Here is a 121,896-nt window from a genome sequence, read left to right as displayed (position 1 = left end):
CTTGGAGATGTGCCCGGCGAGACTCGGGGGCTTGAGGCGGTGACTGGCGAGGTTCAGGAGCGAGAGGTTCAAGAGTCACCTGGTTGACTTCGGCTGAGGATGCACTGGTTGATGACTGTTCCAAAACGTGATCCATACAGTCCATTCCCCATTCCAGTACGTTTCCGGAGTTCCAGTCGATTCTGGGGTTGTGTAGACGTAGCCAAGGGTGTCCCAGAACCAAAGTGGGTGACGAAGCTTGGATTACATGGAAACGGAGATTCTCTATGTGTTGTCCAATTTGAACCTTCAGGGGTTCGGTGATGTGGGTGATACAAAAGAGTTCCTTGCCATTCAGAGCTCTGGGCTGAATGGTCCGGGGAAGGGGTTTGGTGGTGGCTCGTACTCGCTTTACGAGGCTCCAGTCCATGAGGCTCTCGTCGGAACCGGAGTCGATGAGGGCTGGCAGGTCTATGGTTATAGCATGGTGGCTTATCTGGGCTTGCGTGATTCTTTGAGTCTTAGCAGGACGGTGTGACGGGAAACTCACCGGTGGACCTCTCTTCACGGTGCAAGATCCCACCAGATGACCAAGTTCACCACAATAGTAGCAACGGCCTTCTTGGCGGCGACGCTGTCGCTCCTCAATAGTTAGCTGGGTCCGACCAAGCTGCATAGGTTCCTCGTCATTTCCACTGACCTCCCTCGCGGTAGCTGACTGGGGAAACTCATATCGTGAAGACTCACTTGCCAGTGGATGCTGGAGGGGTCCCGAATCAGGTATCCTTTGGTGTCCGCTGCTCTGCTTGAGCTCCCGCCTCCGATGATCAGTGCGGATGGCAAGCGAAATCAATGAGTCCAGGTCGCCGGGTAAGTCATTTGGAAGCAAGAGTTCCTGCATGGAGGTTGTGAGCCCCTTCAAAAAGTGGTCAAAGAGAGCTGTGTCGTTCCAGCCACTCTTGGCTGCTAGAGTTCGGAATCGGATGGCGTAATCATTAACCGATTCTCTGCCTTGTCTGAGATGGCTGAGTTCTCGCGTCTTCTCTCGATCCATGTTGGTTGGATCAAAAACGAGGCGGAGAGCCCTGCTAAACCCGGCTGCGGTTGAGCAAGTCGGGGAGTGCCGTGCCCATTCCGCGGTGGCCCAGTCTCTGGCTCGTCCCGTCAGGTGGGAAATCATGAAGGCCACGCGAGAACGGTCTGTGGGAAATGCCTGTGGTGAGAGTTCGAAGTGAATGTCACATTCGGTCAGGAATGCCTGACAATGTCCTGGTTCTCCCGAGTATCGCTCCGGGGAGGCCAGTCTCATTCCAGCCCCGGCCAAGACTGGAGTCGGGATCGGGGATTCAGCTGCTTCCGGTTTCGTGACGGTTGGCGTGGAGTGTTGCAGGTGGTTCACCAGCTCCTGCACCTGTCCAGCAAGTTCATCTATCCGGATGACCATGGCTTGCTGGACCTCCTCCAGGTGCGACAGGCGGGCGGCCTGTCTACGTAGTGCAGCCTCCAACTTTCCTGCTGGGTCCATGCTGGCCGAAGTGTACTGACACGACGAGAGGAGGTAGGACTCAGACGCAGTGTGTAAGTTGGCCAACAAGGCTGCAGCTTTAATCGCACGAAACTCAAATCGCCTCTCAAGGAGGGAAAAAAGGCTGAACAAAAAGAGCTCCACACGGGAGATACAAAAAAGGGCACTCAAAAACAGGGACAACAAAAGGCGCTCCACAAGGGAGGAAAACCAGGGCAAACTAAAGGCGCAAGACAAGGCAAGGCTAGACATTAAACAAGGACTGTGGTACGAGGACTGAGAGGACGCTTCCATGCACTGAGATATGTGACACTTCGGCACAGAGGGGAGGAATCAGGTGGCTTTTATGTCCAGGTTGATTGGGAACAGGTGGTGCTGATCATGGGCGTGGACCGGTAATCATTGAGCTGCAGGAAGGGTAAGTGACCTGGGGTGAGAGTGGAGTCAGGGCTATCAAAATAAAACAGGAACATGACTGTAAAAACAAAAGCATGAACCGCCACTCTGGTGGCGGCGTGACAAACAGTTTCACCCACAAACTTTCAGAGATTCAAAACGGTCACCAGCCAAGTTTCAAAAATGGCATTTTGGCATTGTTTTCCCGAGGCATTGGTTGAAAGACTGAAAATGTTTTCAATGTTGTTTTGAAACTGCAATTGACCTTTCGCATTAGCTCCGCCCCCCTTAGTTACTGTTGCTCGTCCGTCAAGCTTGGTGCCTCCGACAGCACAAGCCGTGACGGGAAGACTTACACCGGCGTGTATTAGTGATTTCTTTTGGAGCAATACCAGTGCAATATCCTCCAGATCGAGGCAAAAAGGTTTACAATATGCAGTGGAGGGTTATAGTCATAATATTAAATTAGCCAGCGAAGGGGAAACATACAGGACGCACGCTAAATCTGAGAAAACCCCATGACCTATACTTCAGATGCAACCAGCACAGCATTATGGACCAGTCGTGCTCTTGTACTGCCGGGTAAGTTTTCTTACTTATATTAGTCTAGTATTGTTAAAATATGAGGATTACTGTTAGGTCAGCAAGTTAGCTAAACCTCGGTGTTTATAGCTAGCTAAACATTAGTGTTTTTTTTTTTTTTTTTTGTCTTTGAAAGCATCAGATCAGTCATTGTTATTCTTTGCCCATCATAAAAAAAATATTTATGTCACCCTAGCCATGGATGTAGTTCAGGTTATATGGCTGGTTGGGATACTCCGGAGACGGGTGTCCGTTCACAAAATGCTGCATGAAAAATGAAAACAAGATAAGCTCGGGGCACTTATTAGGACGCTTAAGTTTGCCAAACTTGACGAAGCTTTGCGTTAACGTTAGCTCGCAACATTTAGATGAATGCAAAAGCTAACAGAAGACAAACTAACATTAACCACTGACTGAACAAGCTTAACTTAGATGGCAGTGACATTCTAGTAATATATTTTATTCATTAATAGTAACTACAATAACTTTGATATCGTTTTGTTATTGCCCCGAAAGCAAACTACACTACAGCTAGCTAGTTAGCCCGATAGAGTTAGCATAGTCTTACCTTAGGACAGTCCGATTTACATACTCCGTAGGCACACCGCTTCATCATTTTGGAGGTCCGGAGCTTGTTAATGGTTGTCACTCTTCTTCCGTAAAGTTTTATGGTGGTTAGCAGTCTCGTAAGCCATCAAATAAAATCAATCAGACTATGGACGTCATCGAGAGCTGAGTAAAGCTTGACGGACTATGCTTACATAGCAACGGTTGCTAAATAAATGGTCAATGCTCGTTTGGGGGGGCGGAGTTTGCGAAAGGTCAATTACGGATACAACTCACCTGACTTTTGGCAGCGATATTCGGCCGAGCAAGAAAAGAAAAAGTGTAGTCAATAGTGCATAGAATTTGCCGGCACTCGACTAGAACTTTTCCTGGCTCAAATCTTAAAAAAAACAAAAACAAAAACAGAGACTCTTGGGTGGATTTACAGATTTACAGTCTGAGGTAAAACAGCAAGGATGTTTTAAAAAAACTGTGCTACTAATAATTCTGGGGTACATTATCACAATTCATTATAATCCACATTTATCCAGATTTCTCCTTACTTTGGAAGCATGTCTTATTTTGGTATATTTGAATTTGATAATAATGTCGATACACAGTTTCATTTGATAAATCTTATGATTATTCTAGCGAAGTTTTACATTCAGGAGTCTAAATTTACACATAAGAAACAATCCTTTATTGTTTTTTTTTTTGTATCCATGAGAAATTATTTTTTGTCATTGTCTGGTTGTCTGTGTCCAAAAGCTGTAAAAACATATAACTATTGCAAACTTATCATTTATTTATATGATTTTGTATCAAACTATTTTCTTTTCTTTCAGTTATACTATTGATTTTATTTGGTTTAGCTTTTGTATGTTTTAACTTTCCTGGCGTGTTCTATGTTCTAATTGTTTATAGTGTATACAATGATTGTATTATTTCCCCCCCAATAGTTTGTATACTGATTGAGTGAATAGAGATTTAAAAAAATAAAAACTAAACTGGGCTACTCGTATGTACAGGAAGTAAACATGTTTCTTCTTATTCGTCCGAGTGCAATTTAAAGGTTGATTTATTTTTATTATCCAAATGAATCTAGAATTAAACGTATAATTTTATGAGCTTTTTATTTAATTATTTTTTTAAGTAAAATTAAATATTAACATTTTCGTGACATGAGATTTGTCCAACTGTAATTGCCGTAGATTTCACGTGACAGCAGAAGAGCGACTCCATTCCAGGCACGACGCGTTTACGCTCGGCTTCACGATAAAAATAATTCAACACGAATTCGTACGGAACGAACTGACACATCGACACTTTGCCCCGTCACTACTTTATTGAAGTCAAACATAATTGCTACGTTTCGTGTCTGGTTCAATCGTATCTCTCGGCCCTCTTTATTTTGCCTTAGCTTAGCTTAGCTTAGCTTAGCTTAGTTTAGCTTAGCTTAGCTTAGCTTGCTAGGCGCCAAAAAACGAGACGCGTTTGCTATCGACAAATTGGCTCAGCAGACGTCAATCGTGAGCGTAAAGTGTCGTGAATATCGTGTGAAGATGTTCACAATGGCGAAAGTCAAGTACGAAGAGGAGCTTTGTGGAGCACAGGAGGACAACGAGCGACAACGTCAACTGCTGGACGCCGTTTACAAGCAGCCTCGAGTTGTGTTGAACAGAGCAGGTTTGTCACTTGTTTCATCGACACTTTTCAACCATATGTACGTTTTTATTTCTGTAATGACTCTTCACCGGGGCACTTTGTTACGATACACAGTTTTTTTCTTCAGTCGGTTTGGTACATTTCTCAGTCGATAAGAATTGGATTTAGCAGAACTACAACTGAGGTAAAGCTAGCCGTCTTTTCTTTTTACGCGGTCTAGTCAGCCGCCTTTTCTTTTTACGCGGTCAAGTCAGCCGCACTTCATTTTTTCTGTTCGCCCTTTTCTAGGATTTACGGTAGTGTGCTCGAAGAGACCTGCAGCAAAACTGGCGACATCTGCCGATGACTTGATGACAATGCTTGCTGTGAAGCCTCCAATTTCCAGCAGCCAATCATAGCGCAGCGGGGGCGTGTCCTGCCCCTGACTTCCGCCGCACGTCTACTTTGGTTTCCGGAGTCATCACTGCCGCGGCGGGCGGTACATGGCGTTTAATCATTATTTCTGATTCGGTATTGAACTGAATGCAGCCTCCACACAGGACGCCCGTCACCATTTTGAAGGTCTACGACACCATTTGTTAAATGTCAGCATGTGTGTAAACTCGTTTCGGTGCGCGTTGATGCTTCTCGGCCTTAGTTAGCTTAGCTAATGTTCCCCCAGAGCTATTTCGGACCAACCGGGAAATATTTAACCTCACCATTCCCCATTTCATCTCGTCACTGGACAAGTGGTGAACGGGCACACACCCTCGAGATGAATCGATTCTTAAAAAAATAAAATTAAATTAAATCGTGACAGTATTATCAACTCACCGTTGAAATTTGACTTGACCAAACCAATGTGTGTGTTCTTCTTGTGTCCTGCAGACGTCGCTGAGAAATATCTTCGTCCTGACGAACAGAAGGTGAAATCTCCTCAAGTGAAAGAGGAGGAGGAAGAGCATCCTTATTTTAAAGAAGAAAAAAAGTCCCCTGGTGTCAAAAAGGAGGAGGTTGAGGATGACGTCACCAAGTCACCAATGACCTTCAAGTCATCAATGACCTTCGCCCCTTTAAAGAGTGAAGATGAAGTCAAGGGTGAGAGTGAGGAGGGCAGAGGGGCGGAGCCTCCAAACAGGATCTTAAATCCTCAAAACATGATTCCAGAAAGTGATGCAGACCACTGGGGATCATCAAAAGCAAAAAGTGATGACATAAGGTCCCTTTCTTCTCATGATGATGATGATAATGATGATAATCTATATGGTAATGATGAACACGCTGCTGGTGATAGGTCGTGTCACACTGACGACAAATCTTGGGATTGTTCTCACTGTGGGAAAACATTGAGTTCAAAAAGAAGTTTGAAAATTCACTTGAGAACACACACTGGGGAAAAACCTTTTTCTTGTTTAGATTGTGGCAAAAGCTTCTTTTGGAAGTCATATTTAACATTACATTCAAGAACACACACTGGGGAAAAACCTTTTTCTTGCTCAGATTGTGGCAAAAGCTTCTCTTCGAAGTCACATTTAACAACACATACAAGAAGACACACTGGGGAAAAACCTTTTTCTTGTTTAGATTGTGGCAAAAGCTTCTCTTTGAAGTCAAATTTAACAAAACATTCAAGAACACACACTGGGGAAAAACTTTTTGCTTGTACCCACTGTGGCAAAAGCTTCTCTCAGAAGTCACATTTAACATTACATTCAAGAACACACACTGGGGAAAAACCTTTTTCTTGCTCAGATTGTGGCAAAAGCTTCTCTTTGAAGTCACATTTAACAAGACATACAAGAAGCCACACTGGCGAGAAACATTTTTCTTGCTCAGATTGTGGCAAAAGCTTCTCTCACAGGTCAGATTTAACAATACACACAAGAAAACACGCTGGTGAGAAACCTTTTTCTTGCGCAGATTGTGGCAAAAGCTTCTCTTTGAAGTCACATTTGACAAGACATACAAAAAGCCACACTGGCGAGAAACCTTTTTCTTGCTCAGATTGTGGCAAAAGCTTCTCTTCGAAGTCAAATTTAACAAAACATACAAGAATCCATAGTGGCGAGAAACCTTTCTCTTGCTCAGATTGTGGAAAAAGCTTCTCTCACAGGTCATATTTAACAGTTCATACAAGAAGGCACACTGGCGAGAAACCTTTTTCTTGCTCAGATTGTGGCAAAAGCTTCTATCGGAAGCCCCATTTAACTCATACAAGAAGCCACACTGGCGAGAAACCTTTTTCTTGCTCAGATTGTGGAAAACGTTACTCTGACAGGTCAAATTTCAAGAAACACACAAGATCGCATGGGAAGAAACCGTTCAGTTGCAGTGTTTGTGCTGAAAGATTCTCTTGTAAAAAGCTTTCTGAGAGACACGAGTGTGCTGGTGAGAATAGCAGCCATCTTTGAAGCTTCAAAAAAATGAAGGGAAGTGAATCTGATATGTTATTTCGTAATAACACAACATTCAAAGCTGCCTGGGGCCTGTCATAATGATTCACGTTCATTACTCAAATAAAAGTAGAGATATTAGGATTTCAGAAGACTTAAGAAGTATCAACTCCAGCGTCTTACTTAAAAGTGTAAATGTAATGCTTTCAAAACTACTCAACCTGTTAATATTAAGTTTTTGACGTTTACTGTTAATGTGTTTAAATGTCAATTAATGTCAGTTTTTTTTATGTAATTTTGGAAGCTATTTTTGTTTGTTTTGCTTCTGAATGTTGTTAATGGTTGTGTTTGCTGAAGTTCGTAGGTGTTGTGTTTTTTGCTTGCGTGAAGCACATTGAGTTAGTTTCCTTGTGTATGAAATCGAAATAAAACCACCTTGTGTTGCCTTGCAATTTTCCGCAAATCAGCGTCGAGAATACCTTCAGACACACAAAGCCATCTGGGATTCAAATTTGCTGTTGAACAGTGTCATCTCTGAAATGATTGACGTGATGGGCGTTTCGTCAACATTGAAGGAAGGTCCGTCAACAGCGGGCGTCCGTTTTGTTGGCGATTGGCGATTGACGGCTAACTTAAAAAAAAAAGGACGAATGAACCATTGACGGAAGTAAGTTTCCTTCCGTCAATGTAATCATCAATCCGTCACACCGTCAATTAACATATCCCAATGACAGACGTCAAATTCGTCAATAAATGTGTCACTGTGTGTAAAATAGATAATAGATGTGTGTCAATACGTCGATAATATAATCAATACCGTATGTGTCTATGTAGCGTCTTCGTCATTCGCCCCACCATGAGGTGTTCAGGTAGTTTTACGTAAATGTATGAACAAACGGCCGACATATTTGTGCAGAAATTCAAACAATTGGCGATTGATGAAGGCACAGTAGGTTTTTTAATTGTGACGAGACGGGCCTGAAGTTTCCAGGAAGTTTCGGAATTTGTTGAAAAGAATCACCCAGAAAGAGTGTTCCAGAACTAATTCATTTGTGCATTTTACTTGGATATGTTCCTCGCTGTCCATCAGCCCGTCAATGACGCTGATGCATGACGAATGACGGATTGATGATTACAATGCCGCTGAGATTCAGATATTGACGGATTTACGAAGACGGAAGATGGTCCTGAGACCTCGCAAGAGCTCGTCTTTTATGTCGCCCTCAATATTCCAATCACTAACCTTTTACTTTTATTGGAAGTTAAGTGTTGCGTCAAAACTTTGCTGGAGGAAAGTGTGAAAGCCACAGATGACAAAAACTGGCCTAAAGTCATTTGTATTACTTGCAGTACAAATAAATATTGCATATATCAATAAAATATCAGATACTGTTTCAAACATTTATTAATAGCTAGGGCGGGTACATTATAAGCTATTACAACAAATTAAACTCATCCCTGATAATAAACATTCAGTTAACCTCAACAAGCTTGTTCAACTTTGATGGCGAATTTTTAAACTGCACATTCACCACAACAAACTGGGGCTCTTTTCAATAAGTCCAATTTAAACAGGCATTTAAACTTTACGATTATATCGGGAAACAAAACTCTGAAAAAACCGGAATGAGACTTTCGAACTGCAGCAAAAATGGCGACATCTGCCGATGACTTGATGACAATGCTTGCTGTGAAGCCTCCAATTTCCAGCAGCCAATCATAGCGCAGCGGGGGCGTGTCCTGCCCCTGACTTCCGCCGCACGTCTACTTTGGTTTCCGGAGTCATCACTGCCGCGGCGGGCGGGTACATGGCGTTTAATCATTATTTCTTATTCGGTATTGAACTGAATTCAGCCTCCACACAGGACGTCCATCGCCATTTTGAAGGTCTACGACACCATTTGTTAAATGTCAGCATGTGTGTAAACTCGTTTCGGTGCGCGTTGATGCTTCTCGGCCTTAGTTAGCTTAGCTTAGTTTAGCTTAGCTCGCTAGCCGCTAACAAAGAGAAGCACACAAGACGTGGTCAGGAAGAGATCAAGTGTGACTTTGTTGACACTATTGGGCCAAAATGTCGGCGAGAACGACACCAAAGGACGAGGAGGAACATTTTGGAGTAAAGGAAGAGAACGAGCAACATCTTCAACCGCTGGACGATGTTTGCCAGCAGCCTCGAATTGTGCTACACACAACAGGTTTGTACACTTCTTATTACTCTCCCTTGCTCAGCGCTACTATAAAGAGTTAAAAACAAAACAATAAATGCAGTCATTACTGTACACAGTAATTCAATAAGCCGAATCGGAATTACAACTGCGCATGTGCGGCCACTGGCTCTTATGCTTCCTGTTTCGGGGACGTTGCTATCCAGATCGCCATATGAATGCATTGGAAATAACCGAAAAGAGTCATTATTTTTTATTTTGAGGTCAAATTTGGGTAGTACGCCAGTCGCCCATTGTTCCATGCGTGATTGTCACAATGGTTTACGTGGACTCAAAAAGCGGATGAAGGAATTTTGCCACGTTCACTCGTGCAATAAAGGAACTTGACGTTGCGCCTGCGACCCACCTTATTTATACTCATTCCATTTCCTACTGAAAGAAAAGCTTCAGAACGTCGTGCCGAATGGACTACATTGGTAAGTTTATATTTCAGATACTAATATTTCTAATTTGTAACCATGCCATATGTAAATTTATCAACTTCTGAGCCTGGAGTAGCAGTATAAATATATGTTTGCAAATGAGCTGGAATGTGTAGACAGCCTCATTTTCATTGGGCCTTCACCTTTCGTTGCATTTATCATTTTAGTTATTTATTTATTAATTTTTTTACCCAGGTGAACAGACAGAACATCAAAACAGGCAAAAACTGGGCTATAAACAAGAACAGCCGTGTATGCTTTTTGTCGATGGTGCGCCTTCCACCTCCTTTCCAAACCCAACACTGAAACTAGGTACAGCGGCACAGCCATTTGCAATATATTTGGAGATGGAAATTTGTACGGGGACTAAATTTTCAATTATTAAGATCAATAAAGTCAAGTCTAAGTCTTGTAAATTATATTTATATTTAATACTGTCTATAAAGAGCAAGTGGAATCAAATAAATTCAAGACCTGTGGGTAGGATATTATTTTATTTTTTTTTTACTACTAACATGATGAGCATATACTATAAACAGTGCTGGGGACGGACCTGTCGCCATGGGCGGGCCTTGGGGGTCCGTGCCCGCCCTGTCACTCAGCCATGCCCGCCCTAGCAAGATGACTCACCAACTATTCGTCCTATCAGTCACGTAAACTTGTGCCTTCTGTTTCAAGTCAAGCATGGCGTGCCAGCCAACCACATACCTCCTTTCAAGTTTGGCTGTGATTGACAACTAAACGAGCCAATGACAATCAGGATCAGGAGGGATGGGGTGGGGTGGGGGGGAGACGCGCGCTCTGCAGACGTGCCTTAGCCAAATCTACTTCCGGGTAGAGAGTGCGCATTTGCCGGCTGGCGCTGGCATAAAGACTGAGCAGTGAGCACGTCGTGCCGCTTTAATGTAAGCCACCAAATGCCAAACCTCGATCCAGGATGACACAGTTGACATCAATGGGAATCCCGAGTCCACTGGTTACGTTTACAAGTGAGTGTCAAACTTTTATTTGAATTAGTCAAGCCACACAGCACGGATGAATTGTAGCAATACACAGTATGCTGTTAACAGACCCAAGCAGTCACACATACACAACAACAACTAAGGAGCATAAAATTATTTATCACTAAAGCAGTTGCAGTACAATGAGAGTTGAATTCTCTTTTTTTTTTTTTATTGCCAAGTTTGTTCATGTTGATGACTGTCACTAAGTTCTAATTAAAAAAAAAAACAGCACTTTACACATCCTTTTGGATTGATATTCTGCTTAGTTTTTCACTGAACCCATATGTTGTTTCTGTATGTCATCGACATAACTCAACCTTATTTCTAAATCACTTTAAAACAGCCATTGCTGCATACAAAGTACTGTGCATGGAATAGAAATTAGTTTTTTAGTAGATACAAGTGAAATAAAATAACACAAAATAAAATTAATTAGAGTAAATATAAGTAGATAAGTATACACGCAAATAAAATACTAAAAAAAAAAATCTGTACAAGAATAGAAATAAAATAACACGAAATACAGAAGGCACCATAAAAAAAGTCAAATGATGTGAAGTCTCATGCTGAGTCAAAGATCAAAGAATAAAGATGTCTGGCAAAAATGAAAGGAAATTTTGTCCATATCGTACAGCCCTAATCCAACACGCAAACGAAGGCAACTGCTAGCCAATTCCAGATAGAAGGGGCTGGGTCACAGAGTCATTCATTCGGACATAGTTGTTTACAGAAGTGAAGAGTGGATTTGTTTCAAATGAACTTTTGAGTTGAATAAATGCAAAATGAACTACACATTTTTTTTTTCAGTTTGTCTTTTAGATTTCAGAACGAACTGCCGCTTTTAAGTGACAGAAAATATTTCTGAACACTTTTGCAGTTGTCACAATGCTGCTGTTCAACCTGATGAACATTTGATTTAGGTTGATAAAGTGTGCCCCCCCCAAAAAAAGGTAATGCCCCCCCCCCCTACAATTTCTTTCTGGTGACGGGTCTGCCTATAACAGAAGTGACGTGTTTACATTATTTTTGCTGTATTGAGTTTATATTTCATTATTATCGTGCATGTCTTGTTTATGCAGTGCAGGAAAAGTCAATTGTTAAATGGGCTGTCTGCCGGATTCACTCAGGAAAATGCATTTTTTTAAATACAGGATGTACACACTTGAACTTTCTCTTAGTCTACACATCGATGTTTTTGTTCATCTTTTGTGGTAATTTCGTCCTAACCCCCCACCTCCCCAGCCCGTATTTTGACATTTTTGTGTTTTTTTTTGTAAACAGCGGGACGTTTCAGTGGAAAGACAGTGTTTACAACCTTCCAGCCAATCGCAGAGCGGGGGCGGTGGCGTGTCGCAAACGGGGCCGGGCGAACGTGTCGGCTGCGTGACGTCACTCCCGCGCCAATTTGAAAGCACGCACGGATTTTATTTTTCTTCACTCACTCATTCACACATGTAAGCTTCTGTGAGTGAGTGAGCGAGTGAGTGAGTGAGTGGAAAAAAAAAAATAATCTGTGCGTGCTTTCAAATTGCCGCGGGAGTGACGTCACGCAGCTGACACGTTTGCCCGGCCCCGTTTGCGACCGTTAACTATCTCTTACCGAAATAGATAACAATTCTAAATAGGTGGTAGCTGTATTCCTTTACACATTCACTGCCAGCCCAGCAAAAATGCATTATTTGACGTCTTTTCCCGTCAATGGCAGTCAATGAGTTAAGATGAGATGTAACCAAAATTGACGGATTTTTAAGCAAAATTTGCCTTAAAAAAGGAAAAAAAGATGCTGCAATATAATCACAAAATATATTGGCACATTGTATTTAACACATTCACTGCCAGCCCAGCAAAAATGCATTGTTTGACGTCTTTTTCCGCAATGGCAGTCAATGAGTTAAATCCTATTGTGTTACTTCGGCTTAAAATAAGTAAAAATAAAACAAGCCCTTGCGGACCTAACAAGGTCAGCTAAAATTATTTAGGTCATAACAAGTTCAACCGATCATTAGAAGAGGAGCCGCTGTAAAAAGAGTGTGATTAGATTCCTATCCTTAAATCAATAAAGGTTACTCTTTAAGGGTGTTAATCTAATGGGGCTGATGCTCTAAAACTGGGGCGGTGAGAACCTAAACGAATCCTTTTCGACACCAGCTTGGAAAGTCCCCGTCACCTCCGTAAAATCCGTGTTACTGCGGTTGGAGCCAAAGGGGGATTTTAACCCTTTATAACGGAGAGTTGGCCAGGTAAGCGAGATCAGACACTCTGTAAATTGAGAAGTAGTTTGATTGTTTAAATCCTGTATTTACAAAGTGCATTTTCCAGAGTGAAAATGGCAGACGGCGCCTTTAAAGAGCTAAAATACTTGATGCATACTTGACATAACAGTGTTTCAATATAGGACAGAATATGTAAAAATAAAATAAAAAAAACACGAGTCATCATGATAAACAAGTTTTACCTTTGCCATGACGATGTAGCACCTCGTTGCAGACACCCAGCCAAGCAGCAAACAAAACTGCTCTGCGCCGAGACTTTTATGAGCTTTTAAATCGGCTCCATTATTGACAGCATAGCGATACATGTCGTGCACCGTGAATTCCGTGAAAACAGGGGGACACAAAGTAAGGGTCTGTTTTCAAACTAGCCATCTCCCGTTTCTGTAAGTATCGCACTCGACGAGCACCGACGAAACGTTCCACTTCTGCCGACAGGCGAACGTCAGTTGAACTAGCGCATTCCATGGCTCGATGGACATCAACTTTCCATTTGTAAAATGAAAATCGCTATAGTACTTAAATCGCTCCGCAGCCCGTCCACTTTCATTCAACTGTCATTTCATTCCGCTGTCCATGGTGGCGCAATCACGTGATTACGTGACGTCGGTGCAAATGGTCAATGGTGATGTTCCCCCAGAGCTATTTCGGACCAACCGGGAAATATTTAACCTCACCATTCCCCATTTCATCTCGTCACTGGACAGGTAGTGAACGAGCGCACACCCTCTAGATGAATCGATTCTTAAAAAAATAAAATAAAATTCAATCGTGACAGTATTATCAACTCACCATTGAAATTTGACTTGACCAAACCAAATGTGTGTTTTGTCTTCTTGTGTCCTGCAGACGTCGCTGAGAAATATCTTCGTCCTGACCAAGAGGACATGAAGCCTCCGAATGTTAAAGAGGAGGAAGAACATCCTTACATCGAAGAGGAAGAAAAGCCCGTTCGTGTCAAAGAGGAGGAGGTTGAGGATGACGTCACCAAGTCACCAATGACCTTCAAGTCATCAATGACCTTCGCCCCTTAAAAGAGTGAAGACGAAGTCAAGGGTGAGAGTGAGGAAGGCAGAGGGGCGGAGCCTCCAAACAGGATCTTAAATCCTCAAAACATGATTCCAGAAAGTGATGCAGACCACTGGGGATCATCAAAAGCAAAAAGTGATGACATAAGGTCCCTTTCTTCTCATGACGATAATGATGATAATCTGGATGGTAATGATGAACACGCTGCTGATGATAGGTCGTGTCACACTGACGACAAATCTTGGGAGTGTTCTCACTGTGGGAAAACATTGAGTTCAAAAGGAAGTTTAAAAATTCACTTGAGAATACACACTGGGGAAAAACCTTTTTCTTATTTAGATTGTGGCAAAAGCTTCTCTTTGAAGTCAAATTTAACAAAACATTCAAGAACACACACTGGGGAAAAACGTTTTGCTTGTACCCACTGTGGCAAAAGCTTCTCTCTGAAGTCACGTTTAACAACACATACAAGAAGCCACACTGGGGAAAAACCTTTTTCTTGCTCAGATTGTGGCAAAAGCTTCTCTTCGAAGTCAAATTTAACAACACATACAAGAATACACACTGGGGAAAAACCTTTTGCTTGTTTAGATTGTGGCAAAAGCTTCTTTTGGAAGTCAGACTTAACGACACATACAAGAACACACACTGGCGAGAAACCTTTTTCTTGCTCAGATTGTGGCAAAAGCTTCACTCACAGGTCAGCTTTAACAATACACACAAGAAAACACGCTGGTGAGAAACCTTTTTCTTTCCACCTTGTGTTGCCTTGCAATTTTCCGCAAATCAGCGTCGAGAATACCTTCAGACACACAAAGCCATCTGGGATTCAAATTTGCTGTTGAACAGTGTCATCTCTGAAATGATTGACGTGATGGGCGTTTCGTCAACATTGAAGGAAGGTCCGTCAACGGCGGGCGTCCGTTTTGTCGATTGGCGATTGATGGCTAACTTAAAAAAAAGGACGAATGAACTATTGACGGAAGTAAGTTTCCTTCCGTCAATGTAATCATCAATCCGTCACACCGTCAATTAACCTATCCCAATGACAGACGTCAAATTCGTCAATAAATGTGTCACTGTGTGTAAAATAGATAATAGATGTGTGTCAATACGTCGATAATATAATCGATACAGTATGTGTCTATGTAGCGTCTTCGTCATTCGCCCCACCATGAGGTGTTCAGGTAGTTTTACGTAACTGTATGAACAAACGGCCGACGAATTTGTGCAGAAATTCAAACAATTGGCGATTGATGAAGGCACAGTAGGTTTTTTAATTGTGACGAGACGGGCCTGAAGTTTCCAGAAAGTTTCGGAATTTGTTGAAAAGAATCACCCAGAAAGAGTGTTCCAGAACTAATTCATTTGTGCATTTTACTTGGATATGTTCCTCGCTGTCCATCAGCCCGTCAATGACGCTGATGCATGACGAATGACGGATTGATGATTACAATGCCGCTGAGATTCAGATATTTTCGCTGTAGAGGAAGAAAATAACGTGGAAAAAATGCTGCTGAAAAGTCAACTTACTGTAGGTTTGGCAACACAAGATGGCCGCCGCCAGCTTCACTTTTCGCTACAGCATGAGCAGCCCAGTTAATTTATGACGTCCGTGCTGTATCAGCCTGCACATCCACCTGAGAATCTGACCGTGATCAGTTTTTTTTTTCCTTTTTTTATTTTTATTTTATTTTATTTATTTATTTATTTATTTATTTTTTTTGAAGGTTTGAGCCAGGACAGCTTACTCGCATTTTCATTTCATTTTCTTAACTAAAGAGCCAGACCTGTCACCAGAAAGAGAGTGCAGGGGGGGCATTACCTTTTTTGGGGGAGCACACTTCATCAACCTAAATCTAATGTTGTTCAGGTTGAACAGTGGCATTGTGACAACTGCAAAAGCGGCGGAATGACTGTGACCCAGCCCCTTCTATCTGAGATTAGCTAGCAGTTGCCTTCATTTGCTTTTTGGATTTAGGGCTGTACGATATGGATAAAATTTCGGATCATTTTTGCCAGACATCTTTATTCTTTGGTCTTTGACTCAGCATGAAACTTCGCATCATTCCAGTGTTTTATGGTGCCTTCTGCATTTTGTGTTATTTTATTTATAGTTATATTTACTTATTCACTTCCCTACATCTTATATATTTTTTTTATTTTTTATTTTTGCTTTTATACTTACCTACTTATATTTACTATAATTAATTTTATTTTGTGTTATTTTCTTTCACTCGTGTCCACTGCGAGACTGATTTCTATTCCATGCACTTTGTATGCAGCAATGGATGTTTTAAAGTGCTTTATAAAAAAAAGATTGAGTTGAGATATGTCGATAATATACAGAAATGACATATGGGTTCAGTGAAAAATATCAATCCATAAGGATGTGTAAAGTGCTGTTTATTATTATTATTATTATTATTATTATTATTATTATTATAACTTAGTGACAGTCATCAACCGTGACAAACTTGGCAATAAAAAAAAAAAGAAAAGAGAATTCAACTTACATTGTACTGCAACTATGCTTTAGTGATAAATAATTTTATGCTCCAAAGTATTTGTTGTGTATGTGTGACTGCGTGGGTCTGTTAACCGCATACTGTGTATTGCTACAATTTGTCCGTGCTGTGTGGCTTGACTAATCAAAACAAAAGTTTGCCACTCACTTGTGAACGTTGTTTAGTGGACCAGTGAACGCAGGATTCCCAACCATGTCAACTGTGTCATCCTGGATCGAGGTTTGGCGTTTGCTCACTGCTCAGTCATTGGGTCAGTGCCGGCCGGCGAACGTGCACCACTATCTAACGCGGAAGTAGATTTGGCTAATGCGCGTCTCCGGAGCGCGCGTCACCCCCCCCAATCCCGATTACCATTGGCGAGCCGTAGATGTCAATCAAAGCCAAATTTGAAAGGATGTATGTGGTTGGCTGGCAAGCCATGCTTTACTTGAACAGAAGGCGCACGTTTACGTGACTGATAAAAGTAAAAAAAAATAATAAATTCTCCTTTCCCTGTCGTCCTTTTGCTCACGAGCGCCCCTAGCATCTGCCTAATCTGCCTAATGGCAGGAGCGCCACTGGTCGTGACCAAAAGAACGAGATCCCGGATACAAGCGGCCGAAATGAGTTTCCTCTGCAGGGTGTCCGGGCTCTCCCTTAGAGATAGGGTGAGAAGCTCGGTCATCCGGGAGGGACTCGGAGTCAAGCCGCTGCTCCTCCGCGTTGAGAGGAGCCAGCTGAGGTGGCTCGGGCATCTGGTTCGGATGCCTTCTGGACGCCTCCCTGGGGAGGTCTTCCGGGCATGTCCCACCGGCGGGAGGCCCCGGGCACGACCCAGGACACGCTGGCGAGACTATGTCTCCCGGCTGGCCTGGGAACGCCTTTGGATCCCGCCGGAGGAGCTGGTTGAAGTGGCTGGGGAGAGGGAGGTCTGGGTTTCCCTCCTAAAGCTGTCGCCCCCGCGACCTGACCTCGGATAAGCGGAGGAAGATGGATGGATGGATGGATGAATTTATGGTGAATTCTAGGGCTGGGTATCGATTCAAATTTCCAGGATCGATTCGATTCGATTAATGATTCACAACGATTTTTGATTCATTTGAGGAATTCATGCAGCACCTATTTTAGACAGTCAAAAGTACCAGTGCTGCAAATAGTAGAAACTTCTTGCTGTAATTTAATGCATTAGTAAAAATATTAATATTTACATTAAGAATTGAATCAATTGCAGTTACATTAATACTGTTTTATTTAACATGGCCTTATAAAAACAATAAATAATTAAATCAATTACAACCACAGTACAGGCTATGTTAAAAAAAAAAAAAAAGTAACAAAAAACACTGACACTCATTCACATTGTTTTTTGTGCAAATGTTCCAATGGTGGTTGAGGGGATGGGGTGGGTGGGGAGATGATCGATACTGGCTTCCACCGTGTAAGTGACACGGGCTCGGAAGCATTTGTTTGTGTGTGTTGAATGTGTTGTGTGTGTGTTGGGGGCGGGGTCGATATATCTATACATGGCTTTATGTATCGATATTGGGATATGAAAAGGCGTATCTATATGATATCGATATATCAATATTTTGAACCCAGCCCAAGTTAATTCAATTGAAATAGAAAGGGCGTATGAAAACAAATTCCTTGTAGTAGTTATTGATGATAAATTATTTTGGAAGCCACACATAGAAATTGTTAAAAGGAAAATGTGAAAAATCATAGGGATACTCTATAAAACTAAGGATGTCCTGAACATGAACTCATTATATACATTATACAGTTCATTATTCTTACAATATCTGACCTATTGTGTGAAAATCTGGGCAAATGCAAATAAAACAAACACCAACTCTGTATTCAAATTGCAAAAGAGAGCTATAAGAATTATTAATTAATCAAAATATACTGAATCAACACATCCATTATTTATTAAATACAATGAAATTTTATGACTTGGTTGAGTTTAAATTAGCACCAAATTAGACACAGTCCTTATGATATAAGCGGTGCACATGTCTATAAAAACAAAACAAAAAAACAAGAACAAATATTAAGCAAAGGTGTGTATCTGTTAGGTGTTAATTTGTGGAATCATTTGGGAATTGCCCTGAAAGGATGTGACTCACTTGTTGAGTTTAAAAAAAAATGTTTAAAAGTTTAAAAAAAATACTTGTGTATAGATTGTTATTCATTCACTCATGTGGCCCATGTGATAAACTTCAATATAAAATACATAACATCACAATAAATTAACTTTACCAAACCATGTGTATCTTGTGTCTCGCAGATGTCGGTGAAAAATGTATTTTTCCTGAGCGGCAGGAGCCAGAGTTCCCTGGCGTGAAACAGGAGGAGGACTTGGAGCCTCTTCAAGTTAAAGAAGAGAAGCGGCAACAGCCTCCCAACATCAAAAAAGAGGAGCAGCTGCCACCATACATTGAAGAGGAGGAGCACTTCACAGAGTTGCCCGTGACTGGTGTCCATTTGAAGACTGAAGATGAACGTCAATATGAAGAGAACAAAGGGGCGGAGTCTCCAAGCAGACAACAAATGACAAATGATGACAGCCGGTTAGCTCTTATGTCAGATGGTGAAGACGCGTCACACGCTGCTCACACTGCTGACGATGAACAGTGTGACGATGATGTGACATGTCACACTGATGACAAACGGTGGAAATGTTCTCAGTGTGGAAAAACCTTTGGTTCCAAGTCTCAATTGAGAAGACACGCGATGGGCCACACTGGTCATAAACCCTTTACTTGCACAGTTTGTGGTCGAAGTTTCTCTAGGAAGGAAACTTTATCAACGCACACGAGAACCCACACCGGAGAGAAGCCTTTTGCTTGCTCAGTTTGTGGTCAAAATTTTGCTCAGAGGGAACACTTAAAAACACACACACGAACCCACACTGGAGAGAAGCCTTTTGCTTGCTCAGTTTGTGGTCAAAATTTTTCTTCCAAGGGAGACTTAAAAAGACACACAAGAACCCACACTGGAGAGAAGCCTTTTGCTTGCTCAGTTTGTGGTCGAAAATTTGCTCACAAGGTTCACTTAAAAACACACACAAGAACCCACACTGGAGAGAAGCCCTTTGCGTGCTCAGTTTGTGGTCAAACTTTTTCTTCCAAGGGATACTTAAAAACACACACAAGAACCCACACTGGAGAGAAGCCCTTTGCGTGCTCAGTTTGTGGTCGAAGTTTCTCTCAGAGGGGAAGTTTAACAACGCACACGCGAATCCACACGGGAGAGAAGCACTTTGCTTGCACAATTTGTGGTCGAAAATTTGCTCAGAGGGTACACTTAAAAATACACACAAGAACCCACACTGGAGAGAAGCCCTTTGCTTGCTCAGTTTGTGGTCAAACTTTTTCTTCCAAGGGATACTTAAAAACACACACAAGAACCCACACTGGAGAGAAGCCCTTTGCTTGCTCAGTTTGTGGTCAAACTTTTTCTTCCAAGGGATACTTAAAAACACACACAAGAACCCACACTGGAGAGAAGCCCTTTGCTTGCTCAGTTTGTGGTCAAAATTTTTCTTCCAAGGGATACTTAAAAATCCACACAAGAGCCCACACTGGAGAGAAGCCTTTTGCTTGCTCAGTTTGTGGTAAAAAATGTACTGTTAATGAAACGTTAAAAAGACACACAAAGACCCACACTGATAAGAAACCATTTTCTTGCTCAGTTTGTGGTCAAAGATTCCCAACAAAGGGCAACGCTGAGAGGCACAAGTGTGCTGGTGAGAAAAGCGGTTGATGAATGAAGCTTGATATGATCTCATTTAGGAATTGACGTTTAAAATGGTGCAGAAATGTCTACCGCGAAATGAATGAATGATTGATCTGTGTACTTGTATTGTGTGTTGTACGTGTCTATTTTGAAAATGAATTTGTTTTGAAAACGTAACATCAACCTGACAAGTGGCTGCAGATTATAACTGACGGCTATAATCTGTCATCTGTACATGTAAATGTCCGTTCATATGTAGTTTGCCTTATATACATATTAAAAGGCTGTTGTTGAACACATTATTTTAGGTTAATTAATTATGCACAAATTAGTGTGTCAAAAAATTAACGCAACTGATCGCGAGTCAATGCCAAATTTGGCCCATTGAGGTACACAGAGTAGACTGCAGGGGGCACCACGACAGAGTAGCAAATAAAACAAACACCAACTCTGTATTCAAATTGCAAAAGAGAGCTATAAGAATTATTAATTAATCAAAATATACTGAATCAACACATCCATTATTTATTAAATACAATGAAATTTTATGACTTGGTTGAGTTTAAATTAGCACCAAATTAGACACAGTCCTTATGATATAAGGGGTGCACATGTCTATAAAAAAAACAAAAAAAACAAGAACAAATATTAAGCAAAGGTGTGTATCTGTTAGGTGTTAATTTGTGGAATCATTTGGGAATTGCCCTGAAAGGATGTGACTCACTTGTTGAGTTTAAAAAAAAAATGTTTAAAAACCTGTATACTGTATATGACTGGATAGCAGATAGCCCTTACACGCCCGTGCAAGCCGTTGAAGCGACAGGGCGGCCATCTTGCTCCTACCATCTCGTCAGTGGGTGGACGGTATGTCCACTTTGAGGACCCCTTTTTTTTTTAAATCACTCAGTTCCATGGACAGCATGATTTATGGTGATTTAAATTCGTTAAAAACAAGAGGACTTCGGACATTTTCCAACTTGCCTTAAGGGCGTATAAATGATATGTTACATGACGTTTACAGGAGGAAACTTGTTTAATTCATTGTTTATGAAAGAATCACAACTGTTCAACAAATAATATTGGGTCCTTACGTGCACACATATGACAGAAAAGATGGCGCTTTCAAGCAGCAATGCCAGTTAAGTGGGGATTTTGGGAGGTTGTTGTGCTGTTAGACTAGCTCAGGGGTGTCAAAACTCAGTTTTGTTGCAGTCCTCAGGGTTTATCTCAGAGGGCTGTTATGACGGGGAAACCAAATGTTTATTCGTCTCACCGAACAAGATGGATTACTCGTTTTGAAATGAGAAGTCAAGGGTAAAAGTTTGGAATCAGAATCCTGCCAATACCTCGTAACTTCGGTTTGAATCTCCGAAAACATTTTTGAATGACTGAAAAAATGTTTCGAATCTCCAAAAATATTTTTGAATGACTAAAAAATCACAGAAAAAGCTGTAAAATAAAAATAAAAAAATGCTTAGAAAAGACAGACATTTTTTTAAAGTATGATTTTACAGTGTTTCACCCACAAATTTTCAGAGGTTCAAAATGGTCACCAGCCAAGTTTCAAAAATGGCATTTTGGCATTGTTCTCCCGAGGCATTTATTTGTTTCCCGTTTTTGAAACCTGTAAACTCTGAACGTTCTCAAAACGTTGAAAAAATATTTCCAAACCTGAAAAGTGGGTTTGAATCTCCAAAAAGTATATAAAATCATTCAAAATGACAACTTTTTTTTTTTTTTTTTTTTTACAGTTTCACCCACAAACTTTCAGAGATTCAAAACGGTCACCAGCCAAGTTTCAAAAATGGCATTTTGGCATTGTTTTCCCGAGGCATTGGTTGAAAGACTGAAAATGTTTTCAATGTTGTTTTGAAACTGCAATTGACCTTTCGCATTAGCTCCGCCCCCCTTAGTTACTGTTGCTAGTCCGTCAAGCTTTACTCAGCTCTCGATGACGTCCATAGTCTGATTGATTTTATTTGATGGCTTACGAGACTGCTAACCACCATAAAACTTTACGGAAGAAGAGTGACAACCATTAACAAGCTCCGGACCTCCAAAATGATGAAGCGGTGTGCCTACGGAGTATGTAAATCGGACTGTGCTAAGGTAAGACTATGCTAACTCTATCGGGCTAACTAGCTAGCTGTAGTGTAGTTTGCTTTCGGGGCAATAACAAAACGATATCAAAGTTATTGTAGTTACTATTAATGAATAAAATATATTACTAGAATGTCATTGCCATCTAAGTTAAGCTTGTTCAGTCAGTGGTTAATGTTAGTTTAATGTCTTCTGTTAGCTTTTGCATTCGTCTAAATGTTGCGAGCTAACGTTAACACAAAGCTTCGTCAAGTTTGGCAAACTTAAGCGTCCTAATAAGTGCCCCGAGCTTATCTTGTTTTCATTTTTCATGCAGCATTTTGTGAACGGACACCCGTCTCCGGAGTATCCCAACCAGCCATATAACCTGAACTACATCCATGGCTAGAGTGACATAAATATTTTTTTTATGATGGACAAAGAATAACAATGACTGATCTGATGCTTTCAAAGACAAAAAAAAAACAAAAAACACTAATGTTTAGCTAGCTATAAACACCGAGGTTTAGCTAACTTGCTGACCTAACAGTAATCCTCATATTTTAACAATACTAGACTAATATAAGTAAGAAAACTTACCCGGCAGTACAAGAGCACGACTGGTCCATAATGCTGTGCTGGTTGCATCTGAAGTATAGGTCATGGGGTTTTCTCAGATTTAGCGTGCGTCCTGTATGTTTCCCCTTCGCTGGCTAATTTAATATTATGACTATAACCCTCCACTGCATATTGTAAACCTTTTTGCCTCGATCTGGAGGATATTGCACTGGTATTGCTCCAAAAGAAATCACTAATACACGCCGGTGTAAGTCTTCCCGTCACGGCTTGTGCTGTCGGAGGCACCAAGCTTGACGGACTATGCTTACATAGCAACGGTTGCTAAATGTGTGATTGGTCAATGCTCGTTTGGGGGGGGCGGAGTTTGCGAAAGGTCAATTACGGATAAAACTCACCTGACTTTTGGCAGCGATATTCGGCCGAGCAAGAAAAGAAAAAGTGTAGTCAATAGTGCATAGAATTTGCCGGCACTCGACTAGAACTTTTCCTGGCTCAAAGCTTAAAAAAAAAAAAAAAAAAAAAGACCAGAGACTCTTGGGTGGATTTACAGATTTACAGTCTGAGGTAAAACAGCAAGGATGTTTAAAAAAACTGTGCTACTAATAATTCTGGGGTACATTATCACAATTCATTATAATCCACATTTATCCAGATTTCTCCTTACTTTGGAAGCATGTCTTATTTTGGTATATTTGAATTTGATAATAATGTCTATATACAGTTTCATTTGATAAATCTTATGATTATTCTAGCGAAGTTTTACATTCATAAGTCTAAATTTACACATAAGAAACAATCCTTTATTGATTTTTTTTTTGTATCCATGAGAAATTATTTTTTGTCATTGTCTGGTTGTCTGTGTCCAAAAGCTGTAAAAACATATAACTATTGCAAACTTATCATTTATTTATATGATTTTGTATCAAACTATTTTCTTTTCTTTCAGTTATACTATTGATTTTATTTGGTTTAGCTTTTGTATGTTTTAACTTTCCTGGCGTGTTCTATGTTCTAATTGTTTATAGTGTATACAATGATTGTATTATTCCCCCCCCCAATATTTTGTATACTGATTGAGTGAATAGAGATTTTAAAAAAGAAAAAATAAACTGGGCTACTCGTATGTACAGGAAGTAAACATGTTTCTTCTTATTCGTCCGAGTGCAGTTTAAAGGTCTATTTATTTTTATTATCCAAATGAATCTAGAATTAAACGTATAATTTTATGAGCATTTTTTTAAATTATTTTTTTAAGTAAAATTAAATATTAACATTTTCGTGACATGAGATTTGTCCAACTGTAATTGCCGTAGATTTCACGTGGTAGCAGAAGAGCGACTCCATTCCAGGCACGACGCGTTTACGCTCGGCTTCACGATAAAAATAATTCAACACGAATTCGTACGGAACGAACTGACACATCGACACTTTGCCCCGTCACTACTTTATTGAAGTCATAATTGCTACGTTTCGTGTCTGGTTCAGTCGTATCTCTCGGCCCTCTTTATTTTGCCTTGGCTTAGCTTAGCTTAGCTTAGCTTAGCTTAGCTTAGCTTAGCTTAGCTTAGCTTGCTAGGCGCCAAAAAACGAGACGCGTTTGCTATCGACAAATTGGCTCAGCAGACGTCAATCGTGAGCGTAAAGTGTCGTGAATATCGTGTGAAGATGTTCACAATGGCGAAAGTCAAGTACGAAGAGGAGCTTTGTGGAGCACAGGAGGACAACGAGCGACAACGTCAACTGCTGGACGCCGTTTACAAGCAGCCTCGAGTTGTGTTGAACAGAGCAGGTTTGTCACTTGTTTCATCGACACTTTTCAACCATATGTCCGAATTTATTTTGAAAGGAATCTTCACCGGGGCACTTTGTTACACAGTTTTTTTCTTCAGTCGGTTTGGTACATTTCTCAGTCGATAAGAATTGGATTTAGCAGAGCAACAACTGAGGCAAAGCTAGCCGCCTTTTCTTTTTACGCGGTCAAGTAGGCCGTCTTTTGTTTTTACGCGGTCAAGTCAGTTCATTTTTTTCTGTTCGCCCTTTTCTAGGATTTACGGTAGTGTGCTCGAAGAGACGCTGGCGCGGAGAATGTGACCGAGAACAACATTGGGTTTTCAAAATAAAAGATCGGTTTTCAAAAATAAAATTGAATTCAAACGCAGTTTAAAGTATGCGTGGTTTTATTATTATTATTATTTTATTATTAACAGTTTAAAAAATGTTTCACAATTTAATTTAACCAATTTAAATTTCACTGGGAATGCACTCTTGTGGGGTGATATTGAGCAATAACATTGATATGTACAGTATTAAGTCAACGGTAATTTAAAATGAAGGAAATGTTGAAATTGAGAAAAAAATATGTGTGTGTCATCGAGCAGACATGCCACTTTGAGGCAGAACTAATTTGGGGTCAATAGGTCATATGACCTAGAAGCTATTAAGCAGAAAATAAGTGGAAGTCTAAAATGAAAACAATAAAATAAAATAAAAGGTGTGCATCATCTATCAGACATGGCACTATGATGCAGCATTGGTTTGGGGTCAATAGGTCACATGGCCTGGAACCTATTGAGCTAAGAAGCTGAAATTTACAGATAATGATAAAAAAAATTGTTAAAGGTCTTTTTTTTTTTTTTTTCTAAGGCTGTATGCAAATGAATATGTACAATTTTCTCTTGTTTCCTACAATATTAGTTGCTTATGTCATGTTGATCAAAATGTATGCTGTGTTGACCCTCGTCTCACACCTTGACTCCGCAACATTTTTGCATTTTTTTTTTTGCATATTTATTTTTTTGCACAATGAAAAATGGTTGAACAAGTTACAATTCGTCAACCATATTTCTATATATTCCCAGTACTTTTTTTTTTTTTTTGTGGGGGGGGGGGGGGGGGGGGGCAAATGTTAACTTTTAATAATCAAAAATCAATTCAACCAATGAGCAACCCGTTTTCTGAAATTTGTGTTTTCATCTCTAATATTCTAATATAAATTATGGTGAAAACAGTGCCTCTGGATTGGCAGACCGGGGTGGTGGTCCCCCTTTTTAAGAAGGGGGACCGGAGGGTGTGTTCCAACTATAGAGGGATCACACTCCTCAGCCTCCCTGGTAAGGTCTATTCAGGGGTACTGGAGAGGAGGGTCCCTCGGGAAGTCGAATCTCGGATTCAGGAGGAGCGGTGCGGTTTTCGTCCTGGCCGTGGAACAGTGGACCAGCTCTACACCCTCAGCAGGATCCTTGAGGGTGCGTGGGAGTTCGCTCAACCAGTCCACATGTGTTTTGTGGATTTGGAGAAGGCGTTCGACCGTGTCCCTCGGGGATTCCTGTGGGGAGTGCTTCGGGAGTACGGGGTGCCGGGCCCCTTGATACGGGCTGTTCGGTCCCTGTACGACCGTTGCCAGAGTTTGGTCCGCATTGCCGGCAGTAAGTCGGATTCGTTTCCTGTGAGGGTTGGACTCCGCCAAGGTTGCCCTTTGTCACCGATTCTGTTCATAACTTTTATGGACAGAATTTCTAGGCGCAGCCGAGGCGTGGAGGGGATCCGGTTTGGTGGCCTCAGCATTGCATCTCTGCTCTTTGCAGATGATGTGGTGCTGTTGGCTTCTTCAGGCCGGGATCTCCAACTCTCACTGGAGCGGTTCGCAGCCGAGTGTGAAGCGGTTGGGATGAGGATCCGCACCTCCAAATCCGAGACCATGGTCCTCAATCGGAAAAGGGTGGCGTGTCCTCTCCGGGTCGGGGATGAGATCCTCCCCCAAGTGGAGGAGTTCAAGTATCTTGGGGTCTTGTTCACGAGTAAGGGCATGATGGAACGGGAGATCGACAGGTGGATCGGTGCAGCGTCTGCAGTAATGCGGACTCTGTATTGGTCCGTCGTGGTGACGAAAGAGCTGAGCCAAAAGGAGAAGCTCTCGATTTACCAGTCGACCTACGTTCCGACCCTCACTTATGGTCTCGAGCTGTGGGTCGTGACCAGTGGCGTTCCTAAGCAACTTGGCACCCTAGGCAGGATTTCTGGTAGTGCCCCCCCTCCCAGAGCGTGCACAACTTATTAGACCAAACACAAACACGACCCCTACTCAAATTATTAGACCAACCACAAAATATTTACATTTAGAGCATTTCCCACAGTTATCCATCCATCCATCCATTTTCTTGACCGCTTATTCCTCACAAGGGTCACGGGGGCTGCTGGCGCCTATCTCAGCTGGCTCTGGGCAGTAGGCAGGGGACACCCTGGACTGGTTGCCAACCAATCGCAGGGCACATAGAGACGAACAACCATCCACACTCACGCACACCTAGGGACAATTCGGAGCGCCCAATTAACCTGCCATGCATGTCTTTGGAATGTGGGAGGAGACCGGAGTACCCGGAGAAGACCCACGCGGGCACGGGGAGAACATGCAAACTCCACCCAGGAAGGTCCGAGCTTGGACTCGAACCGGAGACCTCAGAACTGGGAAGCGGACGTGCTAACCACTCGACTACCGTGCCGCCCATTTCCCACAGTTATTTTATACTTAATGGTCGAACCGTACGTCACAGTGGTATTTTCGCTGTAGAGGAAGAAAATAACGTGGAAAAAATGCTGCTGAAAAGTCAACTTACTGTAGGTTTGGCAACACAAGATGGCCGCCGCCAGCTTCACTTTTCACTACAGCATGAGCAGCCCAGTTAATTTATGACGTCCGTGCTGTATCAGCCTGCACATCCACCTGAGAATCTGACGGTGATCAGTTTTAGTTTTTTTTTTGTTTTTTGAAGGTTTGAGCCAGGACAGCTTACTCGCATTTTCATTTCATTTTCTTAACTAAAGAGCCAGACCTGTCACCAGAAAGAGAGTGCAGGGGGGGCATTACCTTTTTTGGGGGAGCACACTTCATCAACCTAAATCTAATGTTGTTCAGGTTGAACAGTGGCATTGTGACAACTGCAAAAGCGGCGGAATGACTGTGACCCAGCCCCTTCTATCTGAGATTAGCTAGCAGTTGCCTTCATTTGCTTTTTGGATTTAGGGCTGTACGATATGGATAACATTTCGGATCATTTTTGCCAGACATCTTTATTCTTTGGTCTTGACTCAGCATGAAACTTCGCATCATTTCAGTGTTTTATGGTGCCTTCTGTATTTTCTGTTATTTTATTTATAGTTATATTTACTTATTCACTTCCCTACATCTTATATATATATATTTTTTTTTTGCTTTTTATACTTACCTACTTATATTTACCTACTTTATTCTCAAAGTATGCACCTCATCTCTTCATTCACGCTCTCTCAACACCACCACACTGGATGTCAAATGAAACGGACAAGATGACGTCCCACCTTTATTTTGAGCGGGATTTCCCTGCCTACGAGTTTTACAAAACTAAAGTCGTGCTATGCTAACATCGAATATTGCGTTTAAACCAAGATCCCGTTTGAAACAAAACGCACAATTCAGTCATGACCAAAACGATTTCCAGCCAGTTGGAATTCCGACGTTCGTTTGATGTCACAAATCTTGCGTTGGATTAGAAGACGCAATAGCGACGTCCCTTGGTGAACAAAAACAGTTCCAAAGTCCATTGCATAAATTGCAAACGCCCCGCCAAAAGGCACCCCCCCCCCCACCCTTTCCGGATTTTGGTGTGATGTAGCATGCTAGCTGGTAGCTGTTCTGAGGCTGTACCCGCCCCGCTGCAATATGATTGGCTACAGCGTCGCTGGAAGGATATGACGAGATAACCATGGACGCCGCCATATTGGATTAGCAACCCATGAAGGGGTACCAAAAAAAAAAAAAGTGCTGTGTGAAAGCGACCGAACGGAACACAGACGGGCCGAACCGAAACTGTAAATAATACAACCTGTTACCGTGGGACTTATGATGCCCTAATGCATTTTGCATCTCGTATTTTTCTAGTAAGATCATTATCATTTCAGTTTATTACCTTTTTAAAAATTCTGTGTTAATATCAATTTAAAGGCCCAAGAATAATGTGTGTTAATAATGTGTTAAACACGAATATTTATGTTCAATATAATAAACTAAAAAAGGAATGGCTGTACAAAGTGGAAAAAAAAATCTGTCAATTTACAATTAATTGGGAAGTATACTACTTTCTTTACTTTTCTTTTTTCTTTACTTTATATCAGATACGCTATCAAACATTTATTCATAGCTCGGGCCGGTACATTATAAGCTATTACAACAAATTAAACTCATCCCTGATAATAAACATTCAGTTTACTTCAAAATGCTTGTTCAACTTTGATGGCAAATTTTTAAACTAGACATTCACCACAATAAACTTCAGCTCTTTTGAATAAGTCCAATTTAAACGGGCATTTAAACTTTACGATTATATCGGGAACAAAACATTGAAAAAGGGAATGAGACTTTCGAACTGCAGCAAAAATGGCGACATCTGCCGATGACTTGATGACAATGCTTTCTCTGAAGCCTCCGGACAATTTCCTGCAGCCAATCGTAACGCAGCGGGGGCGTGTCCTGCCCCTGACTTCCGCCGCACGTCTACGTTCGTTTCTTTACGTGCTCACTGCACTGGCGGGCGGCCACATCGCGTTGAATCAGACATCCTCTGCTAAATCATTCTTTCTGATTCGGTATTGAACTGAACACACAGGACTCCCATCACCATTTTGAAGGTCTGCGACACCATTTATTAAATGTCGGCGTGTGTATAAACTCGTCTCGGTTAGCTTAGTTTTAGTTTAGCTTAGCTTAGCTTAGCTCGCTCGCCGCTAACAAAGAGAAGCACATAACACGTGGTCAGGAAGAGACCAAGTGTGACTTTGTTGGCATTATTGTGCCAAAATGTCTGCGAGAACGACACCAAAGGACGAGGAGGAACTCTTTGGAGTCAAAGAAGAGAACGAGCAACATTTTCAACCGCTGGACGACGTTTGCGAGCAGCCTCGAATTGTGCTACACGCAGCAGGTTTGTACACTTATTACTCTTCCTTGCGTAGCACTACTATATAGCGTTAAAAAAAAAAAAATCACTGCAGTCCTCATTACTGTACACAGTAATTCAATTCAACTTTATTTCAGAGGACGGTTTTACAATCATCAGACAGTCATACCAATGTCTCTGACAAGATGTATGTGAGTTGAAGAACACTTTGGTCCACGATGCTGTTGTATTAAAACGGTGGTATAATACTAAATGATTTTTTTTTTGTCTGTATACATACCCGTTTCCCACATATTTTTTTTTAAATAATACAATCACATTGTTTTGTTATGATTACTGCCAGTGTTTTAAAAAATAAGTGCCGGTACTCTCCTAATTCATATCTATCTATAGGAGAATTTTTTGGGGGGTATTTTTATTGTAAATTGTAATATTAAATAGGGCTGCACAATATCTCGAAAAAATATCGATATCGCGGTATTGGCCCTTGCAATAATCATATCGCAAAGGCACGCAATAAGTTTTATATGGAATGTCATGCTTTTTATATGAATTTGACCAGTCAGATGCTAACTAAAATGTGCATCGCTATTCAATAGTTGAAAATTATCAAGTCATAATTCCAATTAATGAACTAAGATTACATGAAGGTTGCTTATTTTGCCCCATGAAAAATGTTTTTCTTTCATTAGGTAATAAAAATGTAATTTCTTTAGGTAAATGTTCAATATCGCAATAATATCGATATCGCTATGTTCAGCGAGTATATCGCATGTTTTTCCAATTTCGTGCAGCCCTAATATTAAATATTATTAAAGCAGCTCAATGTAAGATTTAAAATTTCAAATCTCTACTGCCACCTGTGGCCGAAAACAAACTGCACGCTCGTACACGCTGCGCGCACTCGTACGTGCACGACCTCAATACTGAAGACTGGGCTCTTCATATCCAATGAAACGATGTTTTCAGAGGTAAGAAGTTTTTCTAATGTTATACAAAGCTGGCCACTTCACGGAATGAGACTCTCGATCCCCACTAAACAATTGATGTCCACGGGACGTGCAGATCATATTGCTTTAGTCGGTCGAAGTCCAGTCCTGTGCTATACTCCAAAACGATGTGCAAATTACGTCAGTCAATTGGACCTCATTCCGATGTTAATATGCAGTTACATATTGTAGTCACCCCGCTCGACGGACGTCAACCTGATTCTAGTCATTATTAGTGTATGTCGCCCCCAGGCTAGCGTCATTGTGCATGAGCCGAAAGGTGGGCTGTCATTTATGGAAATTGACGATTGTGAAAAACATATAGACCCATTCACTACTTAGTGTGATATGGCCGTGAATGTTATCGCCATTCAGTAGTACCGTTCACATTCCGTTAGCATAATGTAGCTACTAGGGGTGTGAATTGCCTAGTACCTGACGATTCGATTCGTATCACGATTCACAGGTCACGATTCGATTCGATACCGATTAATCCCGATACGAATTTATAAGTCGATTGTTGCGATTTTTTTTCATTCAAATTTAGAAAATACTAATCAGTAAGCTTGTAGAGTGTAAGATTTATATGAAAATGTATTATTTATTTATCTGAAATTTCAGTCTTATAGAGGTTGTAATCTGTTTCATGTTTGAACAGCATTAAAATAAAATATTAAGGCTTAATGTTCCGTTCATATAACATTCTTCCATGCTCAAGGTGTAAATCCTAAAAAAAAAAAAATTCTGCCGATTATTGAATCGATTCGAGAATCGCGCGATGTAGTATCGCGATATATCGCCGAATCGATTTTTTTTAACACCCCTATTGGTCATCATTACTCATCGTTTAGTGTACATGTATTGTAGCGTTGGTGAACTTACTGGGGCAAGTGGCGAACAAAAACAACTCTTTAATGACAACTTGCATGTCGGGCGCAACCACGCCAGAGCACAACAGCTCCAAACGCGGTTAGCTTGCCATAACAAGTCCTGTGTTACCTTCACGGACCATGGGACACAACCCAACCCGCCTCACCACAACACAAGGATTGCTACAGAAATTGAAATCAAATCAGAGATGTAATGTCCTATAAGCAGGTATAACTTTATTTTGTCTACACTTTAGGATGTGTGAGTTTACTGACTGAAGATCGGCAAGATTTTTATTTATTTATTTTTAATATGTATACTGTATTTATTTATAAATAGTGTTTACATGTATGTTTCATGCCACATGAAAAGCTGGGAATGTTGAGTGGTAAAGTGTAACTAGGTGAAATAAACTGATATTAAAAGGCTTAATTTGCCTTTATCTTACGATCCTGTAATATATAATAGATATTGTTCATTATAATTAACTTTTTTTTTGGGAAAAAAAAATACTTAAATGGACCTTGAAAAAAATAATCGCAGATATCGCATGATATCGCGATCGCATTTTTTTGGGGTGAAAAAAAATCGCAATTAGATTATTTTCCATAATCGTTCAGCCCTACTTGAAATTTGACTTAACCAAACCAAATATGTGTTTTGTCTTCTTGTGTCCTGCAGACGTCGGTGAGAAATATCTTCGTCCTGACCAACAGGACATGAAGCCTCCTCATGTTAAAGAGGAGGAAGAACATCCTTACATCGAAGAGGAGGAAAAGCCCGTTCGTGTCAAAGAGGAGGCGGTTGAGGATGATGTCACCAAGTTGCCACCGACCTTCGCCCCTTTAAAGAGTGAAGATGAAGACAAGGGTGAGAGTGACGAGGATGCAGGGGTGGAGCTTCCAAGCAGCAGCTCTTCATTTCAGTTAAAAAAAATAAATAATAATAACAATAATAAAGGGGGGGGTGTTGGGCTGTGTCGATATTACTGGAAAAAAAAATCTAAAATACAAAAGCCAATCTTGACTCTGTTGTGTCATCTAAAAAAGTGAAATGGAAACTTAAGTAAGTAAATACCATATCGCTCTAATTTCCTACAGGAAATATTTTTCCCCAAAATTTAAAAACAACTGAAATCTGCCACAAAAACAAATGGTTCAGAAGATTCCCAATTAAATGAAAACTAAGTTATATTAGAAAATGCAATTTCTGGAGAAATTGCGGGTGAATGCAGGAAGGGTGAATAAAAACCTGTGGAATGATTATGAATAATATTGAATGATATTGAATGACCTGGAATGCTATACAATGACCTGGAATGACCTGAACATGCTAAATGGTGTAAGGAGTGACAAATTGAATCAGCAATGGAGGAAAGATTGAGGACTGGAGTAAGGTTCACTTTCTGTTGAAATCAGGTCACTTCCTGTTGAAATTGGGATACTTCCTATTGATAGGTCACTTCCTATTAAAATCAGGTCACTTTCTGTTGAAATCGTGTCCCTTCCTGTTGATTTGACGCCACTTCTGGGTCACTTCCTGTTCATTTTAGGCCATTTCCGGGTCACTTCCTATAGAAATCAGGTCACTTCCTGTTGAAATCGTGTCACTTCCTGTTCATTTGATGCCACTTCTGGGTCACTTCCTGTTGATTTTAGGCCATTTCTGGGTAACTCCCTGTTCAAATTGGGTCACTTCCTGTTGAAAACAAGTCAGTTCCTGTTGATTTCAGGTCACTTCCGGGTCACTTCCTATTGAAATCAGGTCACTTTCTGTTGAAATCGTGTCACTTCCTGTTCATTTGATGCCACTTTTGGGTCACTTCCTGTTGATTTTAGGCAATTTTCGGGTCACTTCCTGTTGAACTCAGGTCACTTCCTATCGATTTTAGGCCATTTCTGGGTAACTTCCTGTTCAAATTGGGTCACTTCCTGTTGAAAACAAGTCAGTTCCTGTTGATTTCAGGTCACTTCCGGGTCACTTCCTATTGAAATCAGGTCACTTTCTGTTGAAATCATGTCACTTCCTGTTGATTTGACGCAACTTCTGGGTCACTTCCTGTTCATTTTAGGCCATTTCCGGGTCACTTCCTATTGAAATCAGGTCACTTTCTGTTGAAATCGTGTCACTTCCTGTTCATTTGATGCCACTTCTGGGTCACTTCCTATTGATTTTAGGCCATTTCTGGGTAACTCCCTGTTCAAATTGGGTCACTTCCTGTTGAAAACAAGTCAGTTCCTGTTGATTTCAGGTCACTTCCGGGTCACTTCCTATTGAAATCAGGTCACTTTCTGTTGAAATCGTGTCACTTCCTGTTCATTTGATGCCACTTCTGGGTTACTTCCTATTGATTTTAGGCCATTTCTGGGTAACTTCCTGTTCAAATTGGGTCACTTCCTGTTGAAAACAAGTCAGTTCCTGTTGATTTCAGGTCACTTCCGGGTACTTCCTGTTGATTTCAGGTCACTTTCCGTTGAAATCGTGTCACTTCCTGTTGATTTGACGACCCTTCTGGGTCACTTCCTGTTCATTTTAGGCCATTTCCGGGTCACTTCCTATTAACTAATTAGAGAGAGAAGCAATGCCTTTTTTGTCCGTCGCGATCAAAATTTAGATTTATGGCCTTATTCGCTATGATGTCCTTTGATGTCCTTTGATGACGTAGGATGTTCCAGATGTTAAAAAACATACGATAAAAATGATCGATCGGAGGTCAAGAGGTCACGATCAAAGGCCTGTTATGACGTAGGATGAAAGGGAACGATAAAAATGATGGATCGGAGGTCAATAGGTCACGATCAAAGACTTTTTGGATGACGTAGGATGAAAGGGAACGATAAAAATTAGGGTTAGGGTTAGGATTTCAAAGAGATGAAGAGGTGTGTGCCTGTGTGCCAGTGAGTTCCTGTGCAACATGTGGATGGGGGGAGGGTAGGGGGTGGTGGGAAGGAAATGGCTGAGGAGGGGGGACCGTCTGGCTGTATGTATGTCCTGTGCAGCACGATGAAAAATGAATCGAGCGTGATAATCCTCTAGGGGAGGACCCCCCCCCGGAGATTATATAGGACCGCTTTTGATAAAAATGTAAGAAGCGTCGTGGTAGGCCGATATGATTCATCCCAAGAGAGAGGAATTGGGGGGTGTCAAGGTCAAAAAGCGAGATCTTTGTCATATTTTAAAAGGAGATATGACTTTCCTCCTTGTTCGCATATGGTTAGCGAAAGCGATAGAAAAACAAAAAATAGGTGGGGGTGACAATTGTTTTATGACTTTAGAAGAATGCTTGTGTGTATGGGTGATGCGGATGAGCTTTTTTTTTTTTTTTTCTTCCAGATGTTAAAAAACATACGCGCGCGCGCACATACACAGACTCAATATTAGGCCCTTTCACACCACAGGAACTTATGAAGGAACTTCCCTATGTTCCGGGGGAGTTTGTCCAAAGTTTGCGTTCACACACAAAACCAGTTCTGGGTCTGGGGGGGTTGAAACGGTACTACCTAAGTTCCTAGGCCTGAGGAGGGTATTTGGGTGTACCCTGAACTACACAAGGTGGGGGCGTGTTGTGAAGTGTGTCATGATTGGTTGACTGGACGAGGAGGTGTGTTTTGGATAGGTGAGTTTTTCGCGGTAAAGCCGCCATTTCTTTTTTACTTTTCACTGCTATAGAGCGCGAAGATTTTTCCCCCCAAACGTTTTGGCAATGGAAGGATTTAAAAAAAACGATAGGTGGACGGACGAAGAAGTGCAGGCTCTCCTGAGCATTTACGGGGACGATGAGACCCAACGACACTTTGAAAGTGCCACAAGAAACGATAAAGTCTATCAATTGATAACCGCGAAGCTAGCAGAGCTTAGTATTTTCCACACACAAAAGCAGGTAAGGGAAAAACTCAAGAAACTCAAACAGGACTATAAAAAACTCAAGGACCACAACAACCGAAGCGGAAATGACCGCAAAATTAATAAATGGTACGAAAGACTGGACGTCATTCTCGGCCACCGGATGGGGTGTACAACCGGTAAAACTAAGGACTCTGCAATTGCAATGCTGGAAGCCATGTGCGAGGACACGGCAGTGGGCGAGGATTCGTCACCAACAGACACGCTAACACACCAAGGTAAGACAGAATTGCCTCATGAACACTTTGTATTTATATATTCGTTTAGGTCGCTGCGCGGTCGCAACATTGCTTTTACACCGCGCTAGCACTAAGCTGTTAGCGTAGCATGGCTTAAGCTTGGCAAAGTCACGCATCCAGCTCCGAACCTATGTAATGTTGTGAAATCATTCCTAAATCAATTAACCTAGTAAATGAAGAGTATTGTAGGCAGCTAATGCCGAAATTGCCCTGCTTTCAGTGATGACGAAATTGGAAAGCTTTGTGCAAAGGACGTGTGGAAACCAGGCATGATATGCACGGTTAAAAGCAAAACAACCACTTCGTTTGTTTTTTTTTCCCCTTAAGCCAAGGCTCTGTATACAACGCGACTAAAGAGTTTTAACTTGTTAGTCTCATCACCTAACAGCTCGTATATAGTTCTAGGGAAACGGAAACGTAAGAAGAATGACTCGAAATGGATATTTTGCCGTGACCTTCACCTCGATACCAGCGCTACTTTGCCATGAATCGCGCGAGAATTTCGCTGGCAGGGGAGTTGACGGTCACGGTGAAATATCCGTTGCTATAAAAGGTATGTCGTCTAACGGTGTAAACTGACCTTTTGTTGTGATGTACTCTGACTTACAGCGGGACCTTCTCTGAGCTCTTCATTACCTTCTGATGTCTCCCTGAGCAGTCCTGGTATGTTTCATTTCATTTCATGTAACTTCAAAAGCTCCATATAAAACTAATAAAGCAACACACCACTCACTATTAATTTTACTTCGTTGGATACGCCAGTGTGTATTGCTGCCTAAAAAAGCTTGTACATGCCGCCATATTTGGCAATGTAGTGTGGCATATTCTGTTCTGTGGCAATGAAAAATGGAAGGATATATGTGAGTGGCGTGTTTTACCCTCACCTAAATCATTGCACTGTGCCCTTACTCATTTCATGACTCTGTTGAGACAGTTTCAGTCGAGGCGTTGGAAGGGATAAGCGAGGATGGTCCATCCACAAGCGGAAACTGCGCCCCTCTGTCAACTTCCAGTAAGTTCAAAGTCATGTAACTTGAAGCTCATCGAAATTATTTACTGTTACTCATTGGATGTACATGATGTTGATACAGCTTCAAATGATGAAGTAAGTGAACATTCGCGGCCTACGAGCAGAATCAGCAGAGCTGTTCCTGAGTCTTCTGCCTTGCTCTCCCGTCCAGGTAAATGTCCAGTAAAAAAAAGTTTCAAATTTCTTACCTTCACAAAATGGACGGCCCGCCTCCTCCGTGGCATTTTTCTCAGTTACAATTATTGAATAACAAATTGTTATGCTTGCTAATGATTATAGTCACATTACAGCCATGAACAAAAGTCAACTCAAATCATGTCAGCAGATACTGCCTCTGCATAATTTCATTTGGAATTTAATGATTGTGGCCTTTTTGATCAGGTCCTTCATATTTGAGAAATGATGGTTGATGTATATTAATCTTTTGAATTGAATCAAAAGTATTGGAATCAATTTGGAATTTAGCTCTTGTGAATCAAAGTCACATTGATTTAGGACATTAGTATTATACCCAGCCCTTCTATTATTGCGATGGTTCAAATCCAATTATACGTTAAACCTATATTCACATAATTTATAATAAATAATTTAAGGGCACCTGCACCTTGTTTTTTTGTCACTCACTCATTGTACATTTACATCCCTACAGCTAAGCGCAAACGGGACCGAGACCACCTGTTTTTGGATTACCTGCGCGAATTTGACGAAAAGAACGGGGAGGCCACGAGAGCGATGTTTCTCGAAGAAGTGAGGTTGCACAAGGAGGACCTTGAGCTCAGACGGCAGGAACGCAAGGAAGACCTTGAAATCAGACGGCGGGAACGCACGGAAGATCAACAGCTGGCACGTGAGCTGATTGAGCAAAACCATAGGCATGACAGAGACTTCCAAATGGGCTTCCTGGCAGCCTTAAACAGATTTGTTGACACAATGAGCAAAATGCCAAAGTAATAAATACTTTCGATTTCATATCAGAGTTTTGGTTTTTTTTTTCACACAAATAAAAACTTACGCTCAATGAATTCTTTTTAATATTTTTTATTTAAAAAAAAAAAAACAGTAATGCAAACACACAATTCCTTTACAATGATGTATTTAAAAACTTCAGAATTGCTGCACGGGCATGCACCCCCTCAGTTTCCACTACTGCAGACTCAGTACCATCAGGCTGCTGCGGGACAATAGCACTGTCCTCCCATTCTCCCAAAAAATCATCCCCGTTCTGTTCACACAAATTGTGTAAAACACAACAAGTTATGACCATAGACTTTGCTTTGTCCAGTTGACAGTCATTGCGATTTAACAAACATCGCCACCTGCCCTTTAATCTACCAAATGCGTGTTCCACGGTGATTCGGGCTCTGCTTGTCTTGTTGTTGTAAATTAACTGCTGCATGGTCAGCCTGCCGTTGTCATTGAACGGCTTCAGCAGTCAGCTCTTAAGTGGATAGGCAGCATCACCGAGCAGGTAATACCCAACGTTGTGTCCATGTATGGTTTTTGTTTCTTGAGGGTGTAGCAAACCTCTGTCCACCAGATCCCATAGCCCAGACAAGCGGAGCACTCTAGCATCATGCAGGCTCCCAGCAGCACCAACAAAAACATTCCAAAAGAGCCCATTTGCATCCACCACAGCCTGCAGGATGATGGAGTGCCAGCCTTTGCGGTTAAAGTATTCAGTGTGGTACTCTTCTGGTCGAATAATGGGAATGTGGGATCCATCTATCGCACCCACACACTGTGGCAGCCCCCATTTTGTCTGAAAATGTGCTGCCATGTCTTCTAATTTGTTTTTGCAGGGCAACCGTATGACCTCTGCCAAAAGCACCTTCTCGACCGCAGTGCAGAAGTTATGCACACAATGGCACACTGTTGAAATGCCGATGCCAAACAAATGTGAGATGCTCCTATACTCATTATTGGTGGCAAGTTTCCACAGAGCTACAGCAACTCTCTTTCGCAGTGGAACACAAAGACGATAGTTGGTGTCACTCTTCTCCAGCTCGGGTCCAAGACGGTAACAGAGGTACTCGAATGTGTCCTTGGAAACACGAAAGTCTTTCATCCATTTGCCATCATCGTAGGTTGAAACTACAGCGTCCCACCAGTCAGAGGTTCTGATGTTCTTCCACACCCTGCGCGGAACACACCCAGACCGGTAGAAGTGGCAAATCTGAAACAGAAACACAACAAATTAATGAATGCTATTAAATTAAATTAAATTAATTTATTTATTAAATTAATCTCTACATTAATTACTTTTGTGCAACAACCTCGTGATTGACATGATACCAGAATATCTTAAAATAGCGGAATATGCACCTATATGTGTGGCCCTATAATAAACCACTAGCTTGAGGTGGCAATCTAACACTTGCCAAATTAATAACTTTTCCCTAAATCCCGGCACGTCTGTCCTATCATTTGTGCATTGTCAAAGAAAGCAAGCCATTTCAACACTTTTTTTTTTTTTTTTTTTTTTTTTTTTTTTAAAGCAAAAACAAACACGTGGACAGACTAACAATACATCCAGCTCCAACGATATTATGAATTACGAAGCGTACATTTAGCGTGAACAGAAAATCGCCATCAAGCCCTATTTTGCCGTGAATTGCACGATAACTTAGGCTGGTAACACCAGTTTCCAGCGATTGCCGAGTTCATGAAAGTGCGCGTCACGGCAAGATGACCGACGCCGCGGAAACACGCTTCACTTTAATCACATTATGTTACAAGTTACCAATGTGAAATAAATTCCGTATAATTGTGTGTTTAAGCCTTACCAGTGCACGTCTTCGCGCTTGCAGGAGTAAGCGTCTTCGTGTTTGCAGATTTGACCGTCTTTCCACGAGGTGTGAGCGAGTTCTGCCCACCCATTTCTCGTCTTGCTGAGGTACGGCAGGTCCGAATGGTTGTCATCAACCTCTCCCTTGACGTTCTAATAGTTGCAACCACAACTTTGTGCAACATGACAAGGAAGAGAAAAAGATGATAATGCTCCAACATGCCGCCTTGTATCACAACAAATGGCGATGGAGGGTCCAAGGTCGCGTTTTTCAACGTCACCCTGCTTGTTTGTCATTCGGTTTTACCGGTACCACCACTTGCTGGACAGGCGGGGTAGTACTGTTTTTTTCCTCCCCCCTGACATACGTCAGTCTCATTTGAATAAGCTACCCTGCCCGCTTTCATGCTGTGTGAACGCAAACTCGTGGGCCGCTCACAAGTTCTTCGGACCCGGAACTGACTCTACCATGAACTCAAAGTTCATGGGCTTTTTGGTGTGAAAGCGCCTCCTGTGTGCCAGTGAGTTCCTGTGCAACATGTGGATGGGGGGAGGGTGGGGGGTGGTGGGAAGGAAATGGCTGAGGAGGGGGGACCGTCTGGCTGTATGTATGTCCTGTGCAGCACGATGAAAAATGAATCGAGCGTGATAATCCTCTAGGGGAGGACCCCCCCCCCGGAGATTATATAGGACCGCTTTTGATAAAAATGTAAGAAGCGTCGTGGTAGGCCGATATGATTCATCCCAAGAGAGAGGAATTGGGGGGTGTCAAGGTCAAAAAGCGAGATCTTTGTCATATTTTAAAAGGAGATATGACTTTCCTCCTTGTTCGCATATGGTTAGCGAAAGCGATAGAAAAACAAAAAATAGGTGGGGGTGACGATTGTTTTATGACTTTACAAGAATGCGTGTGTGTATGGGTGATGCGGATGATTTTTTTTTTTTTGTTTTTTTTCCCCCTTCCAGATGTTAAAAAAACGTGCGCGCGCGCGCGTATGTTTTTTTTACACAGACTCAATAACAGACTTATATTGGAATAAGATGAATGAAAAAGAATGACGAAGGGTCGACTCTTTCTTTTTTTTAAAAAAAAGAAAAAAAATATGTAGGAGGGGCTTTTCGATACAGAGATTTTTGTAAGAGTGAATTTGACGTGAACACATTCGTACCTTGAGATCTGGAGGGAGAGAGAGAGACTCGAGAACATGATTATGGAAACTTTTGTGACATTACAAGTGAGACATTCTTTAAACCCGCTGGAGTGAAAGTTGGAGAAAATGTGCTCGAGTGAGGGGGGTGAACTTGCGGTGGGGTGCGTGAATGAGGGGGGCGGGGCTTCAATTGACACGAGGAAGGGAGAGAGGAGGAGGGGCGGTGAGAGGGACGGGGTTTCAGATGGCAGAAGGAAGACAAGAGTGAGAGATGAGGTGTTGCAAAAAATAATTGTGTATTAAACATTGTCATGAGGGTTTGTATTGTTAAACAATGTTTGATATCAATGAAACGGTGGATGATGATGATATAGGAGCGTTAATCGATTTCTATTTCATTAAATAGGTAGAAAGTAACTTATTTAAAAAAAATAAAAAAGTATACCCCCTAAAATAATTTACGACCGTATGTCTATACCGCCTCTTTTAGGATGTTTTCGAGGTAGTTCCAACCCTTAGACAGATAGACATTTACACCCCTTAAAGATTCATCTCTGATCGTAGGATGGCTGAAGGTAACTTCTAATTTTTATAAAATATTAGGATGGAGATCTGGGGAATTATAATAAATTGTAAATATATTTTATAGAAACTTTAGTAACTGTCGATATAGTTTATAGACTGCATGAGTTTTATATATATTTTTTATAGAATCTAATATATAACGCTGTCTTCTAAAACTATTTTAGTTATTGAAGAGGGTGATATCTATAGCCCTGACGATCTTGGTGAGAGTCATCTTCTCTTTTATTTATATATATATATATATATATATATATATATATATATATATATATATATATATATATATATATATATATAATGTCTATATTTTAATATAGTTTTTTTTTTTTTTTTTTTTTTAAAGACGATATATTACGAAGGGAGACGGAGGCCATTTACGAAAATACCATTAAATCGATACACTATATGAATACAGGTGAAAGACCACTAGAGGGGGCTACTTCAAGGATTGGTTCTCGTTTGAACCGTGTAAACGCATACGAAAAGCACACGTGACAATACCAAGACGATTCCGGATGAACCTCAAGCCTCTATAAGCGATAGGGGTGGGAATCTCTGACATGAGGCAGATTCGATATGTATCTCGATACACAAGTTGCGATTTGATGGAAAAACGATTATCTTTCAGAACAGAACGGTTCGATTAAGTTTGGGACCGATACAATTTTCGATTCGATACGATTAATTTCAATATTCAAAACTTATAGTGACATTTGTTGCTTGTAAACATTAATCTTAAAACACCACAAATTTTTACAGTATCTACAAATGTGTAAAAAAAGAACAACAACAATGTCTTATATATTTTTATATATTGAATCAATTATTTAAATGGACCGGAACAAAGGGCTGGGCGATATGACTGAAAAATGTATCAGTTTAAATATTTATTAGTTGTTATTGACAGTTATAATTGTTTTTTGTTTTTGTTTTTTTAATTCAAAATCAGGATCAGGAAAACAAAAGGCTGATAATTCAATTTGAAATATAAATATTTTACCTTTAAAAAGACACCAACACAATTAAACAGAATATGTCCACATTGTGAAGTATTTCAGAAACATAAATTTAAGACATGAAATAAACCTACCGTCCAGCCAAAAGAAATATGAAGCCACCTTATGGAACAATAAATCTATCAAACACATTTTAAGAACTTAATATGTCCAAAAATATTGCCAAAAGTGCATTTCCCTTTTTATTAACAATTTTTGTTTTAACAATTTTTGTTTTTCTTTGCCATTACATTCATTTTTGGTTAATGTATGACATCTTTTTTTTTTTTTTAATCTGAGACACGATGATGACCACGGAATCACTCCTGTTTGTTTTGTTTTTTGGGCTGTCGTTCATTTTGAGTTTGATGACGTAATTGCGGGCACTTCTCAGTTCCCTGCTCCTCATGCTAGTTGTGTACATTGACAGGGAGCCACAAACTGAGAAATGAGATACTTGCAGTGTGCTTTTAGCTTAGCTGGTGTGTTGGCTGTGGGGCATACCTGTGTCGTTTGAATCCATGCATTGGATTGTCACGGGAGTTATTCTTTTTGGCTCGCGCGCAGTACCAACGCCGGCCCGGGACATACAAGTGCACCGAGAGGACTCGATAGCCATGGGAAATACCGAGATGCACGGCACCGGCTTCTGCTAATTGTCTCCACTGTTTCATGTTGTCACTCGTTGTGCGCGCGCGCGCCGTGTCGCGAGCACGGCGTTGACGGTAGGCTCCTCCCCAAGGTGCGTAACGTCTTTGCATTATGTTTACAACATCCGGGGAATGAAGCGTCTCTGAGCGCCACTTTGCTAGCTCTCTGTAAACACGGAAGTAGCTTGAATAGTGATGCGACTGAAATGTAAACAAAACAAGTACAGCACGGTGCAGAACTCTTGCTATTGTTATGAAAACCATAAAGCCTCACTCGCAACCGATTCACAGCAACGCGATATCTGGTCCACAGCTTTACAAGCAATGTATCGAAGGATTCCCGGCGGATTTTGTATCGGTTGACAAGTCTGCTACCGATACGGCCGTTTAGCTCCCCTTGACGACCGATGGTTCGGTCGAATCGTTTTTTTGTCCCACCCCTAATAAGCGACCCCCGCGTGAATCTACCCGAAAATCAACGAGAAAAGATACACGGCGCGACGGCCGGGGGTGAGCGGGCTCCAGAACGACAGATTCCTGCTATCGAAGACGTTTCCGATGCGGAAGTTCAACAAACAGTACCATCCCTGATCGCCGGACAGGCTAGGATAAGCGTTATCCGACGTAATACATCGTGCGGTAAGTTAATATTATATAAGATTTAACTTTATGTATAGTTAAGAAAAGTTTATAATATATTTTTATAATCTTTAAACTAATACTAGAATACGTGGCGGGGTATAGAACTACATCTCCCAAGTGGTATAGGGTTGCGAGATGGCGGAAGACTGCATCTCCCAAAAGGCTTTGCGTTGATAGAGCGGACGGGGGTGTATGTGTGGGTTTTTTTTGTAAAAAAATGAAGCGTTAAGTGAAACTAGAGTATCTTAAATGTTTGTTTTTAAATTATATTATAACGATAGTATATTTTATGTCTGTGAGGGCTTTTATTTATTTATTTATTTATTTATTTAAAAAAAAAAGTCTTTTATATTCAGATCACGAACCGAGGAGGGGGAGGAGGAGGAGGAGGAGAAGACCCCGATCTTCGGATAGCAGTACCGAACGCGAAAGGAGACCCCACCCCCCATTTAACAACGGTAATATTAATGGGATATTTTATAGATTTTGAAATAAAAGTCTTTTTAAAAAAAAAATAAAAAAAAATGTGTATATATGTAGGTAGAGATTCGACACGGAGGTGGGGGAGGAGAAGGAGGTCTAGATCTTTAGACCGCGATACCGAACGTGGAAGGAGACTCTCCACTTCGGTCAACGGTAATATTAATGGGATATTTTATAGATTTTGAAATTAAAGTCTTTTTAAAAAAAAATAAAATAAATGTGTCTATATAGGTAGAAGCAGAAGGAGGTCTAGATCTTCAGACAGCAGTACCGACCGGGGAAGACAATCCCGCCGTGCGGACGACAGTGACGCTAGCAGCGGGGTGACAAGGAGACGACGGAGATTCAGCCCAGCATTCTACGAACATGCGACTGACAGCGACAGCTACCGAGAGGTGTCAAGGAGACGTCGGAGATTCAGCCCTGCATTCTACGGTGACAACGGACGCGTAAGGAGACGGGGTGTCTACGAGGCTAAGACGATGAAACTTAAACGCATTATATGTGATCTTCTTGAATATGTGTAATATACTGTTTTAAACCCCCTCAAATATTAAACGGTAAACCTTTTTTTTAAATGGAAGACTATAACATCGGATCGCAACATCGGGAGGGGAATTTAAATGATAATATAAGGGGTGAGATGGATCATTTTCAAAAATTTTCCGACCCTCTAGAATCTATGCTATCCCTCCTCGATCGTCCTATTTTAAACTCTAATGATAATTTGATGCTTCAAACGCTAAACCTAGGGGATGAATTAGCATTATCGCCACCCCCATTTACACAAAATAGTATACAAACGATACTATGTAACGATAATGAAAATGTTGAACGAGTAACCGATCATTTGATGCTTCAAGCGCTAAACCTAGGGGACGAATTAGCATTATCGCCGCCCCCATATACACAAAATAGTACACAAACGATACTATGTAACGATAATGAAATTATTGAACGAGTAACAATACCTCCTCATGAAATGCTACAAATTTATGATGAAACGACATCAAATAGTCACGTTTTACCATCTGTATCACAATATCCAGTAGGCAATATCGTTCAAGAGGGGGGTGGGGGTACTGTCAGAAGAAGAAGACCCCATATAACAATATAGAATTTCGTAGACGTTTATATTCACCCACCCCCGACGGACCCCGTGATTTTGCAGATTTCTATTTAAATATTGATGATAATTTGAACGAGATAATCAATGAGGTTCTTAGGTCTACTGCAGAAGGGGGCGTCATTCAGACGGAGCTTATAAGTGATAATAGAAATCTAAATTGTCTTTTACAACATACAAATAATCCAGATATTGTTGTAAATGCGGTTTATAATTTACTAGAAAAACTCGTACAATCTAACGGCGAAAACCTAACGAATAATAATATAGAAATTATATTTCAAATTGCATCTAATATGCGAGGCGGGTCTAAACGAAAACTGCTACAATCTACAAACGCTGAAATTCTAAGAAAAAAGAAGAAACACATGTACGTAACGTTCAATAAAGATAACAAGGTGTGTTTTGCTCTGGCGATAGCATACTTATTGGATGAAACATTAACGACGGATCAAGCAAATCAAAGGGCTGTCTTTTTACACGAAAGCGTCGGTCTACGATGTGAAACGGCCGTTAGTCTATCGGACGTACATAAATTCGAATAATTTATTAAACGTAAGATTGTAGTCTTGTATAGAAATGATAGCTGTAAACCATTGTCTTTTTTTGAAACTCAATATCCGAAATCAGAGGATGCTTTGTTTGTGATTTTGTTGGGGGAGCATTTTTATGGAATAAAACGAATCGAATGTTTTATCGGAAATACATATTTCTGTAGACAATGCTACAAAGGGCACGAAAACTGGAATACTCATTACTGCGCGGGGCATTGTAATATATGTCTTAATTCATTATGTAAAGAACAGCCGATAAAACTTATTTATTGCCAAGATTGCAATAAAACTTGTTTAAATAACGACTGTTATGTTAAACATAAAAAGCCGAAGGAAACGGTTAAGAGTAATTGCGACACGTACAAAAAATGTCTTAAATGCGGATTTTCTATATACCATAAATTAAACGATAATTCCTCAAAACATGTTTGTCCTCCAACCCGCTGCGTGGTGTGTGAGGAGATCCTGTCGGATAATGACGAGGCGATAGTCGATCCTCATGAATGCTTTATGCCGACTTTAAAACAGGCCCCCGTGTGTAAAATAATAATCTACTATGATTTTGAAACTTACATAGATCAGGACGGAAACCATAAAGCATACCGTGTCTGTACAAAATCGGGAGTTTTCGAAAAACATTGGAGAGGGACAGATTGCGTTGAACGATTTATTGACTATTTTAGAAACCCGCGTTTTAAGAACGCGACCTTTATCGCTCATAATGCTAGAGCCTTTGATTCATACATCTTAATCAACAAAATGATCGAGTTGGGTATTACCCCCGAAATTATTATGCAAGGTAGCAAAATTATCTGTTTTACAGATGTACATTACAAACTGCGATATATCGATTCAATAGCTTTTCTCAGTATGGCCCTTAATAAAATGCCTACTTCTATGGGGTTTGAGGATCAAATGAAGGGGTACTTCCCCCACTCATTTAGTTCCCTAAAGCATTTAGATTATGTAGGCGTTTATCCAGACCCAAAATATTATGGCATGGAGCGCATGACAACCCCCCAACGATCCGAATTTTTAAAATGGTACGAGAAAGCATCTAAAGGCGTCTTTAATTCCGAGGAGGAATCTTTAATGTATTGTAAAAACGATGTAAACATTTTAGAGATGGGCTGTGAGCGATTTAGGGAGGAGTTTTTAAATAGTACAGGTGTAGACCCTTTTAACGCTATAACAATCGCATTGGCGTGTATGAAGGTTTTCAGAACTAAATTTCTACATCCTAAAACTCTAGCGATTAGTCCGTCAGATCATTATAATCAACGGGTTAAGACATTCTCGCGCGACTCGATCCAATATCTAATGTGGGTAATGCATAGTCAAAATATAGACATAAGACGCTTTAAACGGAGGCGAAGTTAAGATCGGGCAATATTATGTCGATGGTTATGCAAATATAAACGGTAAGACCTGGGTATTTGAATACCTGGGATGTTTTTATCACGGATGTGTTGAATGTTTTGACCCTGCCAAGATTTGTCCGATGACTAAGAAACCTTTCGCAGAAAAATTAGAAGCATGCGAAAAGAAAATGCGCAATCTGATTTACAAACACGACGTACATCTTATTGTTATGCGCGAACACGTATGGAAGGAAATGAAGCGTTCTGATCCTGAGATAAGAGAGTTCTTGCGTAATTCAAAATTCCCTGAACCTCTTGTAGCACGCGACGGGCTTTTTGGGGGGAGAACAAACGCCTTTGTTTTGCGTTATGCAGCGGCGGCTAACGAGCGCGTTTTGTACGTGGATGTTACTTCTTTGTATCCTTTTGTCAATAGCACCTGCTCATACCCTCTGGGTCATCCTCGCATTATTTATAAAGATTTTGGAGATCCGAGGCAATACTTTGGTTTTATCAAAGCCACAGTCAAACCACCGAGAGGGCTGTACTTTCCGGTACTGCCCTATAAATCTACTAAAGGTAAATTGATGTTTACACTGTGTCGCACCTGCGCAGAAATAAACAATCAAAAAAGCGAATGTAAGCATAACGATGAGCAAAGAGCGCTGTCGGGCGTGTGGGTGAGTTTCGAATTCATCAAAGCGCTCGATTTAGGGTACACAGTGTCACAAATTGACGAAGTATGGCATTTTGATAAGACGAGTAATGACATTTTTAAACGATATATGGACTTTTCTCAAGGGAAAACAAGAGGCTTCCGGCTTTCCCTCTCACGTCATCAGTGAAGAGGATAAACAACAGTATATCGGCGACTATCACAAAAATCAAGGTATTCAACTCGAAGCTGCTAAAATAGCATTTAATCCGGCAAAAAGACAGGTGTCTAAATTATGTATGAACTCTCTCTGGGGCAAATGCGGACAGCGTGACAATTTAAATAAAACAGAAATTGTTAATAATTCTGATCGTTTTTTCAATCTATTATTTTCAGGGGTGTACGAAGTTAAAGGAAGGCACCTTTAATTTTACATGTATGGCTTGATTGGCAGTAAATAGTTAGTTTAGCTACGAAACATGCATAAGAGCTGAAGAATACACCCCAATATTGATTTATGTAACTTTTTTCAACATAGAAGTACTTCCGTGTTGGAACGCCCTCAAGTGGTGATGTAACAAGTGTGTATACTCGCTTGGCGAACAGTAGTTCACGCAGACAGAACGACGAGGCAGACACAAACGTCACTTATGCCTTACTGTATTGCAAAATTTTGCAAGGTGTCGTCAAGGAAAAACCTGCGAGGAGCACACTGGTATGTTATCCCCAAAAAAAAAAAGACTATTTGCGTAGAAAATGGCTTGCTAAGTGCTGTCGACCTCCCGGCAAGGACAAGCAGGCGCGGACGTTATGTTTTATTAGCTCGTAAGTTGTTTATAGTTCACAAATTGACCATGTTCATAATCTTATTTTAACCAAAAATTTATTGAATGTGGATTAGTGTCATTATCATCGGCATGTGCGACGTACTACATTTGTGTTCTGTCCCGCTGTTCTTCCTGTGGTGCATTCCAGTTTCATTTGCATTTCTATTAATTTCGTTCGGATCCCAACCATTGATAACCAGCCTAGGTAACGGCGTCTCGCATTTCCTTACTTCATTTTGTCTATAAATAAACACGGTTAATACACAACCTTCTTGCAAGCTTTCGTTTACATCATCGGGACGCTACGCAAAAAAAGAAAAAAAAAACAGCTGGGGGAGGTTGGGCGCTGTAACGACGATACATATAATTTTACTATTTTTTTCTTTTTCCTGAAATAGTTTGTCAGTTCCACACGTTTTGCATTGCTCGTGCTGTGTGTCACTTTACCTGTTGGATATTGGCTCCTCCAAGACTTTTCTTCTTCACATCTTTCATCGCAACCAAAGCTATCCTGAGAATGTCTATTTAGTATTGCCATGTTGAATGTCTCATGTTCCATGATGCAGTTGAGATTGTCCGCAAGGAACCGATCCTCGATTTCTTTTATTTCCAGACAGCACACATTCATTAGCGGATTGTCCATTCCTGCAGCTCCCGCACGAGCAACACTCGCCCACCGCCTGATTCACTCGTTCATTAAAGTTTATTTTGTGCCCGAAAAGACCATCTGGCGCCACAACTTTCACATCCAAGGCAGACTTTCCTTCGGTAGGGTTATTTTGTCGTGTTGGCTCGAAGCGATAAGGTTTAATCCTTCCGGGTTTGACGCTAGATGCACGGCTGCGTTGCATAGCGCTTCCATCGTGTAGCGTTTACACACTAGTGACGTAAACATCCGGGTTATTTAGTCACGTGTCACAAACATGCCGGCGTTCGATTCATTTTAACATCGGTTTAAAAGTTATTAAATGTACATAAAAAAATAATCACGTCACCAAATTAATTATTGAAAAAGTAGCAACTTTTTGCTGCTAAAAATGGATCAATAAGTAAAGTGTCCCTTTAAGTTTTTCCATTTCCTCAATGACCGAGTCTCGCTGATACAGTACAATTACAACCAAAACTGTCAAATACCTTCTGCCAAGTCAGCTAATATTTTTGTAGCATGCATGACCACCACTTACGACCGCATGTTAATGTACGCGTATCTGGAAAAGCTACAAACTAGAGTGTTATATACAGACAGTCTAATCTATTCGGTAAAAGAGGGTGAGGACGTGCTTCCTATAGGCGATTTACTCGGACAATTGACGGATGAACTTTGTGGCGATAGTATCCAAGAATTTGTCTCAACGGGACCAAAGAGCTACGCGTACAGAACCAGGGATAGCGGGAAAACTGTAATGAAGGTAAAAGGTATCACCCAAAATGTTGACGCATGTCAACGCATTAATTTTGACAGCATCAAGGATTTGGTGGAGGGATACATTAGTACCGAGGGGGCGCGGTTAGATGTTATCAGCACCCCCCAATTCAACATTATACGTGATAAGAAGGGCTTTCATCTGAGAAACAGCTCATTTATGAAAAAGTTCAAAGTGGTGTACGACAAACGACGTCTGCTATCCGATGGTTATACTCTTCCATTCGGTTATTAAAGCGATACTGTGTTTTATTTGAGGAGGGGAAAAAAAAAATGGAAATGACCCAAGTTGATTTTGATCCGAGATTGCAAGTACCTTTTTCTTGTCTGATATCCGGGCCTAGCGGATGTGGTAAAACCTATTTTGTTAAAAGTGTTTTGGAAAATTGTGAACATGTGATGCAAAGATCCCCTGAGAATATTGTATTTTTTTTTTCATCTAACCAAACGTTGTATGATGACCTTGCAAAAGTGAATAAAAAGATTAAATTTGTGCGTGATTTGCCCGAGTCGTTTGATGATGAGAATCTGTTTCCGAGCCATCAGAGCCATCTGGTCATCCTGGACGATCTTATCTTCCAGGCATCCGACAATCCCAAGGTGGTAAAAATATTTACACAGTATAGACATCATAAAAATATGAGTGTTATATTGTTGACGCAAAACATTTTCCATCAAGGCAAATACAGTAGAACAATCAGCCTCAACACCAATTATATGGTATTGTTTAAAAATCCTCGTGATAAATTACAAGCTAGTATACTGGCTAATCAAATATTCCCTACAAAGAAAAAATATTTTCTAGAAAGTTTTGAAGACGCCACGAGAGAAGCTCACGGCTATTTATTAGTAGATTTAACTCCAATGTGTTCAGAATCGCTTCGCCTGCGCGCTCAAATACTACCTCATCAATTCCCTGTAACGTATATCGCTAAAAGTGGAAATGTCGAAGCTTTTAAAAAAAAATAAATCGCTATTGCAATCTCTCTGCAAAGCGATCCCTAAGAAACGTATTGTTATACTACGCAAAGCCCCCGATAGTCTAATTAAAGCGCTCTGCGAGATCGCTTTGAATCTATTAAAAGGACACATACCTCTAAATCCTTCTCAGTATAAGAAATTGAAGAGACAAAAGAAGTTTATCCGAATATTGGCGGATAAAAAAAAAGTCTGAAACATAAAAGAGCATCGCTCATTCAAAAAGGTGGATTCTTGCTCCCTCTACTGGCCGCAATCGCACCCATCCTTGGAAGTCTAGTAGGGGGTTTAGTCAATAAATAATACGTTATGAGCTTGAAAAATACTCAGAAAATGTTTCTAGTCTCTCCGCGTGAAATGGAACGTTTCAGCAGACCCGCACCGACCATCCGTGACAAAGACGCAAAGATGAGAGATATACTAGAAGATGTTTCGTTGGACCAATATCAAAAACTTAAAATGTATCAAGCTCTAATGCAACGTTATTTAGGTCTCCTTAAACAAAGAGACGCGGAGCTAACCCCAACGATGTTAACTAAACCTGAAGAGAGTCGCAAGGTAAATAATAATAATAATAATGATAATAATGATGATGATGACAAACGAGGACGCGCCGATATATTCTATTCTATTCCGGCCCGACATCGTAAAAACGCCGAATATATTTTGGGAAAACTGGCCCACCGCGGGAAGGTTTGGAACCCCCGAGGCGAATTTATTTTAAAGGGTCAAGCCATTAACGGATCTCACATGAGCGATTTACTCAGCTATCTGACCGTAAACGGTAAGAAGATAGCCGGTCGCGCCCCGCGAGGATGGATGGATTTTTTACACCTGCTTTATGAACTCAATATACCGGAGACTGCCGTTTCTAACCCTTACGCCAGAGAACAGTTAAAACGTCTAAAAAACAATCCTGCTATAACGGCCGAAAGTGATGACGTTGAAAAAAAGAAAAAGAAGAAGAAAAATCGCCCTACGATTAAGTGGGAGGGATTTTAATAACGTAGTATATTATTTTATAAATGTATACCCATGATAAAGAAAAACGTACGTACGACTTTGTATCTTTTTTATATGAATTTTATTAAATAAAAAAAAATTTTTTTTAAAAAGACGTTACAGACAATGGCATTTTTTAAACTCGCTGAGAGAACACGTCGTCAGACCGCCGCGACACGTCATGGGAACCGTCGCTCGTCTTCTAAAGAATGCGGAAACTAATGCATCATTTCCGCTTACGTCATCGGTGTAACACTTTAATACGTAAAGGAGGTAGAAAAAATATATATATATTTTTTTCTCGTAGAAAAAAGTTTCTGGCCCGTAACAGTTGATGTGCCTCCTTATATTAGTGAAAAGGCAGCTAGAAGGAAGGTGGGAGGGGTCTTGGTGGTGGGGTAATGAGGAGGGGGCACGGTGGCGGTGGGGTTCAATTGACATAAGGAAGAGAGAGAGAGAGAGAGAGAGAGAGAGAGGAGGAGTCTTGGGGTAATGAGTTTTTTTTTTTTGTTTTTTTTTCTAAAACGGCCGCTATTCAAATATCAAGGGTTTTTTCGTTCCTACAAAATTAACCCATTGACGACAAGAATTAAAGAGCTCAGTAATCTTTGCAGATTCTTTAAGACGTATCTTTTCATCCCACTCACATAATGGGATGGTAAGTAGTCTATAGAACACCCCGCATTCAGTATTAAAGCATTCTAGCGTTAGATAAAAATGATCATGATTCTTACATTTATCTAAAGGGGCCATGCAAAGCCCTTTCTCCTCATCCTCATCCTCATCCCCCAAACTCTGTTCCGCATTCTCATCTTGCTGTTGTTTCATTACATGATGATCATATTCTTCGTCTTCCTCTTCCAACGTTTTCATTACACGAGGTCGTGTGGTGGTTTCACTGTTCAGCATATTACAATGTTCAATCATCACTCTAAAATACCATCGTCCAAAATTTGAAGTACGTGATAGCCAAGTAAATATTAATTCCCCACCTTCTGTATAAGAAAGAATAAAATCTCTTATGACTTTCGGGATAAGTTCATTCAGCACGGCCCAGTCATTAGAATTCAATGTAAACGGACCGTTTGGAAAAATATTATCATTCCCATCATATTCCATGAAAAGGGAAACCTCTCCGATTTTATAATAAAATCGATACCCCCAAGAAGTATTTGCATCCAGGGCCCAGCGTACTTCCAGCGTCTCCTTTGTAGGGCGTTGAAACTCCGTAAAAAGAGCTGCTGCGGTCCAATTCTTGGTTTTAAAGAATGTCTCACTTGTAATGTCACAAAAGTTTCCATAATCATGTTCTCGAGTCTCTCTCTCTCCCTCCAGATCTCAAGGTACGAATGTGTTCACGTCAAATTCACTCTTACAAAAATCTCTGTATCGAAAAGCCCCTCCGACATATTTTTTTTCTTTTTTTTTTAAAAAAAAGAGTCGACCCTTCGTCATTCTTTTTCATTCTTTTATTCATACATCTTATTCCAATATAAGTCTGTTATTGAGTTTGTGTATGTGCGCGCGCGCGCGTATGTTTTTTAACATCTGGAAGGAAAAAAAAAAAAAAAGATCATCCGCATCACCCATACACACACGCCTTCTTCTAAAGTCATAAAACAATCGTCACCCCCACCTATTTTTTGTTTTTCTATCGCTTTCGCTAACCATATGCGAACAAGGAGGAAAGTCATATCTCCTTTTAAAATATGACAAAGATCTCGCTTTTTGACCTTGACACCCCCCAATTCCTCTCTCTTGGGATGAATCATATCGGCCTACCACGACGCTTCTTACATTTTTATCAAAAGCGGTCCTATATAATCTCCGGGGGGGGTCCTCCCCTAGAGGATTATCACGCTCGATTCCTTTTTCATCGTGCTGCACAGGACATGCATACAGCCAGACGGTCCCCCCTCCTCAGCCATTTCCTTCCCACCACCCCCCACCCTCCCCCCATCCACATGTTGCACAGGAACTCACTGGCACACAGGCACACACCTCTTCATCTCTTTGAAATCCTAACCCTAACCCTCATTTTTATCGTTCCCTTTCATCCTACGTCATTAAAAAAAAGTCTTTGATCGTGACCTCTTGACCTCCGATCCATCATTTTTATCGTTCCCTTTCATCCTACGTCATAACAGGCCTTTGATCGTGACCTCTTGAACTCCGATCGATCATTTTTAGCGTTTCATCCTACGTCATCAAAGGACATCAAAGGACATCAAAGCGAATAAGGCCATAAATCAAAATTTGATCGCGACGGACTAAAAAGGCATTGCTTCTCTCTCTCGTGTCCCTTCCTGTTGATTTGACGCCACTTCTGGGTCACTTCCTGTTCATTTTAAGCCATTCCCGGGTCACTTCCTATTGAAATCAGGTCACTTCCTGTTGAAATCGTGTCACTTCCTGTTCATTTGATGCCACTTTTGGGTCACTTCCTGTTGATTTTAAGCAATTTTCGGGTCACTTCCTGTTGAACTCAGGTCACTTCCTATCGATTTTAGGCCATTTCTGGGTAACTTCCTGTTCAAATTGGGTCACTTCCTGTTGAAAACAAGTCAGTTCCTGTTGATTTCAGGTCACTTCCGGATCACTTCCTATTGAAATCAGGTCACTTTCTGTTGAAATCATGTCACTTACTGTTGATTTGACGCAACTTCTGGGTCACTTCCTGTTCATTTTAGGCCATTTCCGGGTCACTTCCTATTGAAATAAGGACACTTCCTATTGAAATCGTGTCACTTCCTGTTCATTTGATGCCACTTCTGGGTCACTTCCTATTGATTTTAGGCCGTTTCTGGGTAACTTCCTGTTCAAATTGGGTCACTTCCTGTTGAAAACAAGTCAGTTCCTGTTGATTTCAGGTCACTTCCGGGTACTTCCTATAGAAATCAGGTCACTTTCTGTTGAAATCGTGTCACTTCCTGTTGATTTGACGACACTTCTGGGTCACTTCCTGTTCATTTTAGGCCATTTCCGGGTCACTTCCTATTAACTCATTCACTGCCTTGGACGAGTCAGTTCGTTAAAGTGAAAAATAGCGCCCCCTGCCTTTGACGAGTTAATTCGTCAATCCCTTTTTTTTTTTATGGCAAGCTGCGGATAAAAGTCTGGGGCATCAGATGTGTGATTTTCAAGGTTGTAGCCTATTTACTTCCACCACTAGATGGCAGCACTGCCTTGGAAGTGAGCTTATCCAACGTGAAGCACCAGCGGAAGTTGAGGAGCGGAGCAGAGTGGAGCATATTAGCATAGCAGAGCATATTAGAATAGCAGATCAAGCATTATGTCTACTTTTAGACAGCTTACAACTGGAGGAGAGTTTGTTAAAACCAAAGTCCAGCCAGAAACGTAGAGGATCGTCATCTTTGAACGATAATGACGATCAAAGAAGGGAAAAGATGACGTTGAGGAGCAAGGTACCACGTGTGCAAAGAGAGCTGCATGTTAGTCAACCCGTGAGCTCACAAGGCAGTCAGGAGAAATCTGTTGCTGCATCCATCGATTCCACTGAATGGACGGACACGTCATGCGACTCATCGGATGAGTATCTGCCCACAAAAACCCCTGACTGGAGCGAAGACTCGGACACATCGCAGAGTAGCGATGACGGTGAGAGCTAACGTGCTAACTCGCTAACTTTGCCTTTACTCGCGATCTCCTCGTCTTTCCGTTACATGCACTTCATTTATTACACTGTTGCCACAGTTGCCATTACTAACGGCTGTACAGATGATGCATTTTATTGCTGTGGACGTAAATGTGTTGCGATGATGAGCTAACTTGCGCGATCGTCAAATTTAAACCCATCTTGTACGAGTTGTGTTTTTCTGTCGATGTGGGTGGGGATAAAAATGTGATACGGAGTACAGCATTGATGCTAGAAGGACTAGTTAGTCTTATTTATTGTTCTTCTTTCAGTGATCGACATCTGTGCATGTATATAAAAAGCTAGACTAAGTCAAGCAATGAGGAGAAAATGACTGGTGTAAATTGAAGGGTATAAAAGGGCAGGAAAATGTTTAGCAAAGGAAAAAAAATCCAGGCAGCAGTAAAAATCATATGCTTCTATTATTTACAGATTGGCCATCCACCAGTCGGGTCTCACCGATTGGCAGAGCAAAGAGAGGGAAAAAAAATAAAAAAATCCGCAAAAAACTATAGCAATAAAACAAAAAGTAATCTTTTGATTCTATGTTTCACAGCAGGTACATCCAGAAATACTGCGGCTGCTTTGTGTGGGGCTAAGAGAGGTAAAAACGTGTTTAGTACAAATCACACCGCATCAATAAATACAAATTTCATGGTATTTATTTTTCTGTAATTTATAGTTGGATCATTGAACCGTAGTGAGGATCAATCCTGGAAGCAGACACACTGGAGGCCCAAAAGGATTCGCTTCACCGCTAAGCCCGGACCCCAGGGCTCTGCTGCGGAGCTGGAGTCAGACCTGCCGGTGGATTTTCTCGAGCTTTTCATCACCAATGAGCTGCTGCAGCATATTGTTGATGAGACAAATGCCAACGCGCTTGATTCGTTGCAGGAAAACCCCTGTGGACTTCCATACAGTAGAAGTCACGACTGGAGGCCACTTACTGTAGAAGAACTCAAAACCTTCCTTGGCCTAAGTTTCATTACAGGGTTCATCAAGAAACCTTTCTTGGAAGACTACTGGAGTGTAGAGGAATTTGAGAGCACACCTTTTTTTGGACAAACAATGTCCAGAAATAGATATCAAATTATTTGGAGGTATTTACACTTCAATGGCACTACACATGATTCATCGGACAAAATGCACAAGGTCCGCCCAGTCCTGGACTATGTAGTGGCCAAATTCAAAGATCTGTACACGCCAAAACAAAACATTTGTATAGATGAGGGCATGATGACGTGGCGTGGTCGGCTCTCCTTCAAAGTGTACAACCCCCAAAAACCCATCAAATATGGGATTAAATCATACATTCTTTGTGATTCTGAGACTGGCTACTGCTTCAACTTGATGCCATACATCGGTGTATCCCATACCCTGCCTGACATCGTTTTTACACTACTTGACCGCCTCACAGGTCAGGGATATACCCTGTTTATGGACAATTTTTATAATTCCATTGGCCTCTGTGAGCGTCTTCTTTCAGCAAAGACGAACGTGTGTGGGACACTCGGAAAGAACCGTGGGGAGCCTCAGCTCATAAGAGAGGCAAACAAGACAAGCTTGGGGGCAAATGGCAAGCTTGTCTGTCACAATGAGAAGGTGATGGTTGTTGCATGGCAGGACAGGCGGACTGTCAAGATGGTGACGACCTGCCATCAAGACAGGACGCATCCTGTGGAAGTGTGGCAGGAGGGGAACAAGGAGAAAGTCACCATTCTCAAACCGGAATGCGTTGCGGAGTACGATGCTTCAATGAATGGGGTGGACAAACTAGATCAAAACATTGTTTATTACCCCTTCCTCGGGCGCTCTGTAAATTGGTCAATGAAGTTTGTCACTTATCTTTTTCAATTGTGCATGTTCAATGCACATGTTCTATACAGAGTCAAAAACCCACAGAAGCCTGCAACCTTACTTGCGTTTATAAAAAAGGTTGTTGTTTCATGGACCGTGAAAAAGCAAGTTGGACAGGGTGATGATGAGCAAGCTGTGGGGAAACAAACAAGGGCCCCATATATGAAAGACCCGGAGACGAGGCTTGATGGACAGTTGGGCAGGCATCGGCTAGAGAAGTTGGTGCCCACCAGCAAGAAGTTGGTGCCAACAAGGTGTCGGGTGTGCCAGCGAAAAGGCCTAAGGAGGGAGACCACCATGTGGTGTGCATCTTGCCATGTACCCTTGCACCCAGGAAGCTGCTTCACATCATACCACACCAAAAAACAATACACATCATAGGGGCGATACACATTCTCTCACATGCACACGCACACATGCACACATACACCCACACACACTTGTAAATAGTTGAAAGTTCATACAAGCAGTGCGCACCCACATACTCGTGCATTTTTCCCACTTGTATATGTAGTTCAAAGTTTTTTTGTTTTGCTACATCTGAATTGTCAATAGTTAATAATAAATTTACCATAAAAATACATTTATCTGTGTTTTTTATGTTGTTGTAACGAAGGAAAGGACTGTTCAGATGTTTGAGATGCCACAAAAGCAGAGAGTATTGGCATCAAAGTCAAAATTTTACTCAAAAGGAACCTTTTCACAAAAAGCTGTTTTTCTCCGTTTTCTAGTCAAAAACAGAAAAATTGGTTAAACTTAGTGTTGTTCTATTGCGAATAACTAGAGAAGGGAGAATGTTAGAAACTTATTTTTTTTTTAAATGAAAGAAGAGGGTTTAACCTTTCCTTTGGTGGGTTCCATGTTTATATACCTATAGAGCAAAATATTCTGTGGGCCTTCAAAAATGAGTCAAAATCCTCAAAAATGGCTGGCAAGCTGAAGCTCGCTTTTCTGAAAATGGCTGGCAGTGAATGAGTTAAAATCAGGTCACTTCCTGTTGATTTGATGCCACTTCTGGGTCACTTCCTGTTGATTTTAGGCAATTTCTGGGTCACTTGCTATTGAAATCAGCTCACTTCCTTTTGAAATCAAGTCACTTCCGGGTCACTTCCTGTTGAAAACAAGTCAGTTCCTGTTGATTTCGGGTCACTTCCGGGTCATTCCTGTTGAAAACAAGTCACTTCCTGTTGAAATCAGGTTATTTCCTACAAATGGTGTAAAACACAAGTTATGACCATAGACTTTACTTTGTCCAGTTGACAGTCATTGCGATTTAACAAACATCGCCACCTGCCCTTTAATCTACCAAATGCGTGTTCCACGGTGATTCGGTCTCTGCTTGTCTTGTTGTTGTAAATTAACTGCTGCATGGTCAGCCTGCCGTTGTCATTGAACGGCTTCAGCAGTCAGCTCTTAAGTGGATAGGCAGCATCACCAAGCAGGTAATACCCAACGTTGTGTCCATGTATGTTTTTTGTTTCTTGAGGGTATAGCAAACCTCTGTCAACAACCTCGTGATTGACATGATACCATCCATCCATCCATCCATCTTCTTCCGCTTATCCGGGGTCGGGGCGCGGGGGCAACAGCTTCAGGAGGGAAACCAAGACTTCCCTCTCCCCAGCCACTTCGACCAGCTCCTCCGGTGGGATCCCAAGGCGTTCCCAGGCCAGCCGAGAGACATAGTCTCTCCAGCGTGTCCTGGGTCGTCCCCGGGGCCTCCCACCGGTGGGACATGCCCGGAACACCTCCCCAGGGAGGCGTCCAGGAGGCATCCGAACCAGATGCCCGAGCCACCTGAGCTGGCTCCTCTCAACGCGGAGGAGCAGCGGCTCGACTCCGAGTCCCTCCCGGATGACCGAGCTTCTCACCCTATCTCTAAGGGAGAGCCCGGACACCCTGCGGAGGAAACTCATTTCGGCCGCTTGTATCCGGGATCTCGTTCTTTCGGTCACGACCCACAGCTCGTGACCATAGGTGAGGGTTGGAACGGAGATCGACCGGTAAATCGAGAGCTTTGCCTTTTGGCTCAGCTCTTTCTTTACCACGACGGACCGATACAGAGTCTGCATCACTGCAGACGCTGCACCGATCCGCCTGTCGATCTCCCGCTCCATCCTACCCTCACTCGTGAACAAGACCCCAAGATACTTGAACTCCTCCACTTGGGGCAGGATCTCATCCCAACCTGAAGACGACACTCCACCCTTTTCCGACTGAGGACCATGGTCTCGGATTTGGAGGTGCTGATCCTCATCCCAGCCGCTTCACACTCGGCTGCGAACCGCTCCAGTGAGAGTTGGAGATCCCGGCTTGAAGAAGCCAACAGCACCACATCATCTGCAAAGAGCAGAGATGCAATGCTGAGGCCACCAAACCGGAACCCCTCAACGCCTCGGCTGCGCCTAGAAATTCTGTCCATAAAAATTATGAACAGAATCGTTGACAAAGGGCAACCTTGGCGGAGTCCAACCCTCACCGGGAACGAATCCGACTTACTGCCGGCAATTCGGACCAAACTCTGGCAACGGTCGTACAGGGACCGAACAGCCCGTATCAAGGGGCCCGGCACCCCGTACTCCCGAAGCACCCCCCACAGAACTCCCCGAGGGACACGGTCGAACGCCTTCTCCAAATCCACAAAACACATGTGGACTGGTTGAGCGAACTCCCACGCACCCTCGAGGATCCTGCGGAGGGTGTAGAGCTGGTCCACTGTTCCACGGCCAGGACGAAAATCACACTGCTCCTCCTGAATCCGAGATTCGACCTCCCGACGGACCCTCCTCTCCATCACCCCTGAATAGACCTTACCAGGAAGGCTGAGGAGTGTGATCCCTCTGTAGTTGGAACATACCCTCCGGTCCCCCTTCTTAAAACCCCCTTTTAAGAAGGGGGAAGTAAATGTGAAATGTAGAATGTAGGGAGAGGTAGGGTACAAAATGGGGAATTGTGGTAAGGCGTTAATTTTGGAAGTGAAAAAGAAGAGCTCATGGTGTGAATTGGTGGAATATATTGAAGTTGGAACAAAGTGAATCGAATGAAAAATGTGGAAGTAAATGTGAAATGTAGAATCTCTCATTATGAATACATTGGAAAAAACGGGAATTGCGAGTAAGGCGGGAATTTTGGAACAGGAAAAGAGCTCGTGGTAATGATTTGGTGGAATATATTGACGTTGGAATGAAGTAAATTGGATGAAAAATGTGGAAGGAAATTTTGAATCTTCCATTAAGAATGCATGAGGAAAAATTGGGTACAAAATCGGGAATTGTGGGTAAGGCGTGAATATTTGGAATATGTTTAAATTAGAAAGATGAGAATGGGATGAATCATGTGGAAGTAGGGGTCTTCCAGCCTAACTATAGTTACAAATAGGTGTTTTAATTTTCTATGTAAAAGTTGAAATGTATGCGGATGGACAATATCAACTCAACTCAATTTAGTCGACTTAGAGAGATTAAAATGGTTTTAGATTTGACCTTATATCGGCTGTCAGATTTTTAACAAGGCTAATACTTTTTTTCTTTTTTGTTTTTTGGGGATGGGCCAATCCGAGTGTGCGGTGGCCCCAAGTCGAGGTGCACTGTAGAAACAATAATGCACATCATCTCACGCTTGAAATTTGACTTGACCAACCCAAATGTGTGTTTGTCTTCTTGTGTCCTGCAGACGTCGCTGAGAAATATCTTCGTCCTGACCAAGAGGACATGAAGCCTCCGAATGTTAAAGAGGAGGAAGAACATCCTTACATCGAAGAGGAAGAAAAGCCCGTTCGTGTCAAAGAGGAGGAGGTTGAGGATGATGTCACCAAGTCACCAATGACCTTCGCCCCTTTAAAGAGTGAAGAAGATGAAGTCAAGGGTGAGAGTGAAGAGGGCAGAGGGGCGGAGCCTCCAAACAGGATCTTAAATCCTCAAAACATGATTCCAGAAAGTGATGCAGACCACTGGGGATCATCACGAGCAAAAAGTGATGACATAAGGTCCCTTTATTCTTATGCTGACTTTGATGATGATGATGATGATAATCTGGATGGTAATTATGAACGCGCTGCTGATGATAGGTCGTGTCACACTGATGACAAATCCTGCGAATGTTCTCACTGTGGGAAAACATTGAGTTCAAAAGGAAGTTTGAAAATTCACTTGAGAAGACACACTGGGGAAAAACCTTTTTCTTGCTCAGATTGTGGCAAAAGCTTCTTTCAGAAGTCAGAATTAACGATACACACAAAAACACACACTGGGGAAAAACCTTTTTCTTGTTTAGATTGTGGCAAAAGCTTCTCTTGGAAGTCATATTTAACAAGACATACAAGAACACACACTGGGGAAAAACCTTTTTCTTGCTCATATTGTGGCAAAAGCTTCTCTGACAAGTCAGATTTAACAACACATACAAGAAGACACACTGGGGAAAAACCTTTTTCTTGCTCATATTGTGGCAAAAGCTTCTCTGACAAGTCAGATTTAACAACACATACAAGAAGACACACTGGGGAAAAACCTTTTTCTTGTTTAGATTGTGGCAAAAGCTTCTCTCGGAAGTCAGCTTTAACAACACATACAAGAATCCATAGTGGCGAGAAACCTTTTTCTTGCTCAGATTGTGGCAAAAGCTTCTCTCAGAAGCCAAATTTAACATTACATTCAAGAACACACACTGGGGAAAAACTTTTTGCTTGTACCCACTGTGGCAAAAGCTTCTTTCAGAAGTCACATTTAACAACACATACAAGAAGACACACTGGGGAAAAACCTTTTTCTTGTTTAGATTGTGGCAAAAGCTTCTGCCAGAAGTCAGAATTAACGATGCATACAAGAAGACACACTGGCAAGAAACCTTTTTCTTGCTCAGACTGTGGCAAAAGCTTCCCTGCCAAACCTGAATTAAGAAGCCACATAAGAACACACACGGGACAGAAACCATATTCATGCACAAAATGTGGGGAAAGCTTTGCTTCCACCAATTCTTTAACAGCACATGCAAAAACACACACTGGAGAGAAACCGTATTCCTGCTCAGATTGTGGAAAAAGCTTCTCTTCCATGTCAAATTTAAGAAAGCACACAAGAAGACATGGTGGGAAGGAACCATTCAGTTGCAGTGTTTGTCCTAAAAGATTCTCTTGTAAAAAAGCTTGCTGAGAGACACGAGTGTGCTGGTGAGAATGGCAGCCATCTTTGAAGCTTCAAAAAATGAAGGGAAGTGAGACTGGTGTGCTGTAAAAGTGTCAATGCATCTTAAAAGTGTAAATGTGATGCTTTCAAAACTACTCAACCTGTAAATATTAAATGTTTGCTCTTAATGTGTTTAAATGTCAATGTATGTTTTTTCTTGTACGTAATTTAGGAAGTTATTTTTGTTTGCTTTGAATGTTGTTAATGGTTGTTTGTTGATGTTTGTACGTGTTGTGTATTTGCTTGTGTAAAGCACATTGATTTGCCTTGTGTATGAAATAGAAATAAAGCCACCTTGCAATTTTCCCCAAATAAGCGTCGACAATACGTTCAGACACACAAAGCCATCTGTGATTAAAAAATTTTGTGGAACAGTGTTATCACTGAAATGATTGACGCAAATGTCCTACTCTTTGTTGCTATCTCAACCACCACAGCTCCGTGCTAGCTAACACGCCATATGCTAGTGCATTTTGCACATTTTATCTTTCTATGTAACAATTTTGACATGATTAGCATACAATATTCAGATGACATCAGAACAAAATTGTGTCCATACCTGGTTTTGATTCTTTCATTTTGCATGTAGTAATATAATTTCTGTTCATGTGGCACTTTTGCCTCTGCAGGCAAATTGTTCTTGTCGTCAAACAACCTTTCATCACATTTTGAAATCAAAATACACATCAAATGGAGTAGATGCCACCTGGACTTCCGGGCTTCACACACCAGCTCCGTTTCCGGCCACCGCTGCGACTCACAGGCGGCGTTCCGACAAAAATGATCACATTAAGAGAAGCGACAGTACAATGCAATTGCATTTGTACTTCTGAGTGTGGCGCTGATGAGATGATGCTCCCCCTGGTGGGAAGTGTGTGGCAATACCTTACATCCCTAGCCAATCAGCATTAGTGCCCTCCCTACAAATAAGGAGTCAGTTGGTACCTGCCCTCAACTTACTCCTTGGCTCTGAGGTCCGCCTCCTTGACTTCAATGGCTTGTCATCATCAGTCATCACAAACATTTTACCTTCATTGGAAGGTAAGTGTTGCGTCAAAACTTTGCTGAAGGAAAGTGTGAGAGCCACAGATGAGAAAAACTGGCCAAAAGTCATTTGCATTACTTGCAGTACAAATAAATATTGCATATATATATCAATAACATATCAGATACTGTATCACCTTCCCATGGGCTCACCACCGGTGGGAGGGGCCACAGGGGTCGGGTGCAGTGGAGGCTGGGTGGCAGCCATGGGAGGAGACCTTGGCGGACCGACCCCCCAGCTACAGAAGCTGGCTCTTGGGACATGGAATGTCACCTCTCTGGCAGGGAAGGAGCCTGAGCTGGTGTGTGAGGCAGAGAAGTTCCGACGAGACATAGTCGAACTGTCCTCCACACACGGCTTGGGCTCTGGTACCAGTCCTCTCGAGAGGGGTTGGACTCTCTTCCACTCTGGAGTTGCCCATGGTGAGAGGCGCAGAGCAGGTGTGGGCAGTCTTATTGGCCCCCGGCTCAGCGCCAGTACGTTGGGGTTCACCCCGGTAGATGAGAGGGTAGCCTGCCTCCGCCTTCAGGTGGGGTGACGGGTCCTGACTGTTGTTTGTGCATATGCACCAAACAGCAGTTCAGAGTACCCACCCTTTTTGGAGTCCCTGGAGGGTGTGCTGGAGCGTGCTTCCCCAAGGACACCCTCATTCTGCTGGGGGACTTCAACGCTCACGTGGGCAATGACAGTGAGACAGGGAGCGACGTCATTTTGAGGAACAGCCCTCCCGGTCAGAACCCGAGTGGTGTTTTGCGATTGGACTTCTGTGCTTATCACGGATTGTCCATAACGAACACCATGTTCAAACATAGGGGTGTCCATATGTGTATTTTGCACCAGGACACCCTCGGCTGCAGTTCGATGATCGACTTTGTAGTCGTGTCATTGGATTTGTGGCCACATGTTTTGGACACAGGTGAAGAGAAGGGTGGAGCTGTCAACATATCACCACCTGGTAGTGTGTTGGCTCCAAGGGTGGGGGAAGATGCCGGTCCGACATGGCGGACCCAAACGTATTGTGAGGGTTTGCTGGGAACGTCTGGCGGAATCCCCTGTCAGAAAGAGTTTCTCCCTCTGGCAGAACTTCTCCCTTGTCCCGGGGGAGGAGAGGGTTCCGAGGGGGCTATGTTCCGCGCCTCCATTGTTAAGGCAGCCGATCGGAGCTGCGACCATAAGGTAGTCGGTGCCTGTCACGGCGACAATCCTCGAACCACCAGCGGAAAGGCATGCCGTCAAGCTGACAAGGAGTCCTATCGGGCCTTTTTGGCCTCTAGTACTGCGGAGGCAGCTGACAGTTACCGACTAGCCAAGAGGAACGCGGCTTCGGCGGTTGCTGAGGCAAAAACTCGGACATGGGAGGAGTTCGTTTGAGGCCATGGAAAATGACTTCCGGACGGCTTTGAGGAAATTCTGGTCCACCATCCGGCGTCTCATGAGAGGAAAGCAGTTCACTATTAACACTGTGTATAATGGAGATGGTGTGCTGCTGACTTCGACTCGGGACGTCGTGAGTCGGTGGGGGGAATACTTCGAAGATCTCAATTGCACCAACACGTCTTCCTTTGAGGAAGCAGTCTGCCGAATCTGAGGTGGGCTCTCCTATCTCTTGTCACGTTTCAGTTGGTTTGGGTTTTTGTTTTATTTTGGTGAGCGTTGGTTGTCTGGTGTTCCTGTCTTCTTCCCCAGTCTCGTTATGGTTTACCTGGTCCACCTGCTTGTGTCTTCCCTTCCTGGTGTGTATTGCTGATTGGTTCCCCCTCCCTGCTGTGTCTCCCAGGTGTGTCCTGTTATTGTCATTAGTGTTTGTATAAGGGAGTGGTGTTTGTCCCACACGGGTGTGGGAGCATTGTTTGTTGGGATGTTTGTTGTTTGTTGTTTGTTGTTTGTTGTTTGTTGTTTGCTGGTTGATGTTTGCTGGTTGAATGTCTGCATGTCTGGTCACCGTGGTGTCTTTATTACCAAGTCTACCAAGTCCTTATGGCCAAGTCTACCAAGTCTGTTATTGCTAGTGATGGCAAAATGAAGCCCCGTAAAGCAGTGAAGCCCTGCAGTGAAATGCTTCACACACACGTAGGGGCTTCAAGATGATTCATTTCCTCGACGACGCCATCATGTGGACAGAAAAATGTATAACATGCTTGGTGCATGCAATAAAATGGTGGGGTGTAAATCATGCTCTAAATACAAAAGAATATATATTTGAAGAGTGTTTTAACATGAATTGTTCTGTGTTACTTTGTCTATGTTTGTGCTTATGCAACAAGTGAAAATGTGAAATAAGGAGGTAAAATAAAGTGCTTATTCATTTTTATTTAAAAACTATTTTTTCCGAAGTTTTTGGACTCAGGCGGTTTCTTTTTTTTGCAGAGAATTTCCCCTGCTTTGGAAAAAAACTCTTTCACATGGTACTGATGAAGCAGGGGTGCATCGATATGAGATAGCAAGTTTGTATAGAATTGGACGCGTATATTTCTGTGATTCCCAGTACTGAAGGGGACTTTCAACTGTGAACAGAAAAATGTGAATTTTATGTGTTGTCACATTTTATTTTATTTTATTATTGGAATCTGTTAAAATAGTACCTTCTGAGGTGAGATCTGCTCAAAGTGCTCCTAAACAAGGGCAAATCTCTTTCTTGCTGGTTCCATCGCAAAAAGAAGCTCGTCAAATCGAATGCCAAAAGCAAAAAAAGTAGCGCAATAAGGGAACCGAAAACACAAAAAGTGAAGGGGAATCCATAGCGTTTCTTTGTCGCTTTTATTTCGAACTACACTCAAACCTAGCGAATCATTTCCTGAATCAGTCACGTGGTACCCTTGCTTCGTGGGGCTTCAAACGTCACCACGTACGTCATCAACACACGCATTGACACGCCGTTCATGAACCACTCATCTGCATTACTCGGCACACGCTTCAGGGATTCGACCCGAGAAGCACATCACTAGTTATTGCCAAGTTCAAGTCTTCTACGCCAAGTCTTCCCTGCCAAGTCTTCCACGCCAAGTCTTCCACGCCAAGTCTTCCACGCCAAGTCTTCCACGCCAAGTCAGCCACGCCAAGTCTTCCAAGTCAGCCACGCCAAGTCTTCCAAGTCAGCCACACCAAGTCTCTGCCTCACGCCACGCCAAGTCTCTGCCTCACGCCACGCCAAGTCTCTGCATCACGCCACGCCAAGTCTCTGCATCACGCCACGCCAAGTCTCTGCATCACGCCACGCCAAGTCTCTGCATCACGCCACACCAAGTCTCCGCCATGATCTGTGTCCACGTCCAGCCCAGTGTCCTTCCCTTCAGTCTCGTCCAGTCCTTCCCCGTCATAGTCAATAAAGTTCCTTACATTGTTCTTCCACTTGCTCTTCCTGCCTGTTTCCTCCACTTTTGGGTCCATCCATACCCCATACGTAACATCTCTGGGTTCAAAGTCACTGAGGTGGTTGGAAATCTCCTCGGTGGCAGGGCCCTGAGGGTGGATGAGATCCGCCCGTAGTTCCAAAAGACTCTGGATGTTGTGGGGCTGTCGTGGTTGACACGCCTCTAACGCTCCTTGGTAAATAATTTACAACACTATTGCTCAAGATTTATTTATTTTTTGCATTTTTATATATTTTAGTTTGGTTTTAAGGTATTTACAAAGAAAAAGGGCAAGGTTAAAATGTTAATTTAAAGATGCCGGGAGAATTTGTCGGCTGCGTGACGTCACTCTCGTGGATTTTGACAGCACGCACGTATTGTTTTTTTTTTCACTCACTCACTCAGAGAAGCTAACGTGTGAATGAGTGAGTGAAAAAAAAAATCCATGCGTGCTTTCAAATTGCCGCGGGAGTGACGTCACACAGCCGACAATTTCGCCCTGCCCTGTTTGCGACACGCCCCCCCCAGGTGGGGTTGGGCTGGGGTGGTGGGGGTTTATAGGACAAAATCACCCCCAGAAGTTAAGAGAAGCCCAGATCTGTAAATTGACAAGTAGTTTGTTTGTTTCGATCCTGCATTTAAAAAAGTGCATTTTCCTGAGTGAAACCGGCAGACTGGGCCTTTAAACTCATAACATTTGGTGGTTAAATCTCATCCCTGATAATAAACATTCAGTTTACCTCAAAATGCTTGTTCAACTTTGATGGCGAATTTTTAAACTGCACATTCACCACAATAAACTGGAGCTCTTTTCAATAAGTCCAATTTAAACTTTACAATTGTATCGGGATCAAAACACTGAAAAAAAGAATGAGAGTTTCGATTCCAACCGCAGCAAAAATGGCGACATCTGCCGATGACTTGTGGCATTGCTTGCGCTGAAGCCCCCGGACAATTTCCAGCAGCCAATCGTAACGCAGCGGGGGCGTGTCCTGCCTGACTTCCGCCGCACGTCTTCGTTCGTTTCTTCACGTGCTCACTGCCGTGGCCGGCGGCCACATCGCGTTTCATCAGACGTCCTCTGCTAATGAATTCTTTTTGATTTGGTGTTGGACTGAACACACAGGACTCCCATCACCATTTTGAAGGTCTGCGACACCATTTATTAAATGTCGGCGTGTGTTTAAACTCTTCTCGGTGCGCGTTGATGCTTCTCGGCCGAGTTAGCTTAGCTTAGCTCAGCTCGCTAGCCGCTAACAAAGAGAAGCACATAACACGTGGTCAGGAAGAGACCAAGTGTGACTTTGTTGGCATTATTGTGCCAAAATGTCGGCGAGAACGACACCAAAGGACGAGGAGGAACTCTTTGGAGTCAAAGAAGAGAACGAGCAACATTTTCAACCGCTGGACGACGTTTGCGAGGAGTCTCGAATTGTGCTACACGCAGCAGGTTTGTACACTTCTTATTACTCTCCCTTGCTTAGCACTACTGTATAGCGTTAAAAAAATTCACTGCAGTCCGCATTACTGTACACAGTAATTTAATTCAACTGTTATTTTAAATAGTGAAATAAATTGATTTGATTGGTTGATTCCGGACAGGGGCCGATTATACAGTCATGAGACAGTCATACCAATGTATCTGACAAGACGTGTGCGATTTTAAGAACACTTAGGTGCACAATAAGACTGTATTAAAACGGTGGTACAATACTACAAATTATTTTTTTTTGTCGGTATACATATCCCTGTTTCCCACATACATTTTTTTTTTTTTTTTTACAAAACAGTCACAGTTTTGTCATGATTACTGCATTATTACATTCAACTGCTGTTGCAACCAGTGTTAATTTTGACAAGAAATTTTAATTTAGTTTTAGTTATAGTCTTTTGACTAAAATTAACAAGTTTCAGTCATAATTTAGTCTTCTGATTGTATTTTAGTTTTGATCCAATTTTAGTCGACTAAATTCACAGTTTAGTCTATTTTCCTTCAGCATACGTTTAAACTTTTATGCAGAAAATTATAGCACACCTATTTGTGACTTTAGTTTAACACGCAAGACACATTTCATACAATGGTGTCTTTATTGTTTCAATGAATCATGTTCAACTGACAATAATGTAACTTTTCACCTGAATAAGAAAAAGTGCATAATTAAATTGCTTGAGATTAATCTTACAGCTGCACAATTTATGTTTATGTACAGCACTTTGTATACAGCAATGCCTGTTCTTAGAGCGCTTTATAAATAAAGTTGAGTTGAGTTAAAGTGCAGTGAACACAACATTTTCTGAGTGGTTCTTTTCTCATTCATTCCGATTGGGTTGTGTGAATTTTCACGACTGTGTTGTTTTCATTTTCATTTTAGTCATTGACGAAATTGTCAGTCAATTTTAATCATAGTTATTGTCTGAATGAATGGCTTCTATTTTAGTTTTCATTTAATTTTCGTCGGGAAAAACAATTAGTCACGAACATTATCATGTAAATATTTCGGCGACAAAAATATCACTGGTTGCAACTGTAGCATTCACGAAGACGGGAGTCAATGACAATCGATTCCGTTTTGCAAATAAGGGCCGAGTTCATATGGGCATATATGCGAACTGCACACAAGACGACACGTGAAAATGGAATGAAGCGGTTGCGCTTAATTAAGGTAAATTAATGAGTGAATTAATTAATGGAGGAAAGATTGAGGACTGGAGTAAGGCTCACTTTCTGTTGAAATCAGGTCACTTCCTGTTAAAATTGGACTACTTCCTATTGATAGGTCACCTCCTGTTGAAATCGGGCCACTTCCTGTTGAAATTGGACTACTTCCTATTGGTAGGTCACTTCCTGTTGAAATCGGGCCACTTCCTGTTGAAATTGGACTACTTCCTATTGATAGGTCACTTCCTGTTGAAATTGGGCTACTTCCTATTGATAGGTCAATTCCTGTTGAAATCGGGCCACTTCCTGTTGTTTCTAAGTCGCTTCCAGGTCACTTCCTATTGAAATCAGGTCACTTCCGGGTCACTTCCTGTTGAAAACATGTCAGTTCCTGTTGATTTCAGGTCACTTTCTGTTGAAATTGTGTCACTTCCTGTTGAAATTGTGTCACTTCCTGTTGATTTGAAGCCACTTCTGGGTCACTTCCTGTTCATTTTATGCCATTTCCGGGTCACTTCCTATTGAAATCAGGTCACTTCCTGTTGAAATCGTGTTGCTTCCTGTTGATTTGATGCCACTTCTGGGTCACTTTCTGTTGATTTTAGGCCATTTCCGGGTCATTTCCTGTTGAAATCAGGTCACTTCCTGTTGATTTTTGGCCATTTCTGGGTAACTTCCTGTTCAAATCAACAGGTCACTTCCTATTGAAATCAGGTCACTTCTGGGTCACTTCCTGTTGAAAACAAGTCAGTTCCTGTTGATTTCAGGTCACTTCCTATTGAAAGCAGGTCACTTTCTGTTGAAATTGTGTCACTTCCTGTTGATTTCAGGTCATTTCCTATTGAAATCAGGTCACTTTCTGTTGAAATTGTGTCACTTACTGTTGATTTGAAGCCACTTCTGGGTCACTTCCTGTTCATTTTATGCCATTTCCGGGTCACTTCCTATTGAAATCAGGTCACTTCCTGTTGAGATCGTGTTGCTTCCTGTTGATTTGATGCCACTTCTGGGTCACTTTCTGTTGATTTTAGGCCATTTCCGGGTCATTTCCTGTTGAAATCAGGTCACTTCCTGTTGATTTTTGGCCATTTCTGGGTAACTTCCTGTTCAAATCAACAGATCACTTCCTATTGAAATCAGGTCACTTCCAGGTCATTCCTGTTGAAAACAAGTCATTTCCTGTTGAAATCAGGTCACTTCCTATTCAAGCCGGGGCATTTCCTGGCGAGAATCCCTGGTGTACCAAATCAATTGGCCAAGATGGCTGCCGCTGAGGGCAGGCGTAGGGTACAAAATAGTGAATTGTGGGTAAGGCGTGAATATTTGGAATATGTTTAAATTGGAAAGATGAGAATGGGATGAATCATGTGGAAGTAGGGGTCTTCCAGCCTAACTATGGTTACAAATAGGTGTTTTAATTTTCTATGTAAAAGTTGAAATGTATGCGGATGGACAATATCAACTCAATTTAGTCGACTTCAATCAATAGAGAGAGATTAAAATAGTTTTAGATTTGACCTTATATCGGCTGTCAGATTTTTAACAAGGCCAATACTTTTTTTTCCCTTTTTCTTTTTGTTTTGTTTTTTGGATGGGCCAATCCGAGTGTGCGGTGGCCCCAAGTCGAGGTGCACTGTAGAAACAATAATGCACATCATCTCACGCTTGAAATTTGACTTGACCAACCCAAATGTGTGTTTGTCTTCTTGTGTCCTGCAGACGTCGCTGAGAAATATCTTCGTCCTGACCAAGAGGACATGAAGCCTCCGAATGTTAAAGAGGAGGAAGAACATCCTTACATCGAAGAGGAAGAAAAGCCCGTTCGTGTCAAAGAGGAGGAGGTTGAGGATGACATCACCAAGTCACCAATGACCTTCGCCCCTTTAAAGAGTAAAGATGAAGTCAAGGGTGAGAGTGAGGAGGGCAGAGGAGCGGAGCCTCCAAACAGGATCTTAAATCCTCAAAACATGATTCCAGAAAGTGATGCAGACCACTGGGGATCATCAAAAGCAAAAAGTGATGACATAAGGTCCCTTTCTTCTTATGATGATGATGATAATGATAATGATGATAATCTGGATGGTAATGATGAACATGCTGCTGATGATAGGTCGTGTCACACTGACGACAAATCCTGCGAATGTTCTCACTGTGGGAAAACATTGAGTTCAAAAGGAAGTTTGAAAATTCACTTGAGAAGACACACTGGGGAAAAACCTTTTTCTTGTTTAGATTGTGGCAAAAGCTTCTCTTGGAAGTCACATTTAACAACACATAAAAGAATCCATAGTGGCGAGAAACCTTTTTCTTGCTCAGACTGTGGCAAAAGCTTCTCTCAGAAGTCAGCTTTAACAACACATACAAGAAGACACACTGGGGAAAAACCTTTTTCTTGTTTAGATTGTGGCAAAAGCTTCTCTCGGAAGTCAGCTTTAACAAGGCATAAAAGAAGACACACTGGGGAAAAACCTTTTTCTTGTTTAGATTGTGGCAAAAGCTTCTCTTGGAAGTCAGCTTTAACAACCCATACAAGAAGACACACTGGGGAAAAACCTTTTTCTTGTTTAGATTGTGGCAAAAGCTTCTCTTGGAAGTCAGATTTCACAATACATACAAGAAGACACGCTGGCGAGGAACCTTTTTCTTGCTCAGATTGTGGCAAAAACTTCTTTCGGAGGTCAGATTTAACAACACATACAAGAACACACACTGGGGAAAAACCTTTTTCTTGTTTAGATTGTGGCAAAAACTTCTTTCGGAAGTCAGATTTAACAACACATACAAGAACACACACTGGGGAAAAACCTTTTTCTTGTTTAGATTGTGGCAAAAGCTTCTTTTGGAAGTCAGATTTAACAACACATACAAGAAGACACACTGGGGAAAAACCTTTTTCTTGTTTAGATTGTGGCAAAAACTTCTTTTGGAAGTCTGATTTAACAACACATACAAGAAGACACACTGGGGAAAAACCTTTTTCTTGTTTAGATTGTGGCAAAAACTTCTTTCGGAAGTCTGATTTAACAACACACACAAGAACACACACTGGGGAAAAACCTTTTTCTTGTTTAGATTGTGGCAAAAGCTTCTTTTGGAAGTCAGATTTAACAACACATACAAGAAGACACAATGGGGAAAAACCTTTTTCTTGTTTAGATTGTGGCAAAAACTTCTTTTGGAAGTCTGATTTAACAACACATACAAGAAGACACACTGGGGAAAAACCTTTTTCTTGTTTAGATTGTGGCAAAAACTTCTTTCGGAAGTCTGATTTAACAACACACACAAGAACACACACTGGGGAAAAACCTTTTTCTTGTTTAGATTGTGGCAAAAGCTTCTCTCAGAAGTCAGCTTTAACAACACATACAAGAATCCATAGTGGCGAGAAACCTTTTTCTTGCTCAGACTGTGGTAAAAGCTTCTCTTCGAAGTCAGACTTAACGATACATACAAGAAGACACACTGGAAAAAAACTTTTTGCTTGTACCCACTGTGGCAAAAGCTTCTCTCAGAAGTCACATTTAACATTACATTCAAGAACACACACTGGGGAAAAACCTTTTTCTTGCTCAGCCTGTGGCAAAAGCTTCCCTGCCAAGTCTGAATTAAGAAGCCACATAAGAACACACACACGGGACAGAAACCATATTCATGCACAAAATGTGTGGAAAGCTTTGCTTCCACCAATTCTTTAACAGCACATGCAAAAACACACACTGGAGAGAAACCGTATTCCTGCTCAGATTGTGGAAAAAGCTTCTCTTCCATGTCAAATTTAAGAAAGCACACAAGAACACATGGTGTGAAGGAACCATTCAGTTGCAGTGTTTGTCCTAAAAGATTCTCTTGTAAAAAGCTTGCTGAGAGACACGAGTGTGCTGGTGAGAATGGCAGCCATCTTTGAAGCTTCAAAAAATGAAGGGAAGTGAGACTGGTGTGCTGTAAAAGTGTCAGTGCATCTTAAAAGTGTAAATGTAATGCTTTCAAAACTACTCAACCTGTAAATATTAAATGTTTGCTGTTAATGTGTTTAAATGTCAATGTATGTTTTTTTTGTACGTAATTTAGGAAGTTATTTTTGTTTGCTTCTAAATGTTGTTAATGGTTGTTTGTTGATGTTTGTAGGTGTTGTGTATTTGCTTGTGTGAAGCACATTGATTTGCCTTGTGTATGAAATAGAAATAAAGCCACCTTGCAATTTTCCCCAAATAAGCGTCGAGAATACGTTCAGACACACAAAGCCATCTGCGATTAAAAATTTTTGTTGAACAGTGTTATCACTGAAATGATTGACGCAAAAGTCCTACTTTTTTTTTTTTTCCTTTTTTTGTTGCTAACTCAACCCGAGATCAAACCACCACAGCTCCATGCGAGCTAACACGCCATATGCTCGTGCATTTTGCACATTTTATCTTTCTATGTAACAATTTTCGCCTTCCCAGTCCCGGCGGCCGCAACTGCACCTCATAAGGCACGCTCTGCCGTGGATGGCCGATCAGCCCCTGGCTTATGCTATTTTCACGCACGTTTTGGAACCAAGGCGAAGAGGGGCCGCGCCCCTTGCTCCTTTGTTGCGTCGGAAAACGGCAACGCCTCCACTCAGTTGCAGCTGTGAGTGGGGGCGCAGAGTGCCGGCTGCTGTTTGTCACGGACACCCTCTCCAAACTCAAATTCCTTTGTGACTCCGGCGCCCGCAGAAGCGTGTTGCCTGCCTCGGCTGAAGATGCTGCCGGGGGCACTCACGGCCCGCACCTGTCAGCGGCCAACGATGCACCTATCCGGACCTACGGCACTAAGACAGTGGTTGTATGTTTTGGGGAGCGCCGGTTCACTTGGGACTTTGTCACTGCTGACATTTCTTTTCCCCTTCTTGGCGCGGACTTTTTGTGTGCCCACAGTCTACTGGTGGATGTTAAAAATGGCCGCCAGTTGGACGCTGTGACGTTTTCCACTGTTGCTTGTGGGTGTGATGTGGAGACGTTTGAGGGCCTTGCCAGCCCGCTCTCAGATGATGACGTGTTCACGCGGCTTCTTGGAGAATTCCCCAGCCTGACCACGCCTACATTTGCAGCCACTACTACCAAGCATGGGGTCGAGCACCACATCGAGACCGTGAGCCCGCCGGTTCATGCTAAGGCCCGACGCCTCAACCCTGATAGATTGGCCACAGCTAAGTCCGAATTCGCCAACATGGAACGCCTTGGCATAATTCGTCGTTCCGACAGCCCGTGGGCCTCGCCTCTCCACATGGTTCCGAAGTCGGACGGCGGCTGGCGACCGTGTGGAGACTATCGCCGCCTCAATGATGCCACGACGCACGATCGCTATCCCGTCCCGCACATACAGGACTTCTCTGCCCACCTGGCAGGTGCGAAGGTGTTTTCCAAGGTCGACTTGGTACGGGGCTATCACCAAGTTCCGGTACGCCCCGCCGATGTGCCTAAGACTGCTGTGATAACACCTTTCGGACTGTTCGAGTTTCTCAGGATGCCATTCGGCCTTAAAAACGCGGCACAGTCTTTTCAGCGTCTCATGGACTCTGTTCTCCGGGACATGCCGTTCCTCTTCGTCTACTTGGATGACATCCTGGTGGCCAGCTCCTCCATCGGAGAACACCTTTCACACCTCCGGCAGCTTTTCTCCAAGCTCAGCCAGGCTGGACTGATTATTAACCGAGCTAAATGTGTCTTTGGTGTGCCCTCCATCCAATTCCTCGGCCACCTCATCAACGAGGACGGCGCCACCCCGCTCCCGGCAAAAGTGGAAGCTGTTGCCGCTTTTCCTCGACCTCAGACGGCCCAGGGTCTCGGCGAGTTCCTCGGGATGGTGACTTTTTACCACAGGTTCATCCGCCATGTGATGCACCCGCTTTACGACGCACTTAAGGGTGTGGCTCCTAACCGTGCGGTCGACTGGACCGATGTGAGAGTCAAGGCTTTTGAAGAGACGAAAGCCGCGCTGTCCCAAGCGGCCTTGTTGGCCCACCCGCGCCCGGATGCCCCGATCGCCCTCACTACTGACGCATCTGATTTTGCCGTCGGGGCCGTTTTGGAGCAGCGCGTCGAATGTGCGTGGCAGCCGCTCGCCTTTTTCAGCCGCCTGTTAGTCCCTCGGGAGCGCAAGTACAGCACGTTCGACAGGGAGCTCCTTGCTGTCTGGCTGGCGATCCGCCACTTCCGCTTCATCCTGGAGGGCCATGAGTTCACGGTCTTCGTTGATCACAAGCCGTTCACCTTCTCCATGTCGAAGTTGTCCGAGCCGTGGTCCGCGCGGCAACAGCGCCAGTTGTCGTTCATATCTGAATACACCACGGACATCCCACATATCGCTGGCAAGGACAACGTGGTCGCGGATTGTCTGTCCAGGGCAGCCGTCAACACGGTACAGCTGGGCCTCGACTTTTCCCGGATGGCGGCCGACCAGGCTTCCGATCGTGGCACCCAGTTGCTTCGGAGCTCCGACACCGGGTTGCAAGTTGAAAGGGTGGCGGTCGACGACTCCGGGGTCGAGCTGTGGTGTGACGTCTCCTTGGGCTGGCCTAGACCGCTGGTGCCCTCTGGTTGGCAGAGGGCCGCCTTCGACATGGTGCATGGTCTCTAACACCCCGGCAGGAAGGCATCGTCGAGGTTGGTGGCTCAGAAGTTCGTCTGGTCTGGGTTGAAGAAAGATGTACGGGCCTGGGTCGATTCATGCGTGGCTTGTCAGCGAGCCAAGGTCCACCGTCACACCAAGGCGCCTTTGGAGACTTTTGTTGTGAGGAAGTTTGACCATGTCAACATCGACATCGTAGGTCCGCTTCCTCCTTCCCAGGGCTTCACCTACCTCCTGACGATGGTGGACAGGACGACCCGCTGGCCAGAGGCCGTTCCCCTCACCTCCATATCGACCAGTGACGTGGCCCGGGCGTTTATCGGGACCTGGGTCGCTCGGTTTGGACCGCCGGCGGACCTCTCGTCCGACAGGGGTGCGCAGTTCACGTCAGAGGTTTGCTGAGGGCCTCGGGGTCAAGCTACACCGCACCTGCGCTTATCACCCTCAGGCTAATGGGCTGTGCGAACGGTTCCATCGTTCGATGAAAGCCACTTTGCGCGCTGGTCTTTCTGAAGGTAATTGGGTCGACAAGCTACCCTGGATCATGCTGGGCCTTCGTACTGCACCTAAGGAGGACCTGCAGTGTTCGTCGGCCGAGTTGGTCTATGGACAGGTGCAAAGAGTGCCAGGAGATTACAGACTATTTAGAAACAGAATAGCAACTTAATGCAATTAATGGCGCGACAAACTAAACTTTATTGCAACAAACACACAAACGTAGCACATATGAAAAAGACTATTTCCACAAAATTATGAGGTGGAAATAGTATTTTAAAGCTGGTTTAATTGTGATATACATACAAAATGTTAGTTTTTGTTAGCCATCTTTAAAATATATTTTTCCATAAAGGCCTACAACAAGCAATACTAGGTGGTATATTTATGACAAAAAGTAGCCTACTTCATCTTTTTTTTTTTAAATTCCTCTCCAAACATGATTTTATGATGCATGTAAGCATTATGTAATGTACATGCTTCTGTAACTTCAAATAACCACTCCCATTTTTTTGTTTTCCAAATCACATTTATTTTGTGACATCAATTTATGCAGTTGCTGCAGCGTCTGTGAATGTTGTAATCTGAATAAAAACCAATGAGTTCTCCTCTTTTTCCATGTCCCCAGAACCCTCTATATTCTTTAAATATAGAATTGCATTGGATGCAAGGGGTGAGGCAATAGGGGATCCTGTACATCTTTTTGAAATCGGGTGAAAATGCACTCCAGTTGACGACACCTGGTAGATAGATAGACAGTCAAGTCATCTTATGTATATAGTGCTTTCAAACAGCCTTAGCTGTCAGATAGATAGACAGACAGACAGAATTATTATTTTTTGTGTCCACCCATCCATGATCTTAACCACTTATCCTCATGATCCCCACTCCCTCACAACTTACTGTCTAGCCACTGAAAATGTGCTTCCCTACGAAATGATTCTTATCTGATGATCATCCAGAATCGGGTGCATGTCAGGGCCAGCACGTGGATTGCGCCTTCGCCATCATTGAGGACAGCAAGAATCAGGATGGATCGTAAAATCTCCTCTGGTAGCTGTGAACATAACCGCATAAACTAAAAATAGACTTGTCTTCATCATCAATATGATCATCATTATCTTTTTGGAACAAGAGAAGTGCAATGAAGAATTCCTTATCAGCATGTTTTTGTAGCTTTCACATAATTTGTTTATATTGTATAAATGTCAGAGCCACATGATTCTCTGATAAAGATGCAATATTAAAGTCTCTACTCTGTGTAGTTCTGTTTGACTTGCCAGTGAGTGTATATCATCAGTTCATAACTGTGCTTCACCTCCAAAGTGTAAAATACATAAATAAAATTTGTTGCATGCATGCCTGACAGATGGAAGCGACCACTCTCTCTGCAGAAGGCTTCTTGACCTTGGTTGCTGACGTCGGACGTTCCTCCTTAAGTTCAAGGGAATGGGATTAATTATATGTTTTGGACATGTATACACTACAATGACAATTTGCATAGATTAATTGGGGTTTGGAAAATTCTGTCCATTATTCTTACCTTGGCATTCTCATCTATTTTCCTCTTTCTGGAAATGCGAGCCAGCCTTATTTCTGTGCATTAGGTTAGAAAAAGCTTTTCAAATTTGAAAGGTCTTTCTTTAAAAGTCTGTGTCATTTGTTTAATTGTAATTTTCTATATAGAGTACTAGTGGCATCCATTACTTGGCATCAGTATCAGTGAGTACTTTTTAGGTTGTAGCGAAATGTATTCATCATTCATAAAACTAACAATACATTCTTTTTCATATTTATAAAAATTGCTTACCATGGCAACTAAGAAAGAATTGCCATATTGACAAAATTTAAATTGATTATAGTGGTCTTCAAACTACAACATACCTTCATGACAAACTGCCGTCTTATCTTGAGTTTGCAGATGTGCCACAACATATGCAAACTCTCCACCTTTGGCACAAATGCTGCATCTGTATCGGTTCAAGCCTTCCAAAATGGGTGCTGGTAGGTGTCCATCTTTATAGACGGTTCGATGAAGCTGAGTGCAAATTAGAACACATTTTATTTGTATAAATCTTTTGTCATCCGACTGTAGAACTGGCCAATTATAATCCAAAAATATACCAACAGAAATAGAAAAAACTGGACTCATGTAAAGATTTCTTAACGTTCATGCCACAACAGAGTAAAATTATGTTATTATTCAAATCCCATCGATACATTAATGGTAATTAATTACGTAGCTACGCTATACAGGCCTATCTGCTGCAAATATGTGACGTATTGGGCTTACACCATTTTGCATTACGTACAGCGTCACGGTGGATTCCCCATTTGCAAGTTACTACTTTTAGGTCAGCATATTGTACGGTACACAGGTTCAAACTATTGTTCCATGCGAAATAACAATTGGAATTCAACGAGAGAGATATGGAAGATAAACATTGTGTTCCACTAAATCATTTCAATTCATTTTTCAAACTTTCTGTGCGGGAAACGAACTTTTCTTTAGCGACCTATGTGCTAATGTTCATTAAATAAAATACATGTCCACTTACTTTCTGCTCCCGACTCGTCATTTTACAAATTATTTTGTGTCGTCCCCGGGAACTTTTTGAGAACTAAGAGGTTGTGATAATGGATGGAATGATTTCATTTCGTAGTTCTCGTGGCGACCGCTCGCTGCAGAGAAGTTGAGAACAACACTACTGGATCACGACAGCAGCGTCACTTTCCGTCAATCAAGAGCATAGGGGCGTTCCGTTCCGTGGGCGTTCCGTTCCCAGTCTGCGGTCTGCAATCAGACTCGCGATCAGTTGCGTTATTTTTTGGACACACTAATTTGTGCATAATTAATTAACCTAAAATAATGTGTTCAACAACAGCCTTTTAATATGTATATAAGGCAAACTACATATGAACGGACATTTACATGTCAACATGACAGATTATAGCCGTCAGTTATAATCTGCAGCCACTTGTCAGGTTGATGTTACGTTTTCAAAACAAACTCAATTTCAAAATAGGCTAAGACACAACACACGATACAAGTACACAGATCAATCATTCATTTAGCGGTAGAAATTTCTGCACCATTTTAAATGTCAATTCCTAAATGAGATCATATCAAGCTTCATTCATCAACCGCTTTTCTCACCAGCACACTTGTGCCTCTCAGCGTTGCCCTTTGTTGGGAATCTTTGACCACAAACTGAGCAAGCAAAAGGCTTCTCTCCAGTGTGGGTTCTTGTGTGTATTTTTAAGTATCCCTTGGAAGAAAAATTTTGACCACAAACTGAGCAATCAAAAGGCTTCTCTCCAGTGTGGGCTCTTGTGTGGATTTTTAAGTATCCCTTGGAAGAAAAATTTTGACCACAAACCAAGCAAGCAAAGAGCTTCTCTCCAGTGTGGGTTCTTGTGTGTATTTTTAATTTTTCCTTTTCAGGAAATTTCTTACCACAGACCGAGCAAGCAAAGGGCTTCTCTCCAGTGTGGGTTCTTGTGTGTCTTTTTAATTTTTCCTTTTCACGAAATTTCTTACCACAAACTGAGCAGGCAAAGGGCTTCTCTCCAGTGTGGGTTCTTGTGTGTATTTTTAAGTGTACCCTCTGAGCAAAATTTTGACCACAAACTGAGCAAGCAAAAGGCTTCTCTCCAGTGTGGGTTCTTGTGTGTGTTTTTAAGTGTACCCTCTGAGCAAAATTTTGACCACAAACTGAGCAAGCAAAAGGCTTCTCTCCAGTGTGGGTTCGTGTGTGGATTTTTAAGGATCTCTTCTGAGAGAAAATTCGACCACAAACTGAGCAAGCAAAAGGCTTCTCTCCAGTGTGGGTTCTTGTGTGTGTTTTTAAGTGTTCCCTCTGAGCAAAATTTTGACCACAAACTGAGCAAGCAAAGGGCTTCTCTCCAGTGTGGGTTCGTGTGTGGATTTTTAAGTGTACCTTGAGAGCAAAACTTTGACCACAAACTGAGCAAGCAAAAGGCTTCTCTCCAGTGTGGGTTCTTGTATGTATTTTTAAGTATCCCTTGGAAGAAAAACTTTGACCACAAACTGAGCAAGCAAAGGGCTTCTCTCCAGTGTGGGTTCTTGTGTGTGTTTGTAAGGATCCCTTGGAAGAAAAAATTTGACCACAAACTGAGCAAGCAAAGGGCTTCTCTCCAGTGTGGATTATTGTGTGTATTTTTAAGTGTCCCCTCTGAGCAAATTTTCGACCACAAATTGTGCAAGCAAAAGGCTTCTCTCCCGTGTGGGTTTGCGTGTGCGTTGTTAAAGTTTCCTTCCTAGAGAAACTTCGACCACAAACTGTGCAAGCAAAGGGTTTATGACCAGTGTGGCCCATCGCGTGTCTTCTCAAATTAGATTTGGAACCAAAGGTTTTTCCACACTGAGAACATTTCCACCGTTTGCCATCAGTGTGACATGTCACATCATCGTCACACTGTTCATCGTCAGCAGTGTGAGCAGCGTGTGACGCGTCTTCACCATCTGACATAAGAGCTAACCGGCTGTCATCATTTGTCATTTGTTGTCTGCTTGGAGACTCCGCCCCTTTGTTCTCTTCATATTGACGTTCATCTTCAGTCTTCAAATGGACACCAGTCACGGGCAACTCTGTGAAGTGCTCCTCCTCTTCAATGTATGGTGGCAGCTGCTCCTCTTTTTTGATGTTGGGAGGCTGTTGCCGCTGCTCTTCTTTAACTTGCAGAGGCTCCAAGTCCTCCTCCTGTTTCACGCCAGGGAACTCTGGCTCCTGCCGCTCAGGAAAAATATATTTTTATATTTTTCATCTGCGAGACACAAGATACACATGGTTTAGTAAAGTTAATTTATTGTGATGTTATGTATTTTACATTGAAGTTTATCACATGGGCCACATGAGTGAATGAATAACAAATCTATACACAAGTATTTTTTTTTAAACTTTTAAACATTTTTTTTTAAACTCAACAAGTGAGTCACATCCTTTCAGGGCAATTCCCAAATGATTCCACAAATTAACACCTAACAGATACACACCTTTGCTTAATATTTGTTCTTGTTTTTTGTTTTTTTTATAGACATGTGCACCCCTTATATCATAAGGACTGTGTCTAATTTGGTGCTAATTTAAACTCAACCAAGTCATAAAATTTCATTGTATTGAATAAATAATGGATGTGTTGATTCAGTATATTTTGATTAATTAATAATCCTTATAGCTCTCTTTTGCAATTTGAATACAGAGTTGGTGTTTGTTTTATTTGCATTTGTCCAGATTTTCACACAATAGGTCAGATATTGTAAGAATAATGAACTGTATAATGTATATAATGAGTTCATGTTCAGGACATCCTTAGTTTTATAGAGTATCCCTATGATTTTTCACATTTTCCTTTTAACATTTTCTATGTGTGGCTTCCAAAATAATTTATCATCAATAACTACTACAAGGAATTTGTTTTCATACGCCCTTTCTATTTCAATTGAATTAACTCGGGCTGGGTTCAAAATATTGATATATCGATATCGTATAGATACGCCTTTTCATATCCCAATATCGATACATAAAGCCATGTATAGATATATCGACCCCGCCCCCAACACACACACACACACACACACAACACACACAAACAAATGCTTCCGAGCCCGTGTCACTTACACGGTGGAAGCCAGTATTGATCATCTCCCCACCCACCCCATCCCCTCAACCACCATTGGAACATTTGCACAAAAAACATTGTGAATGAGTGTCAGTGTTTTTTGTTACTTTTTTTTTTTTTTAACATAGCCTGTACTGTGGTTGTAATTGATTTAATTATTTATTGTTTTTATAAGGCCATGTTAAATAAAACAGTATTAATGTAACTGCAATTGATTCAATTCTTAATGTAAATATTAATATTTTTACTAATGCATTAAATTACAGCAAGAAGTTTCTACTATTTGCACCACTGGTACTTTTGACTGTCTAAAATAGGTGCTGCATGAATTCCTCAAATGAATCAAAAATCGTTGTGAATCATTAATCGAATCGAATCGATCCTGGAAATTTGAATCGATACCCAGCCCTAGAATTCACCATAAATTCATCCATCCATCCATCCATCTTCCTCCGCTTATCCGAGGTCAGGTCGCGGGGGCGGCAGCTTTAGGAGGGAAACCCAGACCTCCCTCTCCCCAGCCACTTCAACCAGCTCATCCGGCGGGATCCAAAGGCATTCCCAGGCCAGCCGGGAGACATAGTCTCTCCAGCGTGTCCTTGGTCGTCCCCGGGGCCTCCCGCCGGTGGGACATGCCCGGAAGACCTCCCCAGGGAGGCGTCCAGGAGGCATCCGAACCAGATGCCCGAGCCACCTCAGCTGGCTCCTCTCAACGCGGAGGAGCAGACTCCGAGTCCCTCCCGGATGACCGAGCTTCTCACCCTATCTCTAAGGGAGAGCCCGGACACCCTGCGGAGGAAACTCATTTCGGCCGCTTGTATCCGGGATCTCGTTCTTTTGGTCACGACCAGTGGCGCTCCTGCCATTAGGCAGATTAGGCAGATGCTAGGGGCGCTCGTGAGCAAAAGGACGACAGGGAAAGGAGAATTTATTGATTTTTTTTTTTACTTTTATCAGTCACGTAAACGTGCGCCTTCTGTTCAAGTAAAGCATGGCTTGCCAGCCAACCACATACATCCTTTCAAATTTGGCTGTGATTGACATCTACGGCTAGCCAATGGTAATCGGGATTGGGGGGGGGGTGACGCGCGCTCCGGAGACGCGCATTAGCCAAATCTACTTCCGCGTTAGATAGTGGTGCACGTTCGCCGGCCGGCACTGTCCCAATGACTGAGCAGTGAGCAAACGCCAAACCTCGATCCAGGATGACACAGTTGACATGGTTGGGAATCCTGCGTTCACTGGTCCACGAAACAACGTTCACAAGTGAGTGGCAAACTTTTGTTTTGATTAGTCAAGCCACACAGCACGGACAAATTGTAGCAATACACAGTATGCGGTTAACAGACCCACGCAGTCACACATCCACAACAAATACTTTGGAGTAGGGGTGTTAAAAAAAAATCGATTCGGCGATATATCGCGATACTACATCGCGCGATTCTCGAATCGATTCAATAATCGGCAGAATCGATTTTTTTTTTTTTTTTTTTTTTTAGGATTCACACCTTGAGCATGGAAGAATGTTATATGAACGGAACATTAAGCCTTAATATTTTATTTTAATGCTGTTTAAACATGAAACAGATTACAACCTCTATAAGACTGAAATTTCAGATAAATAAATAATACATTTTCATATAAATCTTACACTCTACAAGCTTACTGATTAGTATTTTCTAAATTTGACGGAAAAAAATCGCAAGAATCGACTTATAAATTCGTATCGGGATTAATCGGTATCGAATCGAATCGTGACCTGTGAATCGTGATACGAATCGAATCGTCAGGTACTAGGCAATTCACACCCCTACTTTGGAGCATAAAATTATTTATCACTAAAGCATAGTTGCAGTACAATGTAAGTTGAATTCTCTTTTCTTTTTTTTTTTAATTGCCAAGTTCGTCACGGTTGATGACTGTCACTAAGTTATAATAATAATAATAACAACAACAACAACAACAACAACAACAACAATAATAATAATAACAATAATAAACAGCACTTTACACATCCTAATGGATTGATATTTTTCACTGAACGCATATGTCGTTTCTGTATATGATCGACATATCTCAACTCAATCTTTTTTATCAAGCACTTTAAAACATCCATTGCTGCATACAAAGTGCATGGAATAGAAATCAGTCTTGCAGTGGACACAAGTGAAAGAAAATAACACAAAATAAAATTAATTATAGTAAATATAAGTAGGTAAGTATAAAAGCAAAAAAAAAATAAAAAAAATATATAAGATGTAGGGAAGTGAATAAGTAAATATAACTATAAATAAAATAACACAAATTACAGAAGGCACCATAAAACACTGAAATGATGCGAAGTTTCATGCTGAGTCAAAGACCAAAGAATAAAGATGTCTGGCAAAAATGATCCGAAATTTTATCCATATCGTACAGCCCTAAATCCAAAAAGCAAATGAAGGCAACTGCTAGCTAATCTCAGATAGAAGGGGCTGGGTCACAGTCATTCCGCCGCTTTTGCAGTTGTCACAATGCCACTGTTCAACCTGAACAACATTAGATTTAGGTTGATGAAGTGTGCTCCCCCAAAAAAGGTAATGCCCCCCCTGCACTCTCTTTCTGGTGACAGGTCTGGCTCTTTAGTTAAGAAAATGAAATGAAAATGCTAGTAAGCTGTCCTGGCTCAAACCTTAAAAAAAAAAAAAAAAAAACTGATCACGGTCAGATTCTCAGGTGGATGTGCAGGCTGATACAGCACGGACGTCATAAATTAACTGGGCTGCTCATGCTGTAGTGAAAAGTGAAGCTGGCGGCGGCCATCTTGTGTTGCCAAACCTACAGTAAGTTGACTTTTCAGCAGCATTTTTTCCACGTTATTTTCTTCCTCTACAGCGAAAATACCACTGTGACGTAGGTTCTACCATTAAGTATAACTGTGGGAAATGCTCTAAATGTCAATATTTTGTGGTTGGTCTAATAATTTGAGTAGGGGTCGTGTTTGTGTTTGGTCTAATAAGTTGTGCACGCTCTGGGAGCAGGGGCACTACCAGAAATCCTGCCGAGGGTACCAAGTTGCTTAGGAACGCCACTGGTCACGACACACAGCTCGTGACCATAAGTGAGGGTCGGAACGTAGGTCGACTGGTAAATCAAGAGCTTCTCCTTTTGGCTCAGCTCTTTCGTCACCACGACGGACCAATACAGAGTCCGCATTACTGCAGACGCTGCACCGATCCACCTGTCGATCTCCCGTTCCATCATGCCCTCACTCGTGAACAAGACCCCAAGATACTTGAACTCCTCCACTTGGGGGAGGATCTCATCCCCGACCCGGAGAGGACACGCCACCCTTTTCCGATTGAGGACCATGGTCTCGGATTTGGAGGTGCGGATCCTCATCCCAACCGCTTCACACTCGGCTGCGAACCGCTCCAGTGAGAGTTGGAGATCCCAGCCTGAAGAAGCCAACAGCACCACATCATCTGCAAAGAGCAGAGATGCAATGCTGAGGCCACCAAACCGGAACCCCTCGACGCCTCGGCTGCGCCTAGAAATTCTGTCCATAAAAATTATGAACAGAATCGGTGACAAAGGGCAACCTTGGCGGAGTCCAACCCTCACTGGAAACGAATCCGACTTACTGCCGGCAATGCAGACTAAACAGGGACCGAACCGCCCGTATCAGGGGGCCCGGTACCCCGTACTCCCGAAGCACCCCCCACAGGACTCCCCGAGTGACACGGTCGAACGCCTTCTCCAAATCCACAAAACACATGTGGACTGGTTGAGCGAACTCCCACGCACTCTCAAGGATCCTGCTGAGGGTGTAGAGCTGGTCCACTGTTCCACGGCCAGGACGAAAACCGCACCGCTCCTCCTGAATCCGAGATTCGACCTCCCGACGGACCCTCCTCTCCAGCACCCCTGAATAGACCTTACCAGGGAGGTTGAGGAGTGTGATCCCTCTATAGTTGGAACACACCCTCCGGTCCCCCTTCTTAAAAAGGGGGACCACCACCCCGGTCTGCCAATCCAGAGGCACTGTTTTCACCATAATTTATATTAGAATATTAGAGATGAAAACACAAATTTCAGAAAACGGGTTGCTCATTGGTTGAATTGATTTTTGATTAGTAAAAGTTAACATTTGCCTCGAAAAAAAAAAAAGGCTACTGGGAATATATAGAAATATGGTTGACGTATTGTAACTTGTTCAACCATTTTTCATTGTGCAAAAAAATAAATATGCAAAAAAAATAATGCAAAAATGTTGCGGAGTCAAGGTGTGAGACGAGGGTCAACACAGCATACATTTTGATCAACATGACATCAGCACTAATATTGTAGGAAACAAGAGAAAATTGTACATATTCAAAAAAGACCTCCGCTTATTTTTAACAATTTTTTTTCTCATTATCTGTAAATTTCAGCTTCTTAGCTCAATAGGTTCCAGGCCATGTGACCTATTGACCCCAACCAATGCTGCATCATAGTGCCATGTCTGATAGATGATGCCCACCTTTTATTTTATTTTTGTTTTCATTTTAGACTTCCACTTATTTTCTGCTTAATAGCTTCTAGGTCATATGACCTATTGACCCCAAATTAGTTCTGCCTCAAAGTGGCATGTCTGCTCGATGACACACACATTTTTTTCTCAATTTCAACATTTCCTTCATTTTAAATTACCGTTGACTTAATATTGTACATATCAATGTTATTGCTCAATATCACCCCACAAGAGTGCATTCCCAGTGAAATTTAAATTGGTTAAATTAAATTGTGAAACATTTTTTAAACTGTTAATAATAATAATAATAATAATAATAATAATAATAATAATAATAATAAAACCAAGCATACTTTAAACTGCGTTTGAATTCAATTTTATTTTTGAAAACCGATCTTTTATTTTGAAAACCCAATGTTGTTCTCGGTCACATTCTCCGCGCCAGCGTCTCTTCGAGCACACTACCGTAAATCCTAGAAAAGGGCGAACAGAAAAAATGAAGAGCGGCTGACTTGACCGCGTAAAAAGAAAAGGCGGCTGACTTGACTGCGTAAAAAGAAAAGGCGGCTAGCTTTGCCTCAGTTGTAGCTCTGCTAAATCCAGTTCGTATCGACTGAGAAATGTACCAAACCGACTGAAGAAAAAAACTGTGTATCGTAACAAAGTGCCCCGGTGAAGATTCCTTTCAAAATAAATTCGGACATATGGTTGAAAAGTGTCGATGAAACAAGTGACAAACCTGCTCTGTTCAACACAACTCGAGGCTGCTTGTAAACGGCGTCCAGCAGTTGACGTTGTCGCTCGTTGTCCTCCTGTGCTCCACAAAGCTCCTCTTCGTACTTGACTTTCGCCATTGTGAACATCTTCACACGATATTCACGACACTTTACGCTCACGATTGACGTCTGCTGAGCCAATTTGGCGATAGCAAACGCGTCTCGTTTTTTGGCGCCTAGCAAGCTAAGCTAAGCTAAGCTAAGCTAAACTAAGCTAAACTAAGCTAAGCTAAGCTAAACCAAGAAAAAATAAAGAGGGCCGAGAGATACGAATGAACCAGACACGAAACGTAGCAATTATGTTTGACTTGAATAAAGTAGTGACGGGGCAAAGTGTCGATGTGTCAGTTCGTTCCGTACGAATTCGTGTTGAATTATTTTTATCGTGAAGCCGAGCGTAAACGCGTCGTGCCTGGAATGGAGTCGCTCTTCTGCTACCACGTGAAATCTACGGCAATTACAGTTGGACAAATCTCATGTCACGAAAATGCTAATATTTAATTTTACTTAAAAAAATAATTTAAAAAAAGCTCATAAAATTATACGTTTAATTCTAGATTCATTTGGATAATAAAAATAAATAAACCTTTAAACTGCACTCGGACGAACAAGAAGAAACATGTTTACTTCCTGTACATACGAGTAGCCCAGTTTAGTTTTTATTTTTTTAAATCTCTATTCACTCAATCAGTATACAAAATATTGGGGGGGGGGAAATAATACAATCATTGTATACACTATAAACAATTAGAACATAGAACACGCCAGGAAAGTTAAAACATACAAAAGCTAAACCAAATAAAATCAATAGTATAACTGAAAGAAAAGAAAATAGTTTGATACAAAATCATATAAATAAATGATAAGATTGCAATAGTTATATGTTTTTACAGCTTTTGGACACAGACAACCAGACAATGACAAAAAATAATTTCTCATGGATACAAAAAAAAATCAATAAAGGATTGTTTCTTACGTGTAAATTAAGACTTATGAATGTAAAACTTCACTAGAATAATCATAAGATTTATCAAATGAAACTGTGTATAGACATTATTATCAAATTCAAATATACCAAAATAAGACATGCTTCCAAAGTAAGGAGAAATCTGGATAAATGTGGATTATAATGAATTGTGATAATGTACCCCAGAATTATTAGTAGCACAGTTTTTTTTTAAACATCCTTGCTGTTTTACCTCAGACTGTAAATCTGTAAATCCACCAAAGAGTCTCTGGTCTTTTTCTTTCTTTTTTTTTTTTTTTAAAGCTTTGAGCCAGGAAAAGTTCCAGTCGAGTGCCGGCCGGCAAATTCTATGCACTATTGACTACACTTTTTCTTTTCTTGCTCGGCCGAATATCGCTGCCAAAAGTCAGGTGAGTTGTATCCGTAATTGACCTTTCGCAAACTCCGCCCCCCCAAACGAGCATTGACCAATCACACATTTAGCAACCGTTGCTATGTAAGCATAGTCCGTCAAGCTTAACTCAGCTCTCGATGACGTCCATAGTCTGATTGATTTTATTTGATGGCTTACGAGACTGCTAACCACCATAAAACTTTACGGAAGAAGAGTGACAACCATTAACAAGCTCCGGACCTCCAAAATGATGAAGCGGTGTGCCTACGGAGTATGTAAATCGGACTGTGCTATAAGGTAAGACTATGCTAACTCTATCGGGCTAACTAGCTAGCTGTAGTGTAGTTTGCTTTCGGGGCAATAACAAAACGATATCAAAGTTATTGTAGTTACTATTAATGAATAAAATATATTACTAGAATGTCATTGCCATCTAAGTTAAGCTTGTTCAGTCAGTGGTTAATGTTAGTTTAATGTCTTCTGTTAGCTTTTGCATTCATCTAAATGTTGCGAGCTAACGTTAACGCAAAGCTTCGTCAAGTTTGGCAAACTTAAGCGTCCTAATAAGTGCCCCGAGCTTATCTTGTTTTCATTTTTCATGCAGCATTTTGTGAACGGACACCCGTCTCCGGAGTATCCCAACCAGCCATATAACCTTAACTACATCCATGGCTAGGGTGACATAAATATTTTTTTTATGATGGACAAAGAATAACAATGACTGATCTGATGCTTTCAAAGACGAAAAAAAAAAAAAAACACTAATGTTTAGCTAGCTATAAACACCGAGGTGTAGCTAACTTGCTGACCTAACAGTAATCCTCATATTTTAACAATACTAGACTAATATAAGTAAGAAAACTTACCCGGCAGTACAAGAGCACGACTGGTCCATAATGCTGTGCTGGTTGCATCTGAAGTATAGGTCATGGGGTTTTCTCAGATTTAGCGTATGTTTCCCCTTCGCTGGCTAATTTCATATTATGACTATAACCCTCCACTGCATATTGTAAACCTTTTTGCCTCGATCTGGAGGATATTGCACTGCTATTGCTCCAAAAGAAATCACTAATACACGCCGGTGTAAGTCTTCCCGTCACGGCTTGTGCTGTCGGAGGCACCAAGCTTGACGGACTAGCAACAGTAACTAAGGGGGGCGGAGCTAATGCGAAAGGTCAATTGCAGTTTCAAAACAACATTGAAAACATTTTCAGTCTTTCAACCAATGCCTCGGGAAAACAATGCCAAAATGCCATTTTTGAAACTTGGCTGGTGACCGTTTTGAATCTCTGAAAGTTTGTGGGTGAAACTGTAAAAAAAAAAAAAAAGGTTGTCATTTTGAATGATTTTATATACTTTTTGCAGATTCAAACCCACTTTTCAGGTTTGGAAATATTTTTTCAACGTTTTGAGAACGTTCAGAGTTTACAGGTTTCAAAAACGGGAAACAAATAAATGCCTCGGGAGAACAATGCCAAAACGCCATTTTTGAAACTTGGCTGGTGACCATTTTGAACCTCTGAAAATTTGTGGGTGAAACACTGTAAAATCATACTTTAAAAAAATGTCTGTCTTTTCTAAGCATTTTTTTTTTTTTTTTTTACAGCTTTTTCTGTGATTTTTTTAGTCATTCAAAATTTTTTGGGGAGATTCTAAACATTTTTTCAGTCATTCAAAAATGTTTTCGGAGATTCAAACCGAAGTTACGAGGTATTGGCAGGATTCTGATTCCAAACTTTTACCCTTGACTTCTCATTTCAAAACGAGTAATCCATCTTGTTCGGTGAGACGAATAAACATTTGGTTTCCCCGTCATAACAGCCCTCTGAGATAAACCCTGAGGACTGCAACAAAACTGAGTTTTGACACCCCTGAGCTAGTCTAACAGCACAACAACCTCCCAAAATCCCCACTTAACTGGCATTGCTGCTTGAAAGCGCCATCTTTTCTGTCATATGTGTGCACGTAAGGACCCAATATTATTTGTTGAACAGTTGTGATTCTTTCATAAACAATGAATTAAACAAGTTTCCTCCTGTAAACGTCATGTAACATATCATTTATACGCCCTTAAGGCAAGTTGGAAAATGTCCGAAGTCCTCTTGTTTTTAACGAATTTAAATCACCATAAATCATGCTGTCCATGGAACTGAGTGATTTAAAAAAAAAAGGGGTCCTCAAAGTGGACATACCGTCCACCCACTGACGAGATGGTAGGAGCAAGATGGCCGCCCTGTCGCTTCAACGGCTTGCACGGGCGTGTAAGGGCTATCTGCTATCCAGTCATATATACAGGTCGGTGTGCTCGTGCTACTCTGTAGTGGTGCCCCCTGCAGTCTACTCTGTGTACCTCAATGGGCCAAATTTTGCATTGACTCGCGATCAGTTGCGTTATTTTTTTGACACACTAATTTGTGCATAATTAATTAACCTAAAATAATGTGTTCAACAACAGCCTTTTAATATGTATATAAGGCAAACTACATATGAACGGACATTTACATGTACAGATGACAGATTATAGCCGTCAGTTAGAATCTGCAGCCACTTCTCAGGTTGATGTTACGTTTTCAAAACAAATTCATTTTCAAAATAGACACGTACAACACACAATACAAGTACACAGATCAATCATTCATTCATTTCGCGGTAGAAATTTCTGCACCATTTTAAACGTCAATTCCTAAATGAGATCATATCAAGCTTCATTCATCAACCGCTTTTCTCACCAGCACACTTGTGCCTCTCAGCGTTGCCCTTTGTTGGGAATCTTTGACCACAAACTGAGCAAGAAAATGGTTTCTCATCAGTGTGGGTCTTTGTGTGTCTTTTTAACGTTTCATTAACAGTAAATTTTCGACCACAAACTGAGCAAGCAAAGGGCTTCTCTCCAGTGTGGGTTCTTGTGTGTCTTTTTAAGTGTACCCTCTGAGCAAATTTTCGACCACAAATTGTGCAAGCAAAGTGCTTCTCTCCCGTGTGGATTCGCGTGTGCGTTGTTAAACTTCCCCTCTGAGAGAAACTTCGACCACAAACTGAGCAAGCAAAGGGCTTCTCTCCAGTGTGGGTTCTTGTGTGTGTTTTTAAGTGAACCTTGTGAGCAAATTTTCGACCACAAACTGAGCAAGCAAAAGGCTTCTCTCCAGTGTGGGTTCTTGTGTGTCTTTTTAAGTATCCCTTGGAAGAAAAATTTTGACCACAAACTGAGCAAGCAAAGGGCTTCTCTCCAGTGTGGGTTCTTGTGTGTGTTTTTAAGTGTACCCTCTGAGCAAAATTTTGACCACAAACTGAGCAAGCAAAAGGCTTCTCTCCAGTGTGGGTTCTTGTGTGTCTTTTTAAGTATCCCTTGGAAGAAAAATTTTGACCACAAACTGAGCAAGCAAAGGGCTTCTCTCCAGTGTGGGTTCTTGTGTGTGTTTTTAAGTGTTCCCTCTGAGCAAAATTTTGACCACAAACTGAGCAAGCAAAAGGCTTCTCTCCGGTGTGGGTTCGCGTGTGCGTTGTTAAAGTTTCCTTCCTAGAGAAACTTCGACCACAAACTGTGCAAGCAAAGGGTTTATGACCAGTGTGGCCCATCGCGTGTCTTCTCAATTGAAACTTGGAACCAAAGGTTTTTCCACACTGAGAAGATTTCCACCGTTTGCCATCAGTGTGACATGTCACATCATCGTCACACTGTTCATCGTCAGCAGTGTGAGCAGCGTGTGACGCGTCTTCACCATCTGACATAAGAGCTAACCGGCTGTCATCATTTGTCATTTGTTGTCTGCTTGGAGACTCCGCCCCTTTGTTCTCTTCATATTGACGTTCATCTTCAGTCTTCAAATGGACACCAGTCACGGGCAACCCTGTGAAGTGCTCCTCCTCTTCAATGTATGGTGGCAGCTGCTCCTCTTTTTTTATGTTGGGAGGCTGTTGCTGCTGCTCTTCTTTAACTTGCAGAGGCTCCAAGTCCTCCTCCTGTTTCACGCCAGGGAACTCTGGCTCCTGCCGCTCAGGAAAAATATATTTTTCACCGACATCTGCGAGACACAAGATACACATGGTTTGGTAAAGTTAATTTATTGTGATGTTATGTATTTTATATTGAAGTTTATCACATGGGCCACATGAGTGAATGAATAACAAATCTATACACAAGTATTTTTTTTAAACTTTTAAACATTTTTTTTTAAACTCAACAAGTGAGTCACATCCTTTCAGGGCAATTCCCAAATGATTCCACAAATTAACACCTAACAGATACACACCTTTGCTTAATATTTGTTCTTGTTTTTTTTTTTTTTATAGACATGTGCACCCCTTATATCAAAAGGACTGTGTCTAATTTGGTGCTAATTTAAACTCAACCAAGTCATAAAATTTCATTATATTTAATAAATAATGGATGTGTTGATTCAGTATATTTTGATTAATTAATAATTCTTATAGCTCTCTTTTGCAATTTGAATACAGTTGGTGTTTGTTTTATTTGCATTTGCCCAGATTTTCACACAATAGGTCAGATATTGTAAGAATAATGAACTGTATAATGTATATAATGAGTTCATGTTCAGGACATCCTTAGTTTTATAGAGTATCCCTATGATTTTTCACATTTTCCTTTTAACATTTTCTATGTGTGGCTTCCAAAATAATTTATCATCAATAACTACTACAAGGAATTTGTTTTCATACGCCCTTTCTATTTCAATTGAATTAACTTGAGCTGGGTTCAAAATATTGATATATCGATACCGTATAGATACGCCTTTTCATATCCCAATATCGATACATAAAGCCATGTATAGATATATCGACCCCGCCCCCAACACACACACACACACACACAACACATTCAACACACACAAACAAATGCTTCCGAGCCCGTGTCACTTACACGGTGGAAGCCAGTATCGATCATCTCCCCACCCACCCCATCCCCTCAACCACCATTGGAACATTTGCACAAAAAACAATGTGAATGAGTGTCAGTGTTTTTTGTTACTTTTTTTTTTTTTTTTAACATAGCCTGTACTGTGGTTGTAATTGATTTAATCATTTATTGTTTTTATAAGGCCATGTTAAATAAAACAGTATTAATGTAACTGCAATTGATTCAATTCTTAATGTAAATATTAATATTTTTACTAATGCATTAAATTACAGCAAGAAGTTTCTACTATTTGCAGCACTGGTACTTTTGACTGTCTAAAATAGGTGCTGCATGAATTCCTCAAATGAATCAAAAATCGTTGTGAATCATTAATCGAATCGAATCGATCCTGGAAATTTGAATCGATACCCAGCCCTAGAATTCACCATAAATTCATCCATCCATCCATCCATCTTCCTCCGCTTATCCGAGGTCAGGTCGCGGGGGCGGCAGCTTTAGGAGGGAAACCCAGACCTCCCTCTCCCCAGCCACTTCAACCAGCTCCTCCGGCGGGATCCCAAGGCGTTCCCAGGCCAGCCGGGAGACATAGTCTCTCCAGCGTGTCCTGGGTCGTCCCCGGGGCCTCCCGCCGGTGGGACATGCCCGGAAGACCTCCCCAGGGAGGCGTCCAGGAGGCATCCGAACCAGATGCCCGAGCCACCTCAGCTGGCTCCTCTCAACGCGGAGGAGCAGACTCCGAGTCCCTCCCGGATGACCGAGCTTCTCACCCTATCTCTAAGGGAGAGCCCGGACACCCTGCGGAGGAAACTCATTTCGGCCGCTTGTATCCGGGATCTCGTTCTTTTGGTCACGACCAGTGGCGCTCCTGCCATTAGGCAGATTAGGCAGATGCTAGGGGCGCTCGTGAGCAAAAGGACGACAGGGAAAGGAGAATTTATTCATTTTTTTTACTTTTATCAGTCACGTAAACGTGCGCCTTCTGTTCAAGTAAAGCATGGCTTGCCAGCCAACCACATACATCCTTTCAAATTTGGCTTTGATTGACATCTACGGCTAGCCAATGGTAATCGGGATTGGGGGGGGTGACGCGTGCTCCGGAGACGCGCATTAGCCAAATCTACTTCCGCGTTAGATAGTGGTGCACGTTCGCCGGCCGGCACTGACCCAATGACTGAGCAGTGAGCAAACGCCAAACCTCGATCCAGGATGACACAGTTGACATGGTTGGGAATCCTGCGTTCACTGGTCCACTAAACAACGTTCACAAGTGAGTGGCAAACTTTTGTTTTGATTAGTCAAGCCACACAGCACGGACAAATTGTAGCAATACACAGTATGCGGTTAACAGACCCACGCAGTCGCACATACACAACAAATACTTTGGAGCATAAAATTATTTATCACTAAAGCATAGTTGCAGTACAATGTAAGTTGAATTCTCTTTTCTTTTCTTTTTTTGCCAAGTTTGTCACGGTTGATGACTGTCACTAAGTTATAATAATAATAATAATAATAATAATAATAATAAACAGCACTTTACACATCCTTATGGATTGATATTTTTCACTGAACCCATATGTCGTTTCTGTATATTATCGACATATCTCAACTCAATCTTTTTTTTATAAAGCACTTTAAAACATCCATTGCTGCATACAAAGTGCATGGAATAGAAATCAGTCTCGCAGTGGACACAAGTGAAAGAAAATAACACAAAATAAAATTAATTATAGTAAATATAAGTAGGTAAGTATAAAAGCAAAAATAAAAAATAAAAAAAATATATAAGATGTAGGGAAGTGAATAAGTAAATATAACTATAAATAAAATAACACAAAATGCAGAAGGCACCATAAAACACTGAAATGATGCGAAGTTTCATGCTGAGTCAAAGACCAAAGAATAAAGATGTCTGGCAAAAATGATCCGAAATTTTATCCATATCGTACAGCCCTAAATCCAAAAAGCAAATGAAGGCAACTGCTAGCTAATCTCAGATAGAAGGGGCTGGGTCACAGTCATTCCGCCGCTTTTGCAGTTGTCACAATGCCACTGTTCAACCTGAACAACATTAGATTTAGGTTGATGAAGTGTGCTCCCCCAAAAAAGGTAATGCCCCCCCTGCACTCTCTTTCTGGTGACAGGTCTGGCTCTTTAGTTAAGAAAATGAAATGAAAATGCTAGTAAGCTGTCCTGGCTCAAACCTTAAAAAATAAATAAATAAATAAATAAATAAAATAAAATAATAAAAAAAAGGAAAAAAAAACTGATCACGGTCAGATTCTCAGGTGGATGTGCAGGCTGATACAGCACGGACGTCATAAATTAACTGGGCTGCTCATGCTGTAGCGAAAAGTGAAGCTGGCGGCGGCCATCTTGTGTTGCCAAACCTACAGTAAGTTGACTTTTCAGCAGCATTTTTTCCACGTTATTTTCTTCCTCTACAGCGAAAATACCACTGTGACGTACGGTTCTACCATTAAGTATAAAATAACTGTGGGAAGTGCTCTAAATGTAAATATTTTGTGGTTTGTCTAATAATTTGAGTGGGGGTCGTGTTTGTGGTTGGTCTAATAAGTTGTGCACGCTCTGGGAGGGGGGGCACTACCAGAAATCCTGCCTAGGGTGCCAAGTTGCTTAGGAACGCCACTGGTCACGACCCACAGCTCAAGACCATAAGTGAGGGTCGGAACGTAGGTCGACTGGTAAATCGAGAGCTTCTCCTTTTGGCTCAGGTCTTTCGTCACCACGACGGACCAATACAGAGTCTGCATCACCCTCAGACACTGCACCGATCCACCTGCCGATCTCCCGTTCCATCCTACCCTCACTCGTAAACAAGACCCCAAGATACTTGAACTCCTCCACTTGGGGGAGGATCTCATCCCCGACCCGGAGAGGGCACGCCACCCTTTTCCGATTGAGGACCATGGTCTCGGATTTGGAGGTGCGGATCCTCATCCCAACCGCTTCACACTCGGCTGCGAACCGCTCCAGTGAGAGTTGGAGATCCCAGCCTGAAGAAGCCAACAGCACCACATCATCTGCAAAGAGCAGAGATGCAATGCTGAGGCCACCAAACCGGATCCCCTCCACGCCTCGGCTGCGCCTAGAAATTCTGTCCATAAAAATTATGAACAGAATCTGTGACAAAGGGCAACCTTGGCGGAGTCCAACCCTCACCGGAAACGAATCCGACTTACTGCCGGCAATGCGGACTAAACAGGGACCGAACCGCCCGTATCAGGGGGCCCGGTACCCCGTACTCCCGAAGCACCTCCCACAGGACTCCCCGAGGGACACGGTCGAACACCTTCTCCAAATCCACAAAACACATGTGGACTGGTTGAGCGAACTCCCACGCACCCTCAAGGATCCTGCTGAGGGTGTAGAGCTGGTCCACTGTTCCACGGCCAGGACGAAAACCGCACCGCTCCTCCTGAATCCGAGATTCGACTTCCCGAGGGACCCTCCTCTCCAGCACCCCTGAATAGACCTTACCAGGGAGGCTGAGGAGTGTGATCCCTCTATAGTTGGAACACACCCTCCGGTCCCCCTTCTTAAAAAGGGGGAACACCACCCCGGTCTGCCAATCCAGAGGCACTGTTTTCACCATAATTTATATTAGAATATTAGAGATGAAAACACAAATTTCAGAAAACAACCTGCTCGTTGGTTGAATTGATTTTTGATTATTAAAAGTTAACATTTGCCCCCCCCCCAAAAAAAAAGTCTACTGGGAATATATAGAAATATGGTTGACGTATTGTAACTTGTTCAACCATTTTTCATTGTGAAAAAAAATAAATATGCAAAAAAAAATAATGCAAAAATGTTGCGGAGTCAAGGTGTGAGACTAGGGTCAACACAGCATACATTTTGATCAACATGACATAAGCAACTAATATTGTAGGAAACAAGAGAAAATTGTATATATTCATGTGCATACAGCCTTAAAAAAAAAAAAAAAAAAAAGGCCTCCGCTTATTTTTAACAATTTTTTTCCCTCAGTATCTGTAAATTTCAGCTTCTTAGCTCAATAGCTTCCAGGCCATGTGACCTATTGACCCCAAACCAATGCTGCATCATAGTGCCATGTCTGATAGATGATGCACACCTTTTATTTTATTTTTTCATTTTAGACTTCCACTTATTTTCTGCTTAATAGCTTCTAGGTCATATGACCTATTGACCCCAAATTAGTTCTGCCTCAAAGTGGCATGTCTGCTCGATGACACACACCTATTTTCTTCTCAATTTCAACCTTTCCTTCATTTTAAATTACCGTTAACTTCATACTGTACATATCAATGTTATTGCTCAATATCACCCCACAAGAGTGCATTCCCAGTGAAATTTGAATTGATACTGTTATTGTGAAACAGCTTTTAAACTGTTAATAATAATAATAATAATAATAATAATAATAATAATAATAATAATAATAATAAAACCAAGCATACTTTAAACTTCGTTTGAATTCAATTTTATTTTTGAAAACCGATCTTTTATTTTGAAAACCCAATGTTGTTCTCGGTCACATTCTCCGCGCCAGCGTCTCTTCGAGCACACTACCGTAAATCCTAGAAAAGGGCGAACAGAAAAAATGAAGTGCGGCTGACTTGACCGCGTAAAAGAAAAGGCGGCTGACTTGACCGCGTAAAAAGAAAAGGCGGCTGACTTGACCGCGTAAAAAGAAAAGGCGGCTAGCTTTACCTCAGCTGTAGCTCTGCTAAATCCAATTCTCATCGACTGAGAAATGTACCAAACCGACTGAAGAAAAAAAACTGTGTATCGTAACAAAGTGCCCCGGTGAAGAGTCATTACAGAAATAAAAACGTACATATGGTTGAAAAGTGTCGATGAAACAAGTGACAAACCTGCTCTGTTCAACACAACTCGAGGCTGCTTTTAAACGGCGTCCAGCAGTTGACGTTGTCGCTCGTTGTCCTCCTGTGCTCCACAAAGCTCCTCTTCGTACTTGACTTTCGCCATTGTGAACATCTTCACACGATATTCACGACACTTTACGTTCACGATTGACGTCTGCTGAGCCAATTTGTCGAAAGCAAACGCGTCTCGTTTTTTGGCGCCTAGCAAGCTAAGCTAAGCTAAGCTAAGCTAAGCTAAGCTAAGGCAAAATAAAGAGGGCCGAGAGATACGATTGAACCAGACACGAAACGTAGCAATTATGTTTGACTTCAATGAAGTAGTGACGGGGCAAAGTGTCGATGTGTCAGTTCGTTCCGTACGAATTCGTGTTGAATTATTTTTATCGTGAAGCCGAACGTAAACGCGTCGTGCCTGGAATGGAGTCGCTCTTCTGCTACCACGTGAAATCTACGGCAATTACAGTTGGACAAATCTCATGTCACGAAAATGTTAATATTTAATTTTACTTAAAAAAAATTATTTAAAAAAGCTCATAAAATTATACGTTTAATTCTAGATTCATTTGGATAAGAAAAATAAATAGACCTTTAAACTGCACTGGACGAATAAGAAGAAACATGTTTACTTCCTGTACATACGAGTAGCCCAGTTTAGTTTTTATTTTTTTTAAATCTCTATTCACTCAATCAGTATACAAACTATTGGGGGGGAAATAATACAATCATTGTATACACTATAAACAATTAGAACATAGAACACGCCAGGAAAGTTAAAACATACAAAAGCTAAACCAAATAAAATCAATAGTATAACTGAAAGAAAAGAAAATAGTTTGATACAAAATCATATAAATAAATGATAAGTTTGCAATAGTTATATGTTTTTATAGCTTTTGGACACAGACAACCAGACAATGACAAAAAATAATTTCTCATGGATACAAAAAAAAAATCAATAAAGGATTGTTTCTTATGTGTAAATTTAGACTTATGAATGTAAAACTTCGCTAGAATAATCATAAGATTTATCAAATGAAACTGTATATAGACATTATTATCAAATTCAAATATACCAAAATAAGACATGCTTCCAAAGTAAGGAGAAATCTGGATAAATGTGGATTATAATGAATTGTGATAATGTACCCCAGAATTATTAGTAGCACAGTTTTTTTTTTTAAACATCCTTGCTGTTTTACCTCAGACTGTAAATCTGTAAATCCACCCAAGAGTCTCTGGTCTTTTTTTTTTTTTTTTTAAAGCTTTGAGCCAGGAAAAGTTCTAGTCGAGTGCCGGCAAATTCTATGCACTATTGACTACACTTTTTCTTTTCTTGCTCGGCCGAATATCGCTGCCAAAAGTCAGGTGAGTTGTATCCGTAATTGACCTTTCGCAAACTCCGCCCCCCCAAACGAGCATTGACCAATCACACATTTAGCAACCGTTGCTATGTAAGCATAGTCCGTCAAGCTTTACTCAGCTCTCGATGACGTCCATAGTCTGATTGATTTTATTTGATGGCTTACGAGACTGCTAACCACCATAAAACTTTACGGAAGAAGAGTGACAACCATTAACAAGCTCCGGACCTCCAAAATGATGAAGCGGTGTGCCTACGGAGTATGTAAATCGGACTGTGCTAAGGTAAGCTATGCTAACTCTATCGGGCTAACTAGCTAGCTGTAGTGTAGTTTGCTTTCGGGGCAATAACAAAACGATATCAAAGTTATTGTAGTTACTATTAATGAATAAAATATATTACTAGAATGTCATTGTCATCTAAGTTAAGCTTGTTCAGTCAGTGGTTAATGTTAGTTTAATGTCTTCTGTTAGCTTTTGCATTCGTCTAAATGTTGCGAGCTAACGTTAACACAAAGCTTCGTCAAGTTTGGCAAACTTAAGCGTCCTAATAAGTGCCCCGAGCTTATCTTGTTTTCATTTTTCATGCAGCATTTTGTGAACGGACACCCGTCTCCGGAGTATCCCAACCAGCCATATAACCTGAACTACATCCATGGCTAGAGTGACATAAATATTTTTTTTATGATGGACAAAGAATAACAATGACTGATCTGATGCTTTCAAAGACGAAAAAAAAAAACAAACACTAATGTTTAGCTAGCTATAAACACCGAGGTGTAGCTAACTTGCTGACCTAACAGTAATCCTCATATTTTAACAATACTAGACTAATATAAGTAAGAAAACTTACCCGGCAGTACAAGAGCACGACTGGTCCATAATGCTGTGCTGGTTGCATCTGAAGTATAGGTCATGGGGTTTTCTCAGATTTAGCGTGCGTCCTGTATGTTTCCCCTTCGCTGGCTAATTTAATATTATGACTATAACCCTCCACTGCATATTGTAAACCTTTTTGCCTCGATCTGGAGGATATTGCACTGGTATTGCTCCAAAAGAAATCACAAATACACGCCGGTGTAAGTCTTCCCGTCACTGCTTGTGCTGTCGGAGTCACCAAGCTTGACGGACGAGCAACAGTAACTAAGGGGGGCGGAGCTAATGCGAAAGGTCAATTGCAGTTTCAAAACAACATTGAAAACATTTTCAGTCTTTCAACCAATGCCTCGGGAAAACAATGCCAAAATGCCATTTTTGAAACTTGGCTGGTGACCGTTTTGAATCTCTGAAAGTTTGTGGGTGAAACTGTTAAAAAAAAAAAAAAAAAAAAAAGGTTGTCATTTTGAATGATTTTATATACTTTTTGGAGATTCAAACCCACTTTTCAGGTTTGGAAATATTTTTTCAACGTTTTGAGAACGTTCAGAGTTTACAGGTTTCAAAAACGGGAAACAAATAAATGCCTCGGGAGAACAATGCCAAAATGCCATTTTTGAAACTTGGCTGGTGACCATTTTGAACCTCTGAAAATTTGTGGGTGAAACACTGTAAAATCATACTTTAAAAAAATGTCTGTCTTTTCTAAGCATTTTTTTTTTTTTTTTTTACAGCTTTTTCTGTGATTTTTTAGTCATTCAAAAATATTTTTGGAGATTCACACCGAAGTTACGAGGTATTGGCAGGATTCTGATTCCAAACTTTTACCCTTGACTTCTCATTTCAAAACGAGTAATCCATCTTGTTCGGTGAGACGAATAAACATTTGGTTTCCCCGTCATAACAGCCCTCTGAGATAAACCCTGAGGACTGCAACAAAACTGAGTTTTGACACCCCTGAGCTAGTCTAACAGCACAACAACCTCCCAAAATCCCCACTTAACTGGCATTGCTGCTTGAAAGCGCCATCTTTTCTGTCATATGTGTGCACGTAAGGACCCAATATTATTTGTTGAACAGTTGTGATTCTTTCATAAACAATGAATTAAACAAGTTTCCTCCTGTAAACGTCATGTAACATATCATTTATACGCCTTTAAGGCAAGTTGGAAAATGTCCGAAGTCCTCTTGATTTTAACAAATTTAAATCACCATAAATCACGCTGTCCAAAAAAAAAAAAAAAAAAGACCAGAGACTCTTGGGTGGATTTACAGATTTACAGTCTGAGGTAAAACAGCAAGGATGTTTAAAAAAAAAAACTGTGCTACTAATAATTCTGGGGTACATTATCACAATTCATTATAATCCACATTTATCCAGATTTCTCCTTACTTTGGAAGCATGTCTTATTTTGGTATATTTGAATTTGATAATAATGTCGATACACAGTTTCATTTGATAAATCTTATGATTATTCTAGCGAAGTTTTACATTCATAAGTCTAAATTTACACATAAGAAACAATCCTTTATTGATTTTTTTTTTGTACCCGTGAGAAATTATTTTTTGTCATTGTCTGGTTGTCTGTGCAAAAGCTGTAAAAACGTATAACTATTGCAAACTTATCATTTATTTATATGATTTTGTATCAAACTATTTTCTTTTCTTTCAGTTATACTATTGATTTTATTTGGTTTAGCTTTTGTATGTTTTAACTTTCCTGGCGTGTTCTATGTTCTAATTGTTTATAGTGTATACAATGATTGTATTATTTCCCCCCAAATATTTTGTATACTGATTGAGTGAATAGAGATTTAAAAAAATAAAAACTAAACTGGGCTACTCGTATGTACAGGAGATAAACATTTTTCTTCTTATTCGTCCGAGTGCAGTTTAAAGGTCTATTTATTTTTATTATCCAAATGAATCTAGAATTAAACGTATAATTTTATGAGCTTTTTTTTTTTATTATTATTTTTAAGTAAAATTAAATATTAACATTTTCGTGACATGAGATTTGTCCAACTGTAATTGCCGTAGATTTCACGTGGTAGCAGAAGAGCGACTCCATTCCAGGCACGACGCGTTTACGCTCGGCTTCACTATAAAAATAATTCAACACGAATTCGTACGGAACGAACTGACACATCGACACTTTGCCCCGTCACTACGTTATTGAAGTCAAACATAATTGCTACGTTTCGTGTCTGGTTCAATCGTATCTCTCGGCCCTCTTTATTTTGCCTTAGCTTAGCTTATTTTAGCTTAGCTTAGTTTAGCTTAGCTTGCTAGGCGCCAAAAAACGAGACGCGTTTGCTATCGCCAAATTGGCTCAGCAGACGTCAATCGTGAGCGTAAAGTGTCGTGAATATCGTGTGAAGATGTTCACAATGGCGAAAGTCAAGTACGAAGAGGAGCTTTGTGGAGCACAGGAGGACAACGAGCGACAACGTCAACTGCTGGACGCCGTTTACAAGCAGCCTCGAGTTGTGTTGAACAGAGCAGGTTTGTCACTTGTTTCATCCACACTTTTCAACCATATGTCCGAATTTATTTTGAAAGGAATCTTCACCGGGGCACTTTGTTACGATACACAGTTTTTTTTTTCTTCAGTCGGTTTGGTACATTTCTCAGTCGATGAGAATTGGATTTAGCAGAGCTACAACTGAGGTAAAGCTAGCCGCCTTTTCTTTTTACGCGGTCAAGTCAGCCGCACTTTATTTTTTCTGTTCGCCCTTTTCTAGGATTTACGGTAGTGTGCTCGAAGAGACCTGCAGCAAAACTGGCGACATCTGCCGATGACTTGATGACAATGCTTGCTCTGAAGCTTCCGGACAATTTCCACCAGCCAATCATAACGTAGCGGGGGCGTGTCCTGCCCCTGACTTCCGCCGCACGTATACTTTGGTTTCCGGAGTCATCACTGCCGCGGCGGGCGGGTACATGGCATTTAATCATTATTTCTTATTCGGTATTGAACTGAATGCAGCCTCCACACAGGACGCCCATCACCATTTTTGAAGGTCTACGACACCATTTGTTAAATGTCAGCATGTGTGTAAACTCGTTTCGGTGCGCGTTGATGCTTCTCGGCCTTAGTTAGCTTAGCTAATGTTCCCCCAGAGCTATTTCGGACCAACCGGGAAATATTTAACCTCACCATTCCCCATTTCATCTCGTCACTGGACAGGTGGTGAACGAGCGCACACCCTCTAGATGAATCGATTCTTAAAAAAATAAAATAAAATTCAATCGTGACAGTATTATCAACTCACCGTTGAAATTTGACTTGACCAAACCAATGTGTGTGTTCTTCTTGTGTCCTGCAGACGTCGCTGAGAAATATCTTAGTCCTGACCAACAGAAGGTGAAATCTCCTCAAGTGAAAGAGGAGGAGGAAGAGCATCCTTATTTTAAAGAAGAAAAAAAGTCCCCTGGTGTCAAAAAGGAGGAGGTTGAGGATGACGTCACCAAGTCACCAATGACCTTCAAGTCATCAATGACCTTCGCCCCTTTAAAGAGTGAAGACGAAGTCAAGGGTGAGAGTGAGGAAGGCAGAGGGGCGGAGCCTCCAAACAGGATCTTAAATCCTCAAAACATGATTCCAGAAAGTGATGCAGACCACTGGGGATCATCAAAAGCAAAAAGTGATGACATAAGGTCCCTTTCTTCTCATGACGATAATGATGATAATCTGGATGGTAATGATGAACACGCTGATGGTGACAGGTCGTGTCACACTGACGACAAATCTTGGGAGTGTTCTCACTGTGGGAAAACATTGAGTTCAAAAGGAAGTTTAAAAATTCACTTGAGAAGACACACTGGGGAAAAACCTTTTTCTTATTTAGATTGTGGCAAAAGCTTCTCTTTGAAGTCAAATTTAACAAAACATTCAAGAACACACACTGGGGAAAAACGTTTTGCTTGTACCCACTGTGGCAAAAGCTTCTCTCTGAAGTCACGTTTAACAACACATACAAGAAGCCACACTGGGGAAAAACCTTTTTCTTGCTCAGATTGTGGCAAAAGCTTCTCTTCGAAGTCAAATTTAACAACACATACAAGAATACACACTGGGGAAAAACCTTTTGCTTGTTTAGATTGTGGCAAAAGCTTCTTTTGGAAGTCAGACTTAACGACACATACAAGAACACACACTGGCGAGAAACCTTTTTCTTGCTCAGATTGTGGCAAAAGCTTCACTCACAGGTCAGCTTTAACAATACACACAAGAAAACACGCTGGTGAGAAACCTTTTTCTTGCGCAGAATGTGGCAAAAGCTTCTCTTTGAAGTCACATTTAACAAGACATACAAAAAGCCACACTGGCGAGAAACCTTTTTCTTGCTCAGATTGTGGCAAAAGCTTCTCTCACAGGTCATATTTAACAGTTCATAAAAGAAGGCACACTGGCGAGAAACCTTTTTCTTGCTCAGATTGTGGCAAAAGCTTCTCTCACAGGTCATATTTAACAATACATACAAGAAAACACGCTGGTGAGAAACCTTTTTCTTGCTCAGATTGTGGCAAAAGCTTCTATCGGAAGCCCCATTTAACAAGACATACAAGAAGCCACACTGGCGAGAAACCTTTTTCTTGCTCAGATTGTGGAAAACGTTACTCTGACAGGTCAAATTTCAAGAAACACACAAGATCGCATGGGAAGAAACCGTTCAGTTGCAGTGTTTGTGCTGAAAGATTCTCTTCTAAATATCTTGCTGAGAGACACGAGTGTGCTGGTGAGAATAGCAGCCATTAGGGGTGTTAAAAAAATCGATTCGGCGATATATCGCGATACTACATCGCGCGATTCTCCAATCGATTCAATAAAAAAAAATCTTTTTTTTTTTTTTTTTTTTTTTTTTTTTAAGAGCTCAGAATTGTTCATTCGGTAGTTTTACCGATTCAACGTCTTATCATCATTGCCTTTTTTTTTTTTTTTTTTGGTGTGTGAATCGATTTTTAAACTTCCATTTTTAATGGAAAAATATTCAACAAAACGTCTGACTTCGGGTTAGGATTCACACCTTGAGCATGGAAGAATGTTATATGAACGGAACATTAAGCCTTAATATTTTATTTTAATGCTGTTCAAGCATGAAACAGATTACAACCTCTATAAGACTGAAATTTCAGATAAATAAATACATTTTCATATAAATCTTCCACTCTACAAGCTTACTGATTAGTATTTTCTAAATTTGAATGAAAAAAAATCGCAACAATCGACTTATAAATTCGTATCGGGATTAATCGGTATCGAATCGAATCGTGACCTGTGAATCGTGATACGAATCGAATCGTCAGGTACTAGGCAATTCACACCCCTAGCATCCATCTTTGAAGCTTCAAAAAAATGAAGGGAAGTGAATCTGATATGTTATTTCGTAATAACACAACATTCAAAGCTGCCTGGGGCCTGTCATAATGATTCACGTTCATTACTCAAATAAAAGTAGAGATATTAGGATTTCAGAAGACTTAAGAAGTATCAACTCCAGCGTCTTACTTAAAAGTGTAAATGTAATGCTTTCAAAACTACTCAACCTGTTAATATTAAGTTTTTGACGTTTACTGTTAATGTGTTTAAATGTCAATTAATGTCAGTTTTTTTTATGTAATTTTGGAAGCTATTTTTGTTTGTTTTGCTTCTGAATGTTGTTAATGGTTGTGTTTGCTGAAGTTCGTAGGTGTTGTGTTTTTTGCTTGCGTGAAGCACATTGAGTTAGTTTCCTTGTGTATGAAATCGAAATAAAACCACCTTGTGTTGCCTTGCAATTTTCCGCAAATCAGCGTCGAGAATACCTTCAGACACACAAAGCCATCTGGGATTCAAATTTGCTGTTGAACAGTGTCATCTCTGAAATGATTGACGTGATGGGCGTTTCGTCAACATTGAAGGAAGGTCCGTCAACGGCGGGCGTCCGTTTTGTTGTCGATTGGCGATTGACGGCTAACTTAAAAAAAAGGACGAATGAACCATTGACGGAAGTAAGTTTCCTTCCGTCAATGTAATCATCAATCCGTCACACCGTCAATTAACATATCCCAATGACAGACGTCAAATTCGTCAATAAATGTGTGACTGTGTGTAAGATAGATAATAGATATGTGTCTATGTGTGTCAATACGTCGATAATATAATCGATGCAGTATGTGTCTATGTAGCGTCTTCGTCATTCGCCCCACCATGAGGTGTTCAGGTAGTTTTACGTAAATGTATGAACAAACGGCCGACGAATTTGTGCAGAAATTCAAACAATTGGCGATTGATGAAGGCACAGTAGGTTTTTTAATTGTGACGAGACGGGCCTGAAGTTTCCAGGAAGTTTCGGAATTTGTTGAAAAGAATCACCCAGAAAGAGTGTTCCAGAACTAATTCATTTGTGCATTTTACTTGGATATGTTCCTCGCTGTCCATCAGCCCGTCAATGACGCTGATGCATGACGAATGACGGATTGATGATTACAATGCCGCTGAGATTCAGATATTGACGGATTTACGAAGACGGAAGATGGTCCTGAGACCTAGCAAGAGCTCGTCTTTTATATCGCCCTCAATATTCCAATCACTAACTTTTTACTTTTATTGGAAGGTAAGTGTTGCGTCAAAACTTTGCTGGAGGAAAGTGTGAAAGTCACAGATGACAAAAACTGGCCTAAAGTCATTTGTATTACTTGCAGTACAAATAAATATTGCATATATCAATTAAATATCAGATACTGTTTCAAACATTTATTAATAGCTAGGGCCGGTACATTATAAGCTATTACAACAAATTAAACTCATCCCTGATAATAAACATTCAGTTTACTTCAAAATGCTTGTTCAACTTTGATGGCGAATTTTTAAACTGCACATTCACCACAACAAACTGGGGCTCTTTTCAATAAGTCCAATTTAAACAGGCATTTAAACTTTACGATTATATCGGGAACAAAACACTGAAAAAACGGGAATGAGACTTTCGAACTGCAGCAAAAATGGCGACATCTGCCGATGACGATGACAATGCTTGCTCTGAAGCCTCCGGACAATTTCCAGCAGCCAATCATAGCGCAGCGGGGGCGTGTCCTGCCCCTGACTTCCGCCGCACGTCTACTTTGGTTTCCGGAGTCATCACTGCCGCGGCGGGCGGGTACATGGCGTTTAATCATTATTTCTTATTCGGTATTGAACTGAATTCAGCCTCCACACAGGACGTCCATCGCCATTTTGAAGGTCTACGACACCATTTGTTAAATGTCAGCATGTGTGTAAACTCGTTTCGGTGCGCGTTGATGCTTCTCGGCCTTAGTTAGCTTAGCTTAGCTTAGCTTAGCTTAGCTTAGCTAAGCTTAGCTCGCTAGCCGCTAACAAAGAGAAGCACACAACACGTGGTCAGGAAGAGATCAAGTGTGACTTTGTTGACACTATTGGGCCAAAATGTCTGCGCGAACGACACCAAAGTACGACGAGGAACATTTTGGAGTAAAGGAAGAGAACGAGCAACATCTTCAACCGCTGGACGATGTTTGCCAGCAGCCTCGAATTGTGCTACACACAACAGGTTTGTACACTTCTTATTACTCTCCCTTGCTCAGCGCTACTATATAGAGTTAAAAAAAACAAAACAATAAATGCAGTCATTACTGTACACAGTAATTCAATAAGCCGAATCGGAATTACAACTGCGCATGTGCGGCCACTGGCTCTTATGCTTCCTGTTTCGGGGTCGTTGCTATCCAGATCGCCATATGAATGCATTGGAAATAACCGAAAAGAGTCATTATTTTTGATTGATTTATTATTGTTTAAGATCAATAAAGTCAAGTCTAAGTCTTGTAAATTATATTCATATTTAATACTGTATATAAAGAGCAAGTGGAATAAAATAAATTCAAGACCTGTGGGTGGGATTTTCTTTTCTTTTTCTTTTTTTTCTTTTACTTCTAACATGATGAGCATATACTATAAACAGTGCTGGGGAGAATACTTTCAAATTGTAATCAGCTACATAATGCTGAATCCTGTCTCAAAAATGTATTTTGTAACGTATTCTATTGCATCATTCAATGTAGGGGGTATGGTAAAAATTTCATATCACGGTTCTATTAAAAAAAAAAAATAAATAAATCACAATCTCGATTTTATCACGATTCTTTTTTTTTTTTTTTTTTACATATATTTTTAGACTAAACTTCACATTTTTGAACATTTTTCTAATATTTAAAGCATATTTAAAATTTATATAAAACCCTATGCTGTAAACACTAGTGTTGTTCCGATACCGTTTTTTGGCCCCCGATACCGATACCCAGCTTTGCAAGATCGCCCAATACCAGACCGATACTTGAGTTGTTTTTTTGTTTTTTTCCTCAACATGAAAAAGCTGTCCTGCTATTGGTTCAGAGCATTCAAGGGCCAATAGGATATCTTAGATCGGCATTCAGTGAACATGTCACATACCAGTGAATGTCGTGCACCAGCAAGACACAAGATGCTGCATTGAAAATCCTATATTAGTGTTAGAATTAATGGTATCGGCATGTTACTTGTGAGTAGTCACCGACACCGATACTGTTTCAATGAAGTATCGGCACCTCTGCCGATACCAGTATCGGTATCGGAACAACACTAGTAAACACAAATGGTAATGAACAGCCTCAGTTACTTCTTTCCACCGCTTGCTTGCTTGTTTTCGTTTCAAGACCAAATATTAAGCAAATGTGTGTTTCTGTAAGAGGTGTTCATTTATGGAATAATTTTGGTAATGACTTGAAAAGATGCAAGTCAATCGTTGAGTTTAAAAAAAAAAAAAAAATGTTCAAGAGTATTATTTGGATCAGACGTGAACCGGTACAATTATAGAAATGAAATGAAATGTTCTTTTTGATTCCATTGTTTGGGTGATGAGGGTTGAATGTGCGAGTACGATGATGTATTGTTGGGGTGTGCGCCCAGGGGGTTCATGCACATGCGCTATTGGCAATTGTGTGTTGAAGTGGGGTTGTCCACATGAGTATGATTGCACGTTTTCTTTTATTGCGATGTGTTAATTTACTGTTGAAATACGATGTAAGGGATAAGCAGTAGGACTAGATGTTTTAACTTCTTCCTACTCCCTTTGGACATGTAAACAATTTCTAATGATTGTTATGAGGGTTTTTTTTTCCTCCCGATTTTTATTTGCTGTTTGTTTATGTTTGTATGTTATGTTTACATGCTCAATAAACTTCAAACTTTTTTCCATATGGAGTACCCTTGGCAAATGACTGTGTTACCGTGGATAGTGTTAGCTTGGAGCTGCTAGCGGCTGGTCTCTGTCTCTGTTAGTTTTGGCTGTCTGCGTCCAGTTTCGGGGTCCGTAGGGAAGTCGAATCTCTGATTCTGAGTCTGGGGACTCTGAGGTGGGCTCACCTATCTCTGGGGTCAAAGTCACTTAGGTGGTTGGAAAGCTCCTCGGTGGCATGGCCCCGAGGGTGGATGAGATCCACACGGAGTTCTTAAAGACACTGGATGTTGTGGGGCTGTCATGGTCGACACGCCTCTAAAACATTGCGTGGACATCGGGGACAGTGCCTCTGGATTGGCAGACCGGGGTGATGGTCTCCCTTTTTAAGAAGGAGGACCGGAGGAAGTGTGTTCCAACTATAGAGGGATCACACTCCTCAGCCTCCCTGGTAAGGTCTATTCAGGGGTGCTGGAGAGGAGGGTCCGTCGGGAAGTCGAATCTCGGATTCAGGAGGAGCGGTGCGGTTTTCGTCCTGGCCGTGGAACAGTGGACCAGCTCTACACCCTCAGCAGGATCCTTGAGGGTGCGTGGGAGTTCGCCAAACCAGTCCACATGTGTTTTGTGGATTTGGAGAAGGCGTTCGACCGTGTCCCTCGGGGAGTCCTGTGGGGGGTGCTTTGGGGGTACGGGGTACCGGGCCCCCTGATACGGGCGGTTCGGTCCCTGTTTAGTCCACATTGCCGGCAGTAAGTCGGATTCGTTTCCAGTGAGGGTTGGACTCCGCCAAGGTGGTCCTTTGTCACCGATTCTGTTCATAATTTTTATAGACAGAATTTCTAGGCGCAGCGGGGATCCGGTTTGGTGGCCTCAGCATTGCATCTCTGCTCTTTGCAGATGATGTGGTGCTGTTGGCTTCATCCAGCCGAGATCTCCAACTCTCACTGGAGCGGTTCGCAGCCGAGTGTGAAGCGGTTGGGATGAAGATCAGCACCTCCAAATCCGAGACCATGGTCCTCAGTCGGAAAAGGGTAGCGTGTCCTCTCCGGGTCGTGGATGAGATCCTGCCCCAAGTGGAGGAGTTCAAGTATCTGGGGTCTTGTTCACGAGTGAGGGTAGGATGGAAAGGGAGATCGACAGGCGGAGCGTCTGCAGTGATGCTGTTGTGGTGAAAGAGGAACTGAGCTGCGAGTGAGCAGTCTGGCCGGGGAGGCAGCCCCGACCCACCTTTTTGTCGGATAAATGTTTGGTGAGCCTCCCTTGTTCTGCTCTGGAGGTACATTGTCTTGAAAAAGGTTTTTTTGAAAATGTAATAACTTTCCTCATTGTGCCGCTCCCTTCTCATGTAAGTCGCTCGCTGCGCTGCCCACCCGAACGTCAGGGAGGAGTATCAATACTCAGAACTACAATATCGATACGGTACCATTTTTATTAATATCGATACATGTCTATGTATCGATATTTTGAACAGACCCCTACAGATGATGGCTGGATGTATCGTGTTTTTACGAACACGCATATAAAGGTACTTGTTCTAGTGTGGGTGCTGTAATTGGCGATCCAAGATCGCCGATCTTCTGCGCATGCGCGTCACCGATTGTGCAGGGGTTACCAATAGCGTCTTGACACAAATATCCAGTAATAAATACAGATGTTTTCTTTAGGGAGTCCTCTTTGTAAATCTCACTGGAACGGCACAAAGTTCCAGCGTCGTCACCTTGTCCAATGCAGATTGGTGACGCATCACTGACGATGACCTTCATCCAGTCATCCGCAGTCCATGATTGCCTCTCCTCAGTCCATTGCAGTCTTGTTCTTTTTTGTTTAAGCGTCAGTGACGTTTTCCTTTTAGCTTTCCTGTATGTAAATCCCATTTCCTTGAAGCGATTTTGCAGAGTTCTGTCACATACATTGACTCCAGCTTCCTCCCGTTTCTTCTTCATTTGTCTCGTTGTGCATTTTCTGTTTTCAAGACATATGGCCTTTAGTTGTTTGCCTTGACGCTTAGATGTCTTCCTTGGTCTACCAGTACGCTTGACTTGAACAACCTTCCCATGCTGTTGGTACTTGGTCCAGACCTTCGGTACAGCTGACTGTGAACAGCCACATCGTTCAACAAGTTTTATAATCCTGTCTTTGGTCTCAAGAGACATCTCCTTTGTTGGAGCCTTGATTCTTGCCAATCCACTTGGTCCAGCAGCCCTCTAAGTTGTTATAACTGCACTGTTTTTAACTGCCGAATAACTAGCAGATGTCATTTGAGGCAGGTTCCCAATTAAGGAAAGGAAATTGACTGGGTGTCCTTATTTTCTGCTCAAAATGGAGTGATTGCATTTTTTTGTCTCAGAATGGAGTGATTCCATATTTACTTCCCTGCACTTGCTCTTATAAAAGTAACATTGACTGACCAGCACGAAGTTTTTTCTTCATTTCTTTTAGTGTTTCTGAAAACCAAGATGTTGCACTTTGGAATAACCTTACGACTGTTTCATGCTTTTTATCTGAGTTTGATCTACACAATAAAACGTCTGAGTGAGTGCTTGTCCAAGACTGGTGACTCCATACTTTTTGCTAGGGGTTGGAGCTACGACTTCCTGTTGTTAATGCACGTAGGGCCGCCCACCATCTTACGTGTGTCTTGCCGGCGGCAACAAATTCATTCAAGCTTTTATTTAGCGATTTTGACGCAGTTTGTTTTGTTCCAAACACAAGACATGTAGCGATGTTCATTTTCTCCCTTTTCAGTCTAAAGAGACCACAAACAAACCCTAGGAAGGATCTTACTTAGTCTTGGTGAATTGGAGTAAACAATAAGTGTCCGTGCGAAACCTAAATATTTGTCCTGGACGTCCAGGTGCCGCAAATATGTTTTTTAAAATAGATTTGACGCATGCATTTTTGCGTCAACTGCTGTTTCTGGTCGACCAAACCGACTTGGTCGACTTTTATTCCCAGCCCTAGACCAAGCCAAATGCGTGTTTTGTCTTTGTAGACGTCGGTGAGAAATATCTTCGTCCTGACGAACAGGAGTTGAAGCCTCCTCATGTTAAAAAGGAGGAAGAACATCCTCACATCGAAGAGGAGGAAAAGCCCGTTCATGTCAAAAAGGAGGAGGTTGAGGATGATGTCACCAAGTCGCCACCGACCTTCGCCCCTTTAAAGGGTGAAGATGAAGACAAGGGTGAGAGTGAGGACGATGGCGGGGCGGAGCTTCCAAGCAGCAGCTCAACTCAACACATGACGACAGAAGGTGATGCAGAACACTGGTGACCACCACAAGCACAAATTCATGATGATATAAGAACTAGAGATGGACCTATATTTTTTTTTTCAGGGCCGATACCGATGGCGATTATTAGTAGTCAAGGAGGTCGATAACCGATATTTGAGGCCGATTTTAAGTAAGGGGGGGGGGGGGGGGGGATTTGTGTCAAAATTTTTCTAAAATACAAAAGCCAATCTTGACTTTGTTGGATTGTCTAAAAAAGTGAAAGTAAGCAAGTAACTACCATATCGCTCTAGTTTTCAAGAGTAAATATTTTTCCCCAAAATTAAAAACAAAACAAAACACCTGAAATCTTAAACTTCACATTTCTGTCACAAAAACAAATGGTTCAGAAGATTCCCATCTCTTATAAAGTGAACTGAAAATTTTGATCAATAGCTCCCAGACCCTAAACTGGTTTTCGGCCGTCAGATTTTGAAAAAGGCCAATGCCGATATTCGTCAAAATGCCCAATATCGGCGCCGATAATCGGCCTATATCGGGCTATGTTATATATATGTGTGTTAATATGTTATATAACTGTTAGGAACGTTCTCAATGTGGTAAAAAAAAATTTTTAGCTCAAAATGGAGTTTGAAAGCGCACACCACACGGGAAAAAGGTTTCATTCATAAGTCAACTTCTGCAACAGACAAAAGAACACAAACTGGTGAAAAACCTTCCGTCCATCGATCAAAGTGCTCCATGTACGGTGTTGTCGCCAACCCTTTTTTTTTTTTTTTAAACTCACACTTGAAATTTGACTTTACCAACCCAAATATTTGTTGGGAGTTAATAATTGCACCTCGACCATCACACATAATCCGCTGTCACTTGTTCCTCTCTGCAACAAGTGAGCAGGAAGTGACAAGTGTTGTCCTGAAATGAAAATCGCAAAAGTCATACCTCCCTTCAAAAATGGAAGCAACCACAGTTTTACAAATTATCGACCAATTTCTTTATTGCCGCAATTTTCAAAAAAATTTGAAAAACTTTTTTTTTTAATTCTCGTTTGGAAAGATCCAAACGAAAGAAAAAATATCAACTAATACATAAAGGTCAATATTGTTTCATAGCAAATAGAACTATGGCAATGGCAATAATTGATGCAACTGAAGAAATCACAAATGCACTCGACACAGAAAATTGCAGTTGGGGTCTTCATTGATCTCAAAAAAACTTTTGATACAATTAACCTTTCTATTCTAGTAAATAAATTGGAATAATATGGGATTAGAGGAGTTGCTGGTGACTGGATTAAAAGTTATTTAAAAGGAAGGTTACAATATGTTCAAATGGGGCAGCACATATCTGGACAACTTGGCATTGCTTGTGGTGTTCCCCAGGGGTCCGTATTAGGGCCAATATTATTTAATATGTAAATTAACTCTTTTACTGCCATATGTTATCAAAAAACAACCCCCAATGCCAGCGGATTTTAAGCATTTTAACTTAATTTTTGATGTAAACTGAAAATTATATTGTTTTGCTACATATATAACATGGGTACCACATGAAAGATCACATTCCATTCTTTCATTAGAAAAAAAAGTGTGTTTCTACCTTATTCCGTTCTTTAGTAATCACCATTTAAAAACAGGTAATTTGAGTGACATTGAGCGAAAATTGGAAAAAAGATACATTTTCTCCACAACAGTGACTTTCATACTAATATTTTTTGTTTAGTGACGCTCCGTCAAATTAGGTTTAATGTGACAAAGGCTGTGATCATTCACGACGGCCTTGAAAACGTTCGATTTCATCAGATTGCGTCATGGTTCATTGTAATTCGCAGCTCTAGTTAGGGCCCGAGCAGCTTCCGCTGTGAGGTTAAATAAACTTGAGTTGAGTTGAGTAATTCCATACACCGGCAGCCCATTGACAAGAGATACAATGCTGCCATCTGCTGGCCATAGTTAGTGGATGCTTTTGATTTCATAACTCATTGACCTGGCTGCGCTGCACTTGGATGTTGCACTGACCACTGATATATTAAAAACTAAAAATGTAGTTAACTTGAACTTAACGTTCATGGCGGCATACGTCGTGATTTTACTAAACGTTATTAAACGTTTTTGGCGGTCAAAGAGTTAATAACATTTTCAATGTGTCTCAGACATTCAAACTTGTACTTTTCGCGGATGACACTAATATATTTTATAGGGGTAATAATTATCATGAGCTTGTGAGTGCTGTGAATAATGAACTTGATAAAATAAAAATGCGGATTGATATGAATAAATTATCGTTAAATGTAGAAAAAACAAACAATCTTTAGTAAATCTAGAATACATTTTGAATCGCAGATAACTATAGATGGCATCCTAATTGATAATGTAAGTGAGATTAAATTTGTAGGTGTTATAATTAATAAATTTATCTTGGAAAGCCCATATCAGACACACAAAAAATAAAATCTCTAAATGCCTCTCAATTTTGAATAAAGTAAAGTCATGTCTTGATCAGGATTCTCTCCGTACATTATATTGTACGCTGGTCCTCCCTTACTTCACATATTGTGTTGAAGTGTGGGGTAACACCGACCAGTGTACAATAGAGCCATTCATCATATTACAAAAACGTGCTTTGCGGATTATACATAAAGTTGGATTTCTTGAACATACACACAATCTTTTTGCGCAGTCAAAATTACTCAAATTTAAAGATCTAGTTAAATTTAATACTTTGATAATCTGATATAAAGCATTTAATAAATTATTGCCAATTAATCTACAACAGTTATTTCAACTTAGAGTTAGTTCATAATTTGAGAGGATATGGAGACTTTATAATGCCCAAATTTAGAATAAATTGCAAACGTTTTTGTGTGTCAGTATGTGGTGTGAAATATTGGAATAGTCTGGGTACTCGACATAAGCCATCCCAAAATATTTTCAGATTTAAAATGTTATATAAAAACATGGTTTGGTCACAATATGTCGGAGGACCTTGAATTTATAAATACTTGGTGTAAATGTGTCCTTGCTGCTACTACTGCTGTTATTGTCTATTACTAAAGTTATGTATGTTTATGTCTTATTCTTGGAATATATAATGTATTACCATCGTTGGTATGAACCATAAAAATGTGATATCTGTTACCTACGAAAACATCACCATTATTAGCACTTAATAATTCAGTTAATGGTATGCCATTATATTGTCTATATATATGATAAAAACATTTTTAAGATAGCAAGATGGTAACTTGCAGGAAGTACTGTATATTTGTAATTTTATAGATTAGAGACGGGGGTGGGATTAAATAAATTTTCTTCTTCCCACTCCCTTTCAGGCAGAATCAAATTTTAATTTTTTCTCTGTTCATATTATGAAACTACAGTATGACTTGTTGTTGCTGTGTTCAACTGTACACTATTGCCTGAAATAAATGAAAATGAAATGAAATGTGTTTCTCTTCTTGTGTCCTGCAGATGTCGGCGAAAAATATCTTCGTCTTGATGAACAGGAGGTGAAGTCTCATGTGAAAGAGGAGGAAGAGCATCCATATTTTAAAGAAGAAAAAAAGACCCTTTGCGTCAAAAAGGAGGAGGTTGAGGATGACATCACCAAGTCACCAATGACCTTCGCCCCTTTAAAGAGTGAAGATGAAGTCAAGGGTGAGAGTGAGGAGGGCAGAGGGGCGGAGCTTCAAAACAGCATCGCAACTCCTCAAAACATGATTCCAGAAAGTGATGCAGACCGCTGGGGATCATCACGAGCAAAAAGTGATGACATAAGGTCCCTTTCTTCTCATGATGATGACAATGATGATAATCTGGATGGTAATGATGAACACGCTGATGGTGACAGGTCATGTCACACTGACGGCAAATATTGGGAATGTTCTCACTGTGGGAAAACATTGAGTACAAAAGGACGTTTGAAAATTCACATGAGAACACACACTGGGGTAAAACCTTTTGCTTGTACCCACTGTGACAAAAGCTCTGATACAAACTCATGTTTAACAATACATACAACACACACTGGGGAAAGGCCTTTTACTTGTGCACACTGTGGCAAAGGTTTCTCTGACAAGTCATCTTTAACAGCACATATAAGAAGGCACACTGGTGAGAAACCTTTTCCTTGCTCAGATTGTGGCAAAAGCTTCTCTAGCAGGTCAGCTTTAACAAAACATAAAAGAATCCATACTGGCGAGAAACCTTTTACTTGCTCAGATTGTGGCAAAAGCTTCTCTCGGAAGTCAAATCTTAAAGTACATACAAGAACACACACTGGGGAAAAACCTTTTTCTTGCACAGATTGTGGCAAAAGCTTCTCTTTGAAGTCACATTTAACAAGACATACAAGAAGACACACTGGCGAGAAACCTTTTTCTTGCTCAGATTGTGGCAAAAGCTTCTCACACAGGTCAGCTTTAACAGTCCATACAATAATCCACACAGGCGAGAAAGCTTTTCCTTGCTCAGATTGTGGCAAAACCTTCGATGACAAGTCAGCTTTAACAACACATACAAGAAAGCACACTGGCGAGAAACCTTTTTCTTGCTCAGATTGTGGCAAAAGCTTCTCTTTGAAGTCAAATTTAACAGTCCATACAAGAACACACACTGGGGAAAAACCTTTTTCTTGCACAGATTGTGGCAAAAGCTTCTCTTTGAAGTCAAATTTAACAGTCCATACAAGAATCCACACAGGCGAGAAACCTTTTTCTTGCTCAGACTGTGGCAAAAGCTTCTTTCAGAAGGAACATTTAACAACACATACAAGAATCCACACAGGCGAGAAACCTTTTTCTTGCTCAAATTGTGGCAAAAGCTTCTCTCACAGGTCATATTTAACAATACATACAAGAAAACACGCTGGTGAGAAACCTTTTTCTTGTTTAGATTGTGGCAAAAGCTTCTTTCAGAAGGAACATTTAACAAGACATACAAGAAGCCACACTGGCGAGAAACCTTTTTCTTGCTCAGATTGTGGCAAAAGCTTCTCTCGCAGGTCAGCTTTAACAGAACATAAAAAAAACCATACCGGCGAGAAACCCTTTTCTTGGTCAGATTGTGGAAAACGTTTCTCTGCCAAGTCGTATTTAAAAAAAACCCACACAAAGTCACACACTAGGGAAAGACCTTTTGCTTGTGCACACTGTGACAAAGGTTTCTCTTTGAAGTCACATTTAACAAGACATACAAGACGACACACTGGCGAGAAACCTTTTTCTTGCTCAGATTGTGGCAAAAGCTTCTCTTTGAAGTCACATTTAACAGTCCATACAAGAATCCACACAGGCGAGAAACCCTTTTCTTGCTCAGACTGTGGCAAAAGTTTCTTTCAGAAGGAACATTTAACAAGACATACAAGAAGCCACACTGGCGAGAAACCTTTTTCTTGCTCAGATTGTGGCAAAAGCTTCTTTCAGAAGGAACATTTAACAAGACATACAAGAATCCAGACAGGCGAGAAACCTTTTTCTTGCTCAGATTGTGGCAAAAGCTTCTCTCGCAGGTCAGCTTTAACAGAACATTAAAAAAAAACATACCAGCGAGAAACCCTTTTCTTGGTCAGATTGTGGAAAACGTTTCTCTGCCAAGTCGTATTAAAAAAAAAAAAACACACAAAGTCACACACTAGGGAAAGACCTTTTGCTTGTGCACACTGGCAAAGGTTTCTCTTTGAAGTCACATTTAACAAGACATACAAGAAGACACACTGGCGAGAAACCTTTTTCTTTCTCAGATTGTGGAAAACGTTTCTCTCCCAAGTCGGTTTTTAAAAAAATACACAAAATCACATGTTGTGAAGGAACCTTTCGGTTGCAGTGTTTGTGCTAAAAGATTCTCTTGTAAAGAGCTTGCTGACAGACACGAGTGTGCCGGTGACAATAGCAGCCATCTTTGAAGCTTAAAAAAAATGAAGTGAGTCTGGTGTGCTGCAAAAGTGTCAATGATTTTAAAAAAAAAACAAGAGTCTAGGAAATATTTGATCCCCCGCTGATAATTATTGTTCTTATTATTAGTAGTTGGATTAAAACGCTCGCTCAAACGCTGATCTTTGAATGATTCTCAGATCAATTTATTATAATTCAACTATTCAAATTGTAAGATCAAGTTATTGAATGTTTTATTTGATGAACAGAAGACAGGGATGTGTCATAAGTCATATCGAATATGGATAGAGTAAAATGTGTGTGTATATTCCTCTGTTTATATGATGTGTGAATGAGCTCAGCTCATTCTCGAAGTGATGCACCTCATCTCTTCATTCATGTTCTCTCAACACCACCACACTGGATGTCAAATGAAACGGACAAGATGACGTCCCACCTTTATTTTGAGCGGGATTTCCCTGCCTACGAGTTTTACAAAACTAAACTCGTGCTATGCTAACATCGAATATTGCGTTTAAACCAAGATCCCGTTTGAAACAAAACGCACAATTCAGTCATGACCAAAACGATTTCCAGCCAGTTGGAATTCCGACATTCGTTTGATGTCACAAATCTTGCGTTGGATTAGAAGACGCAATAGCGACGTCCCTTGGTGAACAAAAACAGTTCCAAAGTCCATTGCATAAATTGCAAACGCCCCGCCAAAAGGCACCCCCCTTTCCGGCTTTTTGGTGTGATGTAGCATGCTGGTAGCTGTTCTGAGGTTGTACCCGCCCCGCTGCAATATGATTGGCTACAGCGTTGCTGGAAGGATATGACGAGATAACCATGGACGCCGCCATATTGGATTAGCAACCCATGAAGGGGTACCAAAAAAAAAAAAAATGAAAACAAATGGTTCAGAAGATTCCCAATGAAATGTGTTACCTTCACGGACCATGGGACACTGCCCAACCCGCGTCACCACAACACAAGGATTGCTACAGAAATTGAAATTAAATCAGAGATGTTATGTCATATAAGCAGGTGTAACTTTATTTTGTCTACACTTTAGCATGTGTGAGTTTACTGACTGAAGATCGGCAAGATTTTTTCTAAATATGTATACTGAATTTATTTATTTATAAATAGTGTTTACATGTATGTTTCATGCCACATGAAAAGCTGGGTATGTTGAGTGGTAAAGTGTAGGTGAAAAAAAACTGATATTAAAAGGCTTAATTTGCCTTTATCTTACGATCCTGTAATATATAATAGATATTGTTCATTATAATTAACTTTTTGTTGGGGGGAAAAAAATACTTAAATGGACCTTGAAAAAAATAATCGCAGATATCGCATGATATCGCGATCGCATTTTTTTGGGTGAAAAAAAATCGCAATTAGATTATTTTCCATAATCGTTCAGCCCTACTTGAAATTTGACTTAACCAAACCAAATATGTGTTTTATCGTCTTGTGTCCTGCAGACGTCGGTGAGAAATATCTTCGTCCTGACGAACAGGAGATGAAGCCTCCGAATGTTAAAGAGGAGGAAGAACATCCTTACATCGAAGAGGAGGAAAAGCCCGTTCGTGTCAAAGAGGAGGCGGTTGAGGATGATGTCACCAAGTTGCCACCGACCTTCGCCCCTTTAAAGAGTGAAGATGAAGACAAGGGTGAGAGTGACGAGGATGCAGGGGTGGAGCTTCCAAGCAGCAGCTCTTAATTTCAGTTAAAAAATAATAATAATAACAATAATAAAGGGGGGGGGTGTTGGGCTGTGTCGATATTAGTGTAAAAAAAAAATCTAAAATACAAAAGCCAATCTTGACTCTGTTGTGTCATCTAAAAAAGTGAAATGGAAACTTAAGTAAATACCATATCGCTCTTTTCCTTTTATTATTTTTTGAACATATAAACAGATGAACAGCAGAGATAAAACAAAAAACAACAACAATCAAAATAGAAGAAAATCCCAATAACATAATCATTCAATTAATCAAAACTTACATGTTCAAAAGGGAGTAGGAAGAAGTTAAAAACTTATCTAGTCCTACCCCTTTTACTAAATATATTTAAACTTATTTCATTATTAATACAATTTTAATTTACTAATTATTAAAAAATAATAATAAAATAATAAATGATATATATAACCCAAGTTATATATATATATATATATATATATACACACACACACAAGTGCACTTAACATATTCACATTTACCAAAAACATATATACATAAATTTACTAAACATATACCATAATACCTATCCAGATCACTTACACATACTCACATGTACATTTTTCATATACTGGTCTGACATAGATAATTTTTTTTAACTTTACTTTTAAACATTTTTTTAA

General features: G+C 41.3%; 7 protein-coding genes and 1 pseudogene across 14 annotated transcripts; 7 read left to right on the top strand and 1 right to left on the bottom strand.

Moving 5' to 3' along the window:
* The first annotated feature begins 2,244 nt into the window (after positions 1–2,244).
* LOC144007671 (uncharacterized) lies at positions 2,245–18,953 on the top strand. Of its 2 annotated transcripts, none has more exons than XM_077507512.1 (3): positions 2,245–2,482; positions 13,836–14,042; positions 18,813–18,953. In XM_077507512.1, the coding sequence occupies exons 1-2, from the start codon at positions 2,419–2,421 to the stop codon at positions 14,018–14,020; spliced, it is 249 nt and encodes an 82-aa protein (XP_077363638.1). In that variant the 5' UTR covers positions 2,245–2,418; the 3' UTR covers positions 14,021–14,042; positions 18,813–18,953. The 2 variants fall into 2 exon arrangements, with proteins under 2 accessions (XP_077363638.1, XP_077363633.1); XM_077507507.1 differs by lacking the exon at positions 2,245–2,482 and adding an exon at positions 8,850–9,260.
* Positions 4,271–7,517, top strand: LOC144007314 (uncharacterized). Of its 3 annotated transcripts, XM_077506863.1 has the most exons (3): positions 4,791–4,877; positions 4,982–5,171; positions 5,561–7,517. In XM_077506863.1, the coding sequence occupies exon 3, from the start codon at positions 5,713–5,715 to the stop codon at positions 7,081–7,083; it is 1,371 nt and encodes a 456-aa protein (XP_077362989.1). In that variant the 5' UTR covers positions 4,791–4,877; positions 4,982–5,171; positions 5,561–5,712; the 3' UTR covers positions 7,084–7,517. The 3 variants fall into 3 exon arrangements, with proteins under 3 accessions (XP_077362973.1, XP_077362989.1, XP_077362981.1); XM_077506847.1 differs by lacking the exons at positions 4,791–4,877; positions 4,982–5,171 and adding an exon at positions 4,271–4,714; XM_077506855.1 differs by lacking the exon at positions 4,791–4,877 and having other exon boundaries at positions 5,171–5,254.
* On the top strand, positions 14,102–20,506 carry LOC144006370 (uncharacterized). The gene is made up of 3 exons (XM_077505178.1): positions 14,102–14,855; positions 15,195–15,202; positions 18,815–20,506. The coding sequence occupies exons 1-3, from the start codon at positions 14,102–14,104 to the stop codon at positions 20,288–20,290; spliced, it is 2,238 nt and encodes a 745-aa protein (XP_077361304.1). The 3' UTR covers positions 20,291–20,506.
* An 8,963-nt stretch (positions 20,507–29,469) lies between these two features.
* On the top strand, positions 29,470–63,070 carry LOC144007166 (uncharacterized). 3 transcript variants are annotated; one of them, XM_077506548.1, is made up of 3 exons: positions 29,470–29,874; positions 32,391–32,579; positions 61,283–63,070. In XM_077506548.1, the coding sequence occupies exons 1-3, from the start codon at positions 29,751–29,753 to the stop codon at positions 62,758–62,760; spliced, it is 1,791 nt and encodes a 596-aa protein (XP_077362674.1). In that variant the 5' UTR covers positions 29,470–29,750; the 3' UTR covers positions 62,761–63,070. The 3 variants fall into 3 exon arrangements, with proteins under 3 accessions (XP_077362674.1, XP_077362682.1, XP_077362691.1); XM_077506556.1 differs by lacking the exon at positions 32,391–32,579; XM_077506565.1 differs by lacking the exons at positions 29,470–29,874; positions 32,391–32,579 and adding an exon at positions 60,438–61,191.
* LOC144007546 (uncharacterized) lies at positions 34,700–39,211 on the top strand. Its single transcript, XM_077507286.1, has 5 exons — positions 34,700–35,830; positions 36,461–36,514; positions 36,786–36,863; positions 36,943–37,032; positions 37,531–39,211. Exons 1-5 carry the CDS (start codon positions 35,413–35,415, stop codon positions 37,830–37,832), a joined length of 942 nt encoding a protein of 313 aa, XP_077363412.1. The 5' UTR covers positions 34,700–35,412; the 3' UTR covers positions 37,833–39,211.
* A 5,195-nt stretch (positions 63,071–68,265) lies between the features above and the next one.
* Positions 68,266–73,656, top strand: LOC144007016 (uncharacterized). Of its 2 annotated transcripts, none has more exons than XM_077506257.1 (2): positions 68,266–68,638; positions 71,567–73,656. In XM_077506257.1, the coding sequence occupies exons 1-2, from the start codon at positions 68,515–68,517 to the stop codon at positions 73,543–73,545; spliced, it is 2,103 nt and encodes a 700-aa protein (XP_077362383.1). In that variant the 5' UTR covers positions 68,266–68,514; the 3' UTR covers positions 73,546–73,656. The 2 variants fall into 2 exon arrangements, with proteins under 2 accessions (XP_077362383.1, XP_077362384.1); XM_077506258.1 differs by lacking the exon at positions 68,266–68,638 and adding an exon at positions 71,428–71,475.
* A 6,420-nt stretch (positions 73,657–80,076) lies between these two features.
* LOC144006362 (uncharacterized) lies at positions 80,077–99,408 on the bottom strand. The gene is made up of 3 exons (XM_077505170.1): positions 98,965–99,408; positions 91,933–93,230; positions 80,077–81,663 (listed from the first exon to the last, which is right to left on the bottom strand). The coding sequence occupies exons 2-3, from the start codon at positions 92,965–92,967 to the stop codon at positions 80,077–80,079; spliced, it is 2,622 nt and encodes an 873-aa protein (XP_077361296.1). The 5' UTR covers positions 92,968–93,230; positions 98,965–99,408.
* Positions 99,409–103,271: 3,863 nt separating this feature from the next.
* On the top strand, positions 103,272–121,007 carry LOC144007691 (uncharacterized; annotated as a pseudogene). Its single transcript, XR_013280312.1, has 3 exons — positions 103,272–103,717; positions 104,542–105,831; positions 117,721–121,007. The product of XR_013280312.1 is annotated as an uncharacterized LOC144007691 (transcript).
* Positions 121,008–121,896: the final 889 nt, after the last annotated feature.

Source organism: Festucalex cinctus, chromosome 1 (assembly GCF_051991245.1).
Source record: "Festucalex cinctus isolate MCC-2025b chromosome 1, RoL_Fcin_1.0, whole genome shotgun sequence".
NCBI lineage: Eukaryota > Metazoa > Chordata > Actinopteri > Syngnathiformes > Syngnathidae > Festucalex > Festucalex cinctus.
This window is presented reverse-complemented; position numbering and strand designations above follow the sequence as displayed.

Coding starts and splice junctions, on each gene's coding strand:
- LOC144007314 (XM_077506847.1), top strand. CDS start 4,591: ATGTTCACAATGGCGAAAGTCAAGTACGAAGAGGAGCTTTGTGGAGCA. Junction 4,715..5,560: donor AGTTGTGTTGAACAGAGCAG/GTTTGTCACTTG, acceptor TGTGTCCTGCAG/ACGTCGCTGAGAAATATCTT.
- LOC144007671 (XM_077507507.1), top strand. CDS start 9,137: ATGTCGGCGAGAACGACACCAAAGGACGAGGAGGAACATTTTGGAGTA. Junction 9,261..13,835: donor AATTGTGCTACACACAACAG/GTTTGTACACTT, acceptor TGTGTCCTGCAG/ACGTCGCTGAGAAATATCTT.
- LOC144006370 (XM_077505178.1), top strand. CDS start 14,102: ATGATTCCAGAAAGTGATGCAGACCACTGGGGATCATCAAAAGCAAAA.
- LOC144007166 (XM_077506548.1), top strand. CDS start 29,751: ATGTCTGCGAGAACGACACCAAAGGACGAGGAGGAACTCTTTGGAGTC. Junction 29,875..32,390: donor AATTGTGCTACACGCAGCAG/GTTTGTACACTT, acceptor TGTGTCCTGCAG/ACGTCGGTGAGAAATATCTT. Junction 32,580..61,282: donor GAGTGAAGATGAAGACAAGG/GTGAGAGTGACG, acceptor TGTGTCCTGCAG/ACGTCGCTGAGAAATATCTT.
- LOC144007546 (XM_077507286.1), top strand. CDS start 35,413: ATGGAAGGATTTAAAAAAAACGATAGGTGGACGGACGAAGAAGTGCAG. Junction 35,831..36,460: donor AGACACGCTAACACACCAAG/GTAAGACAGAAT, acceptor TCTGACTTACAG/CGGGACCTTCTCTGAGCTCT. Junction 36,864..36,942: donor CGCCCCTCTGTCAACTTCCA/GTAAGTTCAAAG, acceptor ATGTTGATACAG/CTTCAAATGATGAAGTAAGT.
- LOC144007016 (XM_077506257.1), top strand. CDS start 68,515: ATGTCGGCGAGAACGACACCAAAGGACGAGGAGGAACTCTTTGGAGTC. Junction 68,639..71,566: donor AATTGTGCTACACGCAGCAG/GTTTGTACACTT, acceptor TGTGTCCTGCAG/ACGTCGCTGAGAAATATCTT.
- LOC144006362 (XM_077505170.1), bottom strand. CDS start 92,967: ATGACAAATGATGACAGCCGGTTAGCTCTTATGTCAGATGGTGAAGAC. Junction 81,664..91,932: donor GGCACAAGTGTGCTGGTGAG/AAAAGCGGTTGA, acceptor CCTGGCGTGAAA/CAGGAGGAGGACTTGGAGCC.